We start from the raw sequence: 144,179 nt of genomic DNA, 5'->3' as shown, positions 1-144,179 counted from the left end.
AAAAACATTAATTTATTTTTCTGATTTGCATTTAGTTTTAATTTATTCATTCATTTATTTTTCAATTATTCATTCCATGTTTAGCTTCCTATATATGAGTATGGCTTTTGCTATTTCATGATTTGATGATAGAAATTCGCAGTGTGCAAAATCTCTCTTTACAAGTTGTGTTCAGTGTAGGATATACATATTTTATATTAGGTTAATACTTGTTTTTTTATTATTCATGTTTGCCATGCGATTTATTGGAAGTGTACAATCAATTGTTATTTCCTTGTTTAGCAAGGTCTGTAGAGCATGCAGTAGTGCAAAGTTTTCCAAGATGGCAGATCTGCCAATAGGAAAATGTCGGATAGGAAAGATGGCCACGTTAACATTAAAGAGAGCAGCCTCAGGTAGGGCAACTCTTGACTGTCCCTAAAACCGGCCTGTTATTCTGTTTGCACAGTGCGAGACCATTGTTGAAGAGTTTGAAGAGGATATCATCTCTCTGTTCGCTAGCGGCAGACCACGTGGCTGACAAGTGTGTGGCTGATTTATCAGGTATAGTTTTTCTGCAGTAATGACCAAATAAGAATAAATGCAATCTAACAAACATTAATGTAAATACTTTTATTACAACTTGACGTTTGAATTTAATGAAATTTCCGATTTATTTGGCAGCGATTAAACAAATGAATTTGTTGGCATTCACATGGTTTATTTTACATACTGTCAGATGGTTGATCTGTATTGAGCACACTATAAATTAATTTTTAAAAATAATAAAATAATATTTGTAATGTACCATCTCCAGTCTTTTAACCATGAGAAAACACAAACAAAAAACATTTTTGGTTGCATAAGACCTGGGTAAAGCGCTGTACCCTCCACAATCTCAACTGCTTTGTTGCGCTATGCATTTGCTAGCATTTTATTTCAGCCCTGCTATGCAAAAAATCCAGACGTAGAGCCCAATGTTGCACAGAACGTGTTCTGTTTATTAAACTACGTTTTGAGATGTGATTATTTTATGCCCTGATGTGGTTCTTTGTGCTCTCTGAACATAGATTACCACTAGCTCTTCTATCAAAAGTGTGGTTGGAACCTCGTATTCTATACCTACTTTTCTTCTTTAAGGGTGCACTGCTATATATTTTATAATAATGTGTCCCATCATGCAAGAATCTGCTAATGCATAGCCTCATTCTTCCACATTTATGGTCACTGTAAAGGGAAGCCAGTTCCATGCTGAGCTTTAAGGTTCTCCCTGGAGGAACAACCAGTGTGTGAGCTGTGACCTTGAGGAGATGAATGTAGATGTTTTCTTATTGGCTGGGGAATATGATTGTAGACTGTGAGACAGCTATTCAATGAATTTGTGTTTTAAAATAATAAAATGCTTTCATTATAAATATTTTTGGTTTCATTGCTATTTTGCGCAAATTTCCACCATGATTCATTATTTCAGTGCATTGTAGTTTCATACTCTTTATTGTTTTTACATTTTTGACATCTCTTTCTTCTAAATCTAAGGCTCATTTATTTTGGATAACATTTATTAATTTTATAATTTTTATTTATCTCTTAGTTCAATTTTATATTGGCCAATGTGTTTATATATGCTAAAGACATATATTTAAGAATAGAAACATTGAATTTTTTTTAAATGATTTATGATTTTAAATTCAGGTACACATTGTTTTTTATTTTGGTTTTACGTATGAATTTGCTTTATTAACAGACTAATTTAAAATTCTGTGGTAACGTTGTTTTTAAAAATAACTGGCTTATAGCGACTGGAATAGCCAGGGAAGGGCTCTTTATCTGGCCGTAGCGCCTTACTGACAAAGTGGACTGAGACGTCTGTCCCATGTGACTGAACATGGCGCCCTGTCTGGTGGGCCTGGCAAGCGCCGCCCTTGGCGCCCCCCCTGTCTCTCCAGCTTCCACCAGGCAGGAGCACGCATGCGCAGTGCAGAGGGGAGAACAATCCTGCCTCTGCTGTACGCCGCCATGATGCCCCTGGTGAAGTGGGTGGGTGGATGGGAGCTCGCTAAAGGGGAAAGGAACGGCACTGTACGCCCCTCTCCCCCTCAAAGTAGTACTGGTAGTAGCACAATTCATGCCACGATGGGATTAAATTCATTCTGCACAGACACGGACTGGGTACCTTCAATGTTTCCTGAAATGTCAAGGTTATGATGAGAATGTGTGGCCACTACGCTATTAGATGAAGAACATCTACAAAACACAAAACATTTCAGGTAGACCAGAAAGAGTTCATAATTTTTCTCTAGTCTGCTAGGCTATATATATTTTTTTGATAAGATGTGATTTACATGTGTTACTGTGGTCTCTTTGAACAGTTTCCATTATGAAAATGGAAAATTTATTTCCAAAAAAATTAAACAAAATAGTCTATATGAATATTGTAAACATTCCTGTTAAAGGGGGGAGGTTGAAATAATGTGTGTGTGGGTACACTTTTTATATCATCGAAGTTATGGATCATTTAGGAATTGTTTTGTCTATTAAAACAACATAAAATAACGTGTCAAATATCCAGACATTGTTGATGCTGTAAATGACTCTTAATGATGGAAAATCTGAATGCAAATCTGCATGAAAATATTCTTGATTTCCAATGGAAGGCCGTGTTCGTTATCCCAAGTCTGTTACTTGAGAAACTTTGTTTATTATTAGAAACCTTCTTCAATTAATTTAGTATGGCTGCAAAAGGTTCAACGGTGGGTAGCGATGTAGCCTCATACCTCCAAGGATGTGTGTCTGAATCTGCTGAGTGTGCATGCTCTCCCTGTGTTGGTGTGGGTTTCCTTTGGGTTCTCCAGTTTCCTCCCACCATCCACAGGCATGTACACTGGGTGGATTGGTGACTTTGAATGTGAGTGAATGGTTTGTGTGCATGCGCATGTGCACCTCTTTGGTACACTGGGACCCCACCCTGGGTTGAGACTCACCTCAAAAACTGCTTAATCAAATGTAAGTGGGGTGGTAGTAGCCTAGTGGGTAACACACTCGCCTAGGATCCTGGAGACCTGGGTTCAAACCCCACTTACTACCATTGTGTCCCTGAGCAAGACACTTAACCCTGAGTGTCTCCCGGGGGACTGTCCCTGTAACTACTGATTTTAAGTCACTCTGGATAAGGGCGTCTGATAAATGCCGTAAGTGTAAGTACACAACGGATATTAATTATTTTTATTATACTGTTGTATCTTATGTATGAAGAATGGGTAAGAAAAGTGATGGTTATACAGTATGTTGTGTGAAATGAGGTGTCTTGATTTCTGTACGTTTGGGCTTAAAGCCTGAAGGTAAGTGTCCCTAAAGCTGCTCTGAGACAGACGTTGTTGTTCTTCAGACTTTGTTCTTTTTTTGTTTTCTAGTTTAAAATGGATCTTTCCTCCATCTTCTCAGTTCAATTTTACTTTTACTGGAATCATTGGATTCACTGTTTTCTCTGCCTTGACTTTACAGGAATTGATGTGCAATAGATTCTTCTGAGAGGAGTTTAATAATGTTCTTTTCTTTCAGAAAGGTCAAAGGTCATTCTAGATGTGGTACCCCAGTTCATTTTTTTTCATTTACTTAAAGTTGCATTGTCAAATCCTAGTAATTTTGATGATAATGGATGAGCATGATGTAACACAGTGGTTGTTTTGGAGAGAGATGATTTTTAGAAACATTAATCCACGTTGCTCCCTTAAAAGTGACAGAGAGCATGAAATTCCATACATTTTTCCCTACTTCAGCTTACTTTTTATTCAGTTGTCACTATAGAACAGAATTGGTACTTTTTTAACTTGGCGAAGTCTGTAGGCTGCGTATCTGTGGGAGTTTCAACGTCGGCCTTAGCAGACTGCGCTCCGGGAAGCCCTCTCTCCGTCTCCCCGCGGTGAGCGCCCTGGGAGCGCGTCTCCAGCTTGCCGACCTGTCTGCTGCTCTGCCTGCGCGCCCCAGCCTGCAGCTGACATACATGGCAGATCAAGAGTTGCCGAGGTGCTGCCGGCTGTGGCCGAAAGCGGCGGGAGCCGGACCCTCACTCGCAGAGGCTCCGGCTCGCTGACCTGCTCCGTGCAAGTGCGTCTTCATATGAGCAGCGCGATATTATTATTATTTTTTTTGCAAGAGGGGAGGAGGGGACGTCAGCTGCTGGTGAATGGAGCAGGAGAGCCCTGCGCTCATTCAGAAAGAAATGTGAGGGAAATGTGTCTCTCTCTCTCTCTCTCTCTCTCTCTCCCCCAACACTCTTCACCAGAGTTCAGCCACTGGGCTACGGCATTAACTTGTATTCTAACAAGATTAAAATATATTTGTCCTGGAGATTAGCATACTTAAGTCCCCCTCTTGGCTTTTAGGCCATGGCAGCGCGCTTTGATCTGCGTTGCGTGGCAAGAGCCTGGCTCTGGCTCGGCCATCCGAGTGCCAAGTGTGAAATTGGCCTGATGTCATCCCCATTCTTCACCTTCTACATCTTTCACTGCCTTAATTATATTTCCGCCACAAAGCCCCAGCCCTTCATTGCATATTCAAGTTTGACTAGGAAGCGTTTAGAAGGAAAAAAAAAATTTGGGGATAAATGACTCTGTGGGGGTGGGGGGGACAGGATTGGCCTATTGTGCCACAGCCATGCAAGGGTGCGCATTTCTTGGGTTTGAGGGTGACCGGGCTTTGCATGGGCTGGTGCTATACTGACCACTGAAAGCTTTTTTTTTTTTTTAAGAAGTCACCTGGATGGCAGTGGCCCTGCCATCTATTTTGTCCCCCTCCTTTTGTCTATCTGAAAAGTGCCGAGTTGCGGCCGGAGGACAATCCGCCACCTGCAGCTGTCACTGGAGGCTTTGACCTTCAGCGGGGTCCCCCGGCCCCGGGCAGTGGGGCCCTTCCCTCCATCCTTGGGCGTCACTTCCACATGCAGAAATGCAGATGAGCGGCGGGTCGGCGCGGGAACATCGCGCTTGTGGAGAGACGCTCATTCGCTGGGCGCTGGCGGCTCAGTCACGTGACAAGCACCCCTCTTTTTTTTTTTTTTTTTTTCCCCGTTCTTTCGTCTAAGTTTGCAGCTTTTCCGTTTAGGTTACTGGGACATGTGGGAATATTTAAATTAGTTTTAGTTGCGCGCTCCTCCCCGGGGGCGGAAGTAGGGAATTTATGTGCGCTTTGGCACGTACCGTTACAAATTATAACCAATACTACTACTACTAATAATAATCGTCTCTGTGTAGTATAGGTTTGTGTAATAGTCTCTTCTTTATATATATCACATTAGTAATCGTGTATAAACGTGTCCTGTGCGATCTGTGCCGTGATGGTGCAGTTACGTGTGTACGCTGCACTGATGATTTATTATTATTATTTTTTTTTTATTCTAGCCTTTCAAATCTTTTCAATATTTGTAGTAGAAAATAGTTTTCCCAGATGTGCAAACTTTTCCCATCCCTATGAGGACCGGGCTTTGTGGAATGTGTTTCTGTACGTTGAAAAGACTCTCGCCTGGTGTCTGTGGATGTTTTAGCTGCTTTTATTTACTTGCTTCCAGCTCTCAGGTCGTAGTTAATTACACAAATAAACAGAATACAAATTATGTACATTTTGTTTATACCAAAAGAATACTTATAACAGGAACATTGGAAAATAATAAAAACTGACATGAATTCTTTCACTCTGTTTTCTTGTATATATTCTGCTGTTTATGAGGCTTTTCATTCAACAGCTTTTATACAAAAGTCCTTTCAAACTTTTTTTTAAGGCAAAGTGTGTTCGTTTGGTGAATCTCAGTTCATACACACTTTTTTGTGTTTCTTTCTGTCTCACAACGACCATAACACACCTCGCACCAACAGAACGTCACGTTTTGGGTATGTAGACAGTCTGCAGATCGCCAAACTAAACCGCAGCTTTCATGCAAAAGGCCTCGAAACGTTTCCATTCACCAAATAAACGAGTTATTGCGAGATAAATAGTCCAAGCGATGTAAACACAACCCTTTAACCCCACCCCCACCCCCCAAATGCATTCTCAGTACACCCCGTTCAGAAAATACAAAGATTACGGTCACTGCATACGATAAAAACGAGTTATGAGGAACTCTCAGCAGATTTTTTTAATTTATTTTTTAATTCATGACTGCTCTGTTAACGGATCGGTGTTGTAAATATCGGGATCATTGTCTGTCTGCCAGCTACAAAAGTAGATTTCTACACTCGCCACATTATGAACGCAAGCATATGTATATAAAAATGATTAAATCAGTATTGCTTTTTTTTTTCATTAAAAAATGATATATCGGTTCCTCGCTTACGTGAGCGTTGTACATTCCGACGTGGCTCCAGCGTGGAAACGATCCGTGTATTTTAAATGGAATAGATGCATTCAGACGTCTCAAGTATAACGCGCTTGTTGCCTATAAATACTGTCAATATACAATTCACCGTTTCCTGCCCCTAATGTCTCTGCAGCACAAATTCGTAAAACAACAAAACAAATATTCCTGACATTGGACCAGAAAGCAAACAAACAAACAAACAGACAAAAGCAAACAAACAAACAAACACGGAACACAGCTGCTGCTTTGCACAGTTTTGCCTGAACGCAGCAGGATATTTATCTTTGGACTTCAGCGTGGATTTCAGAACGACTGTGATCGTGGCGTCGAGAAGAAAAGACAACCTTCGGCAATATTAATAATTAAAGAGAGAGCGAACGAAAAAAAAACAAACAAACAAACGTAAATATTCGTAAACGGTATGTACAGGCGATACTGCAGGATTGGTTGGAAATGCTGGTGTTTTTTGTGTTTTTTTTTGTTTTTTTTTATTGCCTCACTCGCTGTCCGACTTGTCGTCCTTGGACGACGTGGCGTGGTTGTACAGCCCCTGCGCCATCAGTTGCAGCGCCAGCGAGTTCTTGCCCCCGGTCGCCTTCTTGATCTTGGCCCGCTTGTTCTGGAACCAGATCTTGATCTGGGACTCGTTCAGGCCCAGTTCGAGCGCCAGGCCCTGGCGCCGCTGCTCCGTCAGGTACCGGTTGGTCTGGAACTCCGCCTTCAGTCTCTGCAGCTGCTCGGCCGTGAAGGCGGTCCTGGGCCGCTTGTCCTCCTTGCTCGGGTTCTTCTTCTTTGGTTTGCGAGATCTCGGGCCTGCAGGTTGAGTTAAAACGGATTCGAATTGAAGAGACGCTGCAATAATAACAACAATGCTGGCCTAATAATATTAGCGGTGATATCACTAATATAAATGTCACGCTTGGCAGCGAGCGAACCGACAATGAAATGAAGTAGCATCGGATCTTCAGAGCCCTCGAGTTTAGCTCTGTGGCTCCGTGTGTGGGGGTGGGGTGAGGCCGAAAGGAGGAGGGGGGGTGCTCCTTTCTCTCTGTTACCATAGTAACCAAATTTGGAAGCTTATGATGTTCATAAAGTCGTTATATGGGAAAAAAAACTGCATTTATTACCACGCTGGATCCTCCGGGCCTTTTTTAAAATCGTTCTCATTTGAAATTCCCCCTGTTACGCTGCAGCGGAGAGATGAAGGGATTTTTACGGTTTTCGTTCTTTTTTTGTCGCGATAGTAGCAGCTGAACTTGTGGCCAACGTGGAGCCCCAAACTCGTATTTTCGTCTGAATTAGAGTGAATTTGCTGGTTAAGTTACATTTCACGACCAAACGCGTTCTCCCGATCGAAAATTAGCACGATTAAAAACGAGATCTTTATTATTGTCCACGTTTTTGGCTGCTCGAAACATTACATTAATATTAATAATGTTTTTTTTCAAGTAAAACAAAATGAACACTGCTAATCAGAGTACCGCGCATTTATTTTTTTATTATTCGTGAACTGGAAAAAAAGATTCCGATCGTGGCTCGTTTTTGGCACCGTTTCTTTTTCTTCACCGCTGATTTTGAGATTCATGGCGCGAGTTTTATTCGCGTTGATCGAATGCGCGCGACCGGAGTGGAAATTTTCCTTCGTGGGTGAACTTTCCGCGCTGATGAAAGGCCCGTTACTCAGGAATGCGTGCATATGATTACATATGTATATGCCGCGGACCTCACTCACGAGCTCAAATCCATTGTCAAAAATATGCTAATTAAATATTAACAAAGGCAAGGATGGAACAATAGCGCAAAAACCGGACCTAAACGTCGCACGGATCCGACCAAAATATTTTATTTCACGCGTTTTTACTTTACTTTACGGATGATCGTGTCGTAAATCTAGTTCGTAGCCGCGACAACGACGCGCTAAAAAAAACGATTGAAGTTTCTTTGATTCGATCGTGGTCCGAATTTCCACAAAGGACCTGAGATCGAACACAAAAGGCTTCGATGGGGTTTCCCCCCTCCAAAAAATAATGATTTTAAAAGGATTCATAATCATAACACGTTCGATATTAGAACGCAATTTTTTATATATATATTTTTTTGCTTAGACACTTAACTTTTAACTTTCGAGACTATAGTAGGCCTGAACCGTTATTTACCTACGTGGCCCTGACGAGCAATTAAGTTAAATTCGTAAGTTTTTAATTATATACTTAATGAACGATTTATTAAATGAAAACTATGTTTTGATATTGTTTTGATAGAATCGGCGGAGTAAATCTTGGCGGGCGCTGCTCGCTGCGTAACGCTGCGTAACGGGGTGGAGTTTTTTTTTTCCCCACAAAGTAGGGACGCGCGCGCGCTCACCTGACGACGGCCGGTCCGAGTAGCGCGTGCAGTACACCCACGCCGGCCACAGCAGCGGCCGGGACGTGGGCGCCGCGCCGTGCTGCGAGCTGTCCGAGTCCGAGCTCAGGCCCGGGTCGCCGCTGTCCCCGCGGGGCTCCGTCACCGCGTCGCCTTTCTTCGGCCCGGTCACCTGGCGCGGGCTGGACGTGCCTTCTCCCGCCGGCCGGCCCGCGTCCTCGGCCGCCTCCTCGGTCTCTTTCGGCCGTTTCCCGAAGTCGGGCCGCAGGATGTTGTCGATGTAGAAGTTTGTGACCCGGTGCGGCTGCAGGGGGGGCAGGACGGCCGCGTCACCGCGATCGTTCTCCTCCATGCTGGAGCCCTCTTCCACCCCACCAGCCACTTCCAGGTTTACTTCCCCACGTCCGAAATGAACACACACGGTGAAGCAAAACGATCAAATAAAAAAAAAACCAAAAAAAAAAAAAAACACGAGCCAACCCCTGGCCGTGTTCACAACGAAAAAATCATAGTTTTCTTTTCGTATTTAAATCCAGAACTGGGTTCACCTAAAAAAAACGAAAAAAATATATATATATTCTTAACGGAATAAATATTTTGGGGGGGTCCCCCGCGGAAAAGCCCCCCCCCCCGATCGCAACAAGCGCTGCGCCTAAACTACAGATAAATAAAGCGGCGCCGACCGCTCCGCGAATACTTTCACTACGGGCCTTTTTACCCCTTCTTATTTTTAATACGAGTCCCGCGGGTGACGTCGCGGTGCGCTTATCCCAGACACGTGCCTTGGGCCAATGGGAGGCCTGCAAGGCGAGCACGTGGTCCGGCGACGCCGGAATAATTGACAGCGCCCCACCTCGCCTTTTTTTTAAAGCCGCAGCGCTCCGCTCGGTCCGAACGCGCTGGGACAACGCGACCAAACCGCAAAAAAAAAAAAATTATAAAAACGCGTCGGTGAACGCGCGGTTCCCAGTCCGGTCCGCCTGGACCGTGGAGCTCGTAATAAATGCTGTAAATGTAAAAAGTGAGGGTTTCCACGGTCACGTGATCGGGAAGAAATGGTCATGTTTCTTATTAATTCGGGTTATTAAACTGCGCAGCTTCAAGAAGCCACGAGTTGCTGCACAGTCGCGGAACGGTCTGTCGGGGCCCAGGACTGAAAGTCCACGTACCGGCGACGCGTGGCGTGGAAACGCCGGTTTCCCGTGATAGGAACCTCGCCCCTCGTTTCCGACGCTGCTCAGGCCACGTGACCGAACGGAGGAACGCGTTCTGAGCGCGCTCGTTGTTCGTCGTGTTGCCAGATCCACGGCGGAATAGTTTAAAGTTAATCAATGATACACATCAGATGATACACACACACAACTCTCTACATTTATTTCTTATATAGCCCAAAATCACATACAGTATGTCTCAATGGGCTTTGACAGGCCCTACAGTTGACACCCCCACACTTGACCCTTCTGCACACAAGGAAAAACTCCACACAAAAAACCCTAGGAGAGAGAAAAAAGAATGGAAGAAACCTTGGGAAGGTGTGATTTATAGAGGGACCCCCTTCCAGGGTAGAATGAGCCTGCAAGTGGTGTCAGTGCAGGGTTTGTGTTGATTTGTCCAATAAGAGAAAAAAGTCCTACAGTTGTAGAGGTGGAGAAGTCCAATGTATAGTCCAGTGTCATGGTCTACATTATGTGTCCATTATGATGTTACTGGTCCATTTGAAAATCCATGAAGCTGTAGTTGTTACGGTGGTGGTGGCTGTGATGACCCTCTGGTTCATTTCATGCTAAGTTGTTGTTTAGCAGTTGTCAGGAACCAGGATTTTTCTGCTGGTCTCTTCACTGGAGTCTGCCGGACTCCAAACAGAAGCAGCGGCAGACGGTTGCACTGTACGACTGATACTGAAATATGTGGTGATAGTGGTATATTGGTGCTACAGTGGCCCGGTACCCTAATTAGGACAGCCTAACTAGGGTGAATTTAACACTGTCTGTGCTTAACAGGGTGACTGTGTGATAAAGTGGATTTTAAAGTGGGGGCAGTGGTGGCCTAGCGGTTAAGGAAGTGGCCCCGTAATCAGAAGGTTACCGGTTCGAATCCCGATCCGCCGAGGTTAGGTTAGGTACCACTGAGGTGACACTGAGCAAAGCACAGTCCACACACTCTGCTCCCTGGGCGCCTGTTATGGTAATGGGTTAAAAGCAGAGGGCAAATTTCAGTAGTGACCCCGCACCTGTTGATCGCAGGGGGTGTGGGGGGTTGTAAATAACTAAATGTTCACTCACGTACTGCGGGGCGAGACCATTTAGAGCTTTATAGGTCAAAAGTAGGATTTTGTAGTCAATCCTAAATATGATGGCTAGCCAGTGCAGTGATTCTATGACTGGGGTTATGTGGTCAAATTTCCTAGTTCTAGTTAGAACTCTGGCTGCAGCATTCTGTACTAGCTGGAGTTTACTCATGCACCTACTAGAGCATCCAGACAGTAATGCGTTGCAGTAATCTAACCTTGATGTAATAAATGCATGGACCAACTTTTCTGCATCATGCATTGAGATGATATTTTCTTATTTTTGCTACATTTCTAAGGTGAAAGAATGCTATCCGAGTGATATTATCTACATGCGAATCGAATGAGAGACCTGCACCAATGATGACACCTCGATCCTTTACTTCAGTACTTGGTGAGATTGAAAGGCTATAATGCCGCACCTGCAGCAACAGGGCGAGCGCGAAACTCCGGACCTGGCAACCAGTCCACGGACTACAAGAAGCCGAAGCCTGGCGGAAGTCGTTTTGATTGGCCCGTACCCGGCCGAGGCCGGCCAATCGCCGCGCACGCTCAGACGTTCGGGCGCGTGCGTCGTGGCGCGTTGGTGCGTTTGATCGCCTCGCTTTCGACTCACGAGTTCGTGTCGGCGGCCGAAGCGGACGTGGCCGGTCCGAGACGTCGCGCGGTTGCCGGGATGGCGACGTGCGTCGACGTGCCACGACGTCCCTCCACTTAAAATGACGTGAGGGTGACACGCCAACCCCGATCAGCAAAGGTCCTACACAAGCGAGAAGAAAGGAATTCCTTCCTTCCTTCCTTTCTCTTTTTTGTGACAGATGCGTAACACGCAGTACACAGTTCTATAATATGAAGTTCTACACTGTCCTGCGTGGCAGAAAAGCCTCACTCGCCATCTTCTGCCATGATTTACACCGACAGGGTCGTTATAGGGGAGAACCCGAATAATGCACGGATCTAATAAATCTTATTCCAAATCATCATATAATTCTATTAAAACACATTTATAGCAATTATAGCAAGAATATGGAAACTATCAGTAATAAGAAGAATATGCATTATTAGAATAATAATTAATACCATTATTGTTGTTGTTATCAATAGTAGTATTTGTGGTATTAGATTTTATAGTGTACATTGTATAGTGTATATGTGTGTAGATTGTATAGTGTACATTTTAGACTTTATTGTTGATCACTTCATCGATGGAAACTTGAAAGCACGTGGTAAGTCGCTCTGGATAAGGGCGTCTGCCAAATGCCTTAAATATAAATTAAATGTAGTTTTTTATTCTTTTCTATTGTTTTTTTTTGTGTTTGTTTTTCGCTGCTCTTACCTTGTGTTCTATCCACTTTCTACCGCGACAATGCAAATTTCCCACTTGTGGGACTAATAAAGGTTTATCTTATCGTATTATCTATTGTAAGTTTAAAGTGATATAAGTCAATCGTTTTGGGGTGTTTGGTGTGTTGTTGTCTAATTGGGAACGTGATTCCTTCTCTCTGGTGAAATGTTGAAGCCCCTTCAGTCAAAACAATGTCTGTGATGGAAACTCTAGACGTTTCATGATGTGTGTGTGTGGGGAGGGAGCCCGAGAAACTGGATATGCTTTTTATAAAAGTCTAATATCGTACACATTTCTGGGGATTATCGCCTTTCCGAAAGTCCGGCGCATATCTGCTCACAACACGGAACTTTTCCCCCTTTATTTTCACTGAACGGAACAGAAATAACATTTAAAAACCCGAGTGGGCTTTTAAGGCCGGATCTGGACAGGGTTGGGGACTGGTCGGTCACCCTCGACTGTTCTCTTTGTCATTTAACGGAGACGACTCTTATTTGTGGTGAAGGGGAGTTTAAACTTTAACGCTCAGTCAACGTTGCTAAAATAAAAAAAAACCTCAATTGATCAAAATACGAGAAGGAAACGTCGAAAATGACATTTTCGTGGCTCCTCTTCTCGTTTTTTCGTTTTGTTGTGTGTGTGTGTGTGTGTGTGTGAGTGTGTTTTCTTCAATTTTCACACAAGTTGAATTTGCGCACAAAAGGGGGGCTTTCGCAGCTCACAGATCATAGAGCGAGGATCAGCACCCGTGGTACGGGGGTGCGGGACAATGCGGGGGTCACACGGGATCCCCCAACTTCCTGTCGGCCTTTTCACAATGCCAACTGAGGGAATAGGGGGGGGCGCGGATCAGGATCAGGAAGGTTACTGACACGCTTCCTGAAACGGTGACACTGGCCGTGATGTCGCGCGTCCCGGTGGTGACAAAAAAAAACCGCACCGTACCCCTCAAGGGGCGCGTTAAAAAAACGTTCCCAGGCTACGTAGAGTTTCTAAATTTGAGTTCATGTCGCCTGCCTGTGACTTTCTCCTCGTGTGAGACGGAGCGGATTTCGGCCCCGGAGGCTCGGCTCTCCGCTGTATTCCGCCTGGATGAAAAGTGGGGTACAGACGAAGCAGCCCTGGACGAGGGGGTCAGCCAAATGCCACTAATGTAAACCGTCAGAGTAAAGAAGGGAAAAAATGTTGACGACCAAAACTCAGGATTTCAGCAGGATCCACGCATACGGAGCGAAAGTGGTGAACTTTCACCTTTCGGTATTATAAAGGGAATTTGTCTGCTGATGCAGCTACCCGTGGCATGATTGGGTTTTTTTTTTTTTTTTCGTTTATTTAATATTCAATCTATGCAAGAATAACAGTAAAAATAACACGATGCAAATTACCGTCCTTCTCTAATTAATAAATGAATACTGAATGATAATCTTTTTTCCTTGTTAACCCTGCAGGGTTAACAAACTTTATTTAGTCATTTACGTATTGCTCCTGTAATTAAAACATACAATGGGAAGCATCATGCACAAATTGGACCATAATATTAATAAATAAACAATAATGTTTAGTTCTTAGTATTGATACCATAAATCATACAATAATATCATATTATAATCGGTAGTGTTATATCACAGCTGTTTTATTCGGCACCTCGTAAACTGGATTAACTGCGCATTTCTTACAACGTAAAACTGCAGATCTCGGTGGAGAGACAGAAACTTATTGTATTAACTTAGACCAACGCCGGTCTCCTATTTTTACCTCGGAAGTGTAACGGTGTAAAAAAATGCATTATGGGATACTGTGGGTGTGTCTTTGCACCGTTGTGCGTCGTTTTCCCCGGTCTTTTCCCCGGTGTTTTCCAGAAACTTTCCCATTTTTTTCTAAAGTTTTAATCCTTAAACTATAAGGCAACATGAACGAGCACATGTAATTTAGAGCTGAACGTAGACGGTTTGATTGATCCGGGGTTTCTGCGCCCTACACGCAGGGCGCTTCTGGTCCACTGTGTTCCACGGTGTTCAGCGACGATGACGTAAAACATTGATTTTATTCCGATACTGACCGACGCGTTGTGGCTCCTTGATCATGGGTCTAGGTACCACATAATCAATCATAATCAATCGGTTCAGGCACGCGCCCGAAACTGATATCGTCTGTCACGTCATTATTTACAAACCCCGGCCTATGAAGGACACTCCCTCCCCACCTTTCCCTCCAAGGCCGGTGTCGCGTGTCCCCGCCGCTCTTTAATTGGGAATTCAATCTGCACGTCCCGCTATTTCGGCCACCTGGATTATCGCTTTTTATTACGGTCAAGTGGGCTCCTTGCGCGCCCCTTTGCCTCAGGGGGGCAACATAATATTGGCAAAAAGAGCGCGTCTAGACAAAACAAGAAGCCACAGACCAGACAAAACACGCAGGACGTCACGTGACTATTTCTTAAAATAATAATTACAAAAGGAAATAGATTTTTTTAAAGTACAAACGTTACCACCGTGACGGGGTTCTTGTGACGTCATCGCCCCTGTCAGGCTAAGCAGTTAAGACGCCTCGAAGGCACGTTCGACGCCTTCTTTTTCGATGCACCACGTGATCAGCGTGCCACGTGTACGATGTTTGCGTCATGTGTACAGTTTATGTTGCGTAAGTTTCTTGTCTCAAAAGATAATGTGGCATTTCTGTACATTAATATCCTCCGTTCAAATTGCTTGATTAAAGCAATTCTGTGGTTTCATCAAGTGGATTTTTTAAAGGAAAAAAGGTAATTATGCAAATAATCCGTTTTGTATGTGAATCAGAACGAGCATTTAAAAATATTCGAAACGAGAATTCTTCCGAAATGAAATTAGCATCGTTTCCGCCACGATTCGCGTAATTATTTTTCATCTGGGACCCACGCAGCGGCATAATTCTCTGATTGACGCGCGACCGGCGGCCTGTCAATCACCTGTCACGTAAACGACGTGTCGCCGCGCGTCCGGAGCGGCTCATGGCTGCACGCGCGCGCCCGCGCCGGTGCGTAAAACGGCCGTTCTGGAGAGGCGAGGGCGCGTAAAACAGTTCCTTCCACATTTTTTCCACATTTCGGGAATGTGAAATGACGACATCGTGTCCAGAAGTTTTTAATAAAATAAAATACATTTTTTATTGTCTTTTGTGAGTGTTGTGTACATGATTGAATCGCTTGAATTACACGGATCACGTGTTTTCTTTCCTTAAAAGTCAAACTCCTGACATCTTCCCAACTTTTTTGGTCTACAATACCGAAAGGTGAAAGTTCACCGCTGTCGCTGTGAGTCCGTGAGAAAGCGGCCGGGCCGGATTTCTTTTTTTTTGTGCTTTTTTGCTGCAGCTGCTGCCGCCGCCATTGTGAATCTGAGGTCAGGCATAACCGGCGGCCACAAAAGCTGTAACGCTTGGTGACCGTGGAGAAGGGGAGAGCTCTGCTCAATGGAAACTCTCCTGCGCGCTCCTGCGTGCGCGTCCACGTTTAAATGTGTGCGCGTGCAGAGATTTTCTCACTTCGGCTCTCGCCGTTCAAGTTTAAAGCAACGAAACTCTACACTCTGCCCACTTTGTCCCGGTTCGGGACCCTGTATAAGGTAAGAAGTTACCGCCGCATTTGTAGTCGTCGGAGTCTCGTTATCTGTGGAAAATAATGCTCTTATGCACTCATATGTTGTTCATATGGGTTATTTTTTCGATTTAAATCACGACCAAGGCTTGATCATCTTAAACAAATTTAAGTCCCCAATTACGAATCGATGTCCGGTATTTCTTGATTTCCATCTCTGCGTCTCATAAACAAACCTGTTCTTAACCCAGCAACATGTTCATGTGAACGGGGGTCTTTACGCCCCCCATTACAAAAAAAAAATCTAAATCACAAAACCGGATTAATGAAACTAAATGATCACCTTATGGACGGAGATACAGATTCCACAATATGAAAAGTTCCCATGAAATATGTGTTCATGTTTTGTACTTCTGAACTTTGAAGACGTTGCTGGGATGGGTGGGGCGGGCTTTACTGGGCGCAGCTCGGTGACGTCATCGGTCCACGTAACCTCGAGGGGTGAATCCTGTCTTCTGACGGCCACATCGAACCCACATATAAAATATACAGGCGCCTTCTTAATTTGTTTCTTGCTTTAATAATAATTAAATTGCGACACTGTGTTTTTGAGCCAGTGAAAGGACGACGTTACCTGCAGTGTACCTGGGATGGGAGATGATTGGGGGTGACTGCACGGGGTCGGGGACAGCGGTCTCTCTCGGGGGTCCACTCGTGATGGATCCACTCCGCAGCGAGGTGTGCGACTCCTGCGCGCAAGTGAAAGCAATCCGGAGAAGAACGGTATTTTGGGGAATAAAAAAGTGCACTTCGAATTTCATTTTCGTTTCTTCGAAAGACAAAGGAAAGAAAAACTCGATCGCGCAACTTTTGGACCACGTGACCCGCGCCCCTCCCCACGCAGAAACATATGTCGGCGTTGTAATGATAAAAACGCCCCGGTTTCATTATGGCGATTAGAGACCGTGACTTCACGGAACTCAGCGCGACGCCGACGTGTCCTTCACGACGTGACAGTATTTTGTACCACCGGACACGTCTCGTGTCGTGTCCTGTCGTGTCGTGTTTGCCGTCACCCCGTGTCCGTGTTCTCATTGTATGTATTTAAATATTAATGTATGTATTAATTCCAGCTTGTTTAGAAAATCACCTTGGCTGATTTCGGAACCGGTATCGGTTTAAATAATAAAACGGATCCTCATTTTATAGATATTAGATGTTTTTTTTATAACAATAGATTCGCTACATAATTTGCATGGTTTATTGAGGTCTGACCGAAGCGTGTGTGTGTGTGTGTGTGTGTGTGTGTTTTACACTTGTTGCGTTTCAATCTCAGAAAACGAGCAAATAAAGAGTAAAACGGGGCCAAGAAGGGCCTAAATTCCTTAAGACCTTTTACAGAGAAGGATTTAGGACAATGAATAATGATAAAATAGTGATAAAATCTTTCAGTTTTACATTCAGTGGTCCGTTTCTTTTTTTTTTTAATTGTATGATTAGTTCACACACTAATTTAATTCGAATTAACACAGTCTACAGTTGTATTCGGAATGTTTGAATTCCACAAAAAAGTGACAAATTATTTAATTATGCCGTTTTTGCACCTGTTTTGCACATGACAATTAAACCTGTCGATCATTTTTTGTTCGTTATTACTAGGTTGCTCAGTTGTAATTCTTATCGTGGGAAATTGTAGCTATATTAAAATAAATAAAAAAAGTTTGTTTCTAAATGCTTATCCAGACACAACAGAATGGGAACTTTTCCCAACTTTTTCCTCACCGCAAACCATCACGTTAAACAAATCACGTCTACCTGGATTAAAATACGAACCTGGCCGTGGCTCGTCACGAGAACCATGTCCTGTTCCGACACGTGACCCCGAGCCGGCTGGCGACCTTGACCCCGCGTGAAGGACGTTTTGAGGTCACCCTTCCTCAGGTCATCAGCCAGGAATAGTACCGATCAGGGATGATTGGCCTAATTAAGCGCCTTGCCCCCCTTTTTTTTAATATTAATTTGCTGATGATCCCCCGATGTAAGTACTACTGCACCGCGGCCCGTGGGACGCCGCTAACAGACATGTTGTTAAAGGAAATGCGCCGCGGCGGGTCACTTTTTTACTTTTTCAATTAAAAAGGGTGTTATTAAAACGTAATGGCCCTGATGAGTTCCTCACCGCGCCTTCGGAGACCGCCCTTAATTCAATTTCCCGAAGCGCGTCAAACTTCAGCCACGGGGTCCTGGCAGGGGGGCCGCGAGGAAGAAACAGCGCCGCCCGTCGGTCCGCGGGACGTGGAATGGTCCCGCAGGTTGGGACCCGGTGACGTGCTGCGGCATTCGGCTCTCCAGAAGCTGCCAGTCATCTGCTGCCCCCACCTCCTTAAAAAGTCCAGAAGGGCGCGGCCCAATTAAACAAGAAGACAAAATTAAACACAATTTCCAAACGGTCCTCACCTCTGACATGACACATCATTCAGTTCTGTCAGGAGGGGGCAAAAAAAAAAAAAAGTGTGCACACCCTTAAAATAAGTATTCAAATGAAGTCGAGAGCCGCCTACTCCGGAGTGTTTGCTTTGGTTCCTTTACTCCCACGCCAGGAGAGACCAGAGCAACGAAGATGGAGCCACGGAATTTACATTTACAGCATTTATCAGACGCCCTTATCCAGAGCGACGTACAATCAGCAGTTACAGGGACAGTCCCCCTCTGGAGACACTCAGGGTTAAGTGTCTTGCTCAGGGACACAATGGTAGTAAGTGGGGTTTGAACCTGGGTCTCCTGGTTCACAGGCGAGTGTCTTACCCACTAGGCTACCACCACCCAAAATGATGACCTGACCCTCCTCAGAAAGCAGAGCTGCTCTTCGTCGTGTTTTCTACCAATTATTTATTTACAGCTTGAGGTGGCAAATGAAGTTACAGTCATGTTGGATGAAACGTTCCATTTTCCATTTGCATTTGTTACGTTTATTACAGTAGTATTTAAATTGTGTAAAAATGTAAAACACGGCCAGTCTGGGATGGTGTTTATTGTGTCAAACAACAAGAACAATAACGATGACAATAATTTAACATTAATATTATGTTCTATGTTTCAGGGATGACCTCTCATTAACACCTGACCAGGGGAGGTCGAGGGTCGTGGGGACCGATGTGGTGACCCAGCCTGTTGTCGTGGTTTCTGCTTTTGTCCCGTCCAGGCGACGCTGAGCTACGTGCTTTTGTTCCGTCCTCGGCGGTGTAATTCTCTAATTAGCACTCTTCGGAGGTGGATGATGAATGATGATGATGATGATGATGATGCTCTGTGGTGGAGTGGAGCGGCAGGTCCTGTGCAGCAGGACTTGGCCCACATCCCGGAAATTTCCGAGGGAAAAAGGTTAAACTGTCAGTTCCCCGCCAGGAGGAAACAGGAAGCTGCCGCTCCGGAGGGGGGTGGAGCAGACAGGCAGATGGACCGCCCGCCTCCCGGTCTGGCATGGAGCACAGCGCTGGGGAGGGAGGGAGGGAGAGAGGGAGGGAGGGGGCATCATGCGCAGTTAATTACACTTTTCGTCTCACTGCTGCATAATTTCATGCATGTGATTATTTGCAACGGATGTCGTTGAACATGAGAAAAAGTTGCTTGGTGACAACAAAGACACCTTAGAGACGCTCTCTCTCTCTCTCTCTCTCTCTCTCTCTCTCCCTCTCTCTCTTTCAGAACCAGAACCACGGAGAATATATTTAGTATGAATATTTTCATTCTGGAAATATTCCACACACTGCTCCCCACACACTGCTCACTAAGGGTGGTGGGTTAAAAGCAGAGGACACATTTCACTTCACTTTCACAATAAACACAAATGAATATGCATGTTCCAGTATACTCCAGCATGCTTAGAGCTGACCTCAGATCAGTATTTGTAACTAACGACTGTGCTCACATCAGGCTTTCTTCTCTGAGGAGCTTTGTGTTAATATGATGCCTTTTCCATCCGTAATATGCAGAATATTTCTGGGGGAAACAATGGCTTTCAGGACCTGTGCATGTTCACTCCACACGACGTAGTGTGGTAGTTGTAGCCTAGTGGGTAAAATGATGGCCTATGAACCAGAAGAAGTCGCAGGTTCAAACCTGCAAGACGCTTAAGCCTGAGTGTCTCCAGGGGACTGTCCCTGTAACTACTGACTGTAAGTCGCTCTGAGAAATGCTGTAAAATGTAACTACCTAATATTTAAATGAGCAAACAATCAGGATAGTCAGACTTCTTTTGAGATTGAGAATTAAAATTCAAATTGGGCACTATTTTCAAACTGGTGCTAAACATGATGTGAGGTTAAGAGTGACATAAATATGAGGAAGACGAGATTTTGCATCTTGACTGTGTAAATCATCCAGAATGAGGAAGTAGTGCATATGAGAGCTGTCAATCATCGGGCTCCTCCCATTTTAAAGTCTGTTTATTGAAAACTCATTGAACAGTGTGTCCTGGGTGACAGAAGTAGTAGTCAGTTTGAAAGCAACGCCCACTGAATCATTAAGGGAGGCAATTTTTGTCCTGTCATAAACACACGCACACTATGTGGTCCCCTTATTTCTCCACATACTTGCCAACTCAGTGTGAAATGTCAGTACAGAGTGTTTTTGAGAGGCACTATTTGTAGATGTGCTTATTTTATTTAAAAAAGTGACGTATACTCGGCTGCTCTTGTCGCCGTCACCATATCAGCATTCAGTTATATGTTTCAGTGAAGTCAGGGACATGAATCGGGCTGATCCTGGCCAGCGGTGTCCGGTAGTAATGGGACCGTCATAAAAACATAGGCTTCCCTACGTTTTATTTTCCCTAATAATTGTGTGTGAGAGAGAGAGAGAGAAAGAGAGAGAGACTCGAGAGGAGCCGATAGTCCGCTGGTGCCGGAGGAGACGGTTCTATTTTTTTGGGGGCGGGTGGCTTTTTACAGCAATAGAAGAGCCCCCTCAATGACACAACGTTTTTGACACGTTTCCTGAAGGTTACCAATCTCGGCAGTGTGAACGCGGCTGGCCTCCTGCCAGGCACTCAGCTGTGTTACAGCGAGATAGACGCGCCAAATCTGGAACGGGCAAACACACGCTCTCAGTGCACACAGGAGAAGCGGGGACGGGTGTGTGGGTTTATCAGTCAGACGGACGCTTTTGGCCAGGCTGCCATCCGCACCCAGTTAATGAGATGAAATGGCTCCTGAAGGATTAGGGTTAGGGTTAATAATAATTAGTAGAATAATAATTTTGTTGCGTAACTGTAACTGGCTTATGCCCCATGCAGCGAGCGCGTCAGTATCACACTCTCAAACGATGACATGTGGCCCTGTTGGGGAATGGTCCTATGCGCCGTCCCATCACCTGTGTGCTAGGTTGAACCTTCAAGGCTAAAGGAAATATTTTAAAATTAAACTTTGTCATTTTGACTCAACAGATAATTTATAAATGATGTACGAGTAAATCTGTCCTTAATGCCACCAGACTGCTGATACTGTAGACTTTGAGCCTGTGAAAGAAACAGAAAAAGCTACTGATTAATGAACACCATCTCTTATCTGTGCAACCACATCTCCAAGGTGTTGAGAGAGTCATTTCATAAGAAATGAAATTAGCACACTCGTGTCAAGATGCCAGAAGTGGTCTGAGGTGAGAAATTGGTGTGCAAATTGGAGTGGGCGCAGGAAAACGGCTCCTAGCAACCATCCAGGATCCTCTCATCGAGGTACCGGGTCTCTTCCTGGCAACGATCCCTCGGAATAATTGGAAGGGTTGATTAGGAGCTGCTGTGCCATGTTTCTGATGAGGATTGCAGGTTCACGTTGACCTTTTACAATTAGACATCCCAGTTCATGTCTCTTTACGGGTTCTTTTAACTGTGTTGGGTGCACAGAATCGAATGAATTTCGAACAAACAAATAAGTAAATAAAAGAGCCCATAAATGGGCTTCATTCCTCGTCCTATTTATCATAAGTTGTTTTTTTTTACGATGGAGATGTTCTGAACGTACTGCATGCTAATGTTAATGTAATAGATGGAGTGACTGACCCATTATTTATTGTGAAAATAGCCCAATTGATTTGAGCTCTCAATTTTTCTCTTCACATTTGATTAATCCTACCAGGTAGGCAAGAGTCAAATGTGTCCAGGAAAATTGCTTTTAATCGGCTTGTCACACTTTGTCAAAGAACCCAGTGAAAGGTTGTCAGAGCTTAATGCTTTCAGGTCACCAGGTCTCGTTCTTCTACCGAATCCTGCTGTCAATTAAATGATCCAATTACAGCTGCAATTAGATGCATTTCAGACTTTGTCAAGGTCTTTTAGTGTTGACGCTTGTGACTCGGCACTCTCAATCTGAGTTTACCTCACCAGCTTTGACATCTGCTAATTATGAAATCATCGTGGCAATTAGGCATCATCTGGGAAGATGATGTGAGAAGGAGGAATGCAGACTCTGGAAACCGGCAGCTAAACCACAAACTGCTGTTTTATCTGTAGTTGTTTACAGAGCCCGTCTTGTACTTCTGCAGTGAAATAGCAAAATCTCAAATAAACCTGGGAAATAAATAAAAATATATTATAGAATGTTGCAATATCATTATTCACATTTCACAGGTTTGAATAATTTGCAATCTGCAGTGTAATTGCAAATACGGCAAAATAATAATAATAATAATTATTATTATTATTAATTATGTTCCTAACCCAGCCACAGTGTTTTTTGACAGTGTTTCTTGGTGCTGGTCCAGTTAAATGGGGACGTTTGTGTCAGAAAGGGAAAAACTTGCCAGGTCTATTGTGTGGACAACCAGACCGCTTGGTCCACTTGCGATGACCCCTATCGGGAGCAGCCGAAGGGAGACAAAGTGATAATTTTCAGGAAGGTCATTAACACTCTTCATGGTAGTTCACGTTCCATCAAAAATATGATTGACTATCTGTACCATGCTTTATGTATTGTTTTCCAATGTATGAAACCGACAACAGAACAATCAGCTGAAATATGTCTGAAAATGTTTATTCTGTAAGATTTGATTAAAATATGATTGCTCAGGTGCCTAACTATTGTCTGACCCTTTCTCTGTTTCTCTTCAGTAAAGTAAACATGTTTATGACCATGTATAACTCAATGAAGCAAATGATCTGCATCTTCACAGAAGGGCGAACTTAATGTCATTTTTGCCAAATGGTGTAGAGTGAACTGCACCCCAGGGCTGAACCCTGTCAGTCCACCTCATTAGCACCTCCTCTTGCCTCAGGGAGGAACAGGACTGGATGGCCCCTGTGAATGAGGTGAATGTTGGCCAAGATTTCGTTTCAGATCCAGAGAGGAGAAGGTGTTTCACGATTCTGTCAGAATACCCACTGAAGTCCTCAGAACCAAGAGCAGACTATTTAAATTATCTAAAAAAGAACCAATATATATAAAATTGTAAGAATTCATATTTAAAACCATATAACCTTTCCCTGACCAATTTAATGTAATATACTCAGTTCGTGGCGCTTGTGGTAGAGTAAAACAGAACAACTAAAGGCTTCCCATTGCACACAGATTGGACATTCCTAACATCTGGTTCTAAAACATTTGTGTGTGTGTGTGTGTGTGTGTGTGTGTGTGTGTGTGTGTGTGTGTGTGTGTGTGTGTATATATATATATATATATATATATATATATATTTGTGAATATGATTTGCTTGTGCAGTAATACAAACATATTTGGAATACAGATGTCCTTGTGCTGTTGTGTTGTTCAGTGTGCACACCAGAGGGCAGTTTTGTATAAGACAACATCTCTGGCTGCAGAAGACAATATAAACATATGCATGTTTTGTTCTGTTTAGTTGCAGTACTAAATGTCAAGCACAATGTTCTTTGGAACATGTAGTAACGACTGAAGGTCTGTATTTTGACTTATTTTAGACATTTGACATTTTCTGAACTATGGAAAAAGCCCATTATGCAAATTGTTATTAAAAACACTAAAAACAAGAAGCAGTATGAGATTTAGAATAATTTGTGTGTTTGAAAATGTGCTTAGAAAATGAATATTAAGAATTGATCAAATTCACCACTGGGAGGGAAATTGGGAGGAGGTAAAAACATTAAATATGCAATGTAATATCCCCTAAATTGCTCTTATTAATCAAGCTATATGTTAATGATGGGTCTGATTACCAACTGAATTCTCAACAAGTAATTGGAAAATTAATAGCTTGTGATCTATGGGGAAATAGTGCTAACTCTTTTAATGGCCAGTCACCGAGCAATAAAAGCTCTTATATATTTTATGTCTTTTGAGTAATTAGAAAAAAAAACTTTTAAGCATGATCTTTAACTAATTGATATCGTGCTGAGAGACTTGGCTCTTTTGTTCTTTGCTAATCCAGCATTATACATGAACCACACACCATCCTGCATATCAGAAAATGTTGTGTCTGTTTCTGTAGACAGTCTGTGCCAAAATTCCCATTCTGGGATGCAGTTTATATGTTCCGAAAGTGAAGTGAAGTGATACACAGAAATGGCATACACAGTGGCACCTTGGCGGATCGGGATTTGAACCTTCCGATTACATTGGCGCTTCCTTAACCACTAGGCCACCACTGTCCCAAGCACATTTAATTTAGGACTGGGTGGAGATTTCTGCACTGACAACTGCCAAAGATCAAGGACAGGGACTCCAGATGAGTACTCAAGGACACCTTACTGACACAAAGCCATGACAAAGGTGTGCGTTAAGTTTTGTATCTCAGTGGGTTTCACTGTCACTCACGGATCAGTTCGTCTAACCGTGTAAGCAGGTTTTAACAATGAAGGACGTTTTGTTTGTGCCACGTATATGTGATTGATGATTTTTGCAGTGGAATAATAGAGATATGAATGTAGATAAAGCATGATGTTTGTCAATGCTATCATATCTTATTTTTTTGATGGAATTGCATTGTCGATCCTCGGATGGTTCTGACTGGGCTTGCTACCTGTGTCTGTCTGAGACAACAACAACAACAACAACAACATTTATTTCTTATATAGCCCAAAATCACATAAAGTATGTCTCAAAGCCCTACAGTTGACACCCCCCACACTTGACCCTTCTGCACACAAGGAAAAACTCCACACAAAAACTCTAGGAGAGAGATAGAAAGAAAGGAAGAAATCTTGGGAAGGAGTGATACAGAGAGGGACCCCCTTTAAGGGTAGATTGAGCCTGCAAATGGTGTCAGTGCAGGGTTGGGGATGATTTGTACAAAAGGAAAGAAAGAACAAAAAAATTTAAATAAGTCCTACAGTTGTAAGGTTGGAGAAGTCCAGGATGTAGTCCAGTGTCATGGTCTACATTACATGTCCATTATAATGTTACTGGTCCATTTGAAGATCCCTGAAGCTGTAGTTGTTATGGTGGTGGTGGCTGTGGTGACCCTCTGGTTTGTTTCATGCTGAGTCATCATTTAACAGTTGCCAGGAACCAGGATGGTCTGTGTGCTTGATTCCGTGTCTCGGAGAAAACAAACAGAAGCAGCGGCAGACGGTTGCACTGTATGACTGATACTAAAATATGTGGTGATAGTGGTATATTGGTGCTACAGTGGCCCGGTACCCTAATTAGGACAGCCTAACTAGGGTGAATTTAACACTGTCACTGTCTGTGATAAAGTGGACTTTATAATTGACACTGTGTCAAAGTGAAGTGAAATGAGTGTCTAGGACTTTAACAAAAGGCCACAGAAAACAGAGATTGGATTTAAACACTTAGACTGTGTCTGAGTCCCGGACACTGACAGGCAAGCCGTTCCACAACTGCGGAGCTCTATATGAGAAGGATCTGCTCCCAGCTGTGACCTTCTGTACTTTTGGTACCAGTAGTGACCCTGCACCCATTGACTGAAGGGGGCGTGGTGGGTCGTAAAGAACTAAAAGTTCACTCAGGTACTGCAGGGCGAGACCATTTAGAGCTTTATAGGTCAAAAGTAGGATTTTGTAGTCAATCCTAAATTTGATTGGGTAACCAGTGCAGTGATTGTAAGACTGGGGTGATGTGGTCAAATTTCCCAGTTCTAGTTATAGCTCTGGCTGCAGCATTCTGTACTAGCTGGAGATTTACTCATGCACCTACTTGAGCATCCAGACAGTAATGCGTTGCAGTAATCTAACCTTGATGTAATAAATGCATTTGCAAATAGATTGTCTGAAAAAGAGGAATACCTCATTTCAACATGCAAACAGGTACATAAACAGAATTAAGGGAGATTCGATGTATCCAATTTAGCCTTCAGCATTGGGCAGATTGAGAATGGTTGATAGATATTCTGTTTACTGCAACACATGTATTTGAATACATTTTATTTTTAGTATTATATATACTCATTAAACAGGGCTGATGAGAATGGGTTCCCCTTCTTGAGTCTTGTTTGCTCTCAAGTTTTTAAGTGACTTTACCATTTTATGGTTGCTTCAAACACTGAATCTCATTATTGTACATTATATTCTATTGTACTGTGTTCACCCAGTTCCACCAGATTCTGAATTATAAAGCCTGATTTACAGTTTCCAGGGAGGTTTTCCATGTGTCCAGAGAGGAATGTTGTCTGTAGAGGCTGTAAAGCCAATTGATACATACCGTTTGTGATTTTGGGCAATGCAAAAATAAATGATGTTGTAGCAAGTGGGGTTTTGAACCTGTGACTTTGTGGTCTTCTCGTTCATTGGTGAGTTACCTATTAGGCTAGAACCACCCTGACATGCACTGCCTCTTTCTATGGGAAAAAATGGGTGAAAAGTCTGTCTGATCATCAGATGAAGAAAATAACTGAGACACTTGTCAGTTTTTACAAAATAATTACTAAATAAATTTATTATTTACAGAATCTAACCCAGAAATGAAGTCAGAATCTGTTAGCAGATAAAATAAGGAATATATTAGATATTTCAGAGAAATATGTAAACTTCCTCATTACAGCAAAAGAGGAACATACCAAATACTAGAAAATCTGACACACTGAATATATAACATCATGAAATTATGGATTTGAAACACATGACAGTCACAATGACAATCACTTATTAATATAAGCAAAACCCTCAAGGTCTTTAGGCCAAAAGTCTATACTCATGGACATGGATGCTGGGTGTGTGGTGTACTGACAAGGGTGGGTTCAAATTGTCCAGAACTAACATTATGGTGCAATGAGAGCTGTCAGTCACTGATGAAAGGGTTAAACCAAACCATCAGACATTCAGACTACTTGCATCAGATAGTGATGCAAGTAAAAAAACTCAAATATGAAGCATTGAAAAATTACATACAATGATACAAATAGATGATAAAACTTGTCTTTACTTCAGAATTATCACATGAACGCCACTTCTCTGCTGTATCTCAATTTTCAGCACCAGATGGTGGGAAGGTAATTTTCCTTAACTGTTTTCGTGGTGAGGAATCGTGTTAAATTAGGCATTTTTGGAGGTGAGCTCCTGTAACGTCGCCCGGGAGCCTGCTGCTTGAAGCAGATGTCACACTCGCTGTTCTGAGCTCCGCAGCAGGAGCAGCCTCGCTCACCTGACAGTGCACCATCCAATTAGCCCTGGAAATGTCTCTCTTTGTTGCGGTTGTAGATAAAGCCGAAAAACCTTCACACTGCCACGCTCCCAGTCAAACAACCCTTTGGACTGTCAATCACCCAGCAGTGGAAACGGCGCCCTTTAAAAAGTGAGCCTTTTTCACTCCAGTACACTGGTGATTACCACTCCATTCCAAAATAACAACAATAATAAAAGAGCGGTTAATCAGAAGGTTGCCGGTTCAAATCCCGGTCCGCCAAGGTGCCAGTGAGCTACCACTGAGCAAAGACACACTGCTCCCCGGGCGCTTTTCATGGCTGCCCACTGCTCACCAAGGGTCAAATTCAAATCAAATTCAAATTTTATTTGTCACATACACAGTCATACACGGTATGATATGCAGTGAAATGCTTTAGCGACTGCTACTGACCTCATTATTGCAAATATAAGTATTCAAGTGAACCAATATGCAAACATAACCAAGTATTACACTTTTATTTTTTTAACATAAAATATGTGTAACAGGTTGGGTGAAGGTGTGCAAATGAGTAAAAAAATTGTGCAAGTTTCTGCGGGGATAGAGTCCAGAAGTGATTGAAAGTAAAAGTGCTGGACTGTATTAGAGTTCTATGGTTTCCCATCAGGATGCTCTCTATGGTGCAGGAGTAGAAGTTCCTGAGCATCTTGGAGGGCAGCCTAAAATCTCTCAGGCATCTGAGGTTGTAGAGACACTGCTGGGTCTTTTTCACCACGGTGTTGATGTGACAGGACCATGACAGGTCCTACGTGATGTAGACACCACTGTCCACTCTCTCCACTGGGCTTCTGTTGATGACAGGGGTCTGGTAGGTCCTCTCCTACTTGGTACTAAAGTCCACTATTAACTTCTTTGTCTTGCTGACGTTCAGGTGGAGATTGTTCCTCTGGCACCAGTTCTCCAGATTTCCAACCTCCTCCAGGTAGGCCGTCTCGTCGTTGTCAGAGATCAGGCCCACCACGACAGTGTCGTCAGCAAACATGTTGATGGTGGTGGAGTTAGTAGTGGCTGTACAGTCGTATGTGTACAGGGAGTACAGCAGGGGGCTCAAGACACAGCCCTGGGGGGCTCCAGTGTTGAGAGTGATGGAGGCTGAGACGTACTTTGGACGGTAAGCAAACTGTAGTGGGTTGAGGGTGTCCGGTAATGAAGCAATAATGAAGTCTCTGGCAAGGCGTTCAAAGCACTTCATCACTACTGAGGTGAGGGCTACAGGGCAGTAGTCGTTGAGGGAGGCAGCATGGGGTTTCTTTGGAACCTGAACAATGATGGGGATCGCCGAGATAAAGAGAGGTTGAATATCTCTGTAAACACAGGTGCTAGCTGGTCCACGCAGGCTCTGAGGATTCTCCCCGAGATGCCGTCTGGTCCTGCTGCTTTCCTGGTGTTCACTCTCTTGAAGGCCCTCCTCACGTCATGCTCGGTGATGATGAGCGCGTTTTTGGTGCTGGCTGGACACATTTTGTTGTGTGCACCACGTGCTGTGCTGAAGTGTTTCACAATGACAATCACTTCTCTTTCACTTACATACAGATAACACCTCCACCTCACAGTGGCCATGTCTGATTTATGTTAAAAATTGTAACGTCTTGTCCTTGCAGTTTAAGAAGATAATTGTGGGGAACTAGGTGCATAATAGAGGGTACTGTACGTTTGAAGTCTTCTTTTTTACAGTTGAATTTGAGACTTGCTTACTATGACCACTATTAAGCTGAGCATGAAGCTGTGACTCAGAGAAACTCGTCTTCTGATGCTGTTGTGGCTTTGGGTTGCCAGACCTCTTCCTGTCAGTAGTTTCCCCTAGAGCACTCTGATGCTGAAGGAGACTGTGTTATGATAGTCTGTCTATCTTCTGTATTTAATGGCCTTTTTCCTCACTATTGTTATAGCAACACATTAATTTCTGCAGTTCAATCCTGTTTCATTAGATGGTATGTTTTCCAATGCTATTTTATGTAGACAGAGGGGCTTGCATGTTGGAGAAATTGGGACAAGGCTTGATCAGCTGTTGTTGTCCCATTTCTTGTTCCCTGGAAAAGGCCTTTTTGTAAAATTCTGATATGTTTTCAGTTTTATTAACCGTTTTTTACCTCTGCCGGTTCACCACTTACGTTTGAACTTGTACTGCTTCAATATCATTAAAAACTTTTGACCATCAGTGTTTTGACCATCAGAAATATAGTAGAATTTCAATTTCCCCCTCATTTTCAGAGTCTGAATCGAAAGAAGGCTGATCAATTTACGAGGTTTGAAATAATTTCACATTTTCAGTACATCTAAAGACTGCAACAAAATTCAAGAAGGTATGGAAATGTAAATAGCTATTTTGGAAGGATTTCATTTAGCCAGTTCATTGACTTAATCTGACCTTCTTAAGCAAACATCATACAACAATATTCCAGCTAAAGCAGCAGCCTGCCGAAAAGTCCAATCATCTCTACCCTTCCAGAAGGAATTTTATCAACTTTGCTCAGGCTCCCCAGCCTAAACCATGTTATAGCTGTAATGTAATACAAATGAATATAGTCCTTGTGGAAATGAAAGATAGTGGGGGAGGCAGTGCTGTGTCAAAAATGTATCTTTAATCTGGACTTAAGGATATCAATTTTTAACCATAATTTTTCACAATTTTAACAAATGTCACAATATAAACCAGTATCCTTTTTATCTGAACAAGCAACTTATTTGTTGTGAGACTGTGACACTAAGAGCCATCCCAGTTTACAGCACTATGTACAGCATTCAGATAAAAGTACACAGCTCTCCATTCGCCGCGATAGAGATGACACATGTACACATCCAATGAAGCTGAAAGCATCTGCTGTGAATGTTCAGGGGCACATTGAGCTGCCCTAGAGTATATTGTCACAGGTTTGCTACAAGAAAATTCTTTCATTGTAAATGGCAAATTGGCAGCTGAATGAAAATGTCGTACTTCTCCATTTATGGCAGTTATGGAATGTGTTGCAAGTGATGAGGTCTGTATAGGTTTATATGCCCACTATACTTTGATATGCATTACATGAAGTAGCCAAAATAGTTCAAGGTGCAATCAGTAAGGTGACTCTATGATCTGCCAATAACCAAATATGATGTTGAAGGAGTGTTGTGGGACTGAAGGTTGGCTTAATGGTACACTTTTATCTTGTTTTTACAAACTTTACAAGTTTTTACTAGTCTTTTAACACTTTAAATATTTTTAAAATACACATCGTACACATTGCAGACAACTAAGAATTTCTTTAAAGTGGATCAGAATAAAAGGTTAACCCTCCCACAGAGCTTGTGATTACGTGATTGCACTGCACTTACATTACACTGACACAACCACTAGCCTGAAATGTGATAAAAGCTGGGAAGATACAACTCAGCCCCTCCCTCCACACTGTTGGACCTTGAGAGCCCAAAGCAGCCTGTTGAAATGCCTTTCACATCGATTACAGCCTCCACAATCCCAGACAAGATCCTTCCCCCTTAGCACTGTCTAGAGAAGAAGTTCCTAAAGGCATTGTTGTAGTTCTTGTTAAAGGCTGTGTAGATAAGGGGATTAAAGAAGGAGTTAGAGTAGCCGAGCCAGAGGAAGATGCTCTTCCAGATGGGCGGGATGTCACATGAGCAGAGAGGGATGATGAGCTCCACCAGGAAGAAGGGTATCCAGCAGAGAACGAAGACGCCGATCAAGAGGCCCACCATCAGCGCCGCTCGCTTCTCCTTCTGCTCACGCCATGTCTCTGCATCTGTCTGGAACCTCACTGTGGCCTGGCGGATGGTGAAGGCCATCTGAGTTGCTTGTTGTGAGGCTTCTTTCACCTAAAGATGCAGATATACATAGCCACATAGTCAAAGCCAAATGAGCAGAATTATACAAAAGATTTGACCTTTATGAGAGGATCTTGACAATAAATATGTAAATAGACACTTCGAAGTCTAAACCTAAACCCAGTCTTAAAGAAATGTTTCAATAAATGTCTTTACAGTATTTATTTCTGATGAATCCAGTTCTTCACTAGAGAGAATGTGATGACAATCACACATGCATACATATGACAAGACAAAACCTAAGCCTACATCACCTCATAGTTTTTTATTTTGAAGGACACTTTTTCAAAATGTCCTACAAATTTTAGTATGTTCATATTTATTTCCCAGTAAAATGCTAAATCTATAGCCTGTCCATATATTTTAAGAAATTGGAATATAACCCAATTGAAAAAACAGAATAGACATGCTAAGCCTGAGCCAAGAGTGCCTGGGAACCTAAATTGTTGTGAAGTCAATTAACCAACAATGCAAAAAAAATAAAAAATAAAATTATTAAACTATAATTATTACTTTGAGAACAGCTGACATGTCTAGATTTGAATTTCAAATGTAAATATTTTTTCTCTCTTTATTAGAATCAATATAATTAGATTGATTCTAGTACATCTATTCATGTTTTCCATTTATTTTTCATTTGCATTTTTTTAAACCATAATCCGCACTAACTAACCATAATCGGTTTCATCGGTTACCACTCACTGCCACAACTTGGAAACGGTTTCATCCAGTCATTCTGAGGTTGGCTCTTTAAGAAAGTCAGTCAGAACTGTGAAATGTCAAAAGAAAAGTGAGCACAGTGTGTGCTTCCTCTACCTGCTGCGTATCAGCTAAATTTACAAGCATCACCGGAGAGTACAATCACTCAGATCTGCAGGCATTCGTTGAGACGGTGCATAATTTAATACATTAGGATTAAATAGTGGCGCTTGAACTAAGACAGAAACATGTTTTTTTTTTTTCTATCTTACCTCAACGGCCTCTGTTACAGGCGTGATCGTGTTGGTCTTTCTGGAGCCAATTCGGAACTTGGCAGCCTTGTAGATCTTCCAGTATACAAAGAGCACGACACATAGGGGCAGGAAGAAAGCAGCGAAGGTCGAGAAGATGGTGTAAGATGGCTCCTTGCTCACCTGACACTCCATGCCCTTTTCTGAGTACGTTTCCCCCCATCCAAATAGAGGGGAAAGGGAGATCACAGCTGAGAGCAGCCAAGTCAACACAATCATCACATTGGAGATCTTCTTTCGGGTCTTCAGCGTGTACTCTAGGTGTCGAGTGATTGACCAGTAACGATCAAGAGCTATAGCGGTCACATTCCAGATGCTGGCCGTGCAGCAGAGGACATCAAAAGATATCCAGACCTGGCAAAGTACCCTTCCCAGCTTCCAACGCCGCCCCCTGAGCTCATGGACCAAGCTGAGGGGCATCACCAGGGCTGCCACCATGACGTCAGATATGGCCATGGATGCCACCAGGTTGTGGGGGACACGGTGAAATGTCCGGACCTGCAAGATGGTCAGAAGAACTAGCATGTTCCAGATGAAGGTAGCCACTACTAGCATGGCGAGCAGAGTCAGAGTCAGGACACTGAACACAGTGAGGGGTCTGTTAAAAGCCCCAGGTCCAGAGCTTTCATTGGCTGCGGGTGTCAGGTTTGCATTGAGCATGTTCGCCAGGTCCTCCTGAATGTGCAATGCTCTCGGCAAACATCAATATGCAACTTCACTATTTTGATGTTGTATACCTGTAATTGTACAGAAAAGAAGAGCACATATACAGTATGCCACTGGAATCAAAACGGTATTTGTTTAATGAAGCAGTCTAGGACCCATCAGCAGGACCATCAACCCATTCAATAGAGTTGAGTAAAAAAATACCATTGATCAAAACTAAGATGCTGAATAATAAAGATAATATAGTAATCCAGATTACCAGAAGTCATGAATTTGGTTAACAGGCTACAGAAACCATTAGCATGTAACATAAATGTATAAATGCCTATAATTAATAAACGGTCATAAGATTATTGTTTATTTATAAATGTTCTGACCAAACCAGATTTTAGGAACCAAACTAATCATTAAATCAACATAATATGGGACACAATGGGACACAATAGAGTAAAACAATAAAATGATTAATCTGTGGTTCAATTATTTTTGAGAGCTTGCAGTATTATTATGATTGTAGTATTAAGTATTACAATTTTCAAAAATGTAAACATGTATATGTACAGTGGTGTGAAAGAAAGAAAGAGACTGGGCAACATTGCCTGCATGGCAGAGTGCCAAGATAAAGACCACTGCTGAGCAAAAAGAACATTACAGTTCATCTAAATTTTGACTTTTGGGAAAATACTCTGTGAACTGAAGAGACAAAAGTTGAACTTTTTGGAAGCTGTGTGTCCCATTACATCTGGCGTAAAAGTAACACCACATGATGGTCTGGGGCTGTTTTTCTGCTTCAGGGCCTGGAAGACTTGCTTTGATAAATGGAACCATTAATTTAGCTGTCTACTGAAAAATCTGGAAGGAGAATGTCCGACCATCTGTTCATGAGCCCAAGCTGAAACAAACTTGGGACAATGATTGAAAACACATCAGCAAATCCACCTGAAGAAAATGAAGACGTTGGAGTGGCTTAGTCAAAGCTGACCTGAATCCTACTGAAATGTTGTAACATGACATTGAAAAGGTGGTTCATGCTCAAAAACCCTCCAATGTGGCTGAACTACAACAATTCTGCAAAGATAAGTGGCCAAAATTCCTCCACACCACTGTTATCAAAAATGCTTGATTGTAGGTGTTGCCAATTATCCCTCCCGGGATTCGAACCGGTAACCTTCTGATTCCTTAACCGCTAGGCCACCACTGCCCCAACATGGAATACACTCTGATTTGTTCCCTGTTCTTCGACCACATTCTGTTTTCTTTTCCACTTCATTGTAAAGCATTTACGCCTCAACTTTGTCATGTCAAAAAGGTCCGTTGACGAAGATATTTCATCATAAATTTTGTTGACGAAAACAACACTAGGCGCAACTTTAAAAGAACTGTTGAATTAATTTTTTTTTAATCATAATGGAAATGCTGAAAATAAAACACAAAGCAACCAAATAAACAATAATACAAATAAATAAATACACACATAGGCAAGCAAATAAATAAATAAAAATGAGAGAAAAAGACTGTCAGGATTGCCTGCAGCTGGCCTCCACACCTGACTTTAATCCTGACGCCCCATAAATGCCGGAAGTTTCCGCCCGTTCGGGGTCGCTGGCATTTTCGTGAACTCGCTGCACGAACTTGACCTAGTTTTGTTTTCATGTGTTTTGAGTTCTGGCAATCGCCACACGCCTACGGGTTTGTTTAAGTTTTCGGCCACCGCGCCATTGTTTCTTTGAGTTTATTGTTTATTTGTTGTAAAATAAAAACCCCTCCCCAGTATGTCAGACCTCTGCGCTTCCTTCCCTCGTAAGTCCGTAGTCGTGACAAAGACATCACTTTCACACAGAAGTTATTATCTGCTGTGGCAGGCTTGCTGCTTCTGAAATGGAAAGCCAATGTTGGTTCAAACCAGAAAAATGTCACACATGTCAGTTTGAGTGATGCGGTTGCTTCCCATTATATCCACAGTACGCTAGGGTTCTGCTCCTAATACACAGTCAGTAAAAAAAATAATTCTGTGTAGGGGAGGATTTTTTGCCAAAGGTTTTCAAAGAGGCATAACCTTACTTTTTTTCTAAAGTCAGTGGAGTAAAAGCGGAGGACAGGTGCTAGTCTTCAGTTTTTCCCCCAATATAAGAATTAATATACCACACCGTATAAATTTATACATGCATATCCTGAAACTCCCTAATACACACATACACACGTATGTGTGTGTATGCTATACTATATAATTCTATATAATAGTATGAGTTCTATAGTTCTAGAAGTAATTGAATATCCAGCAATACTTCTGAAATAACATATAAAATACAAGTTAAATTTAAACGATGCATGAATGTTACAGATGTTTCAACACACTAATACATAATGTGATACACACTCTCATTTGTGTCCTGTTAGGAAGCACAGGGAGTGGGCAGTGGATACAATCTTTGAAGATGATCCCCTTCACATTTCTGGTAATCATGCAATCATTATGCAATCATTACAGAATTCTGATGAGCCCCCTGCTGGGATAAAAATCCTCTGATGGACCCTTTTTAATAACTTATTCATGTTTAAAATGATTCCAGTCACACATGCATTAATCAATATTTTACTACTACCTTTCTGATTTCACAAACAATTTCCAGTGTCTCTGGAATATCTGTTAATTTCAAGCATTTTGCAATTTGACATTTTCACTAATGCTGCCAATTTAGTAAATATGACACAACCCCTTTTAAGCAGTCTACACTGCTGTCGGAAACAATGGTTTCTGAACAGATGCACTTAACTGCTCTGGGGAGCAGTGGGGATTGGGGATGGTTCCCAGTTTGCAGTGGTCAAGGAATATCAAAAGGAATGAAAATCAGCGAGCCCTTGGTGAGACCAACAAATGCACATACAATGGGCACGTGAACATCTAAACTGGATCACCTGCACTGAAAAAAAGAAAACCCCTGTCTAAACTTAAAAAATTAAGTGAAAGTGGAGTGATTGTCATTATGATGCGCGGCGGCACAGCGCACGGTACACACAACGAAATGTGTCCTCTGTATTTAACCATCACCCTTGGTGAGCAGTCCACCACAAAATTTAATCAGTCAGTCACACTTGATATTTTAGCATTGACTTAGTGATTAAAATAAACCAATGAAGCTTCTTCATATTACATCAGATTAATTAATTTTTAGTTCAGCCAGTGTTTTCTTTTTTTCAGTGTGGTCTGATCAATCACATTTTCTTTATACAACCTAAATATAGGGCTGTGCATCAATTTCCTGGGAAACACAGGAAGCACACAGCAGAATAACGCACCCTGCCACACTGCAGAAATGGTTCAAGGAGTTGACTTGGCCTCAGAATTCTGCAGATCTCAGGCATCTGTGGGATCTACTCGGACAACAAGTCTCCATGCCTCCATGGATGATGACAATCTGATGACAATCACTTCACTTTACTTTAATGGATGCACCAGGCTGACTTGCTCAATATTAGTTCACCTGTCACAATTTCATCATTCCAGTGAAGACGAACGACCAATTATCAAATTAATCTGAGGGAACAGTAAGTTATTTAACATTAAAAAGAAATCATCAGCCAAATAATTTCATCACGCACAAGTCGGTGGTGCAGGGGATTCAGTGTAGAGCCAGGTTGGGTGTAGAATAGTTGATCATCTGTTCTTGAAATGTTAGTGAAATGCATTCCATGGCAAGTAACCTACTTTTAGTGAAAGCGTTCCATAGCTGCATCAAACTGAATTTCTCAAGAGCAATGTCTTTCTCTGCTTTCAAAATAACTTTTTTTTTGTGGTCTAGATATGTGAATGCTTTTACGTTGGAGGAACCAAAGCTCAAGGACAGGCTAGCAGAACTCATATAAGAATGTCAAAATGCTACCAAACTGATTTGTATATATTTATCAGGCAAATTAATTAATGAATTATATATATAGAAATGTTTATCTCATTGTAGGATCTAGAGAAGGGAGCTTTTATTCTGTTTTATTATCACCACTATCTTTTGGTTGTGTGGCTCAGGGAAGTGCTTCATGTTTTTTTGAGCTTGAGCTTGAACTTGCACAACCACCACATGTCAATTTCCAGACCTAATTAAAACTACAGTGGGCATTCAGAATGTTTTTCAGATCTAACTTTACTCGAACAGAGCCAAATCTTTGTGAGACCATTAAAGGTTCTGAATTTGTTGGGGTGATGAAGGCTGAATGATCTCTCCAGAGTAGCCTGCCATCAGATACAATGGAGGAAATAATTATTTGACCCCTCGCTGATTTTGTACGTTTGTCCAATGACAAAGAAATGAAAAATCTCAGAACAGTATAGTTTTAATGGTAGGTTTATTATAACAGTGACAGATAGCATATCAAAAGGAAAATTTAAAAAAAGAACTTTAAATAAAAGATAGAGACTGATTTGCATTTCATTGAGTGAAATAAGTATTTGAACCCTCTACCAAAAAAAAAAGACTTAATACTTGTTTGCAAGCACAGAGGTAAACGTTTCTTGTACTTGATGACCAAGTATGCACACATTTTAGGAGGAATTTTGGTCCACTCCTCTTTGCAGATCATATCTAAATCACTAAGGTTTCGAGGCTGTCTATGTGCAACTTGAGCATCAGCTCCCTCCATAGGTTTTCTATTGGATTAAGGTCAGGAGACTGACTAGGCCACTCCAACACCTTAATGTGCTTCTTCTTGAGCCACTCCTTTGTTGCCTTTGCTGTATGTTTTGGGTCATTGTCGTGCTGGAACACCCATCCACGACCCATTTTCAATTTCCTGGCAGAGGGAAGGAGGTTGTCGCTCAGGATTTTACGATACATGGCTCCGTCCATTTTCCCGTTGATGCGGTGAAGTTGTCCTGTGCCCTTAGCAGAAAAACACCTTCAAAGCAAAATGTTTCCACCTCCATGCTTGACAATGGGGACGGTGGTTTGGGTGTCATAGGCAGCATTTTTCTTCCTCCAAACACGGCGGAGTTCAGTTAATGCCAAAGAGCTCAATTTTGGTCTCTTCTGACCACAGCACTTTATCCCAGTCACTCTCTGTCACCTATCATTCAGGTGTTCATTGGCAAACTTCAGACGGGCCTGCACATATGCCTTCTTGAGCAGGGGGACATTGCAAGGGTGGTAGTAGCCTAGTGGGTAACACACTCGTCTATGAACCACAAGACCCAGGTTCTTACTACCATTGTGTCCCTGAGCAAGACACTTAACCCTAAGTTGCTCCAGGGGGGCTGTCCCTGTAACTACTGATTGTAAGTCGCTCTGGATAAGGGCGTCTGATAAATGCTGTAAATGTAAATGTAAATGTAAGCACTGCAGGATTTTAATCCATTGCGGTTTAATGTGTTTCCAATGGTTTTCTTGGTGACGGTGGTCCCAGCTACTTTGAGGTCATTAACTAACTCCTCCTGTATAGTTCTCACCTTTCTCAGAATCATTGAGACCCCACGAGGTGAGATCTTGCGTGGAGCCCCAGACCGAGGTCGATTTATCGTCATTTTGTGCTCCTTCCATTTTCGAACAATTGCAGCAACAGTTGTCACCTTCCCTCCCAGCTTCTTGCTAATGGTTTTGCATCCCATTCCAGCCTTGTGCAGGTCTACAATTTTGTCTCTGACATCCTTGGACAGCTCTTTGGTCTTTCCCGTGTTGGAGAGTTTGGAGTCTGCCTGATTGATTGATTCTGTGGACAGGTGTCTTTTATACAGGTGACTAGTTAAGACAGGTGTCATTAATGAGGGACTAATTGAGTAGGCGTGTCTAACCACTCTGTGGGAGCCAGAACTCTTAATGGTTGGTAGGGGTTCAAATACTTATTTCACTCAATGAAATGCAAATCAGTTTCTATCTTTTATTTAAAGTTTTTTTTTTCAATTTTCCTATTGATGTGCTATCTGTCACTGTTAAGATAAACCTACCATTAAAATGATACTGTTCTGAGACTTTTCATTTCTTCGTCATTGGACAAATTTACAAAATCAGCGAGGGGTCAAATAATTATTTCCTCCACTGTATGGACTGCTGAAAGAGCAGGCAGTTCTCAGAATGGAATGTTCCAACTTCAAGGGATTCTCATTGTTATCCAGAGGATGATGCTTTCTCTTCAGATCTTCTCAGATCTTCTACAAATGCCAATCCCAATTGGCTCATGTATCTTATTACAGGTCACAGATGGTGTGAAATGCATGAGTGTACGAGGGGTTCTGAAAAAAAGCTCATGACAGCGGATTGCACTTAAGCAATTGCTGAACGGTTAGATGAGGGCTACAGGACTGGTATTATATATCTAAATGTTGGCAGCTTCTACAACCTGATGGTATGTATTCATTTTTTTTCATAGCTGCATATTTAATTACATGCATTCTTTCATCCTACCTTCTTTTAGCATATTTTTATAAAAGTGAGCATTATATTAAGCATATATTAGACCAATGGCGTTTTGTTCTTCTGTCTGACACAATTATGGAGAGTACTGGTAGGAAAGTCACTGTCTATGATGGTTAATGAGCAATAATGGAAGAAGAATGACTTGCCTAGGACAGAAACGTCAGCATAGACTATAAATATATTAACAAACAAAACGGATTTGTTCATACAAAATTTTGTTCAAGCAAAATTAATTTGTTCATTTTCTTAGAAATACCTACCACAGATGATGTTTGGTTTGATTACATGTAGGAGGACTGGAAGATGGGAGAGGAGCAATAAGACCTGAAATATGTGGAGGTTTTTACTGTAATGACCCTGAGCTGGTGCTAATTAGTTTGAAAAGAGCAGAAGGTCCAGAATCCGCCTCAGCCTTCTTTTTTTTTTTTTTTACAATCTGAAGCTTGGACTGAATCATCCCGCTCAACTCATTTGTTATCATACATGCTGCATACAATATTTTGCACAATCCAGACGATGTATTCAAGCCTGCGGTTCACACACACGAGCACTGTGCTTTCAGAAATGCCCGAGAGAGAGAGGGACCAGCAGGACCAATGTGTGTTCAGTCACCTTTGTTCCGGGAGATTATTTCATCTGATTTTCTGCAGTTAAGAGTCTAGGCTCTCCCACCGTTTAATGATCGCAAGCAACCTACAATCATAATCAGGCTCTCTTTCGTGCTGCTCACCATCTCTACTTCACACACTTCTTCGTATGAAGAAGTGTGCTTATGTTTTAAATCATCTTGGTCTGTGTCAATTGGTCAATGGTAAATATATACATATAGTGGAATTATTCTTATGAACCACGAGAATATAGAAAAAATAAACAGCATGTGACTTTGGTGTTACTGGAAAAATACCTGACAGAACATCCAGAATGTCCACAGTATGGTTTCTAAAACAGGCGATAAATGCCAGGTTCTAAATCTAAAACATCACAAACACTTCATATGTACACACATTCAGAAACCGAGTGAAAAGTTCAATACAAATGTATCCGGTCGCACGTCAGCATACAGGCCACTTGTACCCTTTATTTTATCCCCGCTTTAATTCCCGAAGTTGCGCTCTTACCGTCGGTCCATTCCGACGCGCGCCGCCGTGCGCGTGGACGCCGCGTTACTCCGACAGAGCGGCCGCGAGTGCGCGCGCACGCCGGCTCTGGGCTGAACCACTGGGCTGGGGACGAGGGGGGCCAGGGGGGTTATTTATTTTATTTCATGCCGACCCCGCGGGCTTCACCGCGTCCGATCGGAACACGGTCCCGGCGGCTGCGAACTGGTCGGGTCGTAACGGTGTAATAGATGATGTTTTCATTGGCATCGTGCGATCAATCGCACACGAGTGGCATCCGTGGGTGACACCGGTCACAGTGACGCTGGACGTTCCTGAAAATCTCCTCACCGGATAATATTATAGCCAATATAATATATTATCATTTAAATTAGATTCAGGAAGTAATACTTTTGTTATGACATCTACTAATGCATTGTAATTATATTAAGACGTATTGTGTATTAAGTCCACCCTGAAGCCTTTATATATAATATAAACCTTTAAGGCACAAAAACGCTTTACTTCTTTTTAACAAATTCACTTGGTACCCCGTTGCCGGAAGAGTCCTGTTTCGCTCCCATGGACTGAACCATAATTTCCCGGTGTGGATAAGTGTTCTAATCCCGGCGTCTTTTTTACATTTTCAAAAATTACGTACCCGCGTCGACATCACAGTGGCTGCATTTTGAATCGCACCGCGCATACTCCTCGGACAACATTTGGTCTTGAATTAAAACGTTAAAGTCTTATTGCATATTGCCCCCCCCCCGTGTAAACAGAAATGCGCGCTTCCAAAGCGCGCGTAGTCTTCTTTGGCGCCTCGGAACTGTACTACTTTGAGCCATGTACATTGACAAGTTGGCAAAAGACATGTAACAGCCCGCCGCTTTGTGCGTTTTAACACAACAAAAATGTCGGACGAACAGCTGGCCGTCCCCGACGAGCTTTTCAAAGACGTGAAATTCTACGTGGTCGGAGATATTGACCAGAAGGTAAACTGTGGTTGTCCCGTCGGCTAGCTCGCTAGCTAGCGTCCTGCAGCGGCGCCATCCCGGCTGGAGAGGTGTGCGTGTTTAGCACGGGCGATCTGCACACGAGTAACCCGTCGCCGGATCTAAATCCGTTTCATTCGGCTGTGGTGGTTTTGCAGACAGCTGCTGGGCGAATATCGCGTTGGGCCAAACGAGTCCCGTCCCAGAGTTCATTGATTGCGGGCGATTTAGCTCTAGCATGCTAACGCGCTGCCTTGCCCTTTCAGCGCAGTTCTTGGTAAAATGCACCGTCGGGAGGAGTGGCGGGTGTCGGTGTGAAGTGACCTGGCGTGGATCGGCAGAGCCGCGCTCGTCTGGAGATATCGATCGACCTTCGGCGTCGAGCTGCTAGCCGCTAGCGGGTTTTATTGGTCGGTCGGTTGCACACAGCCAGCGGCGTAACGCGGCGAGTTGTATGTTTCAGGCCGTGCAGTTATTGAAAGCCGGGAAGGGAAAGGAAGTGTCCTACAATGCCCTGGCCACCCACATCATCGCGGTGGACGGCGACAGCCCCGAAGTGGGGGAGTCGCGGGAGGTGTTCGATCTGCCCGTAGTGAAAGTAAGTGAGGCTTCAGTCGCCAGTCGGATCTGTTCTGTGTCACCAACTGTCGGTTGCAGGACTGCTTTTCCCGACTATTTGCCATTCTGTTCAGTGATACATACAGTCCCTCCCTCTCTTTTTTTTTTTTTTAGCCGTCCTGGGTGATTTTGTCTGTAAAATGTGGAGATCTTCTTCCGTATCCTTTCGGAGCAGTAATGTTTGGTGCTCCAGTATTTGTATATTTGGGTACATTTACAGCATTTATCAGACACCCTTATCCAGAGCGACTTACAATCAGTAGTTACAGGGACAGTCCCTTAGGGTTAAGTGTCTTGCTCAGGGACACAATGGTAGTAAGCGGGATTTGAACCTTCCTCTTCTGGTTCATAGGCGAGTGTGTTACCCACTAGGCTACTACCACCAAGCATGCTTGTTTTAGGCTAGTTGACTGGTGTACAAGTGTTGCTTCCTTAACAAATGACACAGAGTTACAGGATTTTCTCCGGAGTCTGGGCAGCTGTTCTTTGGAGTCACTGCTTGTCTCCCTAAGGTCAGTATGCTCAATTTCAGTATTTTTAAAATAATCTTTTTACACCATCGGTACTAGTGCGAGAGATCTTAATGGACCTTGTTCTTTTTCTTTTTTGTAGCTCCCTAAAGATCTCAGTGCTCTCTGGGCCCTGATCACGTTCCACGGAGGTGACTGTCAGCTCGCGTTCAACAAGAAGTGCACGCACTTGATTGTACCAGAACCAAAAGGGGTAATTTTCTGTGTGTCTTACTGGTGGTTTTTATGATTTTGGGAGCCTGTGTGTGTGTGACTGTGAGTTTTATCTTCTTCTCCCTGACTCCTTCCCCTGGGTTTAACCCCGAATGAAAGAGGGCATTTTGGTAAAGTTTATGTTGCCCGGTTTATTGCTTAAGAGGAAGATGACCCCTTTAGCTAGTCCTGTTCTTGAAGGAGGCGTTCGGGAGTCTGCTGATGGAAGGCGTCAACTCTCCGTTTCATTAGGCTAAGCACAGTTTTATGGCTCTTTAGCTGCCCCGCCCCCCAAGCTCTATTTTGAAGTAAACAAAATCATGGGTGCAGTCAAAAATGTTTTACTTTTTAATAGCAAGTAGGCTTTTGAGGTTTGTTCTTGTGTCTCTTTGTACTCACTTCTCAATCATAAAAGTTCAATTTTATGATTGATGATTGTGGAGATAATTTACAGGTACACAGTGGGTATGGAAAGTATTCAGACCCCCCCCACTTTAAATTTTCCACTCTTTGTTATATTGCATCCATTTGCTATTTTTGCAGCCATTTTGCTAATTTTTGCTAAAGTTTTGTCTATTGTTCTGGATTTTAAACTTTTTAAAAAATTGTTCTGCCAGAATAAGTACGAGCATGCACTAAAGCACAGCAGCATCAAGATTGTCACTCCAGAATGGATCATTGACACAGTGAAGGATAAGTGTCGGAAAGATGAGGCGCTCTACCACCCACGCCTCACTTACCTGGAGCTGGAGGAAGAAGATGAGGAAGAGTATGATAACAGTGAGGATGAGTACAGCCGGGGCTCGCACTCTGATGGGAGTTACAGCGACCGCCGCTCCCCACGCAGCCGCCGGTCAAGCCGCGGTTCGTCCCGGGACGGCTCCCCTGCCAGTGGAAGGGGGCGCTCCCACACCCCCTCTCCGAAGCCTGAACGGCGGGGAGAGCTCATGTTTGACGACTCGGACGACTCCTCCCCAGAGAAGGAGGATCGCAACCTGAACTGGACTCCTGCGGAGGTGCCTCAGCCTGGGGTGGCCAAACGCTGTCTTCAACCTGGGAAGGAGACCGGCCTCATCAATCTCTGTGCCACCATGCCACCTGTACCAGGCCTGCCGTGCACCACCGGGCCGCCTGATGGCCGTGATGCTGTGCCCACTGGTGGCGTGGGTGGACCAGATAGACCTGAGGGCATGGCTGGGTGGAACCCTGCAACCAGGACCCTGAGGAACATTACCAACAACACAGACATGCAGCAAGCCAACAGGGTGTCCAATGTGGCTCATGTAAGGATTGCTTCATTAAGCAGTGCTCTGTCTGTGTTCGTTTCCACTTTTTAAAGGTCCCTTGGCATATTTTTTTTTTTGCTGTTATCTTTATTTGCTTTTATATATCACTAAATGCAAATTTCATTAAAAAAAAAAAATATATATATATATATATATTTTATTTACTATATTTGAAGTCTCCTTTGGTGCAGAATTACAGCCACTTGGAGCCAGTCCCACAATGACCCTAGGATGTGCCGTTTTAGTGTATGCCACTTTAAATGCTAATGAGGAGGAGCAACTGCAATGCTTAGCTTATTTTCAAGCCATGACAATTGGTGGAGCTACTACAGAGTAGGGGTGGGAAATTCTCCTGGAGGGAGATGGGAGGTAACTATTCCCCTTATAATTACATAAGGGGCTAAATTTCAGATCCATACTCTGAACGGCGAAGTAGAATGACCAAAGCACTCTTTATACATATCTAGCCACTGCAGGACCATAGACATTTACATTTTACATTTACAGCATTTATCAGATGCTCTTATCCAGAGCGACTTACAGTCAGTAGTTACAGGGACAGTCCCCCTGGAGCAACTTAGGGTTAAGTGTCTTGCTCAGGAACATAATGGTAGTAAGTGGGATTGAACCTGGGTCTTCTGGTTCACAGGCGAGTGTGTTACCCACTAGGCTACTACCACCCATAGTGGTAGTAGCCTGGTCCATAGACAGGCTAGGGGAACTCATATTAATGTTAGATAATATCAGAGTGAAATTTATGTCATGGGACCGGTAAGTTTTAATTCTATTTAGAATGTTGTCTTGAGTTGTGCAGAAGAAAGTGACTGCTGTTTGTCTCCTCCTGCCAGATCCTGCAGGGTCTCACTGGCACGGCCAAGCCACTCGAGCAGCAGGGGAACCAGGCCCAGTCTGGTATTCCCAACCCGGTGCTCTTCAACCAAATGAAGCCACAGGTCCAGTCTCAGCAGCAGCCGATCACCGCTGAAGCTCAGCAGCTGATGCAGCAGCAGCAACATCAGCAGCAGCCGCACCACCCACAACAGATGGCCCCACAGCACCCAATATTACATCTCCAACCACAGGCCATGCAGCTGCACCATCCGCAGCAGCAACAACAGCAGCAGCAGATTCCCCAACAAGGTTTTCCTCAGCTGCCACCACAGCAGCAGCAGCAGCAGCAGCATGCATTTTTGCAGCAGCAGACACATCAGCAGCAGATGCACAGACAGCTCTTTAATCAGCAGCAGCAGCAGCAACACACGTTCTCCCAGCAACAGATGCGGCCACAGCAGCTTCTCCGGCCGCCTCTGCAGCAGCAACAGCTGCAGCAGCAACAGCAGCATGCCTTACAGCAGATGCAGCAGATGCAGCAACAGAGACTGCAGTTACAGTTACAGCAACAGCAACAGCAAAACCAGCAGCAGATGCACCAGCAACATTTCCTGCAGCAGCAGCAGCTTCAACAGCAGCACATGCAGCAGCTGCAGCAGCAACAGTTGCAGCAGCAGCAGCATCTTCAGAACCAGCAGCCCCTGCAGCACCAGCCAGGGCAGAGCATACAGCATCAGACCACCCTCCAGCCTCCTCAGCCACACCAGCTGTTTGGTCACGAACCCGGCCAGGAGAGTAAGTCACTCTGCTGCTGTCGTGGTGTTGGGTCTTAGTGGTACACGTTTAGAGAATATGTCACAAAAGTTCAGTCAAGCGTCTTTTTCTAATTTTGGCTGATTCAGAGGATGCACCAAAAAATGCTGTGAACGCATGGTAAACAAAACTGGGCTGTGCTAATGGTTTTGACATGGTTTATCTACAGCATAACCTTCAATACATCAATGCTGTAGATCAGTAATAATGTATCACTAGAGGACGTATTGCAATATTGTGCTGTACGTTTTGTTTCCCCTTATTTTATTTATGGAATATTTGTCCCTTCCCTTATAATTCATATGGAATAAAATCACCCTCGTAGTTACCATAGTTACCATTTTTAGTTTGTCATACGTTAACTAGCAAGTCATTCGTACGTCATCTTTTTTTCCCCATAAACCAATTCTCTTTAGTTCCGGAGGATGGGTTCCTGGTCGGTTGTGTGTTCACCATCGCTGACTATCCTGAACAGATGGCTGACAAACAGCTGCTGGCAACCTGGAAAAAAGTAAGGATGTGCTTGATTGTTTAACAGCGTGATTCTTTTATTACATTTAGGTGTGTACTTTGTGTACAAATCGTATTTTGACCTCCTAGATCATTCAGTCGTATGCGGGAACTGTGGACTCTTCCCTGAGCAACCGCTGCACACACCTGCTGTGTGAAAGTCAAGTCAGTAGTATGTATGTCCAGGTGAGCCTTCAATGTCGTGACTGAAAACGTGACTGAGTCTCGAGTCGGTCAAGATATTTCCTGGTGGTGTTGATGCCTCTGCAGGCTCTGAGGGAGGGCAAGCGCTGTGTCACAGCCCACTGGCTCAACACCGTTCTGAAGAAGAAGAAGATGATCCCTCCCCACCGCACTTTGCATCTGCCTTTCGCCTTCCCGCCGGGAACCAAACCCTGCTCCCAGCACGTAAGTGTACTTACTAAAACAGTTTTTCTTTTAGTTCGAGGCTGTGGGCTGCACTCCCCGTGTTGTAACAGTTTTCCTCCCGCCGCACGTAAAGTAGTGTGTGCACGGTAGAGGTGAGATGCGGTGGGTGTGAGTCCCATGACGGGCTGTGGTGCCTGGGACCCAGATATGGATTGAGTGGTAATGAGAAACCTTACCCTTTGGGGTAGCCTTACCCAGTGGTGGCCTAGCAGATAAGGAAGTGGCCCCGTAATCAGAAGGTCGCTGATGCTACTGAGCAAAGCGCCGTGCCCACACATTGCTCCCCGGGCTCCTGTCATGGCTGCCCACTGCTTACCAAGGGTGATGTGCTGCAGTGTTTCACAATGACAATCACTTCACTTTCCCTCCCTCCACAGATTATCTCTGTGACTGGCTTTGTGGACACGGACCGGGACGATCTGAAGTTGATGGCGTACCTAGCGGGGGCCAGATACACGGGATACTTATGCCGTAGTAACACGGTGCTTATCTGCAAAGAGTAAGTCTTTCAACTTCTCTTAAAATACTCTTACTCCCTGAATTGCAGCACTTAATCAAGGTTTTGTTGAAGAATTAAAGTTGTGAGTCTTTGTTCATTTGCAACTCTTTCAGTTTGCAGAGATTTTATACTTTTATGCATTTAATGATGGATAAATTTTTTTATTGTGATGGCATCAGGTGAATGCCCAGCAGAATACTGAGTTTGGCTGCATCAGAACTTTCATTGGTTCCCACCTCAGGACGTGGTGATTTATTAATCCTGCATATAACCCGGATATCAAATCATTTTTAAAGTCACGTGGCTTGCTCTAATTCTCAGCTTGTGTAAGTAGAAAAACAAGTATGTACAGCTTACACTGTAGGAATATTGCATCTGTACCGCGGTGGTGGCAGTGGAAAAGGGGTCGTTACGGTGAGCAAGAACTAGGTAGACTAGATCTGAGAAGACTTTGCAATTTTCCTGCAATTTTCAGCCAATCAATTCTTTTTGAGGGACTCAAGAAGGGAATTAACTAGAAATTGTCTTTGCCCTTGAAGTGCGCCGTAACTGTGAGTCTTCTTTGGTAGTTCAGTATCGTGGCAATCGATAAAGTTGAGAAAAGAGTCGTTGTGGTTTCAGTTGCGTGACGTCTCTTCCCCCAGGCTGAAATGACACGTTCGTCATCATCAAATTGGATCTCTTCTATTTCTTCAGATTACATTTGGCCTTTGTCTTTTTCTCTTAAGCAGGTCTAGTGATTGGGTTTATATGGGTTCTTGAAATCCTTGGAGAAAAAAAAAAAAAAAAAGCTAAGAATTTCATGCTGTCTTTTCAAGGAGTGAAAAAGCAATTACGTTTTTCTTCAACTAGTGCAGCTGCAAATACAAATCTTTTCAATCAATTCCTTTAGTTAAAGGCAATTATGCACTTGTGTTCTAACAATGTTCCAAGGTGTTTAAACGTATGAATGGCAGTGGAGCTGCCTATGCGAGAAGTTTGTCGCTGAAAGAGTCAGTTTTATTCTTTATTTGATTGTTTTCCCACCAGAATGAGGGGAACATTATCAGTCTGTTGATGGTGATTCTTTACAAGCACAGAAGGTTAGAATGGAAAACATTCATCTGAAACTGTGACTGAGTGCAAATTAAATCTTTAATTTGTATTTTGAAAGTGAAGGGATTCGTCATCGTGAAACCCTGCAGCACAGCACACGGTGACACAGCGAAATGTGTCCTCTGCTTTTATTCAAATTCAAATTTTATTAGTCACATACACAGTCATACACAGTATGATATGCAGTGAAATGCTTTTAGAGACTGCTACAGACCAGAGTATTGCAAATATTGCAAGTATACAATGAACCAATATGCAAATATTGCAAACAACCAAATATTACACTTTTATGTCATTAAATTAAAATATAAAATATGTTAACAGGTAGGGTGAAGGTGTGGAGGTTGGTGGAATCAAAGTATAACAATGAAAAAAAAAAAAAAAAAGTTAAAAGTTTGGATTTCTGGGTGGATTGGGGGGGATTAACCATCACCCTTGGTGAGCAGTGGCCAGCGGTGACATGCGGCCAGGGAGCAGTGTGTTGGGACGGTGCTTTGCTCAGTGGGGATTTGAACCGGCAACCATCCGATTACCCTCTAGGCCGCTACTGCATGCATTATGTCTGTGTGCACCATGCTTTGACAATCCTGGTGCTTCTTCTTCAGGCCCACTGGGTTGAAGTACGAGAAGGCGAAGGAGTGGCGGATCCCGTGTGTGAACGCCCAGTGGCTATGCGACATCCTGCTGGGGAACTTCGAGGCGCTGAGGCAGGTGCAGCACACCCGATACGCCCAGTTCAACCTGCAGGAGCCCCTCGTCCCCAACCAGCACCTTGTCCAGAACCTGCTGGGTATGGAATCTCTGAATCACTCCTGGTTGTGTTTAAAATGGAAATCGATTGTCAGTGACACTCAGGGTTAAAAATGGGGTTTTTAGGGTTAGCTTAAGCTGAAACTGAGACCCCACAATTCTGGGGTCGGCATGTCTGTATTCAGGCTCTTCTTTTCTCTGCTTACATGTTTGTAGCAGTCAGTCCTGTAAAATTAATGAAATGTTCTGCGTTGTGATTGTTACTTGCGGTATTTTGACATTTGACGATCTCTTGTAAATGTTTAAAGGTGCTTGGCGAACTTCCATCAAAGTATCCCCAGACACGTTAGTGGTGAGTTTTTATCACAACGTTTTTCAGTCACGGTTGATTTTCATAGCACCATTAACCACAACCTCCTCCTTTCGTCTTGTGCTCCTGCCCAGAGCCTACGGCTGCAGCTGAAGCAGAAGCAGATTGAAGCTGTTTCCCAGCCTCCCGCTAAGAAGCCCAAGTGAGTCGGCTGCCGCCAATCCCGTTCGTCGTGTCATGCAAAGTAGCGGGTGGGATGGCGTGTGGCGAGAACGGGTCATGAAAACTCGGCTGCTTGTTTCTGCAGACTCGAGGAGTTGCCGACGCCGACCAAAAAGCTTCCGCCGGAGTCTACGCCGTGCGTGTTCTTCACGGGCTTCGAGCCTCCTCAGGTCCAGCAGCACGTCAAGGTAAACGCCTCTAGGGGATTGTGGGAAGTGACTGCTGGTTGTAAGTGGCACGTTCAGTCAGCGGTGACTGCACCATGGTGCCCTGTAAGTGTGTCTCTGCGGCAGAAGCCGCGTTCCTCTGACTGCTGCTCACCGCTCCCCAGAGGAACCGATTTGTTACCCAAAAACGCACTTTATAAGAGCGACACACAGCTGAACCCACTCCTCTCTCTCTCTCTCTCTCTCTCTCTCTATTCCACTCTTTCCTTTCTTCCTTTCCCCCCTCTTCCACAGAGACTCTACGACCTTGGAGGCGAGGTAGTGGACAGCGCTCAGAAGTGCACTCACTTGGTGGCCAATAAAGTGACGCGCACTGTCAAGTTCCTGACGGCCGTTTCCACGGTCAAGCACATTGTTACCTCTGAGTGGCTGGAGGAGAGCTGGAAGAGCCAGAAGTTTGTGGGTTGGTGTCTCTGAATCAGCTGATGATAAAAACCTGAATAATACAATAGGACGTCCAGTTTAATCACTTGTCTGCCTTAGGCATCCGCCCTCAAAGAGGTTAAACCATTTTTTGTAACCATAGCAACACCCTGACAGTTTTTTTAATGATTAAAATTTTTTAAGCAATAATACAATAAAACGTACAGCTACTCATTATGATTATCATCATGAGTGCCTAGATTATTTACGTGGGTGGACGTTGTCACTGATGTGACAATGTTTTACAGCAAATATTAAAATGTACAATTTTGTGCATAATATATAAATATATTAATAATATGTTAAATGTGGCTTTACATGTGCACTGCATGGTAATAATTTGTACTTACCAACCAATAAGAAGGAAGAACTTCCCAGGATATTTAACACTAGTGCAGACCTTGTGTGTTTTTTGGTCTATACGTCATTAGCAGGAATTTAATCTTCATTATTGAAATTTGTTGACACAGGGAGGTTTTCTGCTTTTTAATGTGTTGTGTATACCTTCACTCTTTCTCTCTTTAGATGAACAGAACTACATGCTGAGGGATGCTGAAGCTGAAGTTCTGTTTTGCTTCAGTCTGGAGGAGTCTCTGAAGAGAGCCCACACAGCCCCGTTATTCAAGGTTAAAGGAGATAAATGCCTCACACTCTCAGCCGCTGAATTCTTCTGTGTAATTCCATTCATGCCGACATGCTTCCGACATGATCATCATCTTTTACTCTGCAAAGCTTGACATCTCACTATGAAACTCGGAACAGTTTTGACTATCTTCACCTCTGAAATGTTGCCTGTTAATTGGGGTCACATGGAAAATTCCTGACTGAGAACCAAGATGCTGTTTTAAAATGCGCTCTGTTCTGTATACACGTTACATCTCATTCATGTCTAAAAAAAATCCTCCCTCTTGCTCCACCAGGGAAAGTATTTCTACATAACTCCAGGAATATGTCCCAGCCTCAGCACCATGAAAGCCATCGTGGAAAGTGCAGGCGGGAAGCTGCTGGCCAAACAGCCGTCTTTCCGCAAGATCATGGAGCACAAGCAGAACAAGGTGTGATTATAAATGTGATATAAATTTTTTTTTTTAAATCCCTGCCTGGTTTTCTAGCTTGTTGCAGTATAGTGAAATATCTGTAGAATAAAACAGTGAAGTCTGTTGCGCTCTGCTTTTTAACATTTATTCATATTTATGCTTCTCTTTCAGCATCTTCCTGAAATTATCCTGATCTCCTGTGAGAATGACCTGCATCTCTGCAGAGAGTATTTCCTGAAGAACATAGGTAAGTGTTCTTCATTCTTGTTTCTAGATTAAGTTGTTAGTTGAAAATTTGTAAATGAAAATGAAGGAAATTTTTCATATATTTTATTTTAAAGAAATATATAACAAAAGTACAGTAATACTTTATGTAATGCGATTTATCATTATTAAATATTTTTAATTCGGTGTCCCTTTGCTGTCTAAACTGTTTTTCTGCTTTTTCATTCTGTCTCCAAAGGAGATGTTTTCATTTTATGACCCTTTATATGCAGTCTGTCCCGTTAATCAATTTGTATTAAAGCAGAAGTCACACCTTTAAACCAACAACTGAGACAATAGCCAGAAATCTAGCATATTGTGTGTGTGTGTTTCTCACTTCTTTTTTGTGTTCTAGACGTACACAATGCCGAGTTTGTACTAACTGGAGTCTTGACCCAGAACTTGGATTATGAATCATATCCTTTTCTAGGAATTTCAGACATTCACTTCAGTCATGATGTTATGTGGTTAATTTTCGTTTTTTCTGTATTGCTTTTTATAAATACTTCCATGTATCATCTTAACTCTTCCTTAATAGCCTCACATATAAATTCACATGATGTGCCGGCTGAAGACCGGACCTTTGAGTGCTGCTGGAATGTAATGTACCTGCTGAATCACAGGCCTAAGCTTGAAGACACAAGATCACTGTACAGTTGAGAACTTCTTTGTACCCTGTTCACAAATAATGTTTTGTTCTGGTTTTTTTTTTTTTTTTTTTTTTGTAGTGTAAACAATAATAAAAAAAAATAAACTGCTGTTATTTTTATGAGTTCCTAAATTATGAAAATAATGTGTGTAGTTATGTGTTTTTTACTGTGTTTCATGTTTTTTCCTGTGATTTTTGCAATAAAACTAAAATGATCATTTGTACCAGTCACCAAGTTTGTGTTCTGTTACTGAGGAAGGTGTGCATCATATGATCCAGTTCCCTCTCCTCTCACGCAGGTTGGGCCAGATGACGATGCTCAGTATGTCCCCAACATGGAGGGAATTGATTTTTGGTATACAAATATGTAATCTCTTGTATAGGTTTAAAAGTTATTAAAATGACTTCGTTTACTCAACCCTAATGTAACATCTTTCTGAGCCGACCTGTGGCAGGGCTGTTTTCACGTTCACAACCATGCAGCGCCATCTAGTGGTGCTTTATTATGAGACTGCTGTTAAGCCTTTTTAGCTTGGATAAGTAAGGATCCATGACACCACAATGACAATCACTTCACTTTTTCAACAACATAAACAACAACAGAATGCAGCCCCGTAATCAGAATGTTGCTGGTTCGAATCCTTAGCCGCCGAGGTGCCACTGAGCAAAGCACCGTCCCCACACTCTGCTCCCCGGGCGCCTTTCATGGCTGCCCACTGCTCACCAAGGGTGGTTGGTTAAAAGCAGAGGACACATTTGGTTGAGTCACCGTGTGCTGTGCTGCAGTGTATCACAATGACAATTACTTCACTTTCACTTTTTCACTTATATATAGTTGCTTATACATATTTCTTTTTTAATAAAACCTTGTCATCTTTAGTGGCCCACCTGGCAATGAGGTGTGCAGGTCACGATGAAATGTCTAGTTTTGCCTGTGAAGGATATGAGTTCCATCTACCTTTCAGAACAATGGGCTGAGTGCTTCTACGTAGATGGCAAGCCTCCCGTGTTTCGTGCATATGACTTCACTTCATAAAAGAGTGATACCGCATACATGCATGACACTACAGGCCTACCGGCACAAAATCCAATCCCAGTGCATCACATTATTTTTACTATTCCCCAGTGGACGAGTTTAATTAATTGTTAATGAAGAGTTGAAGTAGTTACCGATGGAGGAAAATTGTCTGCTGTCAGACAGTTGGCCTGCAGTTGTCCCTCGGCTCCTAAACTGCAGGCTCTGGAACCGCCTGTGGCGCTGCCCTATTGCAGCCTGGATAAATTAAAACTTACCCATCCAAGGTCATTCGCCAGAAAAGCTGTTTTGAAAGAAAATGATCACTTACTTTGTCTCTATGAATTCTCTGTGTTTATTTGAGAAGTTCTCAGCTTTGGTCAGCCATTAAAAAAGTCCAAATGAGTCCAAATGTCTCATGTTTATTCCAAAGACCTTCAACGTTCATATTCTTAAGAGCAAATTCTGCACAGACCGGAATTTGTTTAAAATATTTTGCCCTCCCCATTCCAACCCCCCTCTGTCCTGTTCCTAAACACTCTGCATTGAGAAGGCTGGTAGTATTTACTCATTAAAGCAAATTAAGATATTTTCAGTCTGTGGCACCTTTCAGAAAGTGTAAAGAAGAAAACGGATTACTGTGCAGAACTCAAGAAAAGGCTTTAAATGGATTTCAGCAGAGAGAGTCTAATTAACACCCTTGTTAATTCCAATTAGAAATGCTAATGAGGAGTAATCTTTGATTAACGCACACAAAGTTCCTTGTTGGTTTGTGAACGTCCTCAAAGATTTACACTGTTGATGCACGACTGCAATAAAACATTGGGGGCAAAATAATTAATCGTAAACGCTAAAAGGAGCACCTTTTTTAATTACTCTACATTCCTCCCATTCTTCCGTCTCAACACCTCTTTTTTTCTCTAGGAGTAATAACGCACAAATTACTTGCTAATTACAGCGGATGTGCTTTGGGATTCATTAATTCAGGAATTTGCATATGAGCTAATTAAACTCCCATGCAAGTTTTCGACTGAGCTCCGAACAAGGCGCACATTGTTTTAATTGTCTGCCATCACGCGATTTTAACGGTCGTGGATGGCGAGTGAACCCATGGAAGAGGGTGGGCTTCGGACCCCTGAAGGCCTGGGCCTGTTGACATATCTCCAACTTTAAATGTGGAGAGAGGACATACCAGTTCTTATTTAAGTTTATATTTCTTTACTTTATGTTAATTAATATTAGATTTTTTAGGCTTTGTCAATAATTTGAGAGCAGTAACAATATTTGGGATATTATGACAGTGGCCCTGAGGAAAATCATTTTTCTGAAGTAATCATTGAACCTTTGACAGCTCATTGATTCATGTATAAATTAAAAGAGTCATCTGTCCATGAGAGAAAAAAAATGTCCACTTTAATAGATGTGCCAATCATTTTCACACTTGGGACCTTTGCTGGTGATTCATGTCACTGGTTCTCTGATTCTTTCATCAATCAGATATTAATTGCTTTTGTCACAAGAGAAGATGACAACCAAGATGGAGGCACAGAATTCATTTGTACATCATCAAGAATGTGTCTTTTTTCAAATATGCCCTTTCCCTCATATTTATGCTTGCTATGCATACTACAAATGATACTCTTAGATGCTCAGAAGTTTGGACACACCTTCTCATTCAATGTGTTTTCTTTATTTTCATGACCATTTACATTGGTAGATTCTCACTGAAGGCATCAAAACTATGAATGAACACATGTGGAGTTATGTACTTAACAAAAAGTGGAGACCTGGCCTCCACAGTCACCGGACCTGAACCCAATCGAGATGATTTGGGGTGAGCTGGACCGCAGAGTGAAGGCAAAGGGACCAACAAGTGCTAAACACCTCTGTGAACTCCTCCAAGGCTGTTGGAAAACCATCTTGAAGCTCATCGAGAGAATGCCAAGAGTGTGCAAAGCAGTAATCAGAACAAAGGGCGGCTATTTTGAAGAAACTAGAATATCAGTTATTTCACGTTTTTGGTAAGTACATAACTCCACATGTGTTCATTCATAGTTTTGATGCCTTCAGTGAGAATCTACCAACGTAAATGGTCATGAAAGTAAAGAAAACACATTGAATGAGAAGGTGTGTCCAGACTTTTGGCCTGTACTGTATAGGTGGGGAGAGTGTGGGAAAAAAATGTAATGTTTAATATACTTTAATGTAATGTTTGCTTTTTAAGAATTACTTGAAAACAGGTGAGATGCAATCTAAAGGGGTGTTTCAGTGTACATTAAAAAATTACTGCTGTGGCAGATCTTTTTGAATTTTATCTGAAGAAAACTCTAAATTCAAATTGCATGTGATATAATAAAATGATGAAAAAATTAATCAGAATACACATTTTTATATGCAAATGTTGCTTTTGAGCCTTTTCCTGAGAAAACGTCATGCAAATGCTGCCCCCTGCTGGCCAAGACTGTAAAAACAGTTAATCTAATACTGTAAAAAATACTGTAACTCATCAACTACTACTGCTAATTCATTCAGGATTAATGACTGATTTTGCTTATCTGTATCCTCTAAAAAGGAGGAACATGAAAGTAAAACATTTTAATTGGTTCAGATAGCAAAGTGCAAATGCTACAGTAGAAAACAGCAATTACAAAGATGCATTTCATTAAGCATCGTCAAGGGCAGGAATGGAGTTTTGTTGTTTCCACACAGAACATTTCAAACCACCTCTGTAAAACACAACATTCGCCTATTAAAAAAAAGGAATGTGCAATAAAATAATCCACAAAAATACCATTAGCAAGCAGCCCTTTATTAGACACCTTCACACACGTTATTATTCAACAGAACCTTTGTATGTCATAGATCTTTACAAAATGAAAGAAAAAAAAAAGCGAATATTTACAGATTGCTTCTGTTCAAAAACATTTTTAATCTAAAGACTGAGGAAATCATGCACAGGGTTAAACTTTGGCCAAGCTATCCAAAGTAAATGAATTTGCTAACTGTGTCTAGCTCTACCTGCACTGACTGGTGGTCTGAGTTTGAGCGATAAAGATAAACTGATGGTGGCATCAGAGGACACCCAAAATTCCTGCTGAATCTCATATACACACATCATCTCATAACTATGCTGACACAGTTAACTGAAACAGGCTCCAGACCTTTTTGTGAAAGCTGAGCTCAGATTAATTATGCCACCGAATCAAATTGCTTTTGGAAAAAAAAAAGAAATTTGGCAACAAACTTGACACTTCGGGCTAAGATTTATTTGGCAGTGCACAGGAAGCTGTATCGTAATGCGGCTCCCTTTGAAAAAACAGTCCTAATGTAGTTATTGGAAGCAATGCGGTCATTCATATGCATCACCACAGATATCAGTGACAATTCTAAAAACAAAAATAGATGAAAATATACTATAATAATTTTCAAAAATATTTGTATACATGTTTTTTTGGTTGTGTTTCCACAGTAATCACCACACATGTATAAAACATAATACCATAATGACTTCTTTAGATAGTCTGCCACTACATCTATGTGGGTTCTAATTTCTCCACACAGTAACATTGAGGGTAAAGTTCACTAACGTTGTGGAAGTAGTGCAGGATTGCAGGATTTCAATACTTTTTTTTTACCCCTTTCATACAAAGGACAAAATGCAGCTCTGGAAAAAAATTGAGAGCACTTATATTTTTCACTTATATCTCAAATTATGGGCTTGTGCAACACAGGTTTTCATATATTTCTTAATAGCTGAAGATGGCCAAAGCATGAAAGTCATTTTACAATAATGTTTATAGCCACTATTAAATAACTTAACTCTTAAATTAGCAGTGGTTCTCAACCATTTCCTTGTTTGGTTACCTTGGAAACACAGTTTTATTTTTCAAGTGCCTCCTTATTTTTTTCAGAGCTGTATTTGTTTTCTCAAATTCTATCACTCAATAGAAACATCATCATGACCCCAACTCATAATATACATCCACCCCACTAACCCTATCTACACGCATTCTCCCACTCCCCGTAACATAAAAAAATACAAATGGTCTGAGAACGAGAGTGAAGATCACGGCATGTCCGTGGTGGGTGGTGCTGGCCGGCTGCTGCTGCTGGAACTCTGTTGGCGGCCACCACTGATGCCGGGCAGGTGGGACGCCCTGCTGCCCCGGACAATTTGCCCCAGGGTGGTGGGAGAGAGGAGCGAGGGGGAGGAAGGGGAAGAGGAGGACGAGGTGGACGTGGGGGACACAGAAGAGGAGGAGGAGTAGGAGCAGGAGGAGGACGAGGAAGAGGAGCAGTAGTACGGCTGAGAGCAGGAGGGGCTGCCAGGGGTGCGCTGGCGGCCATTTTGCGTCTGTTCCTGAAGGAGGGGAAGCTGTGGCCCTCTGGCCGTGGGGGGGTGGAGAGAGTCATTTGGGGAGGGGGCCCTACAGAGGGCCTGTGTGGAGGTGCGGATGTGTCGCCCGAGGTTGAGACAGGGGATAGAGGACTTAGAAGAGGAACAAGGCAGATTAGTGGTAGGCTTAGACACGTTTGCATTAGGAGCGGACAAGCTACTTTTCCCAGAGCTAGGACAAAAGGCTGGGATCTTAGAAGTGGGTAAAGCAAGGGAAGCATGTTTGCTATCGCCATCAGTTCTCATAGCATTCCCGTTAGCCTGCAAACAAACGCCGGAAGACATGGAATGTCAAGGATGGCAGTTACAATTTCAGTTACAAGATGAATGAATCTAGTCCAAGTGTTAATACATGCGCAAACAAACACCAAAAATGTATAATTATGTAAAATAAAATACACAAAACTGACACATAAACATAAAAAACATGTCCAGATGAATGCTTCAAAGGCATGAAAAGCAACGCTACATGAGGGAAATGAGTACAAAGTCATTTGACGCTGTGCTTTGAGAAGTTACATGGATTTGTAGTTACACGGTGGACATTCTTAAGGTCAGACAGTGCATGAGAACAGTTGTGACCAGCGAGACACACAATGAGGAGACATGTGACATCTCATCCAAATGGTACCAATCCACTCAACAGGGAGGAGAAAAAAAAAGACCCACAATTCACAGCTTTCACATCCGAACACAACTGTTCCTGTCTGCCCTCATCCCAACTGCCTCACAGTAAAACTACCTGTCTGAACTGCCTCTGGGAATCTTGGACCTTTTGTGTTTTTCCGGGTTTCTCTGGATTCCCAGACTGCTGGCAGGACTTGGGAGAAGATGACGTCATCCGGCTGGATGACGGGGAGCCGCTGGCGTTCTGGAAAGATGAAGGAGTCGAATGTCAGAGACCTGTGGTGCGCGTCATGCACAGAAACAAAGCAGGTTTCAGATTGCTGAGAAGTCGCATGCATTGAAAATCTACTGATCATGCAGAGTGAAGCCAAGACCTGTGAAGGGCACAGAAATCAATCACTAAACCCAAATGTGGGTTTGATAAGCAGTTAAACACCCAAAGGAAAAAAAGACCTAGAAAAGACCCATTCATTCAACCCACTCAGAGAAATTGAAAGAGCTGCCAGTGTTTCCCCCTCCAAGCACACACAGGAAAAAACCTGTCATTTACCCAGATCAATGGTTAGAGTGAGATTGAACCTAAGCACAAAGCCTGGAGAACCAGGGTTAGGGTGGGTAGGAGGGCAACTGGAGAGAGACCTTTTTGCTGCTGATGCTGCTGGAGGAAGAGGAGGACGGGCAGCAGATGGCTGAGGGTTTGGGCAGGACCTGAGGTTTGGCCTTCTTGTGCTGAGAAGAAACGCCCTTGTGAGACTTAGGCACGGAAGTGGCGGGTCTCTTCGAGGGGCTGCCTTCTGTCTGAGAGCTTTGTGGAATGGATCTCTTAGAGTTGGAGCCTCCACGGGAGGAAGCTTCCCATGGTGACAAAGAGGTAGTGTCTAGGTCGCTGATGGTGGTCTCCAACTGCTGGATGGTCTTCTCCAGGCTGTCCATGGTCTTGTAGGTGTTCTTTCGGATCTCTTCAGTCCTGGCCCTTGAGTTTCGAGATAGATGGGTTTCACTCGCACCCCTAACAGTCACTGGAGAACTTTTTTCCATAGGTAGGCTGGACTTGATCTCATACCTCTTGGTTTCTCTGAACTCCTTGACTGTGCCGTCCAGATCTTCTTCATCCTCATAGACCACAACCTGCAGAGTCTTCTTGCCAGTTTTGGACCCTGTGCGTAGGGCTTGCCCAATGGCTGCCAACTGTTTCTTGGGGAATTTGAATTTAAACTTCCTCTTGGCCTCTTGCTTGGCATCACATAGAGAACTGTCTTCTTTTGAGTCATCGTCCAACTCAGCTGATGAGAGTTCTGATGGAGTCTGTGGAGTCTCCCTTTCTAATGGAGCTTCCTGATGTCTATGTGATGACTCTGTGTGTGTATTTACCACATCAGCCTTAATGTTTACCTGACCGCATGTCCTGCTTTCCCGTTCCTCCTCCTCTTCCACCTCTTCACTTTCCTCGTCAATCTTCTCCTCCGCCAGCATGCGATCAAGTTCCTCTTCACACTCAAATATGGTGGAGAGGCGTTTGTAGGCTTGCCGGATGTCCATGGGCTCATCAAAGATGATGATGACAGGTTTGCGGTCAATGCTGCACTCCTCCGTAGTGCTCATTGTCTGGTCCGGACCCACTTTGACAGTTTGGACATCACCACCTTTGGTGCTCACCAGCTCCTTGTACTCTCCTGTGGACAGGGCCTGAACTTTTGTGTGGGTGATCATGAATGCAATGTTGTCTGCTGTGGGAGGAGGTGGAGGAGGACCTTCACTGTCTGGAAGGTCTGGACTCAAGCTGGCGTCCTCTGTGTATCTTAATCTGCCCCGGGAGGACCTCATGACCACCTGTTCAGTCTCGTCTGTACCTAGTTGTTCTTCAAGGGACATGTGACCTCGTTGGAAGCCATTAACTGTCTGCACCTCATGGTTCAAATCTAGATCTTTGGTAGATGTTCTCTTGTCTGATACAGGTTGAAATGCAACATCCTTGTGAATGATTTGCTCCTTCCTTACTTGACAAGCTTCAAGATGCTCAGGAATTCTGATTTCTTGTGTGTAGAAGGATTCTGCTTGATATTCCCCAACTGTCAGGGATTCTACAGCTGAACAATCTACAAGTGTCTGTGAAACATTCTCATGTGCCACCTTGGAAGGTGAAAGTGCCCCCTTTCCCTCTTCCTTTTGGTCTTCAGCTGTTCCTGAAAGTCGCTCACTGGAAATCTGACCAGTGAGATAAAAAATCACCTGCAAAACGCAGAGAAATCTCATCAAATTGAACAACTGCCTTGCTGGGGAAATGGCTGAAGGATTTACAGCTGTTAAGAGAAAGAGAGGCTTGAGACAGTGACTACTAATCAAACTTTTTACCCCTGAAGCTTGTGGAGCGCTGACATTCGCATTCCCCGGATGGTTTATCTCTTCGCCCTGGTCACCCGTGGTCTGCCAGGACAATGTTAGTGTTGCATTATTTTAAATGCAAATCTGCTAAGCCATCTGGCTGAATAAACTTATATTGCAGTATTGGCAACATGTTACATTGCACAGTATGGAAAATTAGCATGCATAGCAATGGGTTAAAACTTCACATGCTTTAGACACCTGCAAAAAAGCATTGAATTAGTAGATATGTAACAGTAGAAACATAGTCTTGCATTTCCTGGAGGCAATAAGAGTAGTGTTAAAAAGTATACACACATGCATTCATGCATAAGAGAACCAAAAATTTTAATATGAACACATTTATAAGGACTGTACAATGATAACAATATCCAGAGGTGATTGCAAAGATGTGTTAGTGGCAAACAGACTCCATAGACTCGTTCAGTCAATGTCCTACTACCACACTGCAGGCAAACAGGCAGTTTGCTGTGGGTAGAATGATTAGGTGGGGTCAGCAGTGTTTCACCCATTACCTTTGTCTGTCTGACAGAGATGGGTGACCATGATGGCTCCATAACATGGGATCCAGAGCTTGACAGGTCAACCACATACCTAACATCTAAGTCTTTAACTGCAGACTTCTCAAACACCTGTGGGGTTTAGCATGAGGGAATAGGATTTAAAAACCTCTTGAGATAGAGCTTAAAACGAATCAAAAGAATGACTATTTCATGTCATATGTGAAAAATGTAATTGTGGCTGCAATGACTCATCTGAGCAATAGAGGGCAGCATATCGCCATTTTTGTACTGATGCTCAACAAGTTGGACATTCACATCTGTGGGGTTGGAGTGGTTTAATGAGTGTGTGCAAAAACTAATACTTCCACGTTACAGTAATTTCCAAAATCAACAAAACACCAAAAACACCACGTTGTAAGTCGATCTGGACAAGGGCGTCTGCCAAATGCCTTAAATGTAAAATGTAGATTCCACACTGTAAAACAAGTTCTCATTTGAAGAGGTACAAAGAGCAATGGACTTTACTTCTTACATTTTTTTGTTCATTGTATATTTTGTTGATTGGTCAGGATTTGTCGGATCAATAGAAGTGACTGGCTCACGACTTGCCCTGGGGTGCTAAGAGGTGTGGCTCACCTAGCAGACAGTCCCAAAATAAACAAAGAATGGCTCCAGAACAGGTGAATATGTATTGAGGCATAAACACAGCGCTGCACATGGTGACAGTAAAATATGAAGTGCTGATGTGAGCTGGTTCGCTCAGGCTCCAATTGTTTCCATTGAGATCAGCTTATTCAGGAATTTGTTTAAATAACCATTTGTCGGGAACAGGCTCCATTGGTATTAAGAGGTTATTAATGCAGATCTATATTCCAGGATATATCATATATTATATTAAACACTGCTGTAGACAGAACAATGTTTGTCTTCCATCTCGCTCCATGCCTGGGTGAAATGGAAACCTTGTGACACTGATACAGCTGCCACCTTGTCTCTCAGTAGTCAATGAGATGCCAGGATGTCAGTGAAATTGAGTCTAGACTAAATATACAGGTCAGTTAGTAATCTGTTCTCATTAAAATGTACTGTCTCTTATTTGACCTCTATTCAAAAGTGAAGATCAGCAAAGCTTCTGGGCAGCTGTTGTAACATGCATGGCTTCTCCCACATCCACCCTGGAGGACTGAAACTTCTTTCAGAATGGAAACCCAAGTTGCCACACTAAACCCATACAAGACTCAATTATATAATTATTTTGTTGATAAATGTTGTCCATAATAAAGATATATAATTTTTTTGTTAAACAGTTGTTATCTATGTGTCAGACCAAAGGAGTCACATTGGCCGGCAGTGACAGAAATGTAAATGAATTCAGATCCTAATAAAGAAATCTTCAAATACGACCTAGACTTTTTCATCATCTGTAAAGATGTATTTATAGTGCTTGTCTATGGCATTTCTGGTTCATTTCGTCCAAATCAATGACTGTGTGTGCGAGTGAAAGATCTTGCAAATGAGTGTATCTTTGTGTGTTAAATATATATATATATATATATTTGAGACATGTGTCTCTGATTGTGTGTGCAAGAGAGAAAGAGAGAGAACCCAGTTTACAGAGGTGTCACCAACCTGTAGCTCTGCCATGATCTTAGCTCCCTCATCTTCACGGGTGTGTTCCGCGGACGACAAGGCGAGGCAGGGGGGAGGGCTCTGGGGCTTGGGCTTCACCTTAGGGGGTACTTTCAGGGCTTTGGGCTGAGAGGTCTTCTCCTCCCCCTCATGCTCCTAAAATGACAACATACCCACCCAACTGTGAACAAACCCCCCTCTTAACCATGGTCTCTATTCTTAAAAACCGCAGGAGTCCTGCATTTCAGCAATAGCTGCTTGTAAGTGAAAACGCAGTTTGGAAAAAAACACTTTTTTTAAACAGTTGTGCACCAAGACAACATATTGACACAATGCAATCTTGAGTATGAGCAATCGCTATTCAAACAAGTGACAAAAATGCAGAGAGCAGCACCACACACAAAATGGCCTGTCAGCAAGGCTTTACCCCAAAACACCGTTCCACGTCTGGGAATGCTGTTTGACCGGCTATTCAATGGCTGTAATTGAAGCAAAATGCAATGGCCCTACAATTCTTGTATGTGTTCTTATGATAAAAATTACAAATGTATGCCAACATAAAAAAACGGGTGCATACTACCAGTAGGGCTGCGCAGTACAAAGAATACATAAGCAATATAAATTAAATATAATAAAAAATTAGTACTAATCCTTAAATCTAGAGTATAAAGGTCTGATACTGCAAAAATACTGCAGACTTAATAAATAAAATAAAACAAGCCTTTAGTGTGTCAGTAATTCACTGCGCACTTCCGGGTTTACTAAGTGCAGCGCATGTGTCAGTGCCCAATGTTTTCCACGCCTGTGATTGGCTACTGACAGCGCGCATGGAAATGACATGGGGTGGTCCTATACTGTTTGGTGCCCTGTGCCAAAAAAGCCCAGATATTGATTTATCTGGTATACAGTTATGCTATGTGTTGATGTACCTGTATTAAACAACTTCCTGCTGCAGTGCCTATGGGCATATTACCCTTTCAAAAAAGAGTTAAATTTAGATTGTTGAATAGGTTCAAACACCCATTCCATGTTTTTCAAACTGAACCTACCTTTTTAGTCAATACTAATACTATATTAAATAGGGGTCTTATGTATTTTTTAAAATTAGAATAATAAAGTTGGGTTCTGAGTAATCAAGCTAATGGTATTTGCAGTGAATCAAATTAGGGTTTACAATGAAGACATCTTAAAGCACTTGGATAAGAGTCTCTGGATAAGAGTAACTGTAAATGTTCCATGCAGATAATAATGAATGAAAATCTGTCTGTGCTGATTCCTGGGCGTTTATGGGGTTGTTAAACTGATCTTTTCACAACCGTAAACAGACCTCTTCAGTGACAGACTCCTTCTTGTTGGTGACCTCTCCTGACCTCCCTGTGGTTAGTCCAGCTCCCGGCGGGTAGACCCTGCGGGGTGGGGGTGGGGGAGGTGATTTGCTGGCTTTCTCTGGACCGGGCCTGGCCTTGTCAACGCTGGGCCGGTGGGGCTTCTCTATAGCCCGCTTGGATGCTCTTTCCGAGCTGGCCTGGACTGGTTTTTCTGCTCCAGCTTCTGGGTGAGGATCTTTGCATGCACGCGCACACACACACACACACACACACACACACACACAACAGCAAGAATGCTGGGTTACCAGTGCATGACTGTTTCATTTGCATGAACCGCTGACAGAGAACTACTAACAAGTATAAACTTATTTTAGAAACTTTGTAGGAGCTTTGTGATTTTCTTTTTGTCATTTACTACTTGACATTTTAACAAATTAAAAAAACCTTGCCATACATTTACCTTAATAGCATTTGGGTGACACCCTTATCCAGAGTTATACAGACAGTCCCCCTGGAGACACTCAGGGTTAAGTGTCTTGCGCAGGGACACAATGGTAGCAAGTTAGTTTTTAACCTGTGACTTTGTGGTCTTCTGGTTCATGAGTGAGTGTGTTACCCACTAGGCTACTACCACCCTACACCACTTGTTATTGTGTATTCCCAGTCATAATTGGCCTCACCAGGTTCTGCAGCCATGTTCAGAGGGGCATCCACCTCATCTGGCTGGGCTACTGGTGGTGCCTCGCTTTTGTCTGTGTCCGCCAGGTTTGGGACGACCTGCATCATGCTAGCCTCGGTTTGCTGGAGGATGTTCTCCGTGTCTTCTGCCCTGTCAGGTTGAGACAAACTGGGTGTGGCTGCTCCCTCCAACTCTCTCCCTGGGTCTTGAGGCTGAACACAGAAGAAAGCGCACAAATATATGGTGAAAATTAATATTAATTTATGAATGCTCAACTTTGACAATTTCATTATAACTCTTAGAGTAAACCTTTAGTAAAGCTTAAATTACTTCTTGGAGATGCTGAAAGCTTCTGAGTACTGCGAATTGAGAATGTTAACTTTTTTAATATCAGCATCAGCATCAAAGGAATGAATGCATCTTACCTCTGTGGTTGTGCCTCTGCTTCTCACTCGGACTGTGTGGCTTTCCTCAGAGTTGATGGGATGAGTGGGAGATCCAGAGCTGCTGGTGGTGCTGGAAGTCGGGGGAAGGAGCTCTTCTGTACCCCTTGGTGATGCTCTCTTCTGCATGGCAGGGCTGCTCTCTCGACTGCAGGGACTCACCTTGGCAACAGTGGGGGAGTCCCGACCATGGGTCGGGGTAAGCGGGGGGCTAGGATGATGTGATAGTCCCGTAGAGTGCTGGCAGGGTGGGATGGTGACTGGGGTGCTCCTCACCCTCTGAACAACTACTGGGGAAGAGGGGGTGAGCTCCATGCGGTTGGACACGATGGGAGACCGAGGCTGTGGAGTTGGGCTGGGAGAACCAGGTGCTGAGCCTGATGAATCTGAACCATCAGCTACATGGGTGACCTTTGATGGCAGCACTTTGGTGTGCTCCTGGGTGTGCTGCCAGCCTTCTGTGGCACATCTAAGGTAGAACATAAGTGGCTCATGAGACCCAGATTACAATTTCTAATGCCTCTTTATGTACTAAGATATTAATAAAATCCTCATTAGCTGATAAAATAGTCAGAGTGAGTACAGTCCTTGAAAATAGTTCTTGACCTACAGTACCACACCGCAGACCCCACTGCCACTGCAGGATGTCACTCTTCTTTATGTAATTATGCTTGGCTTTGATATTCCACATCAAATGTAATTTATACTATGGATAACCTTATCTGATCTGAAGCATCAGGGTTGGTGTATATATGTTGTGCAGTTTGTAGCCCTGTGCTATAGGAAAATGCCATTATCAGACTCGGCTGATCAGCAGATATGACTTGGACCATGACTGGGGACTAAAATCTTGATCAATGCATCACTGCAGCATCACTGCAGAATTAAAAAAGACATTTTTGCACCAACAGAGAAAAAGTTCTTGAATCTGTTTTCTTCAAAGTACTTCGAAGAAGACAATCTACAAATCCAGCCTCTGTTTCCACTAGATGGAGCAGAACTGTTTTGGATCAATGAGTAGGTCTCTGTGCATAACGAAAGAGAGAAACCCTGTCCCCATCACTGCTGTACCTTCTGAGACTGCTCAGGGTCTCCGTCAGGGCTTTGACCCGCTTAAGCATGTTGTCCATCTTGTGCGGCTCCTCTTTGAGGAAGCGCACTGCCTCCACCTCCACTCGAAGCACCGCACGCATTTTGGCCTGAAGGCCCGGGAACTCGCCTGGGGGGCAGAAATGAATCACAAGGCACGACTTATACAGACCGGTTTGGCCACCTGGAGCAAAACATTCACACCCGTATGAGCTAAAATGTGGCTGACAGCTTCTCTGTGCTTTATATTTGTTGGTGGTGAATGACAGGAAGAAACAAGAACATGAAATGTTTTGCATTTAAGTTTTCTGCCATGTCTGTTTGAATCAGAGGCATCACTACATAAGTGAAGTGATTGTCATTGTGACAGCACACGGTGCCACAACGAAATGCGTCTTCTGCTTTTAACCATCACCCTTGGTGAGCAGTGGGCAGCCATGACAGACGCCTGGGGAGCAGTGTGTGGGGACAGTACTTTGCTCAGTGGCACCTTGGCGGCTCGGGATTTGAACCGCTAAGGTGCCACTGCCTTATAGGTCACCACTATAAATACAATAAACCCACACGTTTGGCTGCGGTGACACCCCGCCCTGAGCCTAGTGTGCCAGACTAGGGTTGTATTGTGAGTGCAAATTCAGCATCTTGTTTTTTAAGTTCAACCCACCTGCTGTTGTTCAAACCAGATTATATAGTACATAGGAGAGTGCCAGATCACTCCTGGATTTGAATTTGGATGTTTGGAGCTTGTCCAAGGACAGTTGTTAGCCCGCAGGTACACATTTCCCTGCTACATGTTCACCTTTGAGTCCTGCTAAGGCCTCCCCAACTTTTCTCAAATTGACAGCACCCTCCTCCACATCCTTCAATGTGATTGGCCGCTGGACACTGCTTGAAGTGGAGTCTCTGTTCAGCTTCTCCACATACTTTTCCAGGTCCCTGTGAAGACATGGTAAAAACTCATAAAGGGTTATATATATATAAAGGCATTATATATACATTGAATATGTTCAGTAATGTCGAAGCCAGCAGACATTCGCCAATAAGAACTAGGAAGTTGGGGACTCATGCTTGGCCAGACACGGTGACAAACACTATTAAAAATTGACCCAATATTGAAAAAGTAGAATTTTGCAATGTTGCTGGTATGAAAATATTAATCCTGTCACAGCAAATGATCCTCAATTCCTGTTCTCGACAAGAAATTTTGCCAGAATCTGGCAACACAGCACAAGATTCCGTCACCTCCCTCCACCCCGTTTACCTCTGATTAGTAAAACGTGATTCCTGTTATAGTAGTCATCTCAGGGCCAGATACATTTATCATCAGCATGTTATTAACCAGAATCAGTTCTTCCAGATAGAATCACGTATCATTATTTGAGATTTAGTTCTACATGGCGGAGATGTGACCAGGTACAACATCCTTCAACAGCAACGTCACTGGAAGCACTGATGACGAAATGGAAACCTGTTGGATGAGTTCAGCCCTCTGAGGAGCAGCCTGCCTGTCTGCACTTACAACTCAAACAACAAAGAGCAAACTCCAAAAAGAATCCTGAAAAACGCAAAAAAAAAAAATCTTTAAATGGTTTTGAGAGGCCTAATCTAAATTCCAATGACACCAGTGAACACTTCTCACCAGTACAAGCAAGTGCTTGCCTATGCTAGCTGCTGATGTCATGATCTGGGAGAAAAGAGTGTGAGAAATAAAATGACATTTGTTTTCCGAACTGAACAGCTTGTGGGATGCCCGTAGGCGTCTCCCAGGCATTAACAGCGCAAACTGCTGCTCACAGCTTCATACAAACTACAAATATCTCAGTAGCATTTTTTCTGCATGGGTTTTATGTTCAAGGAGAAGCAGCTTTGTCTGAAATGTAGCCCTTTTTTTGGTGTAGTTGATATTACGTGCATCTTAGAAAATGCCTAGCTGCAGCACATATGAATCAATGCTACATTTGCAGAAAATTGTGGTGCATCACAAGCCAGCCAGTGTCTTTGGGCAAGAGGGATTTAAAGTGCATCCATTCCGAAAAGTTTATCTGAAGATTTGCTCAACCATAATTGGCTCATGCAAAAAAAAAAAAAAAAAAACAACGAAATGAAAATGTCCTCTACAGGAACCACTTCGGAATAATTATTGTTTTTTCCCCTGATGGTGATCATAGAATTTATTTCGCTGTCCCGGGTGACAGAGAACAACCAGCAGCCCCCATTCCTCTTGTATAAGGGCTTTATTTTTATATTGTCAAGATCTGAAGCTTAAAGAACCTGCACCTTTATATTGAACCTGGACTTGATCAATATCAAATTTGCTCTGGTCATTGCATTATTTTGATTTATTGGCATTAAACTGTATGGTGATTACTGTATGGTGTAAAATTTTGTCTAGGTATTAAGGGCAGTATAAAAAGCAAAACAAGCTTTAAGCTTCAAGACCCATCAGTTTATATATATATATATATAAAAACCTGACACTGTATGGTAATGTATTGTTCTAAAACTGTGGACCTCACCCCAGCTGTATGAGGAGATTCTCCTCCATGGCCAGATAAGCCTGCCTCTCTTCATCCACCTGGCTCCTCTGCTTCTGCGTGAGGTCGTCTACGTTCCTCAACATCTCATACATCTTTCCTGAGAGCTCCTCCCCTGCTTCCTGCAGCATTAGTTTGATGGAGTCCTGGTTCTGCAACTGTCAGTAGAGCAGAAGTTCTCCTGTTAATTGCTGGTAAGAGAACATGTTTGGCAGTCCTATTTTCGTGTGATTAATGACATCAGAAAAACTATCTGATGGTTTTATGGCATGACTTACACCATTTATTTAGGCAGATATTAATTAAAATGTGACCTTTACCATGCCTAGTTTTGGAGATTCGTGACCTTTAGAAGAAATGAGAACTGAGACCACGTGGTACCTGCATCTGTCTAAGCTGGTGTAGCTGCAGACGGAGGTCTGACACGTTCCTTCTGAAGGTGCTCAGCATGGACTGCAGCCCTGTGTCAGAGCTCCTAGTGGATATGGCAGGTGAGTCCAACATTGGGAGATGGTTCCTGGGTAAAGGAACTGGTGACACACCTACAGGAAAGACAAACACAGGTAACAGCCTTGTAAGTACATTTGCTTATCCAGAGTGTCTTATAATCAGTAGTTACAGGGACAGTCCCTTTGGAGACACTGTGACTTTGTGGTCTTCTGGTTTATAGACGAGTGCTTTATCCACTAGGCTACTACAACACAGGCAAGAACTTAGGTTTTCCTGTGCAATTTGTTCTGTGACACCCAAAGCAATAAACATAATTTATTTATGGTGTGTTGAAACACATTCAACTCTAGCATCTAATTGCACCCCGTCCGCTGGAGGGGGAGGGATGGGGAGTTGTAATAACGCATTGAATTGCATATCTATCAGTGCAACATTATTCTCAGTCATCATTGTAACACACTAATCACTAATTTTACCTGGCTGCCGGGCACAAAGGTGGGAGGTGGGCTTGATCACATATTTGGCCAAATCCCGATCATGCTGCTCTAAACTCCTTCTTTGTTTGCTGTGATGTCATGTAGAGCTGGCATCACATTATGTCCCAAAATTGCTTACAATTTAAGATGTTAGGCTCAAGTAAGATGTTCAAAATAGGTTCTATATAATTTAAGAGTTCTGGTTTGGATCACTTTACAAACTCACCTCCACTGTCAGCAGGAGAAGCATTCCTTTGAGATTTCTCACTGAAATCAAGGTGAAAACGCAGTTTATGTCATAATGAGTATACAGAAGACAAAACATCAATGGTCTGCAACTGCAGTGATTACTTCTCCCTTCGCTCTAATAGCACAATAGAACACAGACAGGTTAAAACAGGCTTACTTGCTGTTCTCTTTGGCAGCACTCGCATTTGGCCCTTTAAAAAGTGCATGCTGAACGAGGCCCGTCAGACTGGCAATCTGCTGCTCCATGGCCTTCATCCTCTGACTGGCCGACAAAGGAACACACACAGAGATCTCACACAAACTGGTGCCATCCTTGAGTTCTGCACAATTACGCTTGTAGCACTGCAGCCACGTGACTTCCCTTGAACTCAGTGCCAAGAACCACAACACATATTGGAATGTTCTAAGGGCCTGATCTCCTAGCAGCCCTCTGTTATAGATGATAGGTGAGGAAACGATAAAGCTACTTCCACCTCAACACTAGAATCCTGTTTCTGTTGTAGCTGGTGGGTTGGAGTAAAAGACTCCTACTAGTGTTCCCACTCCATGCTGCAACAAAAACTAGCAGACATGGGGGAAGTGGGAGATTGGCCATGTCTTGTTTGCCATAAAGGTCCAGAATTCATTTCTGAGTAAACACAGACCTCCTGGTGTGTTTGGGGACCACTGAATGTATGGAGTTACTACCACATGCTCGAAGAAAGAGGGTATGCCTGTAGGTTAAACCACAGTCCCAACCCACTTCCTGATCTCGTAACAAGACTGGATGAAGTGGTTCTACGTTCAGTAATGTACATTCAGTAATGAATGTCAGTAAGGTCTTGCTGAAGATATTGCTCTGAAAGAGTCTAAATAAAAATAAAAGTATTAAAAGTACCAAAAAGTGAAAGTACCATCAATTTAATTTGATTTGAAAATCACTGTAGATATTTAAAGGTCTGCCTGAAAAACTGAATGATGAACTCTCACACCTAGAAGAAGACTTTTCTTTTCTGTCTCTAAACATATAGGACATTATTTGTGCAGCGTTTCGTGCAAAGTGCACGTCTTGGTTGCTAGCCTAAGGTCAAAGGTGTCCTTAGGATTTACATAAATAGATAGATAAAGCAAAATCTTTAATGATGTTTGTCCATGCAATATACTGATGGACGTGACTTTAAACCATACAGAATGAGGAAATAGGGTGCGTGAGAGCTGTCAATCATCCACCTCCTCACATTTTAAACGTTTAAACGTTAAAAATAAAGGGAACACTTAAACAACACAATGTAGCTCAATCACGCATTTGTGAAATCAAACTTAGGAAGCAACAATGAACATGATGTTGTGCAAATGAAATTGGTGTAAATTTTAGGCAATTGTGGCAAGACATGGTTCTGCAGGTGGTGACCACAGACCACATCTTAGTTCCGATGCTTTCTGGCTGTTGTTTTGGTCCCTTTTGAATGCTGGCAGTGCTTTTGCTCTAGTGGTAGCATGAAACGGAGTCTACAACCCACGCTAGTGGCTCAGGTAGTGCAGCTAGACCAGGATGGCACATCAATGCAAGCTGTGGCAAGAAGCTTTTCTGTGTCTGTCAGCGTGGTGTCCAGAGCATGGAGGTGCTACCAGGAGACAGGCCAGTACATCAGGAGATGTGGAGGAGGCCGTAGGAGGGCAACAAGCCAGCAGCCTTTGTGCAAGGAGTAGCACTGCCAGAGCCCTGCCAAATTACTTGCACCACAGACCGTCCAGGAGTTGGCTTTAGTTCAGGTCTGGGAGGAGATCCCTCAGGAGACCATCCGCCACCTCATCAGGAGCATGCTCAGGCATTGTAGGGAGGTCATACAGCCACGTGAAGGCCACACACACTTCTGAGCCTCATTTTTACTAGTTTTAAGTACATTAAATCCAAGTTGAGTCAGCTTGTACTGCGTTTTTTGACACCAAATCCAGACCTCCATGGTTTGATAAATTTGATTTCCATTGATACATTTTGTGTGATTTTGTTGACAGCACATTCAACTATGTAAATAACACAAACATTTCATTAATTCAGATCTAGGATGTCTTATTGTTTGTGTTCCTTAAATTTGAGCAGTGTTGTCTTAAATCAGAAAATGACTCTCACCTTGTGTGGGGGTCATTTGGGTTCGCTGGACCCTGAAATGACCTGTCGCTGTGCCCTGGGGGAAGGTCCACAAACACGGGCGAGGCCATGTTTCCCCTTACTCTGCCCACCCCCTCCATGCCTCCGTTGCTGTCCTTACGGACTGATCTGCGCATCGATGATGACCTTTCTAGTGCCACTTGGGGGGGCATGTCAACCATTCGGACCTCGTTAACCCTGTGCGGAGACAAGGGTGGTGTCTTAACCCCCAGCGGGGACATGGGACTCTCTGAGTACTTCCTGGACTTCTGTCTGTAGATGGAGTGCTGCTGCTCTGTGTTCTCTGCGTAGGAGTTGGGCGATTTCACAGAGCCACGGTGCTGAAGGAACGGCCCATCCACCACGTCCCCGGGATGGGAGCCCTGGGACGAGGCAATGCTCAGACGGCCCTCCGGTAGGGCGTAAGGGTCGTACAGTGTCAGGCTCTTGCTCCCACCCAGGTCCTCATCAGGTTTCACATCACGGCGCTCCAGGATGGAGCTGGGGCAGGGGGTGATGGATCGGCTGGGAGGGGGTGCGCTGGAGAGCCGCTCTCTGGGAAGGGTGATGCTACCCGTCATGGAGGCTCCGTTGCGGGGACCATAGGGGATTCGGGAAGGGGATGAGGGCATGGAGCGAGCCATGGGAGGGGACATGGAGCCTTGCAAGGCATGAACGGTACTGGCTGGGGTGGGGCTGTTGGGGGGTTGCCTCATGGGGTGCTGCCCATCTCTCGTAGCATAAAGTCTATCTCTGTGAATCTGGAAAGGAAGAAAACGGTTACTGTAGTCGAATGTTGATTTCTAATTGAGAGTGTGAAGACGGAGATGTGCTGATGCAGCTCATGCAGGAAGAGCAGGAGAAGTGTCTGTAAACGCAGTCTCTGCCCCGACCTGCCTTTTTCTGTACGGCTATAGTGAGCTGGAATAAAGCTGGGCGTGCAGGTGCAGCATCCACATAACAGGCTGTGTCAGCTCTGTCACCGTCATTAACCCCCTTCACTGGGCCAAATAGAAACTATTGTCTCATTGTTGTCATAAACTGGGATCACCTGCTGTCGAGTATTTCACAAATTAGAACCAAATAGCGGAATTGTTTTTTTTTTTCTCTCTCTGCAAGAGCCACAAGGAAACAATGAGGAGAATTTGGTTTATAATTCCATGAATATGAACATAATAAATTATGTGTGAATTATTTGCACTTTATTATTTGTTGCATTCCATGTCCATTGTGTTTTCTAGTTTATACACTTTTTATTAGGTCTGTAAATAAGACTGTTAATAAGCTTCTCAAGAAATCATTTTTTGAGGACTCGAGAATCACCCATCCCGTCCTCCATGCAGAACAAGTTTGAACAGATGTACTGTGGGTTCTGATCACCGATAAAAATTGCCCGGTGGGTAATGGGTGGGTGTAAATAGTGTGACACTAAACACTAAAGTCTGCACGCAGGTAGATGTGCTGCATGTGAGTAATGACTCAGCTCCTGTGAAGGACACCCAGGTACATACGGCACTAAGCCCCGGCCTTTCAGCACACAAAGGGTCATTTTAACCGGAGTTCAAAACAAGGATTTTATCGTTGATGTGCAAGTTTGTGCATGTTTGCTTTCTTTCTCAGTTATGAAGCGGATCTGGTTCAATCACACAATGTCTCTGTCTCACACACAGACACCGCTTGGATTTACTTCGCTTCTCATTTTGTGGAACTATCTGATTCTCTCATCTACTGTTTATTTAGTTGTGCTTCCCTCTAGGTTTCACTGGCAGGTGGTCAGAAGGTACTTCATAAGCTTCAAAAGATGGACAGATTGTGCCGGAAATGCATGTCCATGACCAATTACTGTGGTTTCCTCTGGACTGGAGAACAACGGAGGACCCAGAGGACCCCACAGAACAGAGACAATATTTACAGCCAAAAAAAAAAAAGAACAGCCACGACAGCAGCAGAGCTTCCCACGAGGTGACGATACACTCGAGCTGATACTCAAGAAGGGGTCCCGACACCCCCCTCCTGCAGACGAGCTCCTCCACAAACCGACACACTATCTCTCATCTTCTCAAGCTTACTGCTCCATGCAGGGGATCAGTTCTGGGAGGAAGACAGCAGAGCCAAAATTCGAACCACACCCGAGCCTCCAGCCTCCACACAAAAGCCTACATTCCAGCTCGACAAGCTCCCACTTCTCAGCATGCAGCAGGAACATATGAAAAAACAAGCCTATGTGTTGTGAAGGGTTACACAAATGCTTCACTTTTATTTCACATTTCCATCAAGTGGGACTTTTCTGCCTGTCCTTAATGTCACTTTTACAAATGACTGAATGGTCTGTTCGGGAGCTGAAACACTGAAACTGTGGAGGAGAAAAAAAGCAAAACAATTACAGTCCAACTGCTTAACCAGCATGCAAGAACAGAAGGTCACAAATGTCCACCACCCAGCACCACTGACCCGTTTCCCCAGCAACCAGATATTCAGCTCCTCACTAGCAGGAGAGAGAGGGAAAATGCCGTCTGAGGAATTTGAGCTCAGCAGCCGGATTGCAGACCCCCCCGCCATTTGTCCCCCCACAACCCCTCTGTTCCCTGTGGCCACATCATCCCAAGAAGGGTCCCCACCCAGAACTGCAGCTGACAAACAAGTGGTCCTGTCTGTAAAACAGACTCAATGCTCCACTCTAGGACATTTTTATACTCTTACATAACTAGCTTTAGGCCTTTTCAACAAATTATCAGTGTTATTTTATCCTAATTATTACATGGAACATGGATTTCCTGAAAGGAATTCTGGAAGTTAATGATCTCTTTCAATTACAATTTGCTTTTTAACATTGTGTCATGATCTGAGTTTAATGTTAGTCTTGTGTTATTATGTTTCCTGAGTGTGTTCACCTGTGTATGATTGTATAAAGCTGCCCTGTTCGTGTCTATTTGCCATCGGGTCATTGTTCACCGTGTATTAAACCCCTGTTTCATGCGTCCTTCTTCCTCGCCATGTCCAGCCATCGTGACACATTATTTAAGTTCACAAAGTCAGTTACGGAAGCATTTTGCAATACTGCTTTTATTTACTAGATGGAACATTTTTCATCAATGAAGCAAAACTTAAAGTTGCTCTGTTACATCATTAACATTTTATAGATGCAGCAGCCTTAAATAGTTAATGAACTATGACACAATATCAATGAACACTCTGAACAGGTATTGTCACTGGCCAACTCACTGCTCATGTTGGACATTCTACATTTTATACCGAGACCCCCCTCAGACCTTTCTCATATGGCAAATGTATGTTTATTTTCAGTACATTAGAATTGCAAATTCATGCTGGAGCTCACTGAGATTACATTAAAACACCTAACATTGCAAATGCTAAATTCTTTACTGCATTATGCATGAGGGCATTCCTAATTTATCTAAATTTATGGCAAAACAATGAATAAATATAAAGAGTTACATTTGCATTATACACTGTTACAGAACAATGGTTTAAACAATTAAGGTCACTGATGATTGAGATAGAAAAAAAACATTCTATGAAAAATAAAGTAGAATTTAGACATGTAGCTTTATACACATGTCATACCTTTTCAAACCTCATCTTCACAACTATATTGAACATTACCCATTGAAACATGGGAAGTGTGGCTGCTGATGTAACCTTACTGAAGTGAAAATGGTGCCACTGGAACAGCAACATGCTGAGAAACAGGCACGGTCATATGGGATCATAATACTGTAATAAAAGAATCTGCTTGAAGCAAAAGACAGGGAAAAATATGAAAAGAGAAGCTTGTCTCAGCATCATGACTCTACACACAAAGCTCGCTCTCTCACTCAATAAAGTTTGAAAAATCTGCCTGAGGAACAAGCAAATGTCAAATGTCAAACGCCTGAATCTCTGTTACATGGATCTGGGTACAACCTACCGACCTAATCCGTTTACCTCTCCATTCATCATTCCCTTCTCTGCCCCATTGAAGAGACAGCGGCTTTTTATCAGGGAAGCTGTCTTAGGTCCCATCCACACGACAATGTTTTACTCTAAAATGGGTTGTTGGTTTTTAAAAATCTTGCGTCCACGCGGGAGTGTTATCTGAAACATCATAATTGTTCTCCAGACTTCTCTTTTTCATTAGAAATGTGCACATAGAGAGAATTTCTTAGATAGGTTCTGCAGCTTATAAGTCAGGTTGGAGGTTGGGCTAATAGATCAGTGTTTTCAGAAAAAAAGCCGCTTTGCATTCCACACAGACAATTTCACTTTGGAACCCGTTTTAGAAAATAACTGTTCTGGGTCCATTTCTGTGTGGACGCAACGCCAGATCGGATATAAATGTTACCATTATAGAGAATAAAGGGTTCGGGGCCTTGGCCTTTGTTGTGAGAGACACACACACAAACACACACTCACCCTTGCATCCCCGCCGCTGGGCCTGGAGCTGTGGTTGAAGGCCTGAGCCGGGTCTTTGTGGTAGACCTTTAGGCAGGAGTGCGGCGTGATGTTTCTGTAAACAAAAGAGCAAGAGACCAACTGGGAGTGAGAGAAGAAGAGGGTGTGTGTGAGTGTGTAGGGGTGTGTGTGTGTGTGTCTGCAAACTGGAGTCACAGCACATTCATTTCCTCTGACAGTGTTTTAGCAACATTTGCACCGCTCCTGCAGCATAATGCATTCTTGGTTAGCCACACGGAGGGGGGAAGAAACGCATAAATCTTTTGCAGGAGAATTTCAACTCTCCAGAAGTCAGCATAATGACAGAGACGTGGCGTAACATAAACTCCTCTCACACTATGCCTCGCTGTCACTTCTTCAGAGGATCAAGGCATATCACACAGTCAGGTCAGCCAATCAGAGGGATGATCCTCCACCCAACACACACTAAACTAACACATCGTCTGCCAAACGGACACACATGTAATTCACAGACACACACACACGCACGCACACACACACCCTTCATGTTGGTGTACTGGCTTGTTTGGGATGCGTCTACAGAACAGAGGGCGTGGTTGGGTGACACTCCCTGTTGCACGCACACGTTCAGGTGTACCACTCCTCTCTGATAGGCCGGGTGGATGGAGGGTGTGTTAGGATTTATAATGAATTCTGGACGTCCAACAGCCCCAGGCTGCTTCCCTGTGTCTGGGTTCTTCTGATGTTATGAGCCTCTGACTGGTTTTTGATGCTATTTTAAAATAATAACACCGCCAACAAGGATTCCCCAACAGTCCCGATCAGAGTGAGGTGGCGTAAAACAAAGCAAAAAATGGCCCAACCCAATCCTTGCATACTTGCAGGCAGACTGCCACAAAGGAGGTGATTTCTCTTCTTGTTTAGTCTACAAACCTATGCTCTGGATCTTTTTTAATTCCTCACAATGACATCAGCAGAAAAGTACAACGACTGTGGCTCATAGCAGGGTCACATAACCTGTTTTCTACACTTATTTTGTCCATTCATAACTAAGTCAGTAAGACAAGTTGATCCCATGTTAATGTAGAGAGGAACCACAAGTTGCAAGGATGAATTCCCAGGCTGGAGATGGTTGCACATGGTACATAATTATGTTACATTGCATTAACATTTACAGCATTTATCAGACGCCCTTATCCAGAGCGACTTACAATCAGTAGTTACAGGGACAGTCCCCCCCCTGGAGACACAAGTGTCTTGTTCTCGAACGCAATGGTACCACACTTACAGACACATAATTACATGTCGTGTTGCATGGCACTTGCACCCACTGTCTACATATGTATCTGCTGCCTTGTCTTGCCTCTCCATGCCCAAATTAATTAGTTTTGATCCTTGCTTGACCCCTCTGAAGAGCATGGTCAAGAAATCAAGTTGGACACAGAGGAGTATGTCCCACATAAACATCAACATGGTATAACCTTGCTTGTACCGCTAAAGCAAAAGTTGTGTTTGCAGGTTAGCACAATATAATATACAGAGATAATATAACCATAGGTCACCTGACATCGTTGAGCTCATAGTACATGTTCCTCATGTCATCTTTGATGTAGATGGCCACACTGGGCGACTCCAGCATCTTCATAGTGAGCTGCTGAGGGAAGGCACTGACGAACAGGGCGCGGATGGTGTCTGTCCCTGTGATCTCATTGGGCATCCTGATCTGCTTCGTGTCCTCTCCATATTGGAGGTAGAGAATGCCTGAGAAATCCACATAATAAGACATGAGCCCTCACTGAAATAAACCAATGGGGTAGGGGTGTTGAATATAATCGATGCATCGGAATGCAGATGTGGACGATTCTGCATTGATGCAGTGCAGAACATAATCGATTATACCATAATGACGTAGTGACTGTGGCTATCGGACTGAGTACATCGCCGCTCTGAGTTTCACGCTACGTGTGTCTGTGTGTCCACAGATCTACAACACAACATTATCGACATTATATTGTCTTTACCAAGACAATACAATGCTTTTATGTAATACAAACTGAAATAATAAAAGGAGTTTGGACCAGTCTGCTTGGTTCCTCATCTTGGTTCCGAGTCTATCTGCATCAGGACCAGGGCAGATGACTAACTCCGCCCACACATGCCTCGTGCTTTTAAAGGAGAACTACCAGCATATACGACTGTTAAAAGGTGAGTGCCGACTGAATGGCGATGATTTTTCTACTCATTTCAGCAAATGAGACTAGATAAGGTTCACACCTCTACGTCTTAGTACTGTGTACTTCAGTTAAAGCAGAGATGCCCAATGCAAAATTAAATAAAAGTAGCCTGATTTATTGAAATAGCAGGATTTGAGGACATCCAACGTTTCTATTTAAGATTTAATTGCAACTAAGCCACAAGGTGAAGGACAACAAAACCTTGGACATAAACACAGGTTCATAAATTAGTTTTCCTTTACCATATTGCATCTGTATGTAACACAAACTGACCAAATCAGATGTACTATAATAGGAACTAGTATTTGTATAAATTTGGAAGAGAGAAATATGCCAGTAACTTCTAATAATGTGCACATATATCTTTATTAAAGTTGCTTGCTTAACAAGTCTGCAAATACATCAGTTGACTGTCACCTAATTCCTAGGTATTGTATTCTCTGTTAGGCGTTTTGCTGCATTTATTATATCACTCAGCATTGTGTCCTGTATAAAACCAAATGTAAAATGTAGGTTACAGATGTGACACTTCCTGTACAAACTGTTACTTGACACCCTTCATGACAAATATCCTTATTTTAAGAAGTTCAGGTGCAATACTGCAATACCATGTGTGGTCGGAGTCAGAGCAACTTATTTTTACTGGAGCACTGCAGACCACTACAGCCCAACAATTACAGCGGTACTTCAACTCTCCTGGTCTCCCTGCAGGCATCCTTGAGAATGTTTCTGGGGTTTTGTGGAATGCAGCATAACGCCGACTCCTCAAATATTCTGGTGAGATATGTTTTTTTGGGGGGCCATGGCAATAAAAGTTACCAGATGTTTCTGAAACATATCAGCATTGAGGTCTGACAGAGAAACTGGAGAGGAAATATATCCCAATAATGACAGAACCCACCAAAACCAAAATAAAGGATCCATTTGTGATTCTGGGCTTTTACTGACTAATTTTGTGTTCTGGAATATAAGGGAAGTGGACACTGTAATATGAAGCTGGTCTCTTCAACCTGGGCATTGCCGACATTCCATGCCATCTAACCAAGCACATTTGCAGGAGCTGGCTGCTGCCTGGCATTGGGTTGGAATAAAATCCCCCAATGTGGTGGAGTAATACTGGTTGAACTGGAGATTTTGCTTCAAATCAGTTACACGTGTGATAAAAAAGGTTGAGCAGTCAATACAGGGAAGATTACAGTTCAATTATACAGTCAAAATGAATGATCTAAAAATCGATTTCTGTTGCTTGCATTGTTCATTATTCAGAATAATGAGAACACCATACATCCAGATCGGGACACCAGGCAAACAAAAGACTATTCCAATGTGACCTTGAATTCTAAGCTTCAGTAATTTTTCTGTGTTATGGTTGTGTGTAGATCCTGCCTCGTTCAGTGAGTGAAAAAAACATCAATACCCAAGACTCTTGGGTCAGCAGTGAATGTATCTGGATAAACTGAATAAAAAAAAAGCAACACAAGAAAACCAAGATGATGAAGAAGGCATTGTAGTGCTTGGAGAAATAAACAGACTCGACATTCACTCAAGAAAGTCTAAAAAATTATATGGTAGCTTCTATGAGACGTGATAGAGATGGACGGATCAATGGAGACTGAAAAACATAAGATAAAAGATAAAAAATGGATGAATTTTACCCAATGATCTGTCCTTTGTCTGGTTGCTGGATCTGACCACAGGTAGGCTGGCCCTCGCCCGACTGCCTCTGGTGAAGGAGGAGGGACATTCCTCCTCAGTCATGACCTCCAGACACTCCAGTGGGTTCACAGAAAGGTGCTCACCCCGATCTCCTACACCACACTGGGGGCTGTGCTTTGGGCTCCTGACCTGGAAGGTGAGAGACATTACTAAGGATGACCAAAGTGAGAATTTCTTCACTGAGGCAAATGTATATTATATGAAATATGAACACGACAAATAAATGCCTATGAACATTTTCTTATACCTTATGTTGGTCCACAAACAATGAATGGGTGACTGGCTGTTCTTTAGGGTCAAACCACCAACATCAAGATTCAAAACTTAGACCATTCTGCCACAACATTAAAACAATTGACTGAGTTGAAGTGAATAACACTGATTATCTTGTTACCATGGAAATGGTCAAGGGATATATAAGGCAACAGCGATTTCTTAAAGCTGATCTGAACAAATTGTGATGGTAAATGAGTAGGACCCAGCAAACCCAGCATAAAAAAACTCAAAAGGAAATCAGTGAAAATGGGTGCAAATATATAAGAATGTGACCAAGGAGCAAAGAAAGAGGGGGGTCTGCTGGGGAAAAAACAAAGGGTCCTATGTTCATGTGCATGTTTCAAGGTGTTGACTTGGCCTCCAAATTTTCCAAATCTAAATCAAGCATCGGTTGGATGTGCCATGAACCCCCCCCACATAACTCAGCTGCTAATGTCTTGGAGTCAAATATCACAAGACACCTTCAGGCATCTTGGGGCGTCCATACATTGAGGCATCTGACCTGTTTCAAAAACACAAGCGGGACCTGCATAATATTAGCCAGATGATTTTTTTGTAGTTGAAGCTGAGCAGAGATTTTTTTTTAAAATCTGCCTGCAGATTCAATTGTAATTCAATTATAACTAAATCTGGCTATGGTCTTTTGTGAAGAAACTTGTGGCTTTAAAACTTGGGCTTGTCTCTATGCTGGTAGAAGATTTACTGGCATGCGCCGGAGATGTGGCACTCTTAGAAATGACTGCTCACAAGCTGTGAAGACCACATTCGCTCTGAATGTCAAGTGCAAAACAGACTGAGCGCAGCCAACGAAGCTATTAAAGCTGGAAGGTCAAATGAGACACATTGTGTGACATATGAGAGCCTAAAAGCAAATGTAATGTCCCCTACGCAATTAAACTGGTCTTCAAGCTGCAGAGACAATCATAGAGATCTCAACATGATTCATGTGAAGAAGATGAAAATTAGAGCCACTCACAGAATCTGAATGATGATCAATATATCAGTGATCATGTATTTGTTGAAAACGAACACACAGGCAATACCTGATACTGTTATTGATTTCAAACAGACAATTTAGAATTGCGTTGCAATGTATAATCAATACTTGTGAAAACTACAAATTGGTTCTTCGCTTGGATTTCAGTATAATCAGTATTCACAAAAACACCTCATCAAAATAAGGCCCCTTGCGTTTGAAAAACCGTATAGCATGTGGCACTATCACGTACACGCACATTAATCAGAGAATTGTGCAAACACAGTGAATGCTGCTTTTCCTCAAATTTTTTCATATGATCCTCTCGACCTCAGTTTCGAAAAGGAATGTGGAGTAAAGCCATCAGAATAGATTAGGCCACGTACGCAACTCCAGCCACAAATGGTCAGTTTATCCAGAGTCACCAGGGAGAGTTGGCTGTAAGGAGATGGTGAGACGTATCGTTCAGCCCTAGTAAACGTATGTTTTAGGCATCACCAGACAAGCGGAAATATAAAAAAAAAAAATCCAAACCTTGGTGAAGGTATACATGTGTACAGGTCACAGCGCCACACATCTGTTTGGTTTTCCTTTACAGTAGCTCATTTTATTTTTTCAATGGACTCAAACATCTGGCTAAACTCACATTAGACCCCTGGAGGCCAGCTTCCAATCGACCGTCATGCGGAAAAGACAGAAGTGACAAGAACAAGCCCACTCACACTGAGTCAGCCTGCCTCTCATTAGGCACACGGCCCGCACTGACCCCGGCCGACACACATGCTCGGCTGGGTCGGCACTCTAGATGACTCCCAGGGAGAGGGACTTGTCACCGGAAATAGCCGGAATCCATCTAATTGGAGATGTTTCTCCACACAGCATCTTATGCTATAAAACAATGACACATGGAAAAGGTCCCCGTCTGTAAGTGGGCCACTGTCTGCAACTGTTGGTTTTGAGGGAGATGGGTCGGGACAGCGAGGGACGTGTGGCCGTACAGTCCAGTAAATCAGTAAGGCAGCGCATTTCTTACTTTCTTACACAATGATAAACCGGGACCGAGGGCATGTAACGTTTATCAAACCAGGCAAATCTGGTGTATTTCACAACACCACATCACTGAGCCCAATCTGAACGATGATCAATATGCAGGATAGGGCAGAAATTTGGGTTTGCTGAATACTGAACGCAATAAATGTGTTCAGTAATGTTTCATTAGAGAAATAATAAAAAAAAAAAACCTAGATAAAGCATAATTTTTGACATGCATGTGTAAAACCATTATCTTTTTGCATATCAACAACACATTTAAAAACATAAATTTTATTAATTATTGACCGTCATCCACGTTTGAGCACACAAAGCAGAAACCCACCCTTGCAAGGGTCACATCATCGTCATTTATTTTCATTTATGACTGTTTCAAGAAGTAAAGTCACATTCAAATTACACATCGAGGGAAAGTCTGTAAGGGTCTAACCAAAATATGTGACATCCTGGCTAATACACGACACCTGTATGAATAAAATATTAACATGAACATTATTTTTTACTGACTGCCTAAGTAACTGTTTTCTAAAAGCCCTGTGAAATCTATCTGTATTCATACATGTTAATTCATTTTTGTATTCCGAATATCCATATCTTTGACATGGATTCTGTTACATCTGAAACGTCAACTTTTTGGACACTTTGCCCTGTTTCTGTGACAATGAGCAAGATTACAGTGTGGTGGTGTAAGCATTTATCTTTTATGACCTCAAGTGACCCTGCACCAAGCCTTACACAACACACAATGACGGTGGAGGTGCAAAAGGATCGCAAAAATCCTTCAAATAGTCACATGAAATATGAGCAACAGCTGTCTACACCCTGCACACCTCATGTAGCCCAAATCGAACCAAACGGGTGAAGAGGCTCGACTCTGGGGAACCAGGGCCCGTGAATTCCACAGCTTCATAGCTGTGCATCCATGCTGCCGACAGAACCTCCTTGAGCAATGTTCCTATCTGAGATTGACATCTTGGAAAGTCGGTCCAGCTGGACCTTTTTTAAAGCCATTAGGAGCTCTCTGAACATGGTGAGGCCCTCTGTGCTCCAGATGTAGACCTGTACAGAGGAATGAAATGAAGTCCAGCAAATGCTTGTTCACGATTCCCACACAGTCACGGTATTTACAGTGTTACTCTGGTACAACAGAGTTACAAATACGAGGACCAACTGTAGAAAAACAAGCCTTCCCCCATTTCCCCTCTGGTTTCTTGAATAACTATATGTCAATCTTCGATAGATCTTTGTCTAGACCTTCCTACATCTCATGAACCTGGCTAACCTCTCACTCCTCATAGCACCACTTGCAGAAACTGCCTGCGTTGTTCAGCGGGTGAGGCTTCTGTTGACATGACAACAGGCCCAGGGCGATGTTCTGTAGAACACACCTCCACAAACACGGCCGGACCGTCTCAGGCTCACCGTCAGGACCACGCCAGCCCCCCGAGGAATCCGGACGACTAAGCAATTCTCCACTCTCCACTTATCTGACTCCGGATCAGCTCTCCGGGGCAACATTTGACCTGACCTCTTAGATCTTGACGAACTACGCAAGGCACACCAACTGCCCCAGATGACTGACGCAACAGGCCGCGTCAGCGAAACAGGAACGACTGCATGTAGAACCGCCTCCAACTCCCATCGCTCCACACGGAGCTCCAGAAGATAAGAACAATTCTTGGCAGGCATCTACAGTAATGAGCTAATTGCAGAAACCACATTACTGTTGTACTGCTGAATAAAAAAAAAAAAAAAAAAGACAAACGTCTCCTGTGCCGACGTCTCCAGTTTCCAAGTACAGAAACAGAGGTGTGATTAAGGACAGGTAAGGACGCTGCTCTTTTATTCCCACAGGGCTGCGTCGGACAGACGAGGGAAAGATGTTATCACCTCGCAGGTGCCAGTCCGTTCAGTCGCGCCGGGTGGAAGAACAGGAGGTGCTGATCGCCACGGCGATCCGACCGCACTATAGTCCATGGCCCTCCAACCGTGCGTGACCTGGACTACCACGGTGTGTGTGCGTGCTGCGGTCGCACGCCACATCTATCATTCCGTTTTTCTTTTTCCCAAACGATCCATGCCGTCAAAATCAGGCCGAAGTATCAGAACGGTATCGCCTGTGTGTTAACAGCACCACGGTCTTCCTTTGTCCCCCCCCCCATCGAGTTTCCACCCCAGCTGTGGCAGCCTGGAGCCGATCAGGAACGGATACGCTGCCAACACTTCCATCCACCACCCCACCCCCCAGGCACCAGGTGCTGCGCCCCAACACCGCTGCCAGGAACGCAGGGCCCGACCCGGCGGCCCACACACGGCAGCCCACACTCAGGCCCGTCGAGCGAGAGGGACACTGAGCCAGGGGTGAAAAGACATTTTACTGGGGTCTGGGCTGGGACGTGCCAGTCCCTCCTAAGTCCCTCCTCCCCTACCCACGAACCTCCATCTGCACAGGAGGGGGTGCACCACAGGTTTACCCAGCACAGGGTATGATGGGAGTAAGGGGGGGCAGAGTACAGAAGACCGAACAGACAAAAAAGAACAGCATTCTGACCAGACATGTGCTATTTAAATGCAGAATCATTTAAAATGCAAATAATAATAATAATAATAATTGTTGTTATCATTTTTTAAAGGTTCGGACGAGCCCTTTTCATGGCATGCCCAGGCACTTTTCATGCTCCAAAACATGTCAAAAAGTAGTTTTAAAAACCAAGTAAATATATAGTCCAAACTGCGCGTGTCCGGCGGAAACACTTGTCGCGTCGAACGCGCAGAAGAGAACCGCGTACTCACATGAACTCGGTACTGAAACGGGTTCTAAAGAAGTCCGCCTAGGAAAGGTCCGGCTCGGAGCAAGAAGCGCCCATCGCGCTCGACCGGGATCTCGGGATCGACTCCGGTCCGCGCGGAGAGCGACTCCTGCAGTGCGCGCTCCCGCCGCCTCCGGCGTCGCCACGCCCCTCCGTGGACGCGGGGCCGCGCACCAGCTCACCTGCGGATTCGGGTTTAAATGTGCCCTACACGACCCCCGCTGCAGCGGGTCTACAAGCCCCTGAGATGTCTGACAACTGACAAACTGACAATTTACTTTACTTTATTTTTATCCAAAGCGACTTACTGGAGGAAGACACCCGCAATTCCCGTTCGATTTCTATAGATTTTGAGTTTACAAAAACTAAGAGCCCTGATAAGGCCTAACTTGTCAGCAAAGAGCATGCTCGGAGATGGTTAAGTGCTAGACGAAGAAAATTATATATATATATATACACACACACACACACACACACACACACACACACACACACACACATATATATATATATATATATATATATATATAATTATTATTTTGTGCAGTGTGTACGCGTGTGCGTGTGTAAGTGTCAGATTTGTCTGAAATACTTTTTGAATAAGTGGGTTTTCAACTTTTATATCAACAATTATATCATTTAAAGGAGTAAAATGCTTATTTTCTAACGTAACTACTGAATATCTTCTGCATTATTGAAAGCAGCTGACCGCCCGTCGACAGAAATTGGCAGAAAATGCGAATATATAAAACAGGGCTCACATTCAGACAGTGAATGTCAGCCAAACTCAGAGCTCTGATGCTGCCGAATTTGGAAAAGTTGTACCTTTAAAATAAAATAAAAAGTTTTTTTTTTATTGTCAGATATCCTGAAAGATAAAATATTTTAATTGAGATAATTTGCTCATTTTCACTACACAGACATTTCTGTCCAATTTCTTCCGCAGAGTATGTATGTACGTATGTTTATGTGGAATATTGTGATGAATACCAATACGCTAACCCAGTTTCCTTGAAAAACACAGATTGTAAAATCACTCATCACGAAATCCCTAAATGTCACACATGTGCATTATAATAAAATAAATGAGCATGAGGTGACAACACTGTAATGTAATGACAAATAAGGAAAACATGATCATATGATTAAGATTTGAAATTTTTGGTATTTTACTTTAGACTATAAATTATAAATGGGCTCAAAATCTGATATTACTTCCAATGAAAGAAAGAAGATCAAAGGAGTCAAAGACAAGATTAGACAAGTTTTGGAGGAGTTGGAGAGAGATATAAAAGAAGCGCTGTTTTCCAAAACCTGCATAAGTCTAACTAACAGAAAAAATACCCAAAATGGGAGAAAATTGCACACAGAATTACTGGCTGCAGCGGCCATTAGTGATCTGGCACAAAAGTAAGGAAAAACGGCAACAGACGACTCAAGTGTGGTCAAAAGAATAAGGGCAGAGGCATCATGAGAAGGAGCCAAGGATGATGGAGACCAGTTAGAGGCCATAGCCCCGCTCTCTCTCGCCCACCCCAGAAAAGAGGGCATAACACAGCCGAGAGTTTCTGAGGGAGTGACCAGAAGAGTCTCCATCCATCTCATCGCAACGTCTCCAGCGCCCTGTCACACCCTGCCAAGTCACCTGCAAGCAGTGAGTTGGACACGCGTGAAGGCAGTCAGGAACGCGTACATCTGGAATGAGAGAGGCTACGACTGGAAGGAGAACTGTTCCAGATGAGACAAGTAAAGCTGCAGGCCGGGACAGAAATGTCAGGGCCAGTTCAACAGGCTCTTCATTTCTGTTCCCATCACATGAATCCCATCATATGAAAAAAGAGAGCACTTTACTCTTGGATAGTGTGTCTATACACACCAGACCAAAAAGAAGTGGGGTTTTGATGTCACCATTATCTTGTTACGTCCCACGCCCTGCAGGGTGGGTCTGTTTGTCTGCAGGACTGTCACGTGCAGAATGTGTCCTCCCGGAGTTCCAGAACTGTCCTGTGGTTCCTCTTTATGTTACTTACTGTTCACTGTACGTAGTTATTATTCACAGACAAAAGCCACACTGAGGGCTAACCCTCTCTTTGTGGAGTCTGTCCGAGTTTGTCCAAACTAGTGCAGTCCAACACCAACCCCTAGACACGGGGACGTGACAATCTGCAACAAAGTGCACACATCTGCACCAGCATACAAGCAAAATTCTGAGACCCCCAGATGATTTCTGTGGTGTAACATATCTCCTCAGGAACTTGGGGCTTAAATAATGTAAATCCGCATTCATGATCAACACTTGTCACGCCAATAACCTTGATATCACAGTACCAGGGCAGAAAGAGATGACGGCCTAGGCATGTGCAGCTGACATTTATTTGTGGCCGGTGGCTTCAGTCATAGTTCTAATGGGAACTAATGAAAGTTCTCATTCAGTCAAGTAAAGAAGGAAAACCCCACTATATTCTCAATGTTCAGGTTTTATTGAGGATGCAGGTGATGAAGTGATGAACACAATAAAAAGTTTGGCCATGCCTACTCTTTGGCGGTTATACATAAACATATTTAGTCATTTTTGAATCAGGGGAAAGCAAAGTATGCTTGATTAATCTGTTTTTTTCAGGATCGCCTCTTTTTATCTGCTTTGTTCACTATTGTCATCATCAAAAGCCGCTTAATGAGATGCTCATTAACATGAGTGAATGATAAGAACGTGTTCAGCTTAAACCTTCAGGACTGTTGGAAACCATCACCGTTGTCTTACTTAAGGTGGTGAAGGGAAACCAAGAGAGTGAATAGCCATTGATTGTGTTATTTCAGAGTCCTGTGTCTTCAGTTCTGTTCTATTAGGAAAAAAATCAAGACCCATAAATGAGTAGGGGCGTCCACACTTTAGACTGGAAGTCTACACACGGAGCAAAGTGCATTAAAGCCAATCTGTTGAATCGTGGCTACAACCTTTTTGAATGAAGGAGCAGAATTTCGATGATGAAAGAAACTGGAAAGTGGTGGAAACCCAGCCTTCTCCTCACCTGCTCTCTGAGTCTCTCCTGGTGGCCCATGATGGCGGAGGCATGGTGGGGGTACTTCTGCTTCAGATGTTCCAGGAAGGCCTCGCGCTTGCGGTCCACGTTGTGGGGCTGCATGGTGAGCACGTCGTTAGCAGTGCGCGGCCCCCCCACAGTGTGTCGTCTGGGGACAGTGCGTGGTGACCAGGGGTCGTTGGGGTCACTGTCATCTGTGCTGCTGCCCTGCTGCCTGCTGCTGCTGTCATCATCAGGACAAGACAGCCTCACCCCACTGCTGCCCACCTCTGACATTTAAGAAAGATGACACTGTTAACATTTTGACCACATGTATCTATGTTACCAGAGTGAATGTCCTCATGATTCTCAGTGTCATGGTGCCTGTGTGCATTGCATGTGCAATTCATTTTTGTTATTCCAGAGAAGAGTACAACCCCATTTACTCCCTTGGGCTGCACTATTCTTAGAATTAAATCAAATGTAACAGTGTTACTTCCTGTCATTACATTGTAAAAGTAATCACTGCACCAATTCAAGAGAAATTAAGCAAGTGACCCACATCAACGATTTCATTCCATGTTTTTATGATTCTACCTCCAGATACTAACAAGCCCTTAGCGGCCAGCATGCAGTCAAACTGGACCTCAGGAGGTAGCTGCATGTGTGGCACAATGCCTACAGCCAATTAGCATGACATGCTATTAATTCTGCCCCCGGAATGACTATCAGCAGAGCAGGACAGCATTAGCCAAGTGGGAGCAATTACAGTGATGAGTGTCCAGCGATAAACAGGCCGGTACAGAGCCTGCACCCCCTCAGAGCAGAAAGGCAGACATCTCATTAAGTGCCCATGGCAGGCCACTGGCATTGTAGGCCTTCTGAGTAGTCACACCTCACGCAACACAGCAGAGGCGTGTAAGTCGCGGAAACACTCCAGGAAACTCAAGCCAACCCTTGTCCACAAGAGAGTGCCCTATTATTTTCTTTAAGCCACGTGGAAATGTTTGATTTTGATATCAGACGATGTGAAACCCAAGCAGATGAAGTTGTTCTCAGGGGTGAAAGTCTTCCAATAAGAGTGTTAGTGGTAGACAGTACTGGAAGGAGGGGAGAGCACATGCCTGCAACAATCCAAATTCAACACCACTCACGATTGCACTTCCAGCAAGAAAACAATTCTTTATATTCTTTATAAAGAAATGTATATATAAAAAAAGCAGGAAGTGATGGCGAAGTGAAGAATTTGAAAACGATCCACTTTGTTGAGATCCATTGTTGGCTTCAGAAACATAAAAAGTGATTAAAAAATTAGTAGAGTGATACACGCTATGCTACAATTGGAAAGTCATTTTAAACCTAAAATTAAATTAGGTTTAATTTACACTTTAGGGTAGCTTAGTAATTAGTAATCTGACCAATGTTCTGGTTGTTCTCTTCTTTTCTTTGGTGTCTGCATCTGAAAATGCTCGGTTTGGGGAATTTGGAGAACCCTTCTCACCTCCATTTCCAAAACAGTGGCCTCTTACCAAGAGGTTGAGATTGGAACTTGGGGTCAGACATTTTTCAACTTTCATGAATGGAATTCATGATGATTTATTGTGTGCATAGAATGTGGTAATTGCAGTTTGTGTGGAAATACTTCAATGCCACGTATGATCTACAACAATCTACTCATGACATTTGCAGTGTTGCACTTCCTGTCATTTCAGTAAACAAGACAGGCAACAAAACAGGAAAGTGAAGTCCCAGGAGCAATCACTGCCCAAGAGGCTGCTTGTTTTGTGGACCTAAACTACATTCCCTGGCATTCGGCTTGAGGTTGGACAGCATGCTGCTCGTAGATTCAAGACGGGCGTGTAGCGACTCCTCAGACGCAGCGGATTTGGGCTTCTAGAGGCACATCCACGATTGTCTTTCATAGGTTTTACTCAATGCTGAATCGCTACCTCATCTTTATGAACTCTGCTATCTGGAGTATGAGAGATTCATACTTCAAAGTGCCAACGGACTAATGACAGAGCAGCAAATAATCCGCTTTAGACTTTATCTTAGACAGGCCATTTGGGCAGGAGACTGAGTGTCTAAGGCGGATGGTCTGGGAGTCAGACCGCTGCTTTCTCTATCTGTGGAATTTTCTCCTGAAGGTGGGAGGCAGAGTTAGGTGGGCTTTCCCCCAACGATGGGAAATGGATTCATCAGTCTGCTTTGAGCAGTACAGGACCAATCAAAGACTTGAGGCAGAGCTAAATCTGACTGCCCTCCACCCAGATTAGGGACTTGCTGAGATACCAAAGCCAAAAGGATTGCATGTTCAGATCCTGAAGGATATCGCTGAAGCTCCCACAGGGTTCTGTTTTGGTACCGTCTGCTATGTGTGTTTACGTCTGCAGAGAAGACAAACGTGCAGCGATTAGCTCACAATGCGAGGCTGTGTCTCCTTAAGCCACTAAACCCCACTTCCCATCACGCTTAAGTCACTTTGGCAGGAAACTGACCAGGGCCTTCATCTCTTTAACTGTGACCATCACATGACTTATCCCTCATGGAAGGGTTAGCGGATCTAATGCTGAACTTTGGGTGACACAGCTACTTTGTCCTTTCAGCAAAACAACAAAAAGAGAAGCAAAAAAGAAAAGTGAATGTCATTGTGATACACTGCAGCACAACACACGGTGCACACAAGGAAATGTGTCCTCTGCCAAGTTCAAGGGGACATCAGTGCCACCATGGTGGTTTAGGATTTATTATGGGTTCACTTCCTTACCCGCTAGGCCGCCACTGCCCAATAACAACACAACAACAATGACAATGGGTCACACGTGTGGAGACAAATGTGTACAGTGACTTATACAGGTTCAGTCAGTCTATCTGTGAAAGTTGAAGCCATTCAGCAAGGGGATAAGGACACAAGTGAAAGTGAAAATTATTGTGAAATACTAGCACACGGTGCACACAAAGAAATGTGTCCTCTACTTTTAACCATCACCCTTGGTGAGCAGTGGGCAGCCATGACAGGTGCCTGGGCAGCAGTGTGTGGGTATGGTGCTTTGCTCAGTGGCCCCTGACATTAAAGGTAAGGCTTTATACACTAGGAACACATTTCCATCTAAAAAACAGACATCCCATCAGACACCAACTTTTTATCTGGTGTGTGGATGTAATTCCAGAATCTGATGAATGCAACGGTGAAATAAATTGAGCAAGTAATGCCAGAAGCAAACAGGAATTGTCATAAATAACCAGAAACTACCAACGATTAGTTATTTTAAGTGGGCTGAACAGGGCCCAGAAATTGCATTCAGTCCTTATGTTGTCTTGTCATGATAATTATATTTTAATTAAATCACAACAAATTAATGGCATGTATCAGACACCTCTTATCCAGAGCAATTTACAGTCAGTTTATTACTGGGACAGTCCCCCTGGAGACACTCTAGGGTTATGCATCAAGGATAGTAAATGTGACTTTGTGGTCTTCTGGTTCATAGATGGTTGTCTAACCCACTAGGCTTCAACCAAACTTCAGAGCTTTTAGGAGAGTCTTAGGGAGCTAAGCAGAAAATCTCAGATGAATCATGTCCAGATGAGGAACACAGTTTTAAATCTGATTTTTTTTTTCTGAAAACAATAGAAAACGACATGATAGTTGTGCAGACCTCCGGGTGACCTGGTATGCCTGCATTACACAGAGGAAGAGGAAAAGAGTTCTGATCTTCCTGCATGGGCAGCTGGGAAAGCCGAATGAGTTCGGACACCTCTGTAAAACGAATCTCCTGCAGAGTGATGATAGTTACCTCTTTCCTCTGTAGCTCTGCTGTCTCAGAGTAATTGGAGAAAACACCCACAAGCTACTTTTTATTTTTAAGGTCCCATAATCACATGACACTGCACTTAAAAAATACTTCAACTTCAGTTGGAACCATGGATCTCGGTAAATCTGAACAATCAGTTAATGTCCTGTTGAAGGGTCAGACGTTGGCATTTGTCCTCACAAATTATAATGTCGAGCCAGTCGAGAACCAGCTAAAACTCGGCCATGGTACAAGAAATTTTGTTACTTTACTCTCAGGACAATCAGTGCAGAATTTTACACTGAGTCCAAGGGAAGCGTGCATTGGTTACAGAGCCAGCACACGACACCAGTGGGACATCACCCCTGACCGTGGGTCAGAGGGCCAGTGTGAAGCGTCATCCCAGAGCATGTCCAGAGCAAACAGGATGGATGCAGGATTGTATTTTTAGTGTGACTCTAATCCTTCTGGACAAGAGGGGATTAATTACAGGAAAAAAATGCTGTGTATGGATGTTAAATAAAGTTAAATAAATACCATGTCACAGCGTTACAGTGGTAATAATTACTGCAGGGGTCTTTAGTTAGCTGTTTGTGTTTTAGAATGTCTTGCACACACCGGTTTGCTTTGTCACTGATGCCACTGTTGCCAAATGTGTGAAATCGGCTGCTCTCGTTCCCCAGCCAGTGCCTTGCTTTTCCTTTCCCTGTGCACTGGTACACATGACGAGAATTGGATAAGACAAAGATTCAGATGCAGCAGCAGGACAAGCCATGCGACTCCCAGCTTGCTGGGACAGGCAGGCTGCCTGCGTATTCAGAAACACATGAGGTGCAGGCAAAACTGAGGAGACGAGCCTGACAAGTGCAAACTTGCTAAATGCTTCCCTCTACCTTTTCTGAATGAAGCCGTTTCAAACCAACTCAGATGCAGCTGATTGTCAGTCTGCAGGATAATTAGGGTAAGATAAAAAAAAGCAAAAAAAATAGTAATATTCTTTAAAATCATTCACTGTCACCCCTGTCCTATGTGGGTAAGACACTCGCCTGTGAACCAGAAGACCCAGGTTCAAATCCCACTTACTACCATTGTGTCCCTGAGCAAGACACTTAACCTTAAGTTGCTCCAGGGAGACTGTCCCTGTAACTGCTGATTGTAAGTCACTCTGGATAAGGGCATCTGATAAATGCTGTAAATGTAAATGTAAATTGATGAGAAAGGTTTGATCTTTTTCATTTTTGATAAACTTTTGTCTTTGAGACCAGCCAACAAACTCTTTTCTCCAAAAGACTCTGATTTATTGTCGTTTATCTCATCTTCTCTACAGTGCATCCATCTAGAGAGGAAAGAATTTATAGGAGGTGTAAATTTACAATAAAAGTAATGCATACACCGACTTTCTGGGATTATGGGAATTTTCTCAATTTCATCAATGTTTTTAAAAGATGAACACTTTTGTCTCCCATACGGTTTGTGGACTGTTTTTTTATGCAGCACAGCTACAGTAAGGAAAAGACAATGCATTTTTAAAAGTGCTTTCAGCCCAGGCCTGTTTCTCAAAAGAATGGTTTTTTAAATTGACTGTATTCAAATGCATGGCCCACTGCTGAGTCTCCCGGACGCCTGAACCGCCCGTGATAAGCAGCTTAACAGACTCACCTTCCTGGCACGTAATAAGAAAATAATTATTTTTATCTGCTCAGTCACCCCATATTTTATTTCGATGTAAACAAAGAATTAATTTCACCCTGATGCCCTATGACTTGAAGTGTCCATAACCATGAGAACGCAAACCTAAGCCTCATGCATCATTTTTCATTTTAATTGGTTATGAGGGGGTTCATCAAATTGTGCTAAAAATGACAAAGTCAAACCTGCAGCATGAAATCAGAAGCCGAGCGAACATTGAGGGTGCTGTGCCAGTTCTGATGCACATCAAAGCCTTTATGTCAGTGCCCTCTAGTGTCTGTGAGAGTCACAAAGTTGGGGAAACGGGAAATGCTCTGCACTCCAATGTAATTTAATGATTTATTTCTTCCTGATAAAACAAGTGCTCCTAAAACGGTGTGCTGCTTAACATTACTAGGAGCACTTCTTCCATTTACTTACAAATAAATAATGAACGAAATTTAGTTAATGAACAATAACAATGAGAGTCTGTGGTGCTTATTCATGAGGTTACAGGGTTACAGAGGGCAAAGGTCACATTATTAACACATTTCAGTACCATGTTCCATATTTGAGACAGTTGCACCAGGTATGCGCTATCTTACAGGTATGCTTCATTCACAAGTTCATATGAGCTCTGCATTATGGATCTTGGGCGAAGATTCCAAAACAAATAATACTGAATTAGTATTGTTCAGATCCTTGATGTAGATTGGAGGCACTATTGGAATATTGTTTCATGTTTCCTGACATTATAAGAGTGCAGAGGGATATTCTGTTGACCTGGCAGTTCAAATTGGCACTCAGATCCTGGACAGGATATCCCATTTCCCTGTCCTTGGTCAGATCATTGAATGGTGGGTCATTTGCGTGCACACAGTCAGTAATGACCCATTCTGAAATCCTCACAGGTTTTCAGTTTTACAATCTATAGATCATAGAGATCATAAAGATCTATAGATCTATAGTATACTGTACGTAACTGTGCTGAATGACAAGACACTTACAAAGTGTTATTAATGATTCAATCATAATATAAGCCAAAGTAGGCCCAGACACACAATTACCAACCCATCCCAAAATGCATTTCTTTTTCAGTGGGTGTTGAGCACATTGCACTTCACAAGCAATTTTCATGCAAACTAGTCTGTCTCTGGGGCTTAAACAAAAGTTCTCTCCATCCCTACTCACCATCTATTACTACTCACTCCTAAAGTCCTACATCTCCACATGCTGTTCCCAGGTGCCTGTAATGGCTGCCCACTGCTCAACAAGGGTGATGGGTTAAAAGCAGAGGACACATTTCATTGTGTGTGCCGTGTGCTGTGCTGCAGTGTTTCACAATGACAATCTATTCACTTTCACTCGATTACCACTGCTGCAGCACTACATCTTTTGTTAATGTTAGCGTTGTTTCACTTTGCGGGTGCTCTCTGGGGTTTGCATGTGCATGTGGGTTCACCCCAGTTTGTCTGGTTTCTACCAGTGTCTTTAGTGGTATTTTGTGAACAGCTAAAAGAAGTTGTAAGTGGTATTTAAGTTGGACAACTAGGATTGTCCAACAAGCAGATGAGAAAAGGAGCAATTGTGTATTTAGCCTTAAGGTAACAAGGTATTTGAACTGTGTTGTTTTCTGAAATTTACATTGAATAAACAAGTAAAATCATTAGAATGATGGGTGGCACTATAAGATCTGCACCAGAACGTGACCACCACGGCAAACCCGCAAGGGAGGTTGTCCTCTCAAGTATAGAATCCTATGAACATTCATGGGATTAATCCTTTCATGAGTTTAATGGCGGCTGTGGTGAGGTTATATAAGATCATGCACAAGGTGGGAAATTAATCTTTGACTAAATGCATATTTTTTAGACTCCATGCAGATAAAGGGGCATTTGGGGGATGCTACAGAGAGACCTGGCATGGGCAGCTTAACAGTGTTTTTATGCAGGCTCATCAACTACAGAGGCAAATGACATCAGGCTTTTCTGCTTCTTTAAGGATAAGACCCTCTCCTGACCACACAGGACAAATCACATTCTGACAGGCGTGACTCATTTTCTGCTTTAAAATGTCACTGCAAGGCCACGAGTGTGACTAAGGTCCTGTAATGATGAGAATATAACTGCATTTTAGGATATTAAGATTATTTTTAAGAGGACATTTTGTGCTGGAAAAGGGGGGTACAAATTAGATTTAAACACAAATTCTCTGCATTCTTTGTCTGCATTCTTGGAAACATGAAAGCACGTTGTAAGTCGCTCTGGATAAGGGAGTTTGCCAAATGCCTTGAATATAAAGGAAATATAGCCTGTGTAATTTTGCTGACATATTGGGGAGCTGCATCCCTTCACACCAAATCTATTACACGTTTCCTTGTCAAACCTGTTCAACAAAGCTGCTGATAGAAAGAATGTGAATAAACGTGTGGCAGTGATACATGAGAGATTAAAACCACCCCATGTTTAGTAGATTTTTTTGTTCTTGAGTTTCATTCTTCGGCCTCTAAGGACTATGGAGTTCAAAATTAGGCACAGTACAGTTTCACCCAATCCAAAACGACTCTTGAGCAGGGCAGTGAATATGGCCATTGCTCCATAATTTATCCAGACGCTGAGCATACGTTTGTTTACCTGACCTACAGTCACACGTTGGAGCAGTTAGCACAGATTCAGGTGTACAACGTTTCCCTCACCACCAGAATGGGAGACCTCATGCTGAGACCCCCTCAACTGGTACCGTCTCTGCTGAGTCTGCAGTCCCGTTTTGGCTCCGGCTCAGCACTGGCAGGACTGGCAGCACCCCTAAGCAGAAACGCTGGTCAGCAGACCCGAGGAATGTGCTCTGGACAGAACAGCCCCCCCGCACCGAGCCCGCGACACAAACAATACGGCTCAAAAGATTTGGCTTGTGATCCCTCATCAGCATTTCAGCAGACCACCGAAAACAATTAACTCTCATTGGCCAGCTTTTTTTTTTTTTATAACAAGCTTTATTTAGCCTCAGTGCTGGGCCTGCCAACGCTGTCTACAGCTGGACTGTTAGTATTAAGAAGAGCAGGGGCCAATTCACAAGTGATTTACATTTCAGCAAATACCTCACTGACAAAAAAAAAAAACAAATGCACAAAATCCTGCAGAAATATGTTGACTACAGCCAACGCAGAGGTTCTTCTTGGGAAACTTGCGGTAAAGATGTCTCTCACCATCAAAGTGCTACATGGGAACTGTCCACAGTGGCCCAGAGTAAATGAATTTCGAAAAGTGTTCAGAGAAACACGAGGAGGTATTTGGGCTCATTCCATGAATAAATACGCATTTATGGTAAGGGGAACTGGACAGAGAACGTCAGGCTGCCAGACGGCTGGCCAGAAGAAAAAAAAAGACATTTCTGGAATGTCGGTTTAAACCTTCCAGATTTTCGAGCCAGGGTGGTCGTGAGCCGTGAGCAGCTCGAAGCAGTCTGATATTGAAACCTTTCGTCCGTCCCACCGGACTACAGCTGCCATGCTGCCACAGAGCTCTTTTAATTATGCTCCAGATCAATATGGACTCTATCTCCTCGGTTCTCTTAAGTGGTGCTCATAAAAAAAACCACCCCATCAGCTTTCAGAACAGTGCAGTGGCATGAACAAGTCCTCAAGTGCACACTGCACACGCACAGTTTTCTTGGGACTAGACGCCCTGCATCACACAAATGTGGACACACGCACACTCCTGGCTTAGACGTCACTCTTTTGCACCCTGTTGGTAAAGTTTATCTCATCCTAAGATACACCTGGAGCGATATCCCAGAGCCTTGTACATTCATACTGTACAAACATCCCGTTACACTGAAAACATAAGAGAAAATGGAGAGAGGGGATTTCCAGTTGCTCACCCAAAGTCCCTCTGCTGTCCTGCCACGAGCTTGTCACTCACTCCTGTACTGGTGTCACTAGAGGCACCTCAGGGGCTTTACTCTGTACCACCCTCTCTGTGCCCACGGCCTGTGTGTCTGTCCACCGGCTAACTGTGAGCGCTGAGCTCCAACAATGTCCCCTTCCTGTCACACACCACCCAGCTCTTCAATGACTTCGGCGCACACGCACACACACACAATGTTTATTTAACTCTGTGTGTGTGTCACAGAGAGAGGAGTACAGAAAACTCCCTAACTGTGTGAGAATGTGAAGTCGTTTAGTTTCTTGGAACTTACACAATTTCTGTGTGTGTGTGTGTGTGTGTGTGTGAGTGCAGCTGTAGGTGTGTGTTGAAAGGGGGATATCCTCTGCAGCACTCGTCTCTAACAAAGGTGTGGCGTCTTCTTCCTGAGTCTCCTACTCCACTCCACTCTGGACAAAGGAGCCCAGGCTGGAAACGGGTGAGTGACTTCATCCTCGCATTTCGCAACACGCACATGCCCCTGACTCGTCCAGCGACCCACCCTGGCTGTGACCCCTGGTGAAAAACAGCACGACCAACGCCTCTGAGGAGGTGGATTGTGTTACACCTGCCTAACTGGAAAACAGAAATTGACACCATTTCCTGAGGAGATACTTCAGCTGGGAATCTAGTTAGATTTAAAATTTATTTCGATCCACAAATCACTGTTTTTATTTTAGATATGTCCAATGTAGCAAAACATCAAGCTATCCATTCTTCCAATGTTTTTGAGTTGAGTTGGTGACATTTCAAAAAATGAATTTTCTTCTCTTAGTTTTTCAGCACTAAAAATGACAACATGAAAAATCTGAGAAATCACATGTATATAAGTATTCACGGCCTTTGCTCAGTACTTGTTTGATGCACCTTTGGCAGCAATAACAGCCTTAAGTCTTTTTGTATATGATGCACATCTGTTGGCACATCTATCCTTGGCCAGTTTCACCTCTTTGCAGCACCTCTCAAGCTTCATCAGGTTGGATGGGAACCGTCAGTACACAGCCATTTTAAGATCTCTCCAGAGATGTTCAATCCGATTCAAGTCTAAGGTTTGGATAGGCCACTCAAGGACAGAGTTGTCCTGAAGCCACTCCTATTTTGGCTGTGTGCTTAGGGTCATTGTCCTGCTGAAAGATGAATCGTCGCCACCAGTTCAAGAGTGCTCTGGAGACGGTTTTCATCCATGATGTGTGTGTACATTTCTGCAGCCATCTTTTCCTCTATCCTGACTAGTCTCTCAGTTCCTGCACCTGAGAAACAACCCACAGCATGATGGTGCCACCACCATGCTTCGCTGTAGGGATATTGACCTGGTGATGAGCATTGACTCCTGGCATTCACACCAAAGAGTTCAATCTTTGTCTATTCATAATTTTGTATGGTCTGAGAGTCCTTCAGGAGGGCTGCCATGGGCCTTGTTCTAAGGAATGGCTTCTGTCTGGTCCCTCTACCATATAATCCTGATTGGTGGATTGCTGCAGAGATTGTCCTTCTAGAAGGTTCTCCTCTGTCCGCAGAGGACCTCTGGAATGCTGACAGGGTGACCTTGGTCACCTCCCTGACTAAGGCCCTTCTCTCCTGATCACTACGTTTAGGTGGCCGACCAGCTCTAGATAGACTACTGCTGGTTTTTGAGTCACTGTGCTATGTGTTGATGAACTATCAACTGAACCATCAACCTGAGGTGTGGGCCTTTCCAAATCATGTCCAATCAACTGTTTTTTTCCATAGGTTAACTCCAAATAAGCTGCAGAAACATCTCAAGGATGATCAGGGGAAACAGGAGGCACCTGAGCTCAATTTTGAGCTTCATGCCAAAGGCTGTGAATACTTATGTACAGTACATGTGCAAAATGTTTAAGTGATGCACTATGAATTCTTTGCACATGCACTGTGTGTGCACATTCCTTTTAAAAATGGTTTTGGGCACTGCTGTGCTGCTGGAACTCTTGCTTCTGATGCTGCCCTTCCCCACTATTTCTGCATGAAACTGAAGGTAGGAGGAACTCGTTTCACTCTGTGAACTTGCAGACACCCACCATTTCCCTGCAAATCAGCACTTCACTAACCTTTATTCATGTTTCCTTAATGGGACAACTTCAGTGTGTTTTCAGCTGCAGCTACAGGAAGCTGAATGTGAACATTGTGTGCCATGCATTCTTAAACATCAAGTGGAAGAGTATGAAAGTTTCATCTAAGCTGAAGTCCAGAACATGATTCTGACTTCAGCCCAGTATGAAGCCAGAGCTTAAGGATCCTCTTTTCCGAAATCGTATTACCTTGTCTTCATTTGCATGCTATCCTGATGCCCTTTTTTGTTCTCCTAACCAAAGAGCTGTTCAAAAAGCGGCAGTCTATTACAGACAATGTGAATAAAAGTTTACTTGAGCATCTGAAGCATGTGAGATTCACGGACAGATGATAAAAACATGGCCAGGTTGAATTTGAAAATAAGTTTATCTAACGTGAGACAATGCAATTCCGGCAACAACCAATAGGAACCAAAGGGATGGTACTTTGCTCAGTGGCACCTCAGTGGCATCTTGGCGGCTCGGGATTCATACCTTTGGATTGCAGGTCCGCATCCTTACCCGCTAGGCCACCACTGCCCCATTAAACAAGCCCTTCAAGCCGAAACTTAATGGACAATGCTGTCAACACACTCTTCTAATATGCTGTGTACCACACAAACACACTCATGAACTCACAAACACACTCATGAACTTTTACATTTTTTATGCTTTCGCCAAAGATATGACCAGGCACTCTGGCCATGCAAGACATTTAGTATTTAGCATGTGATAGTGAAACATGCTCACGGCCCTCTTACGGGAATCACTGGCATTTAGTATCAGGCAAACCTTTCAGCGCACATAAGCAACAGAGACATTACAGATCCGGCCCCATCCTGCCTGTTTCTCTAGCAGAGAGGAGAATATGTCTTTAATGACGTGCTCATTTTTAATAAACCACAATGACCTTTACATTCAGTTTTCAATAACACTGGAAATTTTTTAATATTACATAAGCTTCGCTACTGCTTCAAGGAGAGCTGCTCACAAATCTTTGGTAAAGTCCCTTTCTTAGAGCCTTGGGTCACTGAGTGAATGTGTGAGTCTTTGTTTTAGTCCTTCTACGAGCCACATGGACTATATTTAGCACTTGACTCCTGGGCTTAGTGTTATACATGTTTCCCATAAACTGTTCCTCGTGTTTCCAACTGTACATCCTGAGGTGACACAGAGCTTTTCAATAACCTGATATCCTCCTCTGAACTTGGATTACAGGCCTACGTTTTTGAACTCAATCTCAGACACAACTTTGAAGCGCAAAGCTGCGTATATTGACCGGATCACAGGAGGCCAGCGGTTGTACTGACATGAAATGAAGTGCCTGCCAAAAGGATGTGACACCTTGGGTCTCGCGCGTGACAGGCCAGACGAACAGTGCACAGCGCAGGGGAGGCACAGATGTAAGGAGGAGGCGCGGAGGGCTCTCCCGGGTTGACAAAGCCGAGCTGATTGATCTAGTTCACTCGTGCCCTGGAGCGGGATGGCTGCTCGGCTGCGCAGCAACGGTTCACTACACAGCGAATGAGCGAGGGAGCGCGCTCCGATTCCGCAGATAGGTGTAGCCCGACCCAGGAAAATTGTACTGTGGTTGCAAGGCAGATTTCTCATTCACTTTGCTCTTCTTGTGTTTCACTCTTATGAAAAGGGTCATTCCTGACATGCCAAGCTGCTAAATTTGCATGGACGCTATTGGGTGTTGATCATTCAGTATAGATGTGCACACGAATACCAGCTCCAGCATTCAATGACATAGGTGACTGTTCTATCACTTAAGTAGGATTTTTTATGGAGCACTACTTTCCTAAAACACTTTACTTCAACATCACTACAAAGTCAAATGCCTTACTTTTAACTTCATCGAATCATAGCATATAATAAATTAAACTCTTATTGGACGTTATTTGGGAAATACAGAAATTATGGCATGTTTATGCTAGTGATTATAACACTACTTGTAAAACTACTTCCACTAACCATAGTAAGTTCTCTTTAATGGAGATCACATTGTTGCACTTTTTACATTTACAGCGTTTATCAGACGCCCTTATCCAGAGCGACTTACAATCAGTAGTTACAGGGACAGTCCCCCCTGGAGCAACTCAGGGTTAAGTGTCTTGCTCAGAGACACAAAGGTAGTAAGTGGGATTCGAACCCGGGTCTTCTGGTTCATAGACGAGTGTGTTACCCACTAGGCTACTACCACTTGTTATCATTGTGACAGAAGACTGTCTGTGCCAAGAGTGTCATTAGCAACTTTGGTTCTAAAGTGAGTAGATTCAGCAAAATTCAGTGGTAGTGGCCACTGAATACTGGCTACATACTCACCTATGAAGCAGAAGACCACAAAGTCACAGGTTCAAACCCCACTTACTACCATTAGCAGACACTTAACCCTGAGTTGCTCGGGGGGACCGTCCCTGTAAATGTAACTCTCCCTGAAAATCATTGTAAATGTTGTAAATGTAAATAAGAAAATCACTGCACTTTTACTATTTATACTTTTGAAGTATCAAGTACATTTGAATGCAAATTTGAAGAGCTTCTGCTTTTACACATTAGTATTTTACCTTCATTGTGTTAGTCACCGTTATATTCATTTTACTTCTCATAATACATTGCATCACACGGAGCACAGAGCATCACAAAATGGATGAAAATGGCAGCAGTGACAGAGGGCCACATATAGAGACGTTTAGGAGAATGGACAGATCTCTTCAGTTGAGGAAATCATGTGGCTGTCTAGGTTTTGATCTGATGCTGCTGCCTGGTTTGTTGCCTTTGGAGGCATTTGGACCTGACCTTGCCATGCTGTACAATGTGAACTTTCATTTGACAGCCTCCGTTAAAACATCCACATGGCTTTAGAGATAGCGTAGATGGGAGAAGCATAGAATTTGTTTTACAGTGCTGATAATAATTTGGTGTGTATTCTAAGTTTTGCAAGCACATGCCACACACTGACTCAAAATAAACATGTTTATATAGTTTATGTAACTATCTTAGCCACCCCTTTAATTACAATTACTAAACATATATATTACTAAACAAAACATGTTCCACTGATCAAATAGTCCAAAGTAGATTAAATATGAGTTATTATGTAATAACTGTAATAAGTGATCCTCTTTATTTATGCCATAGTTAAGCAGGGGTTTGGGCAAGCTCAATGACAAAACCTCCCTATTCCCTAGTGTTTTACAAGCAACTGTTGTATAAAATATTACTCATTGGAATTAGTTAGATTTTTTCGCCGTAGCCCTTCAATACCGAACAAAGTTTCAGTGTGAAATGAACAGACATGTCACCAGTGATGTAATGACGTGATTCTGCAATGGTCGGGCCTACTCTTGCTGGTTTTCCGTGGATTCATCCCTGAAAATAAATCATGTATTTGTGAATTGGTGATTGGCACAATGCTAAAGGGGTTTGCTGTTCTGTCCAGGGATTTATTTTCTGGTGGAAAGAAGTGAGGAACATGTTAATGTGCCTCCTTGGCCTCCAGCAAAAGGTTTTTCACACGTTTCACAGCATACACTGTGAAGTCATAGCCACGGGCCATTTCACATCAATACTACACACACTCTGGTCTGGCGTAATGGGGGGAAATCACAGCAAAATCTTTACCCATTACAAAGCGTTCCTGACTGGTGACTGTAATTTCCACCTTTTTTCCAACAACCAGCAGGCAGGAGAACAATGCAGCCTTCCTCTACTCATTCGACCAGTATGCGGGAGATCCATCGCAAAAGCCTACAAACAGTGGGGTGTTTATCTGAAACCAATCGTTGAGTCCTTGCTGCTGTTTTCAGGGCCACCGCCGATCCCTCAGCCAGTAATGTGGAATCTGTAGCAGATGATTGTTGTCAGGCTGGGCTGCCTGGGAGCTGGACAAACAGGACAGGGGAGCCAAAGTGGAGACAGCACCCACAGATGGAGCTGACCTTTACCTCCTCTGCCCGAACAAGCACACCTGTCCATCTACACCTCCCCATTTGTCTAAACCTCCTCCTCCTTCACACTCCCTCAGGCAGCTAAGTGTGTTTTCTATGGATGATTTCTCCTCTGAGGACACCAAACAACATTGCAAAGTCAGACATTATTGTTATGAGCCTGGTCATCTCATTACCTCAGACCAACTGGACTTGAGTTATGATCCATTTATTTCAGTGGGATTGGTTTCATCTACTGGCTGTGAAGAAGATCAGGTGCTTATATATTGAGAAACACTGATGCAGCTCAGACTTATATTCTTGTTTCCTTTCTCCTGTCATCTGAGAAGGTTTATTGTGCGTGCTTGTGCAAGGAAGCGAGTTGAGGATCTTAAAAAGTACCGCTGCACACTGCACATATTGCTAGCGATTCGGTCTCTGGTTTTCATCAAGTGGCCATGTGTCTGCAGTTACCTGTAAAAGGCATTGCCTTCATTTTAGGCAATGATTTGGCAGCACCTCAGTCTAGATGAGAAAGCTGAATCACTATGCGGGGGTGACTAACAGCACCTTCCCAGAAACGAGACTGACAAGACAGTCTTCCCAGAGACAGGCGGGACTCAGAGCTAGTGTGGTTAGCCAAGAGAAGATGAAAGTTCAGAGGGAGATGTGGCTACAGCAGCTTTTGTTTTAACCCCCATGTCTAGACCTGTCAATCTCGTAAGAGGACACATGAAACTGCAACCAGAAAATTGAGGCCACAAAAACTCAGCTCAGCACATTTCAGAGTCACATTTTGCATTACAAATAATCTAAGGCACCTCATTTTAGCTCCATACATGTTAGACAGTTTCTCTGGAACCTGGTGCTAACATTTAAACAAGGTTACAGACCAACAAGCGCATGTGTGTGACACAGACACACTGGGCTACATGAAGTGCAAAAACATGGGACACAGGTAGTGAGGCCAGGGAAGTCAGAAAACTGCTATTTTTTTTCTGGCTATGAGAAATTATTGGAGATATAGCAGATATATAACCTGGATTGAAACAAAAGCAAAGAAACAAACCAGCACAACAAAACCACATTCTAACAAATGTTGGGAATGTTGGGAGTTGGGAATGGAATTTGGTTACATGCATTCAAAAACAACATATTCTATTTATAAAAAAGCAACTTGCTTGAAATTACTTATTTAAGATACAAAATTGAATCTGTCTGTCAGGATTGACTGCAGCTGGTCTCAACACCGGTGGCCAATCCTGACGGTGCATATAGACCGCAGAATTCCGCCCCTTCCAAAGGGACGACATTTTAGTGGACCTTAGTGCACGTATGTAAGGTTGTGTATTTTTGAGTTCTGGCAATCGCCACACGCCTGCGGGCTCGTTTGAGTTCTCCTCTTTTATTTCCCGTTCTTGGCCACCGCGCCTTTGTTTATTTGTGTTTATTGATTGTTTATTAATAAAACCCGTTCCCAGCATGTCAGACCTCTGCGCTTCCTTCCCCCATAAGTCCGTAGACGTGACACTGTCTAACACGTTCCAGTGCAGATTTGGATGACTGTCAAAAAAAAATACATTATAAATATAAATGTTGATGCCAGCATATATGTCAATGTGTGCATTCCGCCATCACTACTTTTCTTGGCAAACCTTGCAAATGAAGAGACTGAAAAGCACATCACTGCAGTTCAGCATCACGAGGACAGGGAAATTACTGAAACCCGTGCCTGGGGCACTGGTGGCCTAGCGGTTAAGGGAGCGGCCCCGTAATCTGAAGGTTGCAGGTTATGAAGGTTGCCGCCAAGGTGCCACCAAGGTGCCACTGAGCAAAGCACCGTCCCCACAAACTGCTCCCCGGGCCCCTGTCATGATGGTTAAAAGCAGAGGACACTTTTCATTGTGTCACCGTGTGCTGTGCTGCAGTGTTTCACATTTACATTTACGGCATTTATCAGACGCCCTTATCCAGAGCGACTTACAATAAGTAGTTACAGGGACAGTCCCCCCCTGGAGCAACTTAGGGTTAAGTGTCTTGCTCAGGGACACAATGGTAGTAAGTGAGATGTGAACCTGGGTCTTCTGGTTCATAGGCGAGTGTGTTACCTACTAGGCTACTACCGCCACAATGACAATCACTTCACTTTCGTAAATAAAATTAACTTAAAATCATAATCTACACACTGGCCGATATATAACCCTGATTTTCATAGACATCACTTGACTATCTCAGGTGAATGGTACTTTGATGAGCATGTGATGAGAGGGGGCAGGCGTGCAGAGTTCTGGGTCCCCAGGGGCATGAGGAGGAGTTGTAGACATGATTGGGGAGTGAACTGGAGGTTTTCCCGCTGTTTGCTTTGCAGACCAGCAGTTCCTGGGAGTTAAAGAAAAAGGGGATTATCTCCTAATTATGTTTGTCTGAAATAGAAAGAGCTAATGGGCAACTGACCCCTGACCCCTTACCGCTGCATGCCTCAACGCTGTCAAACAGACTTCCCCCGAAAATCGGTTCCAGCAAGGAATCCAGTGTTGGGTGAGTGCATGTGGGCATTTGTGTTCAGCAGAGAGCACGTTAAGGTAAGGGAGCTGAGAAAAATATTGAGGAAGGCGGCTCAGGAATGCAGCGGGAGGAACTCTGGGATGTGGGATTGGTCCGGAACGATTTTACACTCTGGATGAAACCACGCAGCTGTCGGACCAAATCATTTCCCGTGGATTATGCTGGAGTAGTGACACAAGGAGATTGGAGTAATTGCTGAATTACATGGACACTCTGGGGAGCAAAGCTATGGACATTATGCAACTCAGTGAGAGAACCAGACCGAACTCTGTTCAGCCGCACGGCAGCGCTTTAATGATATTTGTACGTAACGAGACAAGCAGCTCGTTGTATTTGCGTGCTGCGTTACTGATGCCACAACCGTGGATCCCGTTCCATCTCGGTCGACATTGTTCTCCCCGGTGATGAGCGTGCGCGCACAGCGCTCTCACCCGATTTTCACTCACGTGATTACACTCGCAGGGCTTCATACGCACACGATCCCCACAACTCTGATTAAAAGTGTTACTCAGTTGCTCATTATCTTGTGTGAGGGCCGAGATTTTCGTGTCACACTCATTAACGAGTCTTTGGGGTCCCAGGAAAGTGCACGAAATGTTCCTCGGTGTAAATCTCCCACTGAATTGGGATTACGTGCCAGTTGCATGAGTGTAGCTTTGTAATATATAGTTTTTTATGCATGCACACTCACACACTGACACACACGCAAAGAGATTAGTTCAATCTTTATCAGAACCTCCAAGATCCAGGTACTGCAGATTTCTCCTGTCTTCCGCTACCAGTGAGTCAAGTTTAAAACCTCTGTGGCCAACCAGAATGCATAACTAACTAGGAGAACTGACTTCAAGAACTGGATTTGGACATGTAACATGCATGATATATACGATATATCAAATACTTTGGACCCTTCCTGCCAGTTTTGACTCCATGTTTGCACTCCGTGTTTGTATCTATATTATATAAATATGTAACTACCTTTCTGTATAGGATATCTGATTTAAAAATAATAGAAAATAATAGTCCTCACTATTCTATTCATTAGGTTTTCAATAAGATTTAAGAACAAGAACAAACACACACCTAAAGAAACAAGTCACAGATTCCCATTCACTGATGTGTTTCTCTAGAAGGCTATGAAGTGTTCAGTCAATATAGACGAAAAAAGACAACCCGATTCAGTGTTCCAGAAGACTTGTCTGGAGAGGGGGGGGTGTAATAGAGGCCATTTCCCACAGTAACTGAGCAGGGAACAGCAATCATAGCAACAATCGTCTCCAGCCCACAGTTCGCTGACATCAACATTCACCGCAGACATCTGATTCAGTCAAACTGTGTTTTTTTCCATATTACACTTGTGACTAATGATTTTTGCAGCATTATTTGTCAAGTTTGAAATAAACCCGAGATGGCACAGCCAGATAAGCAGGGGCATATGCTCAAACTGCAGGGGAAAATGGGGCATCAAAGGGCCAAAAACGAGCCTGAAACCCAGATAATGGACCGCGGTCCCCTGCCAAAAACTGCAATCTGCTCAGAGAGTGTCAGTTAAGCGCTAGAGATGCCATCATTACACACGTCATTCACACATTGCTATACAGGGTGAAGTAAATTCTCCCTCTGAAACAGTCACTTCTCTACACGAGGTGCAGTAATTAATTATATTGGGATCTTTGATTCCGAGCCCCTGTGATTGTATGTAATATGGGGCATAGAGTGGATAATATACCATTTCCCACCTACAATGTGACCAATCTCAGAACACAAAATCAGTTTTTTCAGATTTTTAAAAACTGAATTGTACAGATTGTAGAAAAATTTGCTAGTGTTAGCTATGTACATTTTTGTAAAAGAAATGCCCTAAACTGCAGAATCTCATAGGTATTTAGCAGTGACAACATACATTAATAAAAACTGGGCGCTTCAGCACCTATTCAAAACAATTTGTCATTTGTCCTGCGTCCTGTCTTTCCCCTCATGCTCCTCGTTCAGCAGACATCACTCTTATAGTGAAACCACTATATAGTTAACTGATAACTATTAACACTATATAGTTAATGATAACTATTTGTTGCTATAAAAATAAGTGGTGAAAAAATGCCTGACAGCCAAGACAGCCTGCACAATTGACATTATCGGGCAAAATAGAAAGAAAGCCTAGTGTGAATGTGATTATGTTTCTTGTCCACACAGGAAAGAAAAATATTTTAATTCAGAATTTCAGAATTCACTGAATGTTTTATTCCTTGGTCACAGTGAAGACGGGGATGATAACAATGTTATCCCCAAGATGTCAAATGTAGTGAAACTGAAGAGTAAAATGTCCCGAGCCTTCTTTTGTAAGCCGCCAGCTGAGGTGCAGATGCAGTCACAGGAAAAGGATCATGGGAGAAGGCTGTGCTGGAGGTGTGGGATGTATCTGGGCCACTCTCGGGTTTAGAGAGCTTTTGAGGGAAATTCCTCTTCTTGTTCTTCGTTTTCTCTCTCCAGTGAACACGGAGCCTCCCAGGCGATGGGCTCAACTGAACATCAGCCGGGCTCATCCAGCCAGCGGAAATGTCATGTGTATCTGTGATGGGCTGTGAGGACTGGTGATGTCTTTTGGGGAAATGAGAAAAATAACACCTTTTTCTCTGCATGTGTGTGTGTGTGCTTGAACTTGCAGAAACTTGTGCTTCAGCAGTAAAGTGACTTTGTGACAGCTGTGACACTGCGTATGGCCTTGGGCCTGGCTGGGGGTGTACAGAAAAGCCTGCGATTCAGGTTATCCAGAACCTTCACAAGTACAGGGGAGGTGCTGTACATATTTTCAGTCTAACATTTAATACCTACTCAGTTGGCTATAAGTTTAAAAGCTTGGTGGGCTAAAAAAGAATTGTGTCCCTCTGCATGACATTGATGATTTGAATTTGTCACTGTAATAGCAGTCTGTGCACCACCTGGTGGCATTACTGCTGCAGGAACGCGCAGACACTTCAGAGCTGATGTGCACGGTGCTCGGTGGGCTAGGTGGGCATAACGGCTGCAACCTGAGTTATGGCAATTGAGTCGAACAAAGGCCCTTGGTGTGCGTACGGGACTAAGTCAAACCTGGGGTCAGTGGAGAAGATTTGCTGCAGGCTTCTAGACGGACTTCCTCTACTGGAGCACTTTGCAGGGCGGTAAATCAGCTGTTGCCTCACCCACTAATGTAATGACCTCGCTCAAGGTCCCGCAGCAGGCGCCCATTCGCTGTACTTAACACAGGTGGCTCTCTGGGGACCCAGCTGTGTGTCTTTGCTGAGTAATCACATGGTTTTGTATTATAACACGGGATTCTTCAAAACCGACTTCAGATGCACATATTGATGGTGATGTTGTAAGCTGTCTGGATAATAATATTTTTCTTTTCAGTTGATTACAAAGCTTCTACGGCTCTTCAGAATGAGTCATTTCAATGTTCTATCTTTCGTTGTTGGTCCCTCTTTTTTAAATTATCATTGTTATCATGATCCTTTTTGTGTTCTTTGTACATACTGTGTTATATGATGGCATGTGGTGACAAACTGATGTTGATTTTTTTATGGTGCAGTAAAGGGGTATTACAATTCTTTCTTTCTTAAAGCTTACCGTCTTTACGTAAATGCTTAGTCCAACGCTGGAGCCCAACCTGAGCACAGGGCAGGGCACCAACCCACCACATGGCGTGCACACACACCCACTGAGTCACCAATTCATCTATTCTGCATGAATTTGGATGGTGAGAGGAAACCGGAGAACCTGGCAGGAACCGGCACTAACATGGGGAGAGCATGCAAACTCAGAGCCAGGATTCAAACTCTCAACCTTGGATGCTAGGCCGCTAATCGCCGCGCCACTGTGTGGTTTGAACAAATGATGGTGTTATGATGGTGTGCAGTGATGGATGAAGGCAGAGTGCACTTCACCACAGTATTTCTTCAGTATTTATTATTATGATATTTTTCCTATGTGTATACTGTGTTAAGTCGGGATTGTATGTGGTATGTGTTGTAATAAAAATAAATTTATTTACTGAAGGGCATACCTTTACTGAAGGCATGAGTGTGTGGTGTATTAAGGTGTGTATCGGGAGGTCTGGCAGGACTAGTGTAGTCTGTGCCACTTTTTGCTGTCATATGCTCAGCCATCTTATCTACTACAAGGGCAAGAATGGTGGCTGGCAGTTGGCGTGAGGCTGGTTGGGTCCGGCGTGATTATGGAGTTAGCCACTGAGGACAAGACGTACTGAAGCTGGTCGGATTTTGGTGAGGAGGCGTATGCACAGTGTATTTAAAAGACGAAATATTCGCATACACATTACATAACAAAATTCATAGAAGACCACTGGTAAAATATAATGAAAGAATGTATGAAGGCAGTGACAAGTCATGGCAGCTCTCACCTACACATCATGCAAAACCTGATGCCACAGAGGATGTAACATGCTAGAGGAGGGAGTTTGAGGATTACATTGAATATTAATGTTGCGATGAACGTTATGCAGCAATGTTTAGGTGGACTTTGATGTTGATGTAGTGGAAGGACTACTGAGGATGCCTGTCTGCAACAGCTGCTGTGCTGCTCCATACTGAGATACACTGTGTGTGTATGTGTATGTGACCAAATTGGTTACTGGTCCCTTCTACAAAATAAGGATCTATTTTTATATCTATCTTTTGTATTTTGTACGTAATTTCTATGTAAAATAAAAATTACATTTATTTAAATTAAAAATAAGAGCAGGGTTAAATTTAGTTGTTAAAAAGAGAAGATGCTGATAACACCTTTATGACACAGATGTTCTAATTTATGATTCAGATGGACAGTTTAATCTAACTTCTGACAAAGACAAAATCAAATATGTGTGTGTGTGTTTGTGTAGGTGCACTGTACTGACTGTGTAGGAATGTGAGAAACTGAGTGTGATCATCATAAACATGTATGAGAGGATTCTCAAAGGATTCAAAACACACTAACACACACACAAACACACACGCACACACACACACACTGACAAACTGGGCAAAACAGTGTATTAGAAAGCTTGTGTTGAAAAATGAGCTGGTTCCTTTACCTGAGGACAGATGTGAGCCCCTCTTCACCGCGTCCCCCTGGACACTGGACTGCTGCTGCTGCTGCTGCTGGGGGGTTCGGGGTCTCACTAGGTTCCCCTCACTGCCTGCCCTCATCAGCCTCTCCCCCACACTCAGCATGTGCGAGCGGCTGCCCAGGGGCTCCTTATAACCAGGCGACTGCTTGGAGGGCCTGGCCAAACGAGATGGTTTGGACATCCTGCCCGTTTTTTTCCAGGGGAGGCTTCCTGAGAGGTACTCCAGCGTTCCTGCCAACTGAGTTCTGCTCCTCTGGTACTGGTACCACCCAGGCTGGGGAGGAGTTACAGGTGAAGGGAATGTTTGAAGTTAAACTCCACACCTTAAAATGAGATTCTGGACTCCTCTGCGGACGATGGCACCCATGCTTGGGACCATGTCTCCTTCAGAACTCATCAGGATGTTCCTCTGACATTCCAGTATCCAGGAGCTGCTGTGACTTCAGGATGGAAACTTGGCAGCTGAAAGGCTTCAAGGCTGTTTCCTCTTCCTCTGTTCGTGTCCCACGTGTGTCATGTGACCGCTCCCTGTCACCGCACTCCACGCCCGTTCTATTCCAAACTCAGTACATCTCCCACACTGCTGTCCAGTTCACGGTGTGCTCTCTCTCTCTCTCTCTCTCTCTCTCTCTCACTCTCTCACTCTCTCACACAGCCACGCCCCCTAGCTCATCCACAAATCACTATACAAGGTCCCAGGCACGGAAAGCACCGACCCCTAATCTGCAGGATGACAGCGGCAGCGTAATTCGGAGCGAGGCAGGAGAGATGAGCGCTGCCTCACAGCTGCCTAGCTACTGCAGCGCACGCAGACCAGGGGCTGCAGCTAAGCCTCTCAGGGGGGTGGGGGGTGGGGTGGGGAGAGGCGGTGGGTTTCAGTCATACAGCATCGTGCGGTCACTCTCGCACAGACTTCATATACTGTGTATGTACAATACGCAAAATGCAAAAAAAAAAAGTCAACATCACTGTCACCAGTCCTAATGGAGAAGCAAGAGCTACAGCATAAAATCCAGTCTCTCTGTGTGTGTGTGTGTGTGTGATTTAAATACACAGATAGAGAAGAGAAAATGAAAAGAATTGAAAGCTGTATGTAATAATTTGTAAAAAAAAACAAAAAACAACACACATGGTTTCATAGTAAAAGAGCAACAGAGAGAAAAAAAAAGAGGTGGGGCACCATTATTTTAACCTTCTGCTCTTTCCCGATAGACTTCCATGTCACCCCACTGAGTCCAGGCGGAGAGGAAGTAAAAAGACAAGCACAAACAGAGCTTCCACATGGGGACCACACCCATATGCAACACTGCCTATGTGTAATAAGACTGCACTATGGAGTAACACTTTACATATAGTCTGAAGAATGACCTTAAAAGAAATGTTGCTCAGCTGCGGTGTGGAGGAAAGCAGAGATACAACTCTGCTTCTCAGAAATGTGTTGTTTTTTTGCGTGCATAAGATGTGTGCATTTGTGATTTGAGACTGGTGAATGTGCTTCTGGCTTATGTGCACAGCACGTTGCAAACACACACACAGGTCTACAAACTGAACATGTGACTCTGCAGTGGTGTGTAAACGGGAGTAAGAAGGACTGACATTCAGCCACAGCAGCAGGTCCTAAGGGATGACAGCGGCAGGAGGACGGTCTCTCAGGAACAATGGTGAGAGCGTAAGATCGTGAAATTACCGGCAGCCAGATGAAATGAACAGCATCTCCAGCGTCCGGATGTAAATGTTGTGTTAAAATAGGACACAAAGACAAACAACGCAGATATATGCACAGGCGTGGGCCACACAACGCGTTTCAGGGGAACAACACATGACAGAGAATTTGAAAACAAAATTCCAAGTGACAGAACGGTGACAGAACGCATCAGTTTTTTTTCTCAAAAATCCGAATTGACAGCAGAGGAAAGGCGCACTTCCATCCCCGAGCTCAGATGCAGCGCAGCTCTTGCGAAACATTATTGCGTTTTGTGGGGCCGAAGACTTCATTAAGGAGTCATTTGAACAGGCTGTTTGTGCATCATTAAACGACGTTGGAATGGTGCTGCATGATTCCCCTCGGGAAGCTGGAGTAGGGACAGGAAGAAAGTTCTGAATACATGTGGACTAACACACACATACTGTCAACGCTACAATGAAACGCTCAGTTTCAACAGGCCTGCTTGACTTGGGACTTTTTGAATGAATTACGTGTCGCCAGACTTACCAGGAGATGCACAGGTCTGCAATACTGCACTCTTTCAGCTCACAAGGCTTATAATGTAGGCTGTGTGGTGGTGCAGACACTGACCTGGTCCCAGCAAACAAAGAAACCACACACAATACAGGCGCCTGGATGACATCACTGCTGCGGTGATACAGCCCATGCGCAGGGTGAAGCCGTAAAGGAGTCTGACTTTCGCAGCACCACGAATCATGGAAACATTTCTTCTGCCATCATTGTGGTGTTGGCCTGCTTTCATCAGTAGAACCAGGGGGAGAACTGGATGGACTGAAACATGGAGAAATATTTCAAGAGAATTTGCTGCAGTCTGCCAAAAACAGTGAAGCTTGTCTCGCTACCAGCAAGACTATGGAGTCAAGCACAAAACCCTGGCAATGCAGGTATGGCTTAAAAGATGACAATGGACCACAGAGTCCCAGTCCCGAACTCAATCCTGTTACAACTCTGTGTCAAATTTGGAAAATGCTGTCCACACTCTTCACTCAGCCAGCCTGAAGCAAACTTTGCTCTGCCAGAGAACCACTCGTGCTCACAACTCCTCCTTCTCTAATCCAAAAGTTATTATCCCTGAAGATGTTGGCTCAACAATGTTTTATATATAGTTTGTTCTGTCCTGACTGCAGTCTTTACATCCATAAAACATGATAGGTGATTTTTATTTATTTATTTATTTATTTTGTGGGTCTGTCAAAATTAATGTGCTGATCATTGCAATTAATATATAAATATGTCATTTCCTCCTGTGTGGAATTTGACCAATAGGATGCTAAAGTTGACCCTCTAACCAGAGACAATGCGTATGGAAAAGATGGACATGAACAGGAGCAACACACTTGCTGTGATTTGTACTAAACTTTATTTCGGCTTTACTTGTTGTTATAGTCTTAATTTTCAATGTTATAGTCATTAAAAATGTCTCTCCCCATCTAAGCCCTGTTCCTACTCTTCCCATGTCATAGTTGTTAATAAGCATTATAGAAAGTCTTTGGAATGAATTGTGATTGACAACCTTAACCTCCTTGGCTAATGTCTATTCCAATTTGCTGCTGTTAATGCTGCATCTACTAATAAAGCATCAAAATATGTAATTGTTTGAATATACAGTATACATATTTAATGGGCCGCACCATGGTTTTGAGGGTGTGGAGGTTGTCTGGTTTCCTCCCACGGCCACAGGCATGTACATGGTAGGGGAATTGGTGATTTTAAATCGTTCAGAGGTATGGGTGTGTGAGTGCGCCCTGCAGTGAGATGGCACCACACCCTGCGCCCAATGTTGGGGGAATATGAATAAGCAGTTGTGAAGAGTGAGTGGGCGTGTGAACGAGTGAAGCTGTGTACATTTGTTGATAAGACCACAAGAATGGAACCTGACCCACAACGATGTTTGATGTAATGAGATTCAGAATGAGAAAGTAACTCGTACGAGAGCTGTCAGTCATCTGACTTCTCACATTTCAAACTAACTCGGCTGGGGCAAACATGCTTGAATTACTGAGATTAGTAAGATTCTGTTTATTTCCTCTTTATCAGTAGAAACATAAACCTCAGTTAATTGGTTACACTCTAAAGGAGGACAGCTATTTATCAGGAAACATATCCCATTTTATCTTTAAAAAAAACACGTTTTGTCTCATAGGATGTTGCAAAATGGCCAATTTGTTTCGGACCCATTAGCCTGCCTTTTGCCCCCACCTCCCCAGGCCAAAGTCCATCTTTTCTGGCATTGGTTCCTCAGACACTGCCCCTGCTGCAGCATGCCCCACACAAGCCCGTGCACCCGATCACCCTCACTCAAGGACTGAGCATCCACTAATCCGCAGACACGCCCCCTTCACTTCGCCTCCCTGTAAAGCCCTGCTGATCCCACGGGGGTGGTGGTAGCCTAGTGGGAGACACACTCGCGAGTGAAGCAGAAGACCGAAATACTGCCGTAGTGTTCCCAAGCGAGACAATTAACCCAGGGGAACCGTCCCCGTAAGTCGCTCCGGATAAGGGCGCCTGCTAAATGCCGTAAATCCAAATGTAAATGCTAGTGCGTGTGTGTACGATGGCCTAGTTTACTGACTGCGTGAATACAAGCCCTGAACTGCCTGCCTTACCTTTTCCCTTGGTCCTCCCTCCTAATTTAGTACGGCAGTCCCCTTTTTTCATGGGCCTCGTCTGGTTTTTTGTTTGTGTGGACCTTCATCTCGGCTCCTTACAGAAGGCATCACAGACACCTCCCTCATTTCCCTTTTGATCTCGAGACTTCTTTTCCCCAGTTCTCGTTCATGAACACCTTTCAGCAGTGATCTGGCTGGATCCTGGGAAGCTCGCCAGCGGCTTCATTTAATTAATTTGTCACAATGAGAAACAACATCATGGCGTCAACCATCTCAGAAAAAGTCTGTTGTTGGGATCTTCTCCAACGCTGACTCATACCTGTCCCAGAGGAAGCCACCTCAGAAATTACCTCCGGTATTTACATAACACGGACAGAGTGGGGGTGGGGGGGTCACCGTGCGGTCGATGGCTCTGTAAGGTTATGACATGTTGCCAAGGTTACCGCTTCAAAGGCATTTATTCGCTAATAACCTGCTTCAGCATTAGTCACCGACATCTTCAATTGGACTTCAGTGAGATGAATGTCGTTCTCTGGCGACGCCCGAGTGATGACACAGAGTCTCACAATTACACCACAAAAGCCAGAGCCACCAACTGCAAGGCTGCACTGGTCAACCCTGATCTCCTCCCATGTTCCAGTTACTGACAACGAAAACAATGAGAGCACTTGTTGTAGCCCAGAGCAGTAAGGTCACTAATAAGGGTCGGATTCTCTGAAGGGTCTGTAATAACGTGGCTACGTCAAACCACAGACATCAGCCGCCGTGGGAGGAAATGTCTGCAGTCACGTGAAGTGGCCTTACAGCTAGGTTGAGTGCAGTGAGTTTATATCAAAGGCGGTGGGGTGGGGGAGGACAGACGTCGCCCCTGTGTACTGATGTGCTCCTTATCACTGCAGATAAACAAGCTACACAGAATCAAGACACTCGACATCCCGTATCAGACGGAGAAATGGCAGGAACAGGAACATGAGTCTTCCAGGATCAGAATCAGCCTCAGATTGATAGAATTCGACAATTCAATCTAATTCATCAAACGGTCCTATTTCTCTTCATAACGTAATACATGTGTGCGACATGGTGTGGATTAATTCCTAGTGGGTAACACACTCGCTTATGAACCAAAAGACCCAGGTTCAAATCCCGCTCACCACCATTGTGTCCCTGAGCAAGACACTTAACCCTGAGGGGGGACTGTCCCTGTAACTACTGACTGTAAGTCGCTCTGGATAAGGGCATCTGATAAATGGCGTAAATGTAAATGTAAAATGTAAAATGTAATGGTTGGTGGTTGGTGTTGCATTAAAAATTTAATTGAAATTCCAACCATAGAATAGAAGGGTGTCTGATAAATGCCATAAATGTAAGAGATAAAACATTCATATTTGGCCCCCCAAAAATGTATAACTGCACTTATAACAGTGGGAAAAATGATTTATTCTAATTCTTCTATTTGAATTGTATATAATACATTTAACTTTGTTGCTGTTGAATTTTGGCATCAACAATCATCAGGCAAGAGCAGCCACTACAGTTATTTTTATTTTTTCTCACACTAGTTCTTAGGTTGGAGGTTTCACACCTCCAAGGTCGTGAGTACAAATCCTGGCCCTGGTTTTGTGAATGTGGGTTTGCATGCTCTCCCTGTGTTGGTGTGGGTTCCTGCTGTCGAACGTCCCTGCCTTGCGCCCCACACCCCGCGATTGGGCTCTGGTACCCTGTGACCCCCACATAGATTAAGCAGATATGAATAGAGACTGAGTGAACAAACGTTTTCTTGTAATTACATTTTGAAAGAGCAGCATATTGATCAAATGGTGGGCCTGCACTGTCCAACTCCCATGCACCTTTACTTTTTATTCCATTGTGAATAATTTGCCCCTTTCCAACAGTCACGGCACAAAACACACCAAACTCACAGTTTAAGGAGTTTTTGGTCCTTCTTGGGCATGGTTCAGTGCATATGTCGTGTCACATTTAATCACTGTTCAATTATGTGAGAAAAACAGTCAACACAAAATTATGCACATAGTGAATTTCCGTTCACTTATTGTATTAATGCAATGTAAAGGTCATGTTTAATCACTATTTTGACTAAATGTGACTGGTCATGTGATAATGACCTACGGTACTTCAGCACAGAGAGCAGCATGTCTGAATCTAAGGAACTATGTTTATGTTAAAACCTGTAATAAAAAAAAATTGACCAGTGAAAATCATCTTTTTAATCGTTTCTGGCAGGACCATGGTACAAGCAGGATAATCCGTTCCGAGGTGTTAAAAGCCTTTACTTCACTCTTATATAACCAACCGCTCATTAGGTCTTTATTGATAACTGATGATTAAACGGTTTTAATGGTCTATGTTTGTGCTCTGTGTAGCTCATTAGCGTCAGAGCTATACATGCAAATGAGTGTGGAGTGTGAGGCTTACAGCAAACCAAAAGCAGATCTTTTTCTACAGTGATGAACCACACTGTTGTTACAAACCCTGAATCACAGACACAAATAAAGTCTGTCATCACCAAAAACTAGGCTGTTACTCTTGCCCTATGGCATGATTTTTTTTTTTCATCAGTCATGACTTACTGTGTCCGTTTTAAAAAGGCCTTCGCATCTAAAAATAACCCACCAGCACATGTCTCATGGACTTTCTGCTGTCATGCTTCTCTGAAGCACAGGAATTAAATAGATTTAATGGGAGTATGGGTTTATTTTCAGCCCCCTTCGCCTCCTATCACACGCTACAGATGGAGTGTGGTTTGGCACAGCCCTTGCCAGTAGAAAACCCACTGCTAGGGGGGTGAGTCCCACCTGTTCATCAGGAAAGGAAGATGCTGGAGAATTCATCTCCAATGTCTGGTCCGTCATGTACCGTCATTTATCTCTGGTGCCACTTACAAACACACTTATATTTTCTGTTTAAGATGAACGTTGCACTAAAAGTCAATTGGTTCCTCACATCCATTGGCTCAGAGCACTTGTGGCCATTGCCAAACTGTCTTAAACACTGTGGTCAAAAGCCATCGAGTGTAGGAGTGTGGCACTGAGTCTGGGACAGTTTTGTGGTTTCAAGCAAGTGTCTCCTCTCATCCCACACAGTGCATAAAATAGATTGTTCTGATTTGGGCTGTGTATGCAGCGCATACTTCATGTACTGAGGACGACAGACCATTCAGATAAGATCTTCATCAGCTCAACTCGTTTTGCCAGGACATTTTTACTGTCAAACTGCTTTATCAAGAACAAAGAACAATATTCATTTAAGTTGTTCAAAGTGAATTATAGAAAAGTCATTATGCTGCTATCCTTTACTTCACAAACACAAAGAAATATTTATCATATAATTAAAGCAGGACAGAGCTGAAGCTACCAGTGAGGTCATAGCCTCCCATTTAAGCAACAGAATCTTTGTGGCCCTCGTGTGGTAAGAGATAAGCATGCCAGTCATGATAAAATCCACTTCAGTTTTCTAACGGTGCGTTACGCACAGTTACATTGGATTAATTCTCTAATTAATTACAACCTAGCAGTTTGCATTTTTCTGCATTGTACAGAGCACAGGCAGAAGTTTAAACCAGATCCTGGTTTAAGGTCATAGTCTCTTCAGTGCTCTTTCCTCTCCATTAGTCCAGAGGATAAAAATGTCAGTCCACTTACCTATAAATGAGATAAAAACACAGTGGCCATCATTTCCACTGGCTGCCATGCAACACCAATGTGCCGTAGATACGAATTGTCCACAGTGGGAAGAAAATCAAGCTTTCTTCTTCTGATTCCCATTTGTATGATACACGAGGTTATTATCTAAATTTCAGTCCAACTTTTATTATTCTGTGTGAAGCTAGACTGGCAAATTAAGGCATTTTATTGAATGGCCTCACCCCCTGTGGCAATTAAATTTTTGATGGATATGTACCCAATATTCTGACATCTGATCAAGCTCTTTGAGATTCAACAATGTTGAGAAAGTGGCAAAGTGCTTTGGTTGACCACGTTAAATTTGAGCACAGTCCTTTGCAGACTGAACTTCAGAAGCTGATGTCTTTGTCTCACTTTTTAGTTCATTAGCTGAAAATATCATTAAATTCCTGCTTGCTTCCCTCAATCAGAAAAATTAGGTGATAAGGAGTATATGATTAGACTATTAAAAACCCCTGTGACATAATTGTTTTTACTTTTTTATTCAATGCTTTACATTTATAAAACATGCCTGTATGACTGCCATTTTTATGCAGCACCCTAGTCTTCTAACACAGGTATTGCATCTGCATTTAGCACAATTTATCAGCCCTTTGATGATCTTTGTGGGTGTGACCTCTTTCAGTGGCGCTGACAATCCACCAAGATATCTCAGTTCTTCCAGAACGCTCTGGTTTTGGCTGACAACTTTTTCATTGTCCTTGATATACACTGTAAGATGACTGAATTCAGTACTATACATCAGTTAGGCCATAAATTATGTACTTTAAAATGGAAATCAGTCCCACTGACCTAAATGTAAAATTAAGTTCAGTCACACCGCAGAAGCAGAAGTGATTTCATGATGGTTTTGCTAACTATGGACACATTATCATGTTAGTGTAATGAGATGAATTGCAGAATTTCATCGAGCTCTGACCTCTCTCATACTGCTGTGTCCGCACATCAGGAAGGCTGAGAGAAGCTTATCAGAGCAGCCAGTGTGGAGGAGGACATCAAAGGGGAAATGAGAGAGGAAGCGTCCCGGTCCTGGAATTAGATGATAACGAGTTTAACGTAAATCTCTCTCTAGTCAAATTTTTAAATATGTTTTAATTAGTGATGACCCATTTGTTCATAGACTGATGAAATTTAAAGAGGCTGCGACTCTTTGGTGGATCCTTGGTGGATGACAGCATATATTTTGGTCAATTTACCACATATCACATTTAATCAGATTAACTGCATAATTATGATCATTTTAGGGACAGACTGGATCTGTGTCCTCCTTTGGACTTTCTGCTCCAGGAGCCATTAGACTAATAATCCTGTGCTATCAGGCACAGGATTGTGCTCCAGTGTCCTTGAGATGAGCACAAACTGTCTATTATTATACAAAGCTTCCGAATACCCTTCCATATCAGGTAACTGCAATACCCTGCTCTGACCTAACCCTGTAGTAATGCAAGGTTACAGCTACACAGAGGTGGAAAAAGTACTGAAAAATGTAATCAAGTAAAAGTATCTTTACTTTGCTTAAATTCTACTAAAGTAAAAATAAAAAAAGTACTTAATTTTAAATTTACTTTGAGTAAAAGTTACTTAGTTTCTTACTTATCCAAAACTCTGAAAAGTAAAAAAAAAATCTTATTAACAAACTGTGAATACTACAGTATTAGACTGTAAAACTTGTTTAAGATGTGAATACACAAGCAAAAAGCCTATACAGTACATCTGGAAAGTATTCACACTTTTTTCCACATTGTAATATGATAGGGCACAGCCTTTGACATAAAGCACAAAATTGAGCCGAGGTGCATCCTGTTTCCCCTGATTTTTCTGCAGCTTAATTAATTAGGATTCGAACCAGCAGCCTTCCAAGGTCTGCTTCCTCAACTGCCTCTAATTGGAGTCCACCTGTGGAAAAAAACTGTTGATTGGACAAGGTTCATGCATATATATATATACAGTTGGCAGTTAATGTCAGAGCACAAACCAAGCATGAAGTCAAAGGATTTTTTTTTGCTGCTTTTAAGGTCCCAATCAGCACAGTTCAAAACCTTCCTAGAGCTGACTGGCCACCTAAATGGAATGATCAGGAGAAAAGGGCCTTAGTCAGGGATGTGACCAAGAACAATGGCTCCAGAGGTTTTCTGTGGACAGAAACAAACCTTCTAGAAGGACAACCATTTCTGCAGCAACTCACCAATCCAACATGTATGGTAGAGTGGCCAGATGGAAGCCACTCCTTAGTAAAAGGCACATGGCAGCCTGCCAAAAGGCACCTGAAATATTCTTAGACCAAGAGACACAAAATTCTCTAGTCTTTGGTGTGAATGCCAGATGTCACGTATCGTGGACCGCTCATCACCAGGCCTATAACATGCCAGTACACATTCTGTAAATGTCCTTGAGTGGCCTGGCCAAAGCCAGGGCTTGAATCCAATTGAAAATACTCAAGAATACTTGAAATTAAAAATAAAAAGTAAAAAGACCTATTTCAAAAACAACTTAAAAATGACAACTTACTCACAAAAACTAAGTAATTAAATGTAATTTGTTACTTTCCACCTCTGCAGCTACATGTCTGCAGCAGACAGTGGAACTCATATCTATATCAATAGGCAGAGGTGGGCAGTTACAAAGTAGATTTACTGTATTTGTACAGAGTACTTAAGTATAGTTTTTGAGTATCTGTATACCACATGACATTCCCTCAACTCTCCACTTAAGAAGAAAGAAAGAAGAAGAAAGTGAAGTGATTGTCACATGTGATACACAGCAGCACAGCACACGGTGCACACAGTGAAATTTGTCCTCTGCATTTAACCCATCACCCTGAGTGAGCAGTGGGCAGCCATGACAGGCGCCCGGGGAGCAGTGTGTGGGGACGGTGCTTTGCTCAGTGGCACCTCAGCGGCACCTTGGCGGATTGGGATTCGAACTGGCAACTTTCTGATTACGGGGGCGCTTCCTTAACCGCTAGGCCACCACTGCCACCACTGGATCATCCAGATGATATCTGTCCAACTTTAAACGGGCCTGGACATGTGCTGGCTTAAGCAGGGGGACCTTCGAGCACTGCAGGACAACATGCTGTGTTACTAATTGTAATCTTTGTTACTGTGGTGCCAGCTATCTTCAGGTCTTTTACCGGTTCACCCTGTGTAGTTCTGGGCTGTTTCAAACTTCTCAAGATCATTTGTACCCCACAGGGTGAGAACTGTTTTTTTCCACAGATGGACTGCAATTAGAGGCAGTTAGGAAGCAGGAAGGTTGCTGGTTCGAATCCTGATTAATTAAGATGCAGAAAATCCACAAGGATGATCAGGGTAAACAGGATGCACTTCAGCTCAATTTCATGGGTGGTAGTAGCTTAGTGGATAATACACCTGCCTATGAACCAGAAGACCCAGGTTCAAATCCCACTTGCTACGATTGTGTCCCTGAGCAAGACATTTAACCCTAAATTGCTCCAGGGGGACTGTCCCTGTAACTACTGATTGTTAGTCAATCTGGATAAGGGTGTTTGATAAATGCTGTAAATTCTGTAAATCCCATTATATAAATACACTGCTCATAAAAATAAAGGGAACATAAAACAAGACATCCTAGATATGAATTAATTAAATGCTCTTTACATATATGAATGTGCTCACAACAAAATTACACAAAATCTTTCTATGGAAATGAAATTTATCAACCCATTGAGGCCTGAATTTTTAGTCACACTTAAAAATAAAGTGGAAAAACACTACAGGCTGATCCAGCGGTTCAAAGTTTTAAAAATTTGCACTGGATCTTGTTTACACAAACATTGCCGACACAAACGGGATGGAGCCCTGACCCATTTCAGTCAGTCACTGTTATGCTAATTCCAGCATACAGACCGCTTATCAGATGCACAAAACCAGTTCTCAAGCAGGTGGGAACCTGGCCAGCCGTAGTCCTTCCTGTTTTTAAAGACTGTCTTGAGTGCACTGACGGGCAAAGGTCCAGGAGGGCTGCAACCAACGGCGACAACTCCATAAACTTGGAAGAGTACACGACATCAGTCAACAGCTGCATCAGACAATGCACTGAGGACGTTACGGTCTTCAAGTCCATCACCACAAGACAAAACTAGAAGCTGTGAATGAGTGCATTACCTGCTCAAAGCTCGAGACTCTGCATTTAAGAGGGATGACATGGTGGCCCTAAGAACAGCAAGGGCCAAACTCTCTTGAACCATTACAGCAGCAAAGCGTGTTACACAGGCAGAAAATTCACAGCCACTTCCAGGACAGTGCCGACCGTCCAGGAAATGATGTGCTGAATGACTTCCATGCATGGTTCAACAATCAACACACAGAACAACATGACTGTGAGGAACTCCAACCCTCCTTCCAGTGATCTGAACATAAGAGACCTTTTCACATGTATCTGTGTGAGCATTTCATATGTGTGTGTGCATCCATTTCACATGTATCTGTGTGAGCATTTCATATGTGTGTGTGCGTCCATTTCACATGTATCTGTGTGAGTGTTTCATATGTGTGTGCGAGTTTTCAGTAGTATAAATGCATGCTTGTCAGTTTCATATGTGAATGTGTGTGTGTTTCACATGTGTTTGTGTAACAAAAGTCTGAAATATTTCCTAAACGGCCCCTCATACAAATGCAGTGAAAAAACTTAACCTAAGTTAAAATTAGACTGTACTTTCACTTCGTGTTGGAGTAACATTTCAACAGTGGTATCTGTACATTCATTTAAGTAATGAATGTGAGTACTTTGTCCACCTCTGTTGACATGTTCAAGAATAAGTCTAAAAATATCCTATTCACTATCTATTAAGATTATTATTTATGTTATTTATAGCATTAATAGATTTTGATTTGTCACTGGGACTCTACTCTTTAAATATATTGTTTGTACTGTAATGTGACATTTATGTACAATTTGGTTTCCTGAAAAGGGTAAACATTGGTCCAATACTTAGCCTTAGGGGAGACATTCTTGTATATTATACATTGAGGTTCAGAAATGTGCTCCCACATTACCCCTATTTTTTAATTGTGTGTTTTAAGCATGTCCAATCACACTAGACATTTATGCACTCTGACGGTAATATTTTGGTACTACTTGCCTGTAGTAACAATTATTGAGCACACATTCTTCAGTATAGTCACAGAGGTAAACACAAGCCTTTGCAAGCAGCCTGAGGCTCAAAACTGGCAGGAGAATCCACCACGCCCACACCTTGTCTGAAAAGCCCCTGTGCCCAGCAGTGAGGAACACCTCGGTTGTACATGGTTTTTTTTTTTGGCACATCTTGTTTTTATAATCTAATCTGTTACTGGCAGAGAACAATGGATTCCCTATACATGAAAGCCATTAATCTTGGCATGGTCAGATGTGAAGACATTATTCAGATTACGTAAAATAACTAAAGCATGGCACACTGTCAGGAATACTGAGAGCGAAGAGTGACACACTCACTTAGATTTAAAGCTCTGCTGATCGACATGATTGAAAAGCAGAATTTAACAGCAACTTTCGCAGGTTAGTTCTTGACATTTGAGTAATTGTGAAAAGCCCAAACCTGATAAGCCAGTTTTAGACACATATCTGTTGCATAGATATTGTGACTGTGTGCATATTTCCTGCACAAGGGATTTATTTAATTTACCTAATCTTATGGGCCAACGGAATAAAACAAGTTTCTTCTTCAAGCTATGTGGAGGAAAAAAGCAAAGTGGGTAAAGACTTATCCAGGCCTCCATGGAAACAGAAGCCTATATAAAATGCTGCATGCACGCAGCTGAACCCACAGCTACACACAAGCAACGACAAGTGCATGCGCCCTCTGGTGGCCACGTGTCAAACAGCTGATTTGTAATAATTGCATCTTGTTTTTGGGGAATAAAAAGCGTATGAGCCACATTTTATGACATAACTTTAAATAAAACATGAGACATTCTTAATATGAAACAAATCAATATGAACAGAATCAAAATACAGACATAACAGACCTAAACAACATGTGTAATCGTGTGTTATGTGCAAGTGGTAGAAAGGTCATTCAGAGGCACACGCATTTATGAAAGTACAACAGAAGTTATATTAAAAGTACATTACATTCAATATTCTTAAAATTCAGCGGAGTGAGTTCGGCAAAGGTTCCATTTCGATGTGAGGAGACCAGGTCAAATACTGCCCAGTTTTAACTGGTTACAGCCATTATCAATAAAAAAAATATTATATTATGTTTTCTCCAAACAGCTGCCATGATTTGACCTGCATGAATCCCATTAAGGAAACATATGCCGGCTTAAGCCTCAAAGTGTCACGTGCACTCTCTGACTATTCATTATGCTTTTCCCTTTTTTCGAATATGAAATCATCAGCTTATCTCAATATGGGAGGGTATTTGTCCATCTCCCCTCCTCCTGTCACGTTATTGTCCGTGTGTTTTGGCATACATGTCCCTGCTCGGATCCCATGGGGTTAATTGAAGTCTGTGCCCTCTGTTTCCACTAGCCTGTTGTGTACGGTACTGCAGTGGGTGCATCGGGCAGCCCACTTAATCTGCCCTGCAAAGTGTTTGTGATGACCATCACGTCTGCTTCTGCCCACCCAGCTGGGGAAGCCAGGCATTTATTTCTGCCCTGCTCCGTTGTCTGCTGATGTTGCATTTTGTAACTAAAATGGGATACTGAAATAATCAGATTCACTTTTTTATTAATTCATTTTACAAGTAATAATTAATGTTATATGTATGGCGACTTTTTATGATGCATATAATGCTCTGGATGGATTTGGGATGCTAGCGGCTGCAGCATGTTTTTTGTTTGTGTGAAGGGAATTTTAATGAATATTTGGCTATGAGCCCATTTCTGACTGTTGATTAAAAAGCAGCCAGACAGCTTGCTGACCTAATTTCCACAGTTTATTAAATGCCAGGATTACTATGATTAACACTGGGGAGATGAGGATAACACATGAGACCATGCTGTAACAGATTTTTTCCCATGCTAAGTAAAAATGTGTAATTATTACAGACAACTAATTCTCTTAATCACTCTTTGACTGTTGGTATTCTGTAAACCCAGAATGTGTTTAACATTTAAAGCACAAGCATACTTTAAATGTTCTGTAGTTGTACGGCAACATTATATACTCAAACAGAGTATCAAAATTATTAATTCATAGAAAAAGTATTTTATTTCCAGAGTCCACCACAAGGGGGCAGGTATGTTAGGGCTTGAGCCTCCCCTGCTGAGGACTGATGTAATTAGTTTCTATTTAAATGTATTTATTACAACACCATGGATTAAGAGATGTTCATTTGAACAATGAAGGCCATGCAAATTATCTTGTCAAGCCAAAAGCCCTAAGCTCTGCAACAATGCACTAAACGAAAAACATGCACTGCCCAAGATGGGGGGAAATATGTTGTGAATAAATTAATTTCCAAATTAGGTCTTTTTTTATGCCTGACAATAAAAAAATGGACCCATACTTATTTACGCAGGTCACTCAATCAATGAAGAGACAGAGACTCTTTCATTTTCAATTATATTTCAATCCATGGAATTATATTCTTCAACAAAGTACTGATTTGAATCCAAATTCCAATTGTCATTTATAACGTTTAATAACTGAAACTGTCCAATATTAGCAAATGCACTAATGTTACAATAATGCTAAACAGCTAACTAAACCCAATACCTTTTCATAACTACCATTCAATTCAATAATAACTCTTTGAAAAAGGATTGCATTAGAGGGGTAAGTCTACCACTGTAGTTCTCAATTTATTCTTATTTGGTGAGATTTGGTTGAGATGATCATCTAATGAGCAGCTCATTAGGAATGATTGCCATAAAAACTGAAATGAACTTTTCTTTTTCTCAAGAGCTGCAGGTGGTGGCTTGCATTTAGTGGCTTCTGTGCATTTTCATATCGCACATTTCATTCCTCTGGTCCTGTCAGGACTGCATTTTGAACAGCTCTCAAGTCTTTTCCCAGGCAGCAATTTAATTTCAGGCCTCGGCTCGACCACTCAGTAAGATATCTATAAGTCAATTAGATAAATTAACATCCCATTAAGGAAACATTCAAACATGCTTCCCAATGATGCCATTAGACTCCTGCAGCTTGGGCCCAGTAAATTCCAGTGTCCTGGTGTTGAGCCTGGGTGTTAACAACGGCAAATTAAATTTAGTGTGACACCCCTCTCCGCAAGCCTGCCGTCAGTGGGGGTTCACGGCTAATGAAGGCCCGTTTCCCTTTTGTCACTGGGCTTTTTTACAGATGGGATGAAAACACTATAAGATGCTCCAGAAGATTTTCCTCCCCTGTGCTGAGTCTCGTAAAACACATAACTGAATCAATGTTCTTTTATAGACTGACTGTTAACTAGAACTGTTCTCACTTAAAGTTTTTATCGATACTGAACTGCGATAAATATGCAATTATAATATGATTCGTCACCATAGATTGTTTGGATGAAATGATCAGATGTAACGCCTTGAACATGCACATAGTGCTCGTCTGTAGCCACTGAATGGAAACCCTGCCCGCTTCCTTGAGAAGTGTGACATTGTTCTTGGCTGCAGATGGCCCATTGTCTTCCCGTGGTGTGCCTTGTACGACTATGAACTCTGACAAGTTGCCTTCCAAAGACAACGGTGCAAGTTAGATAATGCGCTCAGAAGATCTCCTGAAGAGAAATTAAATAATGAGTAAATATGACCTTGCAGGCTGAATGTGAGGCTTCTCTCCAGGCCTGTGCTGAATGAGCAGACTGGGTGTGGGGAGTGTTTATTGAAGACTCCAACAGCATCAGCCCCCCCCACCATACACACACACACACACACACACACACATGTCCCCCTCCCCCTGTCAAATACCGTGTGAAGGCAGCAGTATTGATCTCGATTCCCTCCTATTCCTAAACGAGCTGAACTCCGCAGGAAGGATGAGACCGGAGTTGAGTATAAATTGTGGGATTACAGTGGCCATGTAGTGAAAACAGACCAAGAACGAATGGAAACAGCGACTAATTCTGTGGATTTAACTGTGTGAGTAATTAAAGCACCATATTGGCCTGCCCTCGGGGCAGACTCTTACAGTAGAAGCAACGCTGTCTATGCAGGGGGAGGGGGACATACCTAGGGTCTGCTGTTGTGGCTGTCTATGACAGGGGCTTAGACCGTGTATAGCAGAGTATATTTCAGATTTAGGGATTATGTGGTCTGAGCAGATTTAAAGAGATTATGCCATTTCGACAGACTCTGTCTGATTAATTCATGTGAACGGACTTTTCATTGTGTGAAAAACAGCCCAGCGTTGTGATTAGTGGCATCAAAGTGCACTGCGGATGGAAAGTGATCTTTGAGGGCTTAAATAAAATGCGTTTAATTTCCTCACTGAGCAGCATCATTTACAGAGATCTGTGAAAGCTGAGACTAATGTCTGGGCTGCAAGAAAATGAATGAAGTGGCCATAAGGAAACAAAGCACACATAGAAACAACAATCATGACACATTCAATTATGAAATTTGTATAATATGATAATTCATTCAGAAACATACTTTCCCCTAATGCAAGGTGTTCACAGCCCTACTTTCTGAATGCTTCACACTAAGTCAAACTGCTTTTAAAATAAGAGTTCCGTGGTCGCATGAGCCTCATTAAAATTTGTCTGGAATTAAAAAAAATTCAATATCAATATTTACACAACTTAAAAAATGGTATTAATTATTTATTGATAATTTATATAAAAATCATTGGTAGTTTTTATGTCCAATTTATTTTAATTCCTTTTTTATTTCCATGTTTTTAATCTGGCTGAGAATGGTATGGTGATAGACCTCATCATTTAAGTACATGAACCGCAATAGTCTGTGCAACAGGTCATACTGCAGAACTTGAACGCCGCAGCAACCCCCGCCCCTCCCCGCTGCTGTCCGGTTGCTATGGAAACTGTCCGTCCCAAGGAGCAGCGTGCGCGCCAGCCTACTATCATCATAAACTTTATTAATATTGCTTATTTATCTGCCATAGAAACTAAATCCATTTCCAATGCGACTGTAGAGACATTGAGTTCGGAGACCTGTCAAAAGTAACAGTTCATTAGCACTTAATGCCTCAGTATTGAAGCAGCCCAGTTTCTTGTGTTGATTAAAATTTTTATCTATTAACACTTTTAATCTTTAATGCCATTTTGTGCAGAAATGAAATAACTAGCTAATGTGCTACAATAAAGAGATAGTGTGTGCATTAGCAATTAACAAACTGTATTATTTGTATTATTTTCTTTCTATCTATAAATCCATCTAACTATCTATCTATCTAAACAGTGGATGGTTAATAACGATTGGAACACATTTATGCGGGATGTTCTGGTAGCTGGTGTCAGTCTGAAGCTCTGTGAGGAAGTGTGCTGCTAAATAACAGGCTGCTGGTCCAACATGAGCCTATAAGCAGAGGCTTGACTTTGTCTGAGCGAGCATTCCACCAGATCTGCTCCTCAGATGCATTCACGCTGTGGCCCTTTCATCCCATTAGTTTGAATTCCTCCAACTTTGGCCCCAAGAGGCCGACTTGTTCGCTGGCCGGGGTAGCCTGCTGAGCAGGCATATGGTGGCTTTGTGCACAAGAACAGTGACTTCTCCGTGACTGCTCCTGACTCCTCTGGCCCACAGAGTTAAACAAATTGATTGGCAGGCTAGCTGCTATCTGAATACCCGGACTTCACACATGCTTTTGGAGATGAGCTCCGAGCTTTCAGATATCTCAGCTTCTCTGCCTCTTCTGGGTTACAGTGACATGAGACTGACAATTGAAATTCGTGGGCTGCTGTTTGTGGACCGTTTTGAAAGGCTCTCACACTAGACCATCTAAGTGGGAGCTTGTTTTCTTTGAACCTAAGAGCTGAACCATCAGTATTACCTGTCCCGTAACCCAATGGGAAGCAGGTTCAAAATATTAACTACTGAATTTTTTTAGATCATATGCATTTTTGGAGCTTAATTTGTCACTTTTTTGTCACCTAGTTAATGAATGTAAAACAGACCCAAAATGTTTAGATAGATCTTAAAATGACATAAAATCTAACATCTTATGCTGTATCTTTATGCAATGAAACTTACATACAACAAATTCCTCCTTCTTTTTGCATTACCAGGTTAAGGGACATCCTGTATTAGAACAATTTCAAGCAAAACAGAAAATGTATTGAATCATATTAGATTCAGAAATGTGAAACCTGATATAACAAATTACGTTAAATTGGGATCCTTCAGAAAGAAGAACTCTTCAAAAAGTTTTGCATTTAAACAGAGGTGCAAATAGTAGAATGTGGTGGGTAAGGTGCAGTACATAGATACGAATCTAAGATGTAAATAAAATATAAGTTAAATGGCTGCATGGTTTATAAACATGGAGTTTTATCAATGAATTGGTCAATACTTTTACGGACACTGTTTATGTGGGCTTAAGCAGTGGTAATGTAATTTCACAGGCAACTTGCAAGGATACCAAGGACACAAGATTAGCTTAGAAATGTCAAAACCAGTGGGACAATATGTATATATACGATAGGACCTGTGACAGTTTCTCAAATCACCCACTCTCACCCTCAACTCTCTTTATGTGAGCAGTCTTGCAGTGGTCGGGTGAGTGGGCTGTGATCGGACGGAGCTGTGTGTTCATGAGTGCAGATGGCTGCGTTAAAGAGAGAGAGAGAGAAAGAGACAGAGAGAGAGACAGGACACAAAACCTGTCACTCACAGTGAGACAGATGAGGGCGTAGAATATAGTCCAGCCTTTGTTGTTTGTGCTAATGAGAGCGCACACACCCATGGCACAGACGCATGGCTAATCACCTGTAATTCTGCCCAGTGGCAGATGGTGGAGCCAGAGGTAAGAGGTGGACGCAGCACTGTGTTTGTGTGTGAGTCTGTCTAGGTTGTTTTCCAGTTCGTGGGCAAGTAAGGGCCCGTTATTCAGGAGTACAGAGGGACCCATGTCAGAGATTCATGGAGACCTCCTCTACCCATGGTTTGAGAAACTTGATTAGAGCAGGAGGCGGAGGAGTCCTCTGGTGCATGACGTGTGGCCCACACACATGCTCACACAACCTTAGCACATGGGCTGTGGCAGCTAGACCACACAAACCAACAACCAACCGTTCACGTCTTCTGCAAGACGGTGCATTTTACTGCTGTAAACAGTGTCAATTATGACCCACACAAGAGCAAAACCAATATCAGACCATTCAATGAAAAAAAAAATCTATCACATCAAAAGTAGTGCCTGCATTCACTATGAAAGGGTAGAAAAACAAAACGGCGAAAAAGAGAGTCCCCCAGAAAACTTTGAAAGCCTTTGAACGGCTGCACATTTTTAAAGTGTGACAGGCATGCAAAAGCGCAGTTAATGTTCAGGGCCCTGAATGGAGGAGAGCCCGGCTGAGGGCCGATCACAGGGACCTGATGGGTTCCATGCGGCTCTCGCTCGGCGAACTTCAGGGCTCTGACACTTGATGTGATCCTGGTGACATTGGCAGCTCTGCCACCGAGGGAATGGCACAAAGGCAACAAGCCCCCCCTCCCCTCGAAACGCTGCTCTCCGTAAAGCCTCCCGGAGATTCTCCCCCCCCGCGCCCCCCCCCGAATTCCCGCTCGCCATCCCTTCCCTGGTTACAGCCGGGGCTTGTTAGAAAGCAGGGCCCTAGCCGTAGGTGGAAAGGCCCCAGCTGCCTCCTCGGACTTCCAGAATAAATTGACCTGAATGACAGGGCCACACAAACAATATGATATGCATTATCCCTGTCAATAAAAATGTCCCCATGAATTATGGTCTTTGTATATAATGTACTGCTTTCTTTCTTCCAGGGAAAAGAAGCAGGGAGGAGGGGGGAGAGGCTCCTTTGGGCCAGAGTTTTCTTTTTTGTGTGTCCCTCTTTTTATTATTCAGACAGGGAAATGGTAGGAGGCAGAAAGTTGTACGATTGCTTTGTGTCTGAATAGTGCTCATATTTGCCACGCAGCTTGAGCGGCGTGCCTTTTGTTTTGTCGATTAAAGGGAGAGAGGGGGAAAGAAAAAACGTTTTAAAAAGGCGGTTGTGTAATTTTTCAGATCAGTGCCGAGACTGACCCCTGAAAACGAGTGCTTAAAGAAAGAGAATGAAAGACGAGGAGAGAACATTAAAACGTTCAAAATAAATAAATTAAATGATTAATTAAATTAAACAAACTGTATGATTAAGTTTGTATTCTGTTGTATTACTATATATTATAAGATGATTGCATACATCTGGATATTGCACATTTTCAGTAAGATGAATTCAATTAATATGTTTATTATTCCAAAATTCTAACTTAATTCTTATGCATTCTAGCTATTATTTGGTTGTCGAAAATGTAAAAGATTGATCGGTATAATGGATTGAATATATATTTTTTTTATATTGTATGCATCGAGCAGCATATTATTCATTTGGGAGCATAAACACATCAGCCTCCTCCCCCTTCTTCATACGAGGACGAATGTGTTGTTTGAGAACACTTGTTAAATTGGCCACCCTACTCCATGGTGTGGGAGCTTCTGGAGAGAAAGCAAACACCAGACAGGTGTATTTTCAAGGGTCCTGGCTTTATCGCGCCTGAATGTTTGATGTTCATTCATGGCTTATGTAACTTGGTAACCATGAAAATTGTGTCTGAGTCAGGGTGTCATGATTCTGTATCAGACCCATCACCGTCGGCTGGCCTTCTTAAGTCAGATTAATTGATTATTAACTAGCTCCACTTGGTGCCTATAGAGGGGTGGGCAGTGACAAAGGGCTCCGCTCTAAATACTCAACTGATTAGAAATTAAACACAGTCTTACCATGCGATGCATTGTCTGCTTCCATGGAACATCTCTCCCTTTGATATGAGCTTCTTTCAAACGCATTAAAGAGCCACCTGCTAAAAGGCAACATGTGAGCTGTGACCAACCTTAAAGGCCTGACCATATTCTCACAAAATAGGCTCTAGATGGGGAGTAAATGCACACTTGGCCCTTGAACTCATTGGTCAGTGGTCAGTGGGTTGGATTGAGCTGTAGGTTGGTTGCTGGGAATGTGTCAAGGCCAGAGAGGTGGGTCAGGACCTCCAGGCCAATCGATTCCGAAAAAATGAACGGAGACAAAAGAATGTGTGTCCCTCTCTCCTTCATCTGTCTTTTGGAATTCCCTTTCTAACATCTCTGTCTTCAGTACTGGCTTAAGTGTTACCCAGCTGATTGCTAAAGGTCAAGGAACACAAAAAGCCTCCAGCATCTGCAAATCTACTACTCTAATGAAAAAGGAAAAATGTCTTAAACACGTCTAACTATTATAATATAATAGTGTACATAAACTTTTTTTTATTTTTCCAATTTCCGCTAAGAATTTACAACTGGAATTTCAAATTTGATCAGTAGTATATTAAGCAATATAAAAACATGCTATATTTTCATTCCATCAATTGAAAAATTTGTCAATTTTTTTTTTTATGTACTTTGCACTGTTTGTAAAATTGTCAATTATTTTTAAAGGCTGTGTCTCTGAACAACATTAGCTGGCAGAAAAAAAGAAGAATCATAAGCTAATACGCTAACTATGCAGCCTTGATACTGTTCTGTTCACTTATGTATAATGGTTGGCATATGCTAGGTAAAACCATGCCAAATGCAAGATGCCAGCAGATTGTGCTGCCGTTGCCTGGTCTCTCCCACTTCTCACAGCAACTCGTTGGTGAAAGAGGTCAGTTAAAATGACTTTATGGCGTCTTATTGGGCATAACTGAGGGCATATAAGTTAATGGCTGACTCGGAGCTGTGTGCAGCGATATGGCTTGACATTTGGTGAACGAGCCATGAGGGCAGTGCTTTGATATGCGCTTTATATACTTTCACCGAACGGTTTATTGTGGCCGTAAAAAAAGTGAAATTTGTGTTTATGTATTTGTGAGGGAGAGGGATAGCATGGCATTGGTGCTAGAACTGGACTCCTGCCAGTGCATATATGGCAGTGCTACCATAATACACCATGTGCTTGTCTTGTCCCACATCTTATATCAACATGGCCCTGTTTCCTCCTGTTCAGCACCAAGGCTTTAGGGGGTGGCCATTATTTGACTTAATTGATGCTGGGACACCCGCGTTTAAATAGTTAAAATCATTCAAATTAATCTGTGCTGAGGAGCAGATAATAGCAAGAAAATAATCAATTTAAAAATGTCACAGTGGACACAGTGAAAATGTCTGTCAAACCCCAAAGTATTTAATTATTCAGTCTGGCTTCACAGAATACATAAGGTTAAAAGTCCTCTCTTGTCCCGACAGAGTTGCTTGGAGACGGAACAGCAAGGGTCCTCCTGGCCTGACAGAGTTTCCCTTCCTAATTAAGTGCACATATTAAATTAAGCCCTTCAGCTGAGTGAAAGAGCCTGTTTCACATCCATATGTGTGCTATTTGGTGAACTTGTTGGTGGCATGGCACTTCAGTCATTATTTCTCTATAAAAGGCCTGTTGATTTGATGTTAAATGGATAAATGAATTAGGTGCTTTAGATCAGACATAGCTAACAATAGAATCAAATTGTCCAGTAATATTGCAATATTCAATGGCAAACAAACACAAATGAAGATACAATTGTTGTTTTCCCCTCATTTACCAGAAAGAAAACTTCATAATGCTTGGGTGAACATGTTAGTATATGGGTCCAGCTATATGAAATCAATAGTTTGTGATTATAAGCTATATGGGTGACACTGGCAGCTTTATACAACGTTATATTACCACATATTTTGACTCTTTATTCAGGTTATGTCATCAGAAGTCCCAGTCCCAATCACTTTGTTAGTAATAGCATAATAGCTAAGACCATGCTAGCATTTGAATGTTTATACAGTAAAATGGCCACCATTATATGACAATGGTTTAAAATAGCCCATGTGGACAAACAGTCAGCCTTGTTCCCCACAAAAGCTTTGCAGGCTAATTGCTGGCATTGTTAACCAATCATTAATTGTGAGTTGTGCGTCTATCAGTTGAGGGGAAGTGCAACAAAACCGCCATTAAGGTAAGAGATCAATAAATGCTTGGCTCTTCCCACTCCACCCGCTCTTCTGCCAGGAAAGCGGATGGAGGTTAATGGCCCTGGAGCAGATGCTGGCCAAACACCTTGCATGGACCAAGACCTGATTAGAAACCCCTAATAAAGACACCCCTAATGTCATTTCAGTCACTGGTTGAAATTAGTGTTGCACTTCTAAACAGCCCCCTCCTCTCAACGAGCCCTTTCACCTCTTTCCCGCTTTTGTTTGGTGGGCTTCTTTGTCCTGTGACTGACAAACTCAATGTTAAGTTTCGTCCCTGGGTGTATGCAGAAAAATGTAAAATGAAAAAATAGCTCAGAAAAAAAAAAGTTTTTTTTTGTGTGACTTTGATCAATGGGGCGAAAAATTTGTTTCCATAGCTCAGGGGCTTTTTTAGGGGGGGGCTCCAATGAGAAGCCAGAGTCTCGGTGAGACTCAGCTGGGCGCAAGCTTAACCCTGGATAGAAAGAGATTATGACCACTGCCCTCCCAGCATTACACTTGCTCACTTCCAGACCACACAAAAACATGAGCTCTTTATATTGATTTATACCGGATTTCAAGTTAACTTTTTACACTTCGTATGGTCATCATTTGTAACAATTATTGTGCAACATGCACATAAACTACTCTAACTAAGTATTGTTAGAATAGATATTTTTGTAAACAACAACACCATGACATGCATGAATTGATACTGCTAGCCTACAGCAGAAAACGACGCTTCAGAAATTCAATGGGAACCCACCTAGCTGCCACTTTTAACTCTAGACTAGGGTTTTGTTCACAGCCTTTGACTTTACACTTTTACAGAATTTGGAGAGGGTTCAATGATAGTACGAGAGGTACCATCTTCTTCAGCGCCCACTGTTTTGTTCCACACATGATGAATAATATTGTCCGACTTTTTGGTCATTGACTGACCTGTTCATGAGCCTCAGGGTCATGTAACAGATGGACAGTGACTCAGAGGGCATGGAGAAAAGCAAAGAGATCCTGTGAACCACATTTGCCGCAGGTGTCTGCAGCATATTGATTTTAGCCGTCAGTATGAGGTTATCCCACCACCGCCTTTACTGTGTCAATACGGTGCCACATTCATCAACAGGCCTGTCTATTGCGTGCGTCTCAGCCTTTCTTTTGCCATTACACTCTCCATTTATTTCAGTTTTTTGCCATCCAAAACGCATCGATAGTTTTGACGTGCCTAGCTCGTCTGGCCATGTTAGACTGGGTGGATTAGAATGTGTGAAGAGAATGTGTGAGTGCTGGTTAATGATTGAATGGGATCACACTGACTCACGCTTTCCATCCACTGTTCCCCTGTTTCTACAGTTTCTCAGTGTCATGTTCATAGTTTTAGGGTTTCACTTTTAAACTGTTTTTTTTTTGTATGTAGATGTATTGGTTTAAAAGCGTCCTGCATTATGACAGAGCCCTTGAAAATGTAAATGTTAAGCATTCTCAATATAGAGGTGATTATGGTCCATATTGTAATTACATGTATGCATATGTAAATATTTTAATTTTCATCATTTTATCTTAACACATTAACGTAACAATGTCTCAGTCCATCTCATGTCCTATTCACTGAAACAGAGTGGGTGGGGATGAGCCCACGGGGTGGTGTGGGTGATGACTGTCAACGCGATGACCACCAGGACACAGTCGCCGGTGCGGGAAGTGTAGCTGCAGTGCTGCTGAGAGTGAGTGCAGTGCGCGTCGCAGCTGACACAACACGGCAGTAGCCCGCAGGAGCTGAGAGGGAGGAAGCTGAATGGTGCTGGACAATAGGGCCCAGTTTAAAGTCCACTTCATAAAGAGGGGCCTGACAATGGCGGCAATACCACTGCAGCATGCCTGCCCATTGAGCCTCGCAGGCGGACAGAGCGAGTAGGGCTCTCATCAGCCTTCCATCGTGTCCTTCCTCCCGCCCTGAGTGGCACATAACCTCCTAAATATGCTCCTCGATATCTGATATTTGGTGAAATCTGGTGAAAACCTCTGCAAGCATTAAAACTTGGTTGTAACTCTGCTACATGTTATTGCAAACCAAATGAATATTCTATATGTATTTTTAGTTTAGTTTTGCTTGTGAAAACTTTGGCTCATAGTGATTTGTTTGTGCGTTGAAAGAACTGTAATTGTTTTATTCTTTATTTTACTTGTTTGTTCTTTTATATGCTTTAATTCATTTTGTTGTGTGTTCTTTTATTTAATCAATGCAATATGTATAACCTATTTTGTATATGTGTAATAATTCAATTCAATTCAATTACTTGTATACAAGTAATTTAATTCAAATCTAAAATATGTTTACTCTTCAATCCCTTAGGGGGACCAACTGGCTGTTATTTTACAAAACCATTGAAAAAAATATAGTGGATATATATATTTAAATTGATGTACATTTGATTTTTTGTCTAAACCTACTTATTCCGTTCTGAAGACTAGATTTGCTGGGTCGCATTGAGCAGATACATAGTGCTACAGGTGATAAGCTTGGATTAAAATTTCAGTGATGTTTCATTTTCAGTGATCTGCGACTGCTTCCCATCTGAGCTAATCGATTAGACTGATAGAGAAACAGGCACATTAGTATCTGTGGTCAACACCCAGTCCATTATTTGGCCTTATAAAGCTAAATGTCTTAATGTCACAGAGCAGCACCTACGCCTACACCCTCTTTATTCCTGCCACACAATGGCCTTTTGAACAGTGTGGCATGGAAGTCCTTTCTTTTGACTCTCTCCATCTGTTTTTCTCTTTGGCTGGGAAGAAACAAAAACCCCACCCTGACACCCCGCTCCGAGTTGTCCCGGATCTGGACAAACAACACATTCAGCACCCACACTACTCAAGAGCAAACCTTTAAGGACTCCCACTTCATGTTAGTATTTGGTGTGTTCCTCCCTGCTTTTTTCCTTTCTCTCTTTTTTTTAGGAAGGCAGGGTGATGTCCGATCTGACCTGTGGTGACCCGACCTTCACACTTCTGTGACCAAGTGCACTGAATCAGCCAACATGACCACTCACAAAGATGGGTCAGCCCTTCATTGGACATGCCACATAAAGTGGACATTGGGATTTTGCTGCAAATGGTCAGCACAGCACTGACACAATGAATGAAGAATATGGTCGTCCATTTAGGTCCTGTTGTAAAAAAAAAAAAGATCACAGGCGGCCCACCCAAAGCAACTTCTTCACACCACAAATAAAAGACCAGGGCTGGACAAAAAGTGCCCCTGAGCAGTAGTGTTAAGCCAAGACATGGTCACTACATATGAAAAAAATCAGCTTTACATTACAAAAAAAAACTTTATTTTGCCTTGGTTTCGCTTGTACAATTTACTTGGGTCACAATCGTCCAGGAGCCTGCAGAAACATGGAACCAAATTTCTTTTAATGATGTATAAAATGTGAGCTGCAACTTATGATGAAGGTTTGCTGTTTTCCCATCACATTGCCAATAGAATCTGACAAAAAACTATATCCCCAGAAAATTAAGCATAACCAAGCTTCAAGATTTTTAGTTTCCAGGGCAAGGTTTCACTATTTATGAAGATCATGCATTCATTTTTATTAGGCCATTCTGTAGACACATGCATTATTTTCTGGTAGAGGAATCTGAAATCCTTTGCAGTATAAAAATAGTTTTTGTCCCCTTTCAACAAAATAGGTAAACAGAAAGCAGACTTTTCACTTTGTTAAATCTCAGTCTGATAATATAATACCCTCACTGCCCAAGCTGGAAAAGTAACGTTTTAAGAGTAAAGTAAAGTTTTATTTGCAAAAGATGTCCTGATTCTTTCGCTTCTTGAACCTAGTCAGTGCAACAGTAGTGTGTAAGCCTGGAGAAATACTTGCTTTTGTTCTGCTTTTTTTTTTTTTTTTTTTTTTTTTTTTTGCCTGTGTTTGCACCCTGGTCACATTTCATGTGAAGATGGGGATGGATAGATTAGAATGTGATTGCAGGGCATTGTTTCAGCATTCAATTAGCTTTCGGTATTGTGAAAGGGCAGCACACTTGACACTGGAGAGGAAACCTGCACCTGTAAAAAACTAAACACACTCGCATGCACACGCACTCTCGCTCGCTCAGAGGTTAACCCGGATCAGATTTTAACAGGTGCACCCCCATTAAGTCCTCTCATCTCTGGCCTCAATTGGTGATGCCTGATGAATATGCATAAGTTTGGACTCGTCTTGTTGTTTTGTTTTTTGCCCCCTTCTCCTCGCCTCATTGTGCGTTGCGGGAGTGCATACATCTCACATCCCCTCATTCACTTGGGGCAAGGAGTCTGGATGTGCCGGAAGCCAGTCATTAGAGAACTCTATTCAACTGAGGACAAGCCGAAGGTTTGTTTTCAGAAAGCGTGCTGGTGTCAAAAAAAAAAAAAACAGTGTAACAAACATCACTACGGCCTCACAAAGGTCGCGGTGTAACATGCCTAATGGAACACCGGCAACCTGTTGGTGGTGCTGCTTCCAGCAGTGGCTGGGCAACGCTGTCACTTGTCTTTGTGTGAGGGGGTGTTGGTGCACTTGCCTTTAGAAGAACCTGATGAATGCACATGGGAAGATGTCAGCTGATGGTCCAGGCTGAAGGCCGAACTTTCCTGCAGCAGAGCCTGAGAGCAGGAAATGCATTTTTATTTTTTATTATTTTTATTGTTTACCTTCTCCATTCTGTTGGACTTGTTTAGGGGATGAGGGAAAGCAGGATGTAGACAGAAGAGTTATCATGGCTATGTTCAAACATAGTAGTCTGCATACTCTTGTTATAATGGCAGGTTTATGTGATGTAAAAAAATTTGACCTTTAAACATAAAAACATTAACATCTTTAATGTGATCTATCCAATTAAAAAACAACAAAAAATTACAGGAAAAATGTTATGCTTGCATAACAATGAACACAATTTAACTAATACTTTGTTGAAGCATCTATTGATTTTGCATTCAGGAGTCTATCAGCATGGCACATCAGGGTAATATTTGATTATTCTTCCTTGTAAAAGCCTTTGAAATCTGTTCTTAGGGCATGTCTTGTGCACTGTACATGTGAGGTCACACCACGGATTTTCTATTGGATGTAGGTCTGGGTTCTGGCTGGACCATTTCAAAACACTTTTTCTTTTGTTAATTTGGATAAAGTTTGGGTTCATTAAAGTGGTGATGGGTGAAATTTTGGATCATCTATAGGTTACTATTGGATGCATCAAGGTTTTTGGCCAAATGTTCACCTTGAACAAACCTTTATTAAATGTTCACCTTGACTAAATCCCCATTTCCAGCTGAAGAAAAGAAAGCCTTCACAATGGGTCGAGTGTTTCGTTGGTGTTGCAAAGTGTTGATTTGGTTCCAAATATATCTTTTGGAATTTGTGAAATATTGTCTAAAAAATTTTGACCTCATATTTTTTTGGCAAATCGTGGCATGGTCTGGATGTTTTCTCTGTAAGAAAGGCTTTCGTCTTTAAAAACTTACCCGCAATACGGACATATGGAAAACAGAAGATTGTTGTCACTAGTAGTACACAGCCAGTCGACACCAGGCCTTCCTGCAGTTCCTTCAGTGTTCTGTAGGTCTTTTGGAAGCTTACCTGACCAGTCTCTCTGTCTGGTTGGTTCATCAGTTTTGGAGTCTACAGCAACATTACTGTTGTCCCACATTTTTTCTGCTTTCCACAATATCTTCTGACTGATACTGATAACAGTCCTTTTCAGATCTCTTTGAGGCATTATAAACTCCAAGAAGGCATTTAATAGGAAATGTAACACTTTTTACATCCTCTGTAGTGGGACTTGATGATTAGCATTTCGTCCTATGTTCAGCTGTTTTGCTCATTAATATGGACACATTCTGTTGTGAATGTGAGTAAATGTATGACTATGCAAAAATTGGTGCGCATATGTGTGTGTGCACAGAGACGAACAGACAGAGAGAGTTCCGTGTAAACTCCCTTTAATCTCCCTATTTGCACTATTGACTTTTTGATAATTGGAATCTAGACTAATGAGCTTAGCAGACATGGCGGGGAAAGATAACTGTGAGGGCTAATTCCCTCCGTCAATATGGAAGCTCTCAGACAGGGCCTATCTGATGCACAGAAGCCAACAAATTAATCTGACAGATTACACGGCTGTCCTGGCAAAAGATTTAGCCAATCCAATAACGATAAACAGTACATCTGTGTCATTATTTCTCCTGGCAATGTCTACCTCTGTTATCATAGGGATTCATGCTGTTTGCCAGCAGAAGTTAATGTTTGATGAAGAATCCCTTGCAGATGTCTGGGGAAAGTCTCTTAAGCCATTTAGCTTGATCAAGTGAACAACTACATAATTATAATCACAGGTCATTTTACTGCCCTGAGATAATAGCACCATCATCCCTAATCCGTTTTATCCGCACAATTTAAAGTCTTGAAGCACAATAGTCATACAGACAATTCTAAATCTTAACAATTATAGAATTGTACGCTTCACCCACTAGATATCTAGTGGCTAAGACATGAACCTGAAAGCCACAGATTCACAGGTTCAAACCCTACTTACTACCTTTGTGTCCCTGAGCAAGACACTTTACCCTGAGCGTCTCCAGGGGGACTGTCCCTGTAACTACTGATTGTAAGTCATTCTAGATAAGGCTGTCTGAGAAATGCTGTAAAAGTCAATGTCAACAAACTTTCTATTTCCTCAAACTAATATGTTAGTTGGCAGAGTGTCAGGTTTGTCATGCAGTTCTTCAGGAATGCCCTTTTGACTGGTTTTGCATCGTCTATCCATGGTTTTATGATGAAACGTTAACAGAAGCATTGGCTGGAATGTTCATTCAGACAGGTTTGATGGAAGACCTGAGGCTCAGAACCGGTGAGGGACGTCTAGAGGAGCCCAATAGATTAGAGTCAGTCAACATATCTGACAGGCAGCACATAGGGGTGAAAGGACTGAAACCCACTGGTCTTCAGGCACAAGTGCCTGGGCAGTGACCTCTACAACAGCCGGCCAGCCTCCGACTAAAGCAGGGGAATCGGGCCCATAGATCACCGCTGACACCCCATAATTGAGACACTGGCGATAAGGCAGCAGCCAGTTGTGGGTCTTGACACGTGGAAAGAGTAGACAAACATTGTTGTCACACAGCAGATTATGTTTGTTTAGTGGGTCAGCAATTATAGGCAGCCTGGCTCTTTTTAGGGTTTGTACAAGAGACACACACATGCAGATATGTAAAAACAAGCTGTGCATTGCAACATTTCCATGTGCTATAAACTCAATAAATTCATAAGTACTTAATACATTACAGTTGTTTCATAGTTTTGTAATCCAGTTTACAAGCGCAGAGTCAATACAGACAGAGTCAACACAGGAGGACTGGATTCGGCCATGACGTACGAGCATAATAAATTTTGCCTCCGTTTCGGGCCTTGAATACGTCTGGGCCCATATGCTGCTCTGCAGAGGAACATGAAGGAGCATTTACCAGCCCAGTCCCCCCGCATTAAACCCTGCAACACTCTTCATTCACCGCCACTCCTCAGGTTCAATTAATCAACCGCAACAATGGCAGTTCTGATGTGTTCAAGCAACCCGAAAGCCCTAGGTCAGTCCCGGGGCACCTCAGAAGTCTCCCTCTCCCTCATTCACCCTCTTTCTCTCTCCCTCTCCCTCTCCCTCCAGCCGACGTTCTTTGGCTAACATTTGGATTCCTCCTTTTAAGGCCATGCCATTAACAAAGTAAAAGTATTTGAATGAGAACAGGAGGAAACAAACAATTTTCAGAGGAAATAATGAACTTTTTTCCCCCCGAGGGCCACAAAGCTCCTCAGTGATAAAAGCCTTGTAGTCAGACCTGAAAGAGCATGTGTTCTGGCCTGATGTGTGAATGGTATTGTTATGGCCATTCCAGTGGAGATGAAAAGGCGTCACCACTGGTTTGATTCAGTTACACGGTTTGGTTAAGTGGCCCCTCCCACCACCTTGGGGTCTATGGAGAGTTTGTGACCTGTTTACAATCGGCTGGGGAAATGTCATGTTGCCCCTCCTATGGGCAGTACCCACATTCATTCGATTGGTACAAAAAATGACTTGGGACGGTTTAAATGGCTGTTTGTGAATTGCAAGGAGGCATAAAACGCTAAGCTGGGTCTTCTGAATGATTTATGTTTCAGACAATATTTATTAGACTATATTTATTAGACAGCATAAAAATCATTACAATGACATTTACAATATTGCACATTCACAGATGTTGATCTATTTAGAATATAAACATGATATTGTAAGATTACTCTTTGTGGTTATTTATTCACAGCTTGTTATTTCATATCCATTTGAACACATTTTCATTTAGGATTGCAGGTATAAACCAAAGATGATGATGATGATTAGGAAGT

The 144,179-nt window shown here is 42.9% G+C and overlaps 5 protein-coding genes and 1 pseudogene across 10 annotated transcripts; 2 read left to right on the top strand and 4 right to left on the bottom strand.

The window, feature by feature from the left end:
- LOC114784215 (protein canopy-1-like) overlaps window positions 1-1,060 on the top strand; it is a 10,050-nt pseudogene extending 8,990 nt beyond the window's left edge.
- A 4,976-nt stretch (window positions 1,061-6,036) lies between these two features.
- LOC114784221 (homeobox protein engrailed-2b-like) lies at window positions 6,037-9,103 on the bottom strand. The gene is made up of 2 exons (XM_028969453.1): window positions 8,693-9,103; window positions 6,037-7,141 (listed from the first exon to the last, which is right to left on the bottom strand). The coding sequence occupies exons 1-2, from the start codon at window positions 9,042-9,044 to the stop codon at window positions 6,825-6,827; spliced, it is 669 nt and encodes a 222-aa protein (XP_028825286.1). The 5' UTR covers window positions 9,045-9,103; the 3' UTR covers window positions 6,037-6,824.
- A 21,333-nt stretch (window positions 9,104-30,436) lies between these two features.
- On the bottom strand, window positions 30,437-40,543 carry LOC114784222 (5-hydroxytryptamine receptor 5A-like). Its single transcript, XM_028969454.1, has 3 exons — window positions 40,510-40,543; window positions 32,289-33,064; window positions 30,437-31,308 (listed from the first exon to the last, which is right to left on the bottom strand). The coding sequence occupies exons 2-3, from the start codon at window positions 32,985-32,987 to the stop codon at window positions 30,973-30,975; spliced, it is 1,035 nt and encodes a 344-aa protein (XP_028825287.1). The 5' UTR covers window positions 32,988-33,064; window positions 40,510-40,543; the 3' UTR covers window positions 30,437-30,972.
- Window positions 40,544-41,303: 760 nt separating this feature from the next.
- On the top strand, window positions 41,304-52,197 carry LOC114784220 (PAX-interacting protein 1-like). The gene is made up of 21 exons (XM_028969452.1): window positions 41,304-41,483; window positions 41,947-42,081; window positions 42,216-42,259; window positions 42,550-42,613; window positions 42,714-42,824; window positions 43,441-44,106; window positions 44,958-45,735; window positions 46,170-46,264; window positions 46,354-46,449; window positions 46,534-46,671; window positions 47,070-47,191; window positions 48,892-49,076; window positions 49,345-49,388; window positions 49,481-49,548; window positions 49,654-49,756; window positions 50,030-50,198; window positions 50,744-50,844; window positions 51,139-51,273; window positions 51,427-51,502; window positions 51,875-51,935; window positions 52,064-52,197. Exons 1-21 carry the CDS (start codon window positions 41,403-41,405, stop codon window positions 52,077-52,079), a joined length of 3,288 nt encoding a protein of 1,095 aa, XP_028825285.1. The 5' UTR covers window positions 41,304-41,402; the 3' UTR covers window positions 52,080-52,197.
- A 3,774-nt stretch (window positions 52,198-55,971) lies between these two features.
- Window positions 55,972-57,884, bottom strand: LOC114784217 (sickle tail protein-like). The gene has a single exon (XM_028969450.1). The coding sequence runs from the start codon at window positions 57,862-57,864 to the stop codon at window positions 57,250-57,252; it is 615 nt and encodes a 204-aa protein (XP_028825283.1). The 5' UTR covers window positions 57,865-57,884; the 3' UTR covers window positions 55,972-57,249.
- On the bottom strand, window positions 55,977-112,220 carry LOC114784216 (sickle tail protein homolog). 6 transcript variants are annotated; one of them, XM_028969444.1, is made up of 20 exons: window positions 111,614-112,220; window positions 88,601-88,881; window positions 80,399-80,588; window positions 78,072-78,270; window positions 76,510-76,603; window positions 72,079-72,857; window positions 70,126-70,230; window positions 69,946-69,986; window positions 69,175-69,335; window positions 68,776-68,951; window positions 67,059-67,195; window positions 66,242-66,389; window positions 65,153-65,639; window positions 64,729-64,939; window positions 64,048-64,283; window positions 62,721-62,876; window positions 61,104-61,220; window positions 60,559-60,630; window positions 58,846-60,435; window positions 55,977-58,450 (listed from the first exon to the last, which is right to left on the bottom strand). In XM_028969444.1, exons 1-20 carry the CDS (start codon window positions 111,828-111,830, stop codon window positions 58,307-58,309), a joined length of 5,541 nt encoding a protein of 1,846 aa, XP_028825277.1. In that variant the 5' UTR covers window positions 111,831-112,220; the 3' UTR covers window positions 55,977-58,306. The 6 variants fall into 6 exon arrangements, with proteins under 6 accessions (XP_028825277.1, XP_028825279.1, XP_028825282.1 ...); XM_028969446.1 differs by lacking the exon at window positions 111,614-112,220 and adding an exon at window positions 97,933-98,079; XM_028969449.1 differs by lacking the exon at window positions 111,614-112,220 and adding an exon at window positions 96,749-96,803.
- Window positions 112,221-144,179: the final 31,959 nt, after the last annotated feature.

The sequence above is a fragment of the Denticeps clupeoides genome, unplaced genomic scaffold (genome assembly GCF_900700375.1).
Source record: "Denticeps clupeoides unplaced genomic scaffold, fDenClu1.1, whole genome shotgun sequence".
NCBI lineage: Eukaryota > Metazoa > Chordata > Actinopteri > Clupeiformes > Denticipitidae > Denticeps > Denticeps clupeoides.
This window is presented reverse-complemented; position numbering and strand designations above follow the sequence as displayed.

Excerpts from the sequence above, each read along its gene's own strand:
- LOC114784221 (XM_028969453.1), bottom strand. The coding sequence starts at position 9,044 with ATGGAGGAGAACGATCGCGGTGACGCGGCCGTCCTGCCCCCCCTGCAG. Across the intron at positions 7,142-8,692 it reads CTCGGACCGGCCGTCGTCAG|GCCCGAGATCTCGCAAACCA; the intron begins GTGAGCGCGCGC and ends CTCAACCTGCAG.
- LOC114784222 (XM_028969454.1), bottom strand. The coding sequence starts at position 32,987 with ATGCTCAATGCAAACCTGACACCCGCAGCCAATGAAAGCTCTGGACCT. Across the intron at positions 31,309-32,288 it reads CTGTAACAGAGGCCGTTGAG|GTGAAAGAAGCCTCACAACA; the intron begins GTAAGATAGAAA and ends CTGCATCTTTAG.
- LOC114784220 (XM_028969452.1), top strand. The coding sequence starts at position 41,403 with ATGTCGGACGAACAGCTGGCCGTCCCCGACGAGCTTTTCAAAGACGTG. Across the intron at positions 46,672-47,069 it reads CCAAACCCTGCTCCCAGCAC|ATTATCTCTGTGACTGGCTT; the intron begins GTAAGTGTACTT and ends CTCCCTCCACAG. Across the intron at positions 50,845-51,138 it reads ACACAGCCCCGTTATTCAAG|GGAAAGTATTTCTACATAAC; the intron begins GTTAAAGGAGAT and ends TTGCTCCACCAG.
- LOC114784217 (XM_028969450.1), bottom strand. The coding sequence starts at position 57,864 with ATGTCTTCCGGCGTTTGTTTGCAGGCTAACGGGAATGCTATGAGAACT.
- LOC114784216 (XM_028969444.1), bottom strand. The coding sequence starts at position 111,830 with ATGTCCAAACCATCTCGTTTGGCCAGGCCCTCCAAGCAGTCGCCTGGT. Across the intron at positions 72,858-76,509 it reads CCAGCGGCGGGGATGCAAGG|ATTCACAGAGATAGACTTTA; the intron begins GTGAGTGTGTGT and ends CTTCCTTTCCAG. Across the intron at positions 58,451-58,845 it reads GCAGCATCAGCAGCAAAAAG|AACGCCAGCGGCTCCCCGTC; the intron begins GTCTCTCTCCAG and ends TCATCTTTCCAG.